The 128,943-nt window shown below is 38.3% G+C and overlaps 1 protein-coding gene across 1 annotated transcript; it reads right to left on the bottom strand.

The window, feature by feature from the left end:
- Positions 1 to 7,412: 7,412 nt before the first annotated feature.
- On the bottom strand, positions 7,413 to 121,209 carry Psme4 (proteasome activator subunit 4). The gene is made up of 47 exons (XM_048352938.1): positions 120,946 to 121,209; positions 104,681 to 104,821; positions 102,448 to 102,564; positions 93,449 to 93,493; positions 90,384 to 90,533; positions 89,056 to 89,119; positions 84,809 to 84,883; positions 83,386 to 83,508; positions 80,806 to 80,898; positions 79,503 to 79,768; positions 76,969 to 77,155; positions 76,071 to 76,160; positions 74,501 to 74,565; positions 74,106 to 74,256; positions 71,607 to 71,705; positions 71,219 to 71,288; positions 70,311 to 70,378; positions 69,377 to 69,592; positions 68,284 to 68,441; positions 66,883 to 66,978; positions 58,842 to 58,897; positions 57,011 to 57,067; positions 56,743 to 56,798; positions 56,552 to 56,650; positions 55,640 to 55,702; positions 55,437 to 55,532; positions 53,998 to 54,129; positions 49,799 to 50,008; positions 48,120 to 48,256; positions 46,333 to 46,386; positions 45,750 to 45,879; positions 44,345 to 44,426; positions 37,464 to 37,617; positions 36,898 to 36,967; positions 35,935 to 36,060; positions 35,009 to 35,161; positions 33,059 to 33,163; positions 32,481 to 32,572; positions 31,026 to 31,157; positions 30,420 to 30,628; positions 28,471 to 28,556; positions 20,335 to 20,463; positions 19,387 to 19,542; positions 13,370 to 13,532; positions 10,964 to 11,097; positions 10,216 to 10,354; positions 7,413 to 8,923 (listed from the first exon to the last, which is right to left on the bottom strand). Exons 1-46 carry the CDS (start codon positions 121,185 to 121,187, stop codon positions 10,220 to 10,222), a joined length of 5,532 nt encoding a protein of 1,843 aa, XP_048208895.1. The 5' UTR covers positions 121,188 to 121,209; the 3' UTR covers positions 7,413 to 8,923; positions 10,216 to 10,219.
- Between the last annotated feature and the right edge of the window lie 7,734 nt (positions 121,210 to 128,943).

Here is a 128,943-nt window from a genome sequence, read left to right as displayed (position 1 = left end):
CTTTGGTTTGGTTTTGCTTTTTGCCAGTCCTGGGGGCTTGAACTCAGGGCCTGGGCCCTGTCCCTGGCTTCTTTTTGCTCAAGGCTAGCACTCTGCCACTTGAGCCACAGCTCCACTTTTGGTTGTTTTCTATATATGTGGTGCTGAGGAATTGAACCCAGGGCTTCATGTATACGAGGTGAGCACTCTACCATTAGGCCATATTCCCAGCCCCCTTTTCTTTTTTGTCGATTGTGGGGCTTGAATTCTGGGCCTGGGCACTATCATTGAGCTCTTGAACTCGAGGCTAGTGCTCTACCACTTGAACCACAGTACCACTTCTGGTTTTCTGGTGATTAATTGGAGGTAAGATTCTCGGGGACTTTCCTGGGCAGGCTGGCTTTAGGGCTGGCTTTAAACCTCGATCCTCAGATCTCAGCCTCCTGAAGAGCTAGGATTATAGGCATGAGCCACTTGTACCCAGTTCAGCTTTTGTTTCTTAATGATTATGTGTTAATAATAATGGTAGCTGTTATCCTTTCTAATTAAAGACAATATCTTTTTTCTGAACTCTTCTGATATCTTTGTAGTGAAAAAGACAACATTTTTTTTCTTTTTCTTTTCTTTTTGCCAGTCCTAGGGCTTGAACTCAGGGCTTGTGCACTGTACTTGAGCTTTTTTGCTCAAGGCTGGTACCCTACCACTTGAGCCACAGCTCCATTTCTGGTTTTTGATGATTAATCGGAAAGACAAGAGTCTCAGGGATTTTCCTGTCTTGGCTTGCTTTGAACCACTATTCTCAGATTTCAGCCTCCTGAGTAGGCAGGCACATTTTCAATATATTTGAGAAAATAAAAACTAGATGCTGGTGGCTTATGTCTATAATCCTAGCAACTTAGGAGGCTGAGATATGAGGATTGCATTTCAAAGCCAGCCCAGGCAGGAAAGTCTGAGACTTTCTCCCATCACCAATAACTACTCAAAAAAAAAAAAAAAAGCTAGAAGTAGAGCTATGATTGAAGTGGTAGAATGTTAGCCTTGAGCCAAAAGGCTCAGGGACTGTGTCCAGGCCTTCACTTTAAGCTCTAGGGCTGATGCACGTGCACACATGTAAGCGCACACACAGGCACCCATGCACGTGCGCTCATGCATGCACACACACACACACACACACACACACACAAGAATCCCAAGTTAGGACATAACAACAACAATGTGCTTACAAGTGTAGTCTTTAGCATATTAACTTTTCTGAGTGCTTATCATTCTCAGTGTGACATACTCTTAGCAATTCCTTCACAATAGCCCTGACATGATATCTACATCTCCTTTCTACTGATGAGGAAACTGAGTGACACTGAAATCACCTCACAAAATGGCAGATACTTGGATTTGAATCCCAGAAGTTGTTTTCCAAAATTCCATCCTAAACAAATAGCAGAGATGAAGGGAAGCCTTAGGTCAGAAGTTAAACGCAGTAGCTTTAACTTATTGGGTGTTATTACATGCTAGGCTCATATGCTAGGGGCTTTATATGTCATAAGACTTTACTTCAGGAGCTGGGGATATTGTCTAGTGGCAAGAGTTCTTGTCTCATACACATGAAGCCCTGGGTTCAATTTCCCAGCACCACATATACAGAAAACAGCCAGAACTGGTGCTGTGGCTCAAGTGGTAGAGTGCTAGCCTTGAGCAAAGAGAAGCCAGGGACAGTGCTCAGGCCCTGCGTCCAAGCCCCAGGACTGGCAAAAAAAAAAAAAAAAAAAAAAAAAAAAAAGATTTACTTCATTTGTACAACAAAAGATAGCAATTCCTTCTCAAGTAAAGTTCCTGGAACACAAAATCCTAATATACTTACATGTGCACATATTTATTACCTACCTATCTACAAACCCACACCCACACACACATTCACACACACACACACTTCTGCATACCTTTTTGGAAGCCTGATTATTATAGTTCCAGTATAAAGTAATTATAAACCATTCCTACTAGGGTATTTAGAAAAAAAAGCAGGAATCAGAGGTTTGGAAGAGGAAATGGGTAGAAAAACAGAAGAAAAAGTTTTGGGAGAGGAACTTCAGAAACAACTAAGTAAATGGTGGAAAAGTCAATCCAGATCTCAGTAGTAAATCCTGAGACAAGAATGAGGAAGTGGAAGTCACAATGTAGACCAAAGATGCAGCAGAGATACAAAGGCCAGTTTGGGGAAAGAAGCAAAATCACTACCTATTCACTATTTCTAAATATTAAATATAACAAAGTTATTTCTAATGCAACATACCAACCACCTTTTTTTCCTCTGGTATTATAAACTGGCCCTGGAAGAAGATGCAATTTAAATCATAAAATCAGAAACATGTAGATTGTTTAATGTCAGTTTTAAGCCTAAGGCAGAATGAATGCACACGCACCTGATACTCACTGGGGAGGGGTCTTGAAATAACTAGCAGCAAGACACAGGAAACCAAGAGCTACTGTGCTGGGCAATGATTTCTCATCAAGATGTGTAAACAGCCCCTCATATTATGTGCTTAATTTTTTTTTTTAGAAAACATTAACATTTTAGATGAGCTTTTACAAGTCAGCTCATGACCACTATCCTTCCAACTCTTTTTCCCCCTCATGAATGCCTTACGTTTCTTGGAGGCAGGCATTTTCAGGCTCTAACCTTTGCCCAGAACAGAGTCCTGTATTACCATTCCCACTGTATTTGTATGGACCAAGAAAATTGAAGCGAGGTGAGCTCACCTGTCCAAGGTCACTCCCCCCCCCCGCCCCCCCCTAAAAAAAAAGCAGCTCTGCGATTTCAAACCTCCAGCTCACTCTCAGGGGGTTAGCTACCTCCTGAAGGCTGGGGCAGCTGATAGGGTGGGGAGGATAAAGAGGCTGAGGAAGAGGAGGCCCAGGAGGATCTCAGCCTGGGGATAAAGTGGAGAGGAGCCGGGGAGGGCAGAGGGAGGGCCATCCAGGCCAGAGCCTGGCGATGGGTGGGGACCGCGGGGAGGGGGAAGATGGTGGGCCTACAAAGCAATCAGAAGGTTGGTGGGCTGAGGAGGCTCAGCCAGGACAGAAGCGGTGGGCTGGGGGCTCTAGGGGTGCACGCCCCCCTCCCTGAGAGCCCAGAAGCTGGGTAGGAGGGGGAGACTGCTTCCCCCCACTCCCAGGCCGCTCCAGGAGCGCAGGTACCCAGTGGCCCCTCCAGGCCCTGCTCCTTGCCCAGCCCCCTAGCCTTGCCCAGTAAACCCAGGGGGTCGCCTGCTCTCGTGCAGGGGCCGAGTCCTCTCACCTGCTGGGAGGGCGCAGTGCCTCCCCTCCTCCTCCATCTCGCAGCCGGGACCCCAGCTCTGCGCGCTGCGCGCGATGATGCAGGGCAAGAGGCACCGTCGCCATCGCCATCTCCGCCTCCGCGCGTCCCGGGAGCCTCAGGGAGACAGGGCGCGGGGCGCAGTCATGGAGCCACTCGCCCCGCCAACCCCCGCGATTGTGAGCACGGCAGCTGCAGGGTGAGGAGCCGGGTCCTGATGGACAGTGGCTGACATACAGCAGGGGGCTGGCTAAGTGGGGGGAGCGGAGGGGAAGCGGGGCCGGCGACCTTGGCTTTGGGTGGAGTGGGGCACAGCAAGGCTGGACCATTGGGGTCCACCCATTGGGGCTTCTCACCCAACCCGCGGGCACCCCCATCTCCCACCCCTGCCCCAGGTTCTGGGCTTTCAAGTAGGCCGGCCTGGCTTCTCATTTAGCTGCCACTTTATGAAACTGAATTCATAATGAGATTCTAAATCAAAGCAGCTTGGATGTGCCTCAGTGTTTAAAATATACAGCAAAAAGTAAACCACAAATAAAACATCCAAGACAAGACATCTTGGGTACTGATGCCGTGACATGAAGGCTGAAAAGCAGCAGTGCAATGTGTCCAGCTACATGATTTCAGAAAACCAGAACACAAAACCAAAACTACCATTTCAGAGTAGTTTTTTCCTAAAGTCTGCACACATCCAAAAGTAGCCAAATTGTTAGGATGGGTTTCGGTCTGTTATCAGGTCACATTGCCATCCCTCCGTGTCCCAAACCGGGTAACTGGGATCTTGCTGTTTCCTAGCAGCCTCCTTGTGCAGCTCTTATAAAGCAGGGTCAGAATCGCATATTTGAAGCCAGCCAGGACAGAAAAGTCCCCGTGAGACTCATCTTCAACTAGCCACCAGAAAACCAGAGTGGCTCAAAGTGGTAGATTGCTAGCCTGGATCTGAAGAGCTCTGGAGAAGTGCCCAGGCTCTGAATTCAAGTCCCATAACCGACAAAGAAAAAAGGAGAAAAAGCTATGTGAACAGTTCCCCTCACTGGTACACAGAAGAGGCAATGGAATCCATTCCCTTGAAATGTTTAGCAGGGCTAACAGCTACTGGTCTACACTCCTGAGCTGCGGCTCCACTTCTAGTCTTTTTGGGTAGTTAATTGGAGGTAAGGGTCTCACAGACTTTCCTGCCCGGGCTTGCTTAAAACCCTGATTCTCAGATCTCAGCCTCCTGAGTAGCTAGGGTTACTGGGATGAGCCACCAGCACCCTGCTGTTTTGTTTTTCCCCCTTTAATTGTTACAGTAGATCCTTATGCTATCATCACTCTATTTAAAACAATAAAACTTCAGGTGGGCGTAGGTGGCTCAGGACTCTAATCCTAGCTACTCATGAGGCTGAGATCTGAGGATAGCAGTTTGAAGCCAGCCCTGGCAGGACAGTAAAGTCTTTGAGACTCTTACCTCCAATAAACTACTCAGAAAAAGTCACAAGTGGTGCTGTGGCTGGTTCAAGGGGTAGAGAGCTAGCCTTGAGCACAAAGAGGCTCAGGGACAGTGCCCAGGCTGAGTTCAAGCCCCAGAACTGGGGAGGGGATGGGACGGGACATCAAGGAAAACCTCCAAGTAATTTCCTGGTCTATCATGCCACTCGCCGGAACCCTAAAATGTAGCAGTTGTAATGGATGTTTGTCAATTTTGGTAACCTTAGGCCGAGAAATAACCAGCAAGGAAAAAAAAAAACCTGTACCATTTACTGGAGATAGCAGATGGAAATTCTGACTGAAACCGTATCCTTCTCCATTCCATATATATCATCTACTACTAATCACCAGCTTACTTCCAAGCACTAGCCCAGGCCAGAGATTAGAGATTACAATATGTAATCCAGTTATGCCTGTGGGAGAAATAGCCTCATTAGAGGAAGGAATCACATGTTGCAGAGATACAGAAGAAATTAGGGCTCATCAAAGATCCAGAACTACATATGACCATTTAGCAAGACTGTATCATAATGGACATAAAATATATAAATGAAAAGTGCTAAACTGGAAAGAACATTGGCTCAGTAGTGAAGATCTGCAAACAGTCAAGTAGGTGTGACAACAAATGTTAAAGTATGATTGTGAATCAGCATTCTAATATAAACTAAAATTTCAATACAAAGAGATTTCCATTTTGAGGAAAATATACTTATCTCAAGGCCATTAGAGCACTGAGAATCTTGATGTCAAAATTCCACTCACTCCTTAATATTGTCCCAACTAGTTTTCAAATGTGATAACACAAAAATAATTTGTAGTAAAGGGAAACTTCAATATTCCACAATGGGAAAATAGCAATTAAATTAAAAGTAGTACAATCCCTCCCTCAATAAAACATAGTTCTCACGTGTCTTTTCTGACCACACAAATCACCCAAATTGGCTCTTAACTTATGGAGGCTGGCAATGCCAAGTATTTCAAATACTGAAGAACAGCTTTTTTAGGACTATAAACAGCATATACGTTTGTAAACTTTGTCTTCCACATCAACAGGTCAATAAATGTGCCTCAACTGTGAAACACCATTTGCCTGTCTTTCCAAAGGATCTATCTAGAACCTAAGGAATAGATCTTAACGTAGTACTTTTCTGACCATCTTTCTCCTTTCTAACACATCAGATTCTTTTTTTTTTTTTTTTTGCCAGTCCTGGGGCTTGGACTCAGGGCCTGAGCACTGTCCCTGGCTTCTTTTTGCTCAAGGCTAGCACTCTGCCACTTGAGCCACAGCGCCACTTCTGGCCATTTTCTGTATATGTGGTGCTGGGGAATTGAACTGAGGGCTTCATGTATACAAGGCAAGCACTCTTGTCACTAGGCCATATCCCCAGCCCCACCACATCAGATTCTTAAGAAGTGCTTTAGACAGTATTTGCCATTCAACTCTATCTTCTCCCCGTCACTCCTGAGGCCAGCTAATAGAGAACTTGATTAAATACTTTGCATAATTCTGACAAATATCAGGTAGTAATTAATGCCCATACGGGGCATCAGAGTTCCTTGGGACATGTGAGGCATGAGGATTAAAGAACCAGCTTCCAGGTAAGAGTGGAATTCACCATGAGGCTTTAAAAAGATGTTACCTAAGTCCACTAGAGACATTTATAACTGAAGCACATCTAGTATCTTGTTTTTTGTGTACGTGTGCCAGTAGGAGGGCTTAAGTTCAGGACCTTCATTCTCTCAGCTTTCGTGCTCACTTTTCATATTCACCATGGCTGTCCTCTCTACTACTTGTGCTATACCCCCACCCTGACATTTTGATAGATAACTGAAGATAAAGTCTCTTTTTGGACTGGGCTGGCTTCAAACTGTGATCCTCCAGGTCTCAGCCTCCTGAGTAGCTAGAGTTTTAGGTGTGAACCCTCACTGGGGCCCAGCCACCTTAGCTGTTAAAGTTTGCACTTAGGGAACTAGGCTAAGGCCTAGTTTCATCAAGCTTTAGCTTAGAAAAAGCTAAAATATGGGGCTGGGGATATGGCCTAGTGGCAAGAGTGCTTGCCTCCCATACATGAAGCCCTAGGTTTGATTCCCCAGCACCACATGTATGGAAAACGGCCAGAAGGGGTGCTGTGGCTCAAGTGGCAGAGTGCTAGCCTTGAGCAAAAAGAAGCCAGGGACAGTGCTCAGGCCCTGAGTCCAAGGCCCAGGACCGGCCAAAAAAAAAAAAAAAAAAAAAAAAAAAAGCTAAAATAGTGTATTATGCAAGACCTTACTACTCAGTGGCATCTTAGAAGCAGGCACTAATACCATGAGCTGGGACAAGTAAGAATTTACATTTTAACACAATCCATTCCTAATTCTCAGGTCAAGTCCTATCCAACAGAAATTTCTGTGATGGTAGAAAAATTCATTTGTCTATCCAGTGTGGCCAATGAGAAACTGAAACACACCTACGGGGACTGAAAAATCAAAATCCTTTAAGCACAGTCACATGTGGCTAGTAGCTCCTCCAAGTGGCCAGGCAGAGCTGATCTAGGTAATTATTTTGGTCAGTGGAAAGGAATGTACAGATCCCAATCTAGGACTTCAAGAGGAATCACCAGGGTCCTGGCCTACACAACTATCTCCTTTTAATGAAGACAAAAGCCAAGGGTTAAAAACAATCCATTTATTGGGTTTTAAACTAATTACACAATGAAATAATCAGTTTGGCACTACTCTATACAGGGATTATAATGCCTGTGTCTGCTGCCATACCAACACTGTGCCAGAGCCCTGCTGTGCTTCCGCTGGGTCACTCAGCAGGGAGATACTAAAAATACACCGTAGTGTTCCTCTAAGGAAGACTGTACAGGGAAGATGATATTCACCAACTTGGGAATTATTTCAACCTAGAAGATACCTCGCATTCTATAAACCTGTCAGAGGCAATCGTGTTAGCATTTAGAAATGCACACACAAACGTTACATAAAAATTCAGACATTCTAATGATAAATGAACTCAAAAGCCACAAATCAGCTTCTGTAACATGAAAATAACTTAAAAACACAAAAATGGCATTCAGTGGATATGAAAATCCCACACCACTATAATAAAGAGCTACATGTGAATCTTTACAAATTAATTGTACAATGGTGTGTGTAAAGGCTGCAGCTGTACAAAGTCTGGCGATGCTAGCTCTAGATTTGTACAATCTTTTACAGCTATGTAACATATATGCAACAAGTCAATTAAATACCAAACCTTATTAGTCTCAACGGTTCTGCAGGCAGAGATAAAGATAGAAATAGAGAAAAAGAGAGAAGTGAGGGGGGAAGAGAGAACATAAGAGGAAAGAAGGGGGGGAGAGAATCACAGAATAACCACAAATACAGCAATCTTCCATTTAGGTGAAGTATAACAGCTTTTAAATGGGGTCAAACAATGCTTGTAAAGAAAATAGGTAAAAACCAACCAGTCAGGGTGTTTCTTGTTGTTGTTGTTTATTTTTAAAATCACATGTTGTATACACACATAACAATCAATCAAAAATGTTATTCACCAAACCCCTGGTTTTTCAGTAGCTGGCTCTATTCAGCACCAAAAACTCCAGTGTGTGGGAGGCACACAGACTTCTGTGGCTTGGTGAGCAATACACATCAGGCATTGCTTAGTTTCAAGAGTTGCCCTCCTCTTTTTTTTCTTTTCCTTTCTTCTTCATGGCTCTCCAAACCCAAGGCTCTCAAGCTTCAGATTTATGCTCACTGCCCTACTACCATCTAAACCCAACAGCCATTTGGAAAGAATTCAAATAATTTGAGATGAATGAAATGATACAATCTGTATTACTGATGGGTAGTCTCCATTCCAAGTAAATTATTTCTTAATGAATTCCTAGACTTTGCTTGGTCTTGGATGACATGATCGTACTGGGTAATTATTTCTACTATGAGACTTTGTCAGATGCCTCAAAGAAAAAGTGATCAATATTCTGGAAACATTCCAGATAAGAAATCAAATGGCAGCTGAGAACCTGTGGAAAGCAGACTATGAGACAATACACAAAATCACCCAAGTGATGAGTGTTCAACAGAGGCAGAGTTTGGAAGCCTGCAGAGCCACCACAGATGGTACCTGAGGATTTGGAATTTTTGATGAAACGAGCCCAAGCGAAGACTAGTCATCTGTATCAGGGAAGAAAAAACTCCAATTAGTCAATAAGACACTTGACTCTTAAAAACCCAATGAGATTTTATTTTCCTGGGCCCTTTACTTTTTTGTACTTGTGGTGGGAGTTGAACCCAGTGCCTCATTCTCTGCTTGGCTTTTTCGCTCATGTCTGGCATTCTATTACATGAGCCATGCCTATTACATGAGCCATGCCTCCAGTTCTAGCTTCTTGTTGACTGGCTAAGAATCTTGTGGCTATGTCTGCCTCAATCCTCAGATCTCAGTCTCCTGAGTAGCTAGGATTACAGGCATGCGCCACAGCACGCACTTTCAATGTTTTCATAACTAGTAGAAAACAGAGGCTTCAGGATAATTCAAAATATCCCATCTTCAGAAGGCAGCTAACACTGTAATTTCTTTTCTTTTCTTTTTTTTTTTTTTTTTTGGCCAGTCCTGGGCCTTGGACTCAGGGCCTGAGCACTGTCCCTGGCTTCTTCCCGCTCAAGGCTAGCACTCTGCCACTTGAGCCACAGCGCCCCTTCTGGCCGTTTTCTGTATATGTGGTGCTGGGGAATCGAACCTAGGGCCTCGTGTATCCGAGGCAGGCCCTCTTGCCACTAGGCTATATCCCCAGCCCTGTAATTTCTTTTCTTTTACTCAACTCTTCCCAGTTTACTAAGGCCTTCAGCTATACCACCTGAATGTGCCTGATCTCATCTTTCCTCACTGATGAAGGTAAACATAGTCATACCAATTCTTTGCTTACCAATAGAAACAAAGAAGCATGCAAAGAAGCATGTGCTGTACTGTTGAGATAGAACTCCAATCCCCAAAGCCATCTATAAAAACAAAGTAATTCCCTCCACTTTACAGTTCTAAGAATGTCATTAAAAATTTGAAAACCAGGATCAAGAATGGTGGTTTACACCTGTAACCCCAGTTATTCAGAGGATGGATATTTGGAGGGTTGCAGTTGAAGGCCAGTCTACATAAAGTTATTGAGACCTCTATCTTAAACAGTTCAGGCATGATTGTGCATGCATCCCAGCTACATGAGAGGCACAGGTAGGAGGATTGAGGTCTGTAGCTAGATATTGGCAAAACCCTATCCAGAAAATAACCATAGCAATGAAGACCCTGAGGGAGGACATGGCTCAAGAAGGAAAGCACCTAGCCCCACTCAAGGCCCTGAGTTCAAATCCTATTACCTATCTTCTAATTAAGGACTTATAAATAACCATTTCTGTTATGAATGACATTTGCCTTAAGATAGCCTATGTTTAAATCCAGAACTTTGCTGCCTTACCTTTCTATGCATAATAGCATGGTGACACAAGGAGATCGGTGAGGACAAGAAGTTGATCATCAGTGAACTGCTGCTTGTGTTCCTGCCAGTTGTCATGATGTGTCCTTCGGAAATTGGATAAGGTCTTTTTCACAGTCATCTGTGGAATAGGCAGCCCACATACATTTTAACCTATCTGAACAGCCAGGGTTATATGGAAAATACCCCTAGCTACAAAATAATCCATGTAGACTTCAGGTCTCACATAGTAAAGTGCTTAGCATGCTACAATCCCAGTAGATCAACCTTATTTCCCCAAACCACCAAGATTCTGTGGAATTACTAGCTCCACTTTACAACAATCTATCTGCATGTATACATTCTTAGACCTGTTTACACACACACACACACACACACACACACCTATTTACAATGATGATAAGGACATGAGTCTTTCAATTGCTTAACTTGGGAACAGAGGTGATCATTACTATACAATACAACTATTATTTCCCATTTAATAATAACTTTCTTCTATTGAGATACATTACAAAAGGGCAGAAAAAGACAACTGTCCAGATAATAAATATAGTGATACTTTACACCCACTGGGTTGTGAAGGACAAAAGCTACTGTAATTTTTGTTAACCAAAATTTTAAAATATACATAGGAGCAATGTTTCTGCAAGAATTTAGTAATCGTAAACTCAAAGTATATAAGAACTATTAGTATAAATACTGTGTGTGAATAAACGAATAAGAATGCTACCTCAATAGGCTGAGGATCATTCAGATGTGCACTGAGGTTCATAAGGAGCTGGGGCATCCAGGTGGGAACATCGTAAGGGCTAGAAAGAACACATGCACCAAGTCCTAGCACCCCAGCATGGCGTTTCACCAACTCTGCAAGAAAAGCAAAATCTGTCCAATATTTATGTCTCTTATACACTTGTTGCAAATATAGGTTTCAATTATGAAAGGATTATTACCAGCATGCAATTTTCTGTACCTGAAATTAATCTACAAATGCATACCTTGTAAACAGGTTTTTAGGCTGAACTTAAAACCCCTGTATTTCAGAAAATTTAAGATACTCTATAGATGTTCCTCGATGATAGCACTAGTTGTTTCTAGGCCAAGGAATGATTCAAATTATTTGTTAAAATTAACACAGTGGGCCAGGCACCAGTGGCTCATGCCTGTAATCCTGGCAGTACTTTGGAGGCTAATCTGAGGGTAAAATTTCAAAGCCACTGTGGATAGGAAAGTCCATGGGACTCTTACCTGCAATTAACCCCAAGAACCGGATATGGAACCATGGATCAAGTGATAGAGTGCTAGCCTGGAGCAGAAAAGCTCAGGGACAGCGTCCAGGCCCTGAGTTCAAGCCCCAGGACTGGCACCAATAAATAAATAAAAAGAAAAAATTAGTGGCCCCAAAAATGTAACTCACGTGGTTAAGCACTGGCCTAGCAAGTACTTTGAGTTCAGACCCAATACCGTGACAACCAAACCAAATCAACCAAAGAAAGCCTAAGGCTGGTAGAGTAGCTCAAGTGGAAGAGTGCCGGCCTACTTTGCAAACACATTGGTTGAAGTATTGTCAAACAAAACAAATCCACTATTTCTTCTAAATCAATTGAGATTCCAAAGTATGACCCCCAGATACTAAACCAATCTCCAAAATCAGACAGCATTTCTCTAGATGTAAGTATCCACACAAAGAACGTATCAATTTATGATAAACGTGTCCCACGTATACAAAGAATATCTTTCTCTCTAAACACAGAACTGTGACACATCTCAATTCTAAGGGGTTTCTGTCCCTTCCTCAGTGGTTAAGTTAATGTGCTTTCCCTCATCGGTTTTCTTTGCCTTTTGGCAGTGCTTGGGATTTGAAGCCAGGGCCTAACACATACTAGTCAAGTGCTCTTTCATGTAAGCCATATCTATAGGTTCTAGACACTCACAGTTTCTTTTGGGGGGGGGGCAGTACTGAGCTTGAAAACGGGGCTGCTTGTGAAGAGGTGTTCTTAATGCTGAGCCACACCCCCAGCTGTTTTTTTGCTGGTTATTTTTGAGGCAGGGTCTTGCTTATTGCCTAAGCATATACTTGGGCACAATCCACATTTTCATTTCAGGCTTCCCAAAATATCTCATACTATCTTGGCTGAGACAGGGTCTTGCATACTTTTTCTGCTTAGACTGATTTGGAAGTGGGGTCCTTCCAATCGCAGCCTGCCAAGTAGCTTAGATTATAGGCATGACCCAGCTCCTTAAAGTTTCTTAGTAAAGCTGTATGCACGTATTTGTTTGCAAGACTTTGGGATAATTTAAAATTGTAAACAGTGCCATTTGGTGAAACAAAGACCTAAAAATACTTCGGTATGCAGTTATGAAAAAGTACAATTTTCAAGCACCAAAACTGCTGGTATTTTATTTCATAACTAAGACTCTAAAATAATCATACTTAGTTGGGCACTGATGGCTCACACCTGTAATCCTAGCTATTCAGGAGACTCTGAGAACTGAAGTTCAAAGCCAGCCTGAAAAGGAAAATGTGTGATTCTTATCTCCAATTAACTTCCAAAAAGCTGGAAGTGAAGCTACCTCAACTGGTAGGGCACTAAGCTTGAGGGGGGGTGGGGGGAAGCTCTCAGAGGCAGCACCCAGGCCCTGAGTTCCAGCCCCAGGACTGGTGCGTGCATGCACTTGAGGCACACACACGAGTATCATACTCTCACAAATTCAATGAATTTCCTATGTGCTAAACTTCCCACAAATTCTCTATTTTCTGTGGTAATCATTAGCAGGAGCAAAGTCATGTTTTTGGTGGACACATTTCAATTTCTTTTACACATGACCTAACAGGTCTTATTTTGCTCTGGCTTCTGTGTGTTTAATTACACTGAAAGCTCCTCTTGAGGTCTTTGTCTCCCTGGGCTGGCTTTGAACTGTTATCCTCAGATCTCAGCCTCCCGCTAGGCTAGGATTCTAAGTGTAAGCAAGTAGCATTTGGCTCCCATCTCATTTTTTAGATTTTACATTTCAGGTCCTGCCTTTCATATGTAAACCTTCTCAAAAACAGAGACAACTATCACTAGTATTTTGCAAAGACTTATATATGTAAGTAAGCCTGATTAGTCCCCTGATTAAATTCCCACAGCAACATTACCTGCAGAAGGAATGGTATCTCCTACTGAACCAGGATCTCGCTTTCTTTTCTTAGGTAGTTTCGTTTTGCAAAGTTGTTCAAAATGAACCTGCATAGGACTGTCCATGGTAAGGAAGTTACACTGTAACAGACCACTTAAAGTGGTAGCAGCCATTTCACGGACCTGTAGAGATAATGGTTTTGATTAGAGCTGAGGGAATAAAGGGATGGGGAAGGTGGGAAAAGGAGTGGGGATAATCTCTGGAACTGTGTAACTTTTGTATATGCTCCTTGGGTGTTTCCTGATTCAACCACCATCAGAGTCTCCAAGTGTTTGTGGCCTCAAAATGGGTAAAAATTACACTGGAGCTAAAGAATGAAGAGTAACTCTTTTATGTAAAATGAAATTTGTCTACGAACTTCTGACTGTTAGTCCTCCCCAGGAGTGATCCTGTAAAAAGAGTGCAGGAGCTTGACATTAACTCAAGTTTGCCTTAAACTACACTCTTACAACTCCTGCTGCTGGTGTTGCAGCTCGGAACACAGAGCACAGCTCAATTTCTACAAGTTCCATGCATCACCACCGAGACCTAGAGCCAATTCACCTAAGAATTTCATAGCCGGTCTCTAGGCAGTCTATGAATACACTTGATCAAGTAACTAAGTTTATAACAGTTCATTTAAAGGTATAAGAATCAATTTCAATGGAATAAGAACTCACTTTTGGGAAAGTTAAAAATTGAGTAAATACCCACTACAGCGTTTGTGATTTTTAGTTTTTAATCACAAAACTTCCTGCCTAGCCAGATGCTGGTGGCTCATGCTTGTAAGCCTAGCTACTCAGGAGGCTGAAATCTGAAGACAGAGGTTCAAAGCCATCTTGGGCAGAAAGTCCATGAGACTCTTATCTCTAATAAACTACTTGGAAAAGGCCAGAAATGGCACGGTGGCTCAGGTGGTAGAGTGCTAGCCTTGAGCCAAAGAAGATCAGGGACAGCACCCAGGCTTTGAGTTCAAGTCCCAGTACTGGCACAAAAAAACCCACTTTCTGTCTAAAAGACATACAGCAAAATGTTCTTTTAAAAAAAAAAAAAAGTAACAAAAACCAAACAAAAATCTTTTCTTTATATTTCCTTACAATTTTTATTCACCAGTACTGTTGTTAGGTTTCATTGCTTTCTATAAGGCTTATTTAATACAACTTAGGTATTTTTGTTTCTGCAGATAGTCTCACTGTGCACTCCAGGCTGACCTCAAATTTGCAATCCTTCTTCTGTCTCAGCCTCACAAAGTCCTAGGATTATAGGTATACACCACCAAGCCTAGCTCACAGTTTTATATATTCAACTACTGCAACTATTGGTTAAAATAGCTTTCCATTTCTCACTACTAGGCTACAAAAAGTTTGCTTTTCTTTTTCTGTAATCTTGGGATTGAACTGAGGCCAAATACAAGCTAGGCAAGCCCAGTACTATTGAGCTACAACTCTAGTTTAGTTTTCTTTATTTGGTGCCAGTATTGGGCTTGAAATAAGGGACTTTTTGCATGGCTAGTGCTCTATTACTTGGGCCAGAAATCCAGATCTAGCTTGTTGCTGGTTAATTGGAAACAGAGTCTTAAGGATATGACTGCCCAAACTGGGTCCAAACCTTAACCCTCAGAGCTCAGTTCTGAGTAGCTAGGACTGTATAATACTAGGATATATAGTACTTGGTGCAAAATAGTCTTAATTCATGTTTCACACTGCAGTATTTTTTATACTAGATTACGAGAACTGGGATTACTAAATCTGAAAAGTACAAACAACTTTGTGAATTTTATGGCTTTAGGTGTTTAAAAATGATAGCATTAATATACCCAAACTTATCTGTGGAATCTTAGCTACAGCATACAAAGTTTACTATCATCACTTTTTTAGGGGGTGAGGGAGAAACATTTACTGAATTAAGAATAGATAACAGGGCTGGGGATATAGCCTAGTGGCAAGAGTGCCTGCCTCGGATACACAAGGCCCTAGGTTCGATTCCCCAGCACCACATATACAGAAAACGGCCAGAAGCGGCGCTGTGGCTCAAGTGGCAGAGTGCTAGCCTTGAGCGGGAAGAAGCCAGGGACAGTGCTCAGGCCCTGAGTCCAAGGCCCACGACTGGCCAAAAAAAAAAAAAAAAAAAAAAAAAAAAAAAAGAATAGGTAACAGTACCTTAATGTCTTAAGTTTGCATTTCTCTGGTCATTGAGAGGTTTCTACTTTTTATTAGTTATAGCTTATATTATCTATATTCCTTATTATGCTATCGTTATTATACCATAAAGTTTAATGAGTTTCTTATGCTGCAACATTTTGATCATTTGAAATGATATGTTTCTAATATTCTCAAAGTCAGAATTTGTCCATGTTACATTTACATAAGTCAGGTAATGACCACATTTCCTTTTGGCAAACAATGTCACCCCTTTCCTCACTCTCTGTTTTTCCCTTTGTATAGCTCATTTTCAACATAGTGTCCAGTGAGTACCACTGCTGCATTTGTTTACCTGTTGTCAAGTACTTTTCTACCTGTAACATAACACTAGATTATTTTCCCTTTTTGATCTTGTTTGTCTGGTGAACGGCTTCTACTAAATTATCAACATTTGCTGGAGTGCCAACTTGTTGCCGGCATTAGTTTCTTCTACACTTTCACTTTTTTGCAAGTTCTTGAAAAACTACCTTTAGTCTGGGATGTACTTTTTTACTTCCCTGTCATGTTTCATTTTCCAGAGGTTTCCTGAGGTGTAAGCATGAACATGGATTGGAACTATAATGCAGAAGTGCTGACGAAGTACTGGCAGGCGACTGGTGCTGCCCATAGATCAGACTACTTGATGACCTGTCCACAAGGGTAGTACTGAATGCTATTATTTGGATTATCTCTGGTGTCCAGTCCACTCTTTCTCTTCTGCTTGTTCTTCCTCCAAAACCATTTCCAGTCCAGGGATTCCAGGATGGAATATGATGTCCTTAATAAATGTCATGGTTATGTCTACTTACAACTATGTTTAATGAAGAAAATTCTAAGATAATCTAATAAAATGTTCTCATAAAGCTCCTAAAAACACTGAACTTTAATGCAAGTTCGAATCTTATTAGTCCCCCGAATGCCCATGTGTTACAAGTGAGGGTTCCAGTCTGGTGCTATTGAGAGGTCACTGAGGTAAGCCAAGAAGGGCCAATGGAACCCAAGCCCTTCTGGCCTCTAAGGAAGTGGGTCTGTTTCCAGGCAAGTCTAACATCGTGTACTGACTGCCTCAATACAAGTCTAAAAGCAACTGGTCCAACAGATCTCCAAAACTGCAGATCAAATAAGCGTTTTCTTTTGGAGAAGGTGTTATATCTCAGGTACTTATTATTATTTATTATACCTGAAGCTAAGAAATAATTCTGTTGATAAAAAATAAAAATAAAAAATAAAATAAAAAATTTATTTTTATTTTTAACTTTCATTTTTTTTTTCTCAAATTTTTATTTTCAAACTGACGTACAGAGAGGTTACAGTATCATACGTTGGGCGTTGGATACATTTCTTGTACTGTTTGTTGCCTTGTCCCTCATGCCCCCCTCCCTCCCCCCCTTCCCTCCCCCCCGCCCAGTTGTTCAGTTCACTTACACCAAACAGTTTTGCAAGTATTGCTTTTGTAGTTATTTCTCTTTTTTTACCCCGTGTCTCTCGAATTTGGTATTCCCTTTGAATTTCCTACTTCCAATACCAGTAAACACGGTTTCCAATATACTCAGATAAGATTACAGAGATAGTGTAGGTACAAACATAGGAAGGTGATACAAAACATCATCAATAATAGAAACTACACATTCACATAGGACGTTGAAAGTAGTTATAACTGTGATATATCACTTGTTTCCATATCATGGAGTTCATTTCACTTAGCATCATCTTATGTGTTCCTAAGGGTATAGCTATTGGGCCTTGTGATGCTCTGCTATGGCTTGCCTAAACCTGTACTAATTATTCCCAATAAGGGAGGCCATAGAGTCCATGTTTCATGCCTACTTAATCTTTGATAAAGGAGCTAAAACAATAGTATGGAAGAAAGATAGCCTCTTTAACAAGTGGTGCTGGCAAAACTGGCTCAACACATGCAACAAACTAAAACTAGATCCTTATATATCACCCTGCACCAAAATCAATTCCAAATGGATTAAAGACCTTGAAATCAAAACAGGCACCCTGAAGACACTAAAGGAAGGAGTAGGAGAAACACTTGGGCTCCTTGGCACAGGACAGAACTTCCTTAACAAAGACCCTGAAAGGCTACAAATCAAAGAAAGGTTGGACAAATGGGATTGCATCAAACTCCAGAGCTTCTGCACGGCAAAGGACATAGCTCTCAAGATAAACAGAAAGCCCACAGACTGGGAGAAAATCTTTACCGGACATTCAACAGACAAAGGCCTCATCTCTAAAATATATGCAGAACTAAAAAAATTACCTTCTTCCAAAACAAAACTGCAAAGAACCAACAGCCCCCTCATCAAGTGGGCTAAAGACTTACAAAGAAACTTCTCTGATGAGGAAATGAGAATGGCCAATAGACATATGAAAAAATGCTCTACATCACTGGCCATAAAGGAAATGCAAATCAAAACAACATTGAGATTCCATCTCACCCCAGCAAGAATGTCATATATCAAGAAAACTAATAATAACAATTGTTGGAGGGGATGTGGCCAAAAGGGAACCCTACTTCATTGTTGGTGGGAATGTAAACTGGTTCAGCCACTCTGGCAAGCAGTATGGAGATTCCTCAGAAGGCTCAATATAGAACTCCCCTATGACCCAGCAGCCCCACTGTTGGGTATCTATCCAAAAGACCACAAACAAAATCACAGTAATGCCACCAGCACAACAATGTTCATCGCAGCACAATTTGTCATAGCGAGAAGCTGGAACCAACCCAGATGCCCCTCCATAGATGAATGGATCAGGAAAATGTGGTACATTTACACAATGGAATTTTATGCCTCTATCAGAAAGAATGACATTGTTCCATTTGTAAGGAAATGGAAGGACTTGGAAAAAGTTATACTAAGTGAAGTGAGCCAGACCCAAAGAAACTTAACTTTCATTTTTTAAAAAAGAAATTTATTATTTTTCCTGAGAATTTTTAATACTCTGTGGGGATGTTAGGGATTTCATTAACATTTGTTCCCAGTACACAATAAAGTTAGATGGGCTCACTGGGTAGAGAAAGTCATATTCCCAGTGTCCTATAAAAGAAAACTACTGTTAGTGCTCAGATATAAAATATACAAAGTACTCTACTACATGGAAAAGTTTTTTCTGTTGTTGTTTTTGGTCCTGTGTCTGTCCTTGCGCTCTTCAGCTCAAGGCTAGTGTTCTACCACTTGAGCCATAGGGCCATTTCCAGTTTTCTGGGGGTTAATTGAAGATAAGAGTCTCATGGACTTTACTGCCTAGGCCGGCTTTCAACTGCGATCCTCAGATCTCAACCTCTTGAGTAGCTAGGATTACAGGCATGAGCCACCAGGGCCTGGCTACGTGGAAAGGTTGGAAGCCAATAGTAGTAGTAAAACTTTTACAAAAGTTTCATTATATTTTTCTCAGAGCTAACTTTAAAAAGCTTTATCTTATTCCACACTTATTATAGAAGTATAGCTGTGGCTCAAAGGGTGGAGTGCTTGCCTTGAGCACAAAAAGCTTAGGGACAGTGCCCAGCCTGTGAGTTCAAGCCCCAGGGGAGGCACAATAAATAAATAAGTATCATTAAGTGGGATAAATATGATCCGCAACTTCCTAGATGAAAAACCTCAGGCTCACAAATATTACCTGCCCAACTAATTACAACAAAAAGAGATGTATCAGGACCCTGTCCAGAAAATTACAATGAGATTATCAACACTGTACTTTTTAATAACTGTTTAATGAAACATGTCTTATGAATGTGGAACTATTTCTGCAAAAAATGATACTGATGTCTTTAAACTACTAAACTTCAATGTGTTGTAATAGAAATTTTTACCTCAAGTTGTTCATCCTCCAACAGACTTATCACCAGCCACCTGATGTCTTTAACTGCATCTTCATTACTTAGGAAAATAAAGAGGTTATAAAATACCATGGTCTGGAGGTAGGTCAGTACTGTATATCTTGCATGCCAAGAACTGCTTCTTGCTATCTATGAATGAGAAATAAGTATAAAGATAAAACTGACAAGAACACAAGGTAACATTTCATACAAAATCCAGTCACTACAAATAACATTCTAACTTAATTCTGCTTTCACAGGTAGAGTTAGAGTAAGCTTATCTGACATTTTCTAAACATAGGCGGAAAAGAGCAATTTCAGGTGTCAGGAAGTAATTGTTAAGTATTGTTAAGTAATGCGAAAGAAAAACATAGTTAACTGAGCTTGTCATAATTAATGACAATTAACTTCCCCAATGACTGTTCAATTATTTTATTTTTGTGTCTTGAAGGGAGGGTGTGTGTGTCAGTATTAGGGCTTGAACCCAAGGACTTGAGCTCTGCCTTGGTTTTTCCCTTCAAGGCTGGCTCCATAACTTAAGTCACACCTCCACAGAAACTGGACATGCCCCTCCCTCTTAAGTTCTCTGTATTCAAGGCACTTGGATAATTTGTCTATATAGGGAACTCCTGACTTTATGACTTGCTAAAAGTCACAGAAATTCATTACAAGGATAAAATTTAGGTATATTTCTTTGGCCAATACACATAGGTTTTCTTATATTAAAGAAGATTCAAACAAAAGAAAAAAATCAAACACGGTATATAATGTAGATGGAATTGTTTTGATAATGGTAACAAACTTGCTCAAAATGGTATAACCAGCTCAACAAAAACTATGTGGTAATTCAGCATAGGATTAGTGACTTACCTTAAATACTTCTGACTATAACAGTAAACCAGAATCCTAGCCAAAAAATATAAATTTTGTATCTATACTTACTTGGTTTAGCACCTTAAGTACCAAAGGCACTTGATGAGGGTAAAGCAACCCCTGAGACATTAGTGACAAACAGAGCTTTGCGTCTCTTTTCAGTTCATCGTAGCTATTGTCATTCTCCACTGGGGCAATCTAAAAAACAATTTTTTTAAGGCTAATTGAAAAATAACTGCCAAGAAATACAAACTTACAAAAATCCTATTTTTCCTTTCAACATCATCTGTGGAAAATTTCAAATACATATACAACTAGAGAATAATATAATACTTCAAAATCTACCACATCTTCAATAATAACGAACTCTTGGATAATCTGTTGCTTATTTTTGTTTTCCCTCTGATTCCCCTTTCCTGAACAAATTATCTAAAGAAAAACTCAAACATATCTCATTTGTAAACATTTTACTATATTTCCTATAAAACCCAAATCACATCATCAAAAAAAGTTCATTACAGTTACAATATACAAAACATTGGATAGCATTAAACTTCCCAAACTAGAGTATTTCTGTGTAATTACAATTGGCTTTTTAGAATTGTTCAACACAATAATCATACATTTACCCGTATTTTATAAATCACTTAAAAATTCCTTCATATTGTTAAATTAAAAAATCCGTAAGTGGGGGCTTGGGGATATGGCCTAGTGGCAAGAGTGCTTGCCTCGTATACATGAAGCCCTGGGTTCGATTCCCCAGCACCACATATATAGAAAACGGCCAGAAGGGGCACTGTGGCTCAAGTGGCAGAGTGCTAGCCTTGAGCAAAAAGAAGCCAAGGGACAGTGCTCAGGCCCTGAGTCCAAGGCCCAGGACTGGCAAAAAAAAAAAATAAATAAATAAATCCATAAGTGAACAGGAATTAAAAAGATATATAATTATAGTTCAATGTAGCTATATTTTGTGTAGGTGTTCATTTCTTCTGACCAGTAGGAACCTCTTCAAACTGGTTCCTGAGTGGTTAAAACAGCTTAAGACAGGCATCCTTGATTTCTGGTAGGAAAAGGTGATCTTACACACTTCTTGCTTCAAAATGAAGCAAATGAAATTAGTCATTTCTCAGAGAAATTCTGGTTGTTTAAGTGATAAATAATCTTTAGAAATGGATACTCTGAACATTAGGAACATTTCTAAACTTTTTGCACTGAAGAAAACTAGGACATGAGCACATTTTCTAGGGATGTTATTTTTATTATGGTGCAAATTTAAATTAAGAATTGCTGGTACTTTATTTAACCACCGGGTTTTTGTATCCTTTACCTCTCATGTAAAATCTTAGTTTTTACTGATGTCATGTGTGCAAAGTATTGTCACAGTACTGTTTCTATTCGCTGATTACTTACAAGAGTGGAGTTTCCTTTAAAAGAAAAATAGTTATTTTTTTGTGTGCCCCTTATGGGGCTTGAGACAGGGCTTGGGAGCTTTCCCTGAGCTCTTCTTCTACTCAAGGCTAACACTCTATCACTTGAGCCACGGCTTCACTTTGGCATTTTGGTGTTAGTATGGATTTTCCTGCATGGGCTGGGCTTTGAACTATGATCCTTAGTAGTAGTATTAGAGGAGTAAGCCACCAGCAAGTGTCTCTGGTTACATTTTTTTTTAATTAATTAAATTTTGTTGACAAGGTGTTGTGCGAAAGGGGTATAGTTACATAATAGGGCAGTGAGTACATATCACGTGATATCTTACACCCTCGTTTTTCCTTCCCTTCCCTAGATCAGGGAATATATACAATCAGGTATATATACAATACCCAGTGTACCAAAATCATATACAGTAACCACGTGGCGTACGCCAAAGGAAATTTACCTAGAACTTTAAATTTAACGTCAACAATAGAGTCCTCCTGTGTCCTTCTTTTGGAGTTGTTTTGGCTTATCCTTGTCCTATATGATCATATATACATAGCTGTCGAGCTATTGTAGACCTTTTTATGTTTAGTAGTTGTTTGGTTTTAGATACATAATGTAAGGTAGCTGATCTAAACCTGTGGAAATACCATTTGACATCTCTACTGTCAACCCCCCCCCACCCTAACAGTCATATATCAAGGAGACAATGCCCCTTTGTTCTCTGTGTTCTAGGCTTGTCTCGCTCAACATTACTGGTTCAAGTTCTGACCATTTCCCTGAGAATACCAATTATCATTTCTAATCGCTATGTAGTATTCCATTGTGTACAGGTACCACATTTTTTTGGATCCATTCATCTATAGAGGGGCATCTGGGTTGTTTCCATATTTTGGCTATTGTGAATTATGCAGCAATAAACATGGATGTCTTTTTGATATCCTGAGACCTGTTGTTCAGAATGCCTAGGAGTGGTATGGCTGGGTATGGCTTTTTGAGGAACCTCCACACTGTTCTCCAAAGTGGTTGTACTAATTTGCACTCCCGCCACCAGTGCAGAAGGGTTCCTCTTTCCCCACATCCCCTCCAGCTCTGGTTACATTTTTAAATGATGGTGAAGTCATTAAAAAACAAAAGGTAGGGGGCTGGGAACATGGCCTAGTGATAAAGTGCTTGCCTCGTACACATGAAAGCCCTGGGTTCAAGTCCTCAGAACCACATACATAGAAAAAGCCAGAAGTGGCACTGTGGCTCAAGTGGTAGAGTGCTAGCCTTGAGCAAAAAGAAGCCAGGGACAGTGCTCAGGCCCCGAGTCCAAGCCCCAGGACTGGCAAAAAACCAAAACACAAAAAAACAAAATGTAGTTGTGTGTACTGATATGACAAGATGGCCATAATGCACTGGGTTAAAAATCAACTTCTGAATTAAGTAATCTTCTTTAAAAACAATTGCATACAAACAGCTTTGTAGTATCTGACATAGGTAAAATTATTAAAAGAGATTAGCAAAACCAGGATAAAAATGATAACTATGGCACAGTTCCAATTTACAGGCAATGTAGGCAAAGTTGTTTTTCTTTTGTCACTTAAGAGCAAAATGAGGTGATTTAGAGTTTGAGTAGTAGAAAATAACACATTTGAGATAGGCTCTGTCAAAATCTTTTTTTTCGTGAATAATTATTTACTTATTGTCAAAGTGATGTACAGAGAGTGTGTTACAGTTTCATATGTTAAGGCAGTGAGTACATTTCTTGTACAATTTGTTACCTCCTCCCATGAGTTGTTCAGTTGTTTACACCAAATGGTTTTGTAAGTATTGCTTTTGGAGTCATTTGTCTTTTTGTTCTTTGTCTCTTGATTTTGATATTCCCTTTCCCTTCCCTAGTTCTAATACAAGTATATACAGTATCCAGGGTACTCAGATGAGATACAGTGATAGCGCAGGGACAACCACAGGCAGGGGAAACAAGAGGACCAACAACAACAAAAAAGCTATGGTTTCACATGGCATGTTGAAAATAATTACATCAGTGATATAACAGTCATTTCTATAACATGGAGTTCATTTCACTTAGCATCACCTTATGTGTTCATAAGGGCATAGCTATTGGGCTCTTGTGATCCTCTGCTGTGACTAGCCAAACCTGTACTAATTATTCCCTATGAGGGAAACCATAGAGTCCATGTTTCTTTGGGTCTGGCTCACTTCACTTAGTATAATTGTTTCCAAGTCCTTTCATTTCCTTACGAATGGGGCAATGTCATTCTTTCTAATAGAGGCATAAAATTCCATTGTATATATGTACCACATTTTCCTGATCCATTCGTCTACTGAGGGGCATCTGGGTTGGTCCCATATTTTAGCAATGACAAATTGTGCTGTAATGAACATTGTTCTGGTGGCTTTAGTGTGTTCTTGTTTGTAGTCTTTTGGGTAGATGCCCAAGAGTGGGGCTGCTGGTTCACAGGGGAGCTTTATGTTTAGCCTTCTGAGGAATCTCCATACTGTTTTCCAGAGTGGCTGAACAAGTTTACATTCCCATCAACAATGTAGTAGGGTTTCCTTTTGGCCACATTCCCTCCAGCACTTATTATTGTTAGTTCAAAATCTTTCTTAAACATTTGATTTTATATCAACAGAAAATACACACTTGCAGGTCTACCATTACAGCCAAAAGAATTTAAGATAAGTCACTAATCCTATGCTGAGTTACTACATAGTTTCTTTGTTGAGCCAGTCATACTATTTTGAACCAGTTTGTTACCATTATCAAAAGAACATGTAAATTATATCAATACACAAAATTCAAGTGTGGTCTGTGTGTGTGTGCGCGCGCATATGTGTGTATATGTATGCCATGATCTTCCTTCTAAAGTTAAAGAAAATTCTAAAAGAAGAAAAAAAATGTCCTATACTTAGCAACTTTTAAAGGATTTTAAAGGAATTTTTAAACTTTTAAAGGGCTTTAAAGAAATTTTTAGAATACAAAAAAAAAAAAAACCCCAAAACAAAAACAACCACCCAACCAAACCAAAAAAGCCTTATCTTAAAAGGCTAATATTCCTACTGCTACTTACATTCTTAAATGATAATAATGTCAGTGGGTATTCAGGATTGGGGAATCACAAACCCTATCCAAACAAAGACAGGAGTCCAGAAAATATGTAATGAAAATGCAAAACTGTTATTTTCTATAACTTAAGATTCTTAAGAGTTACTGTGGTTTCTACTCACTCAGCATTCATTTCATCCTTTGAGATATCTCCACCTTGAGGTAATTTGTTTCCTACATTTGCTTTCCTAGTTTTCAATGCTTGCAACCAAGGAATCTTAATGGATGCACTGATAAAACCATCTTTCTTTTGTAACATTACTGAGGGGTATTGACATTACTTCCTGTATTAATGTGTCAGAAGACAAATCTTACAAATCTTTAACCAGTAGCTTCTGGTAAGTCATATAAGAGGGGCAAAAAAAACCCTAAAGCATCTATTACAATGTGTCAACAGAGAACTCTGTAGCCCCAAAGCTAGAGCTATGTAAACTATTCCTGGTTGGAAAATCTCAGTCAATGGTACCATGTGTCTCACAACAATGCAGTAAATGAAAAGTGATCAACAATTTTCACTTCTGGTGATTTCTTACAAAAATATATATCAAAGGAATGACACTGTCAAAAAAGGAATTTACTCATTACTTGGCTTATTTAACTATAACCTCTCCATGTATCAGCTCTGTAACAACAAAAAAATTTTAATATATCATTTTGATTGATGTTCATTATGTGATTAATAAAAAAAGGACATTCCTTTAATTTTTGGCAGTGCTGGAGGTTGAACTCCATGCACAACTAGGCAAGCATTCTACCTCTGAGCTAAATATCCCGTCCCTCAACAGAAACACTTCTACAGTGCTTTACCATGTGCTTGATGCTACTCCTTAGCACTTTGCATATGCACATACCCCCACTTTTTTTTTTTTAACCAGTTTCCAAAGGGTTTTACTCAAAGGAGGGGTTTACATAACAGTAATGGCGGCAGGAAGAGGAGGGACTAACTGGGTATTAACGATTGGCTAATGAAATGTCCATCACGGTGATGTCACGGAACTTCCTCTATGGGCAGAGACCACAGCCCCTCAAGGACGGGGCCTCTGGGGTCTCCATCGCCATTATGAGACATGTGCTCGCAGATGAGAGGCGGGGCTGGTTTGGCATCTCTTCTGGTAGAACCGGGAAGGGAGTAGGAGGGGCTAATCAGCCAAGCAGCCCCAGGGTGGGAGAAGGGGCCTGTCTCTTAGGTATAGCCAGACCCTGACAAGGATTACAGCAGTGAGCTACCAATGCCCAGCTTTTAGTTATTTTTGCTTCAGTTAGGGTCTCAAGTTTTTCCTTGGCTAGCTGAAACATACCTCTATGCTGTTTATTTTTAGGGTTCCCCCCCACAAGTTAAGATCTCAAGTTTGTTGGGTGTTTTTTTTTTTGCATTTTGATTTTTTTAAATTTATTTATTAATTGAACACAAATTTTTTTGACAAGGTGTTGTGCAAAAAGGGTACAGCTACATAGTAGGACAGTGTGTACATTTCTTGTGATATTACGCCCTGTTTTTCTTTCCCTTCTCTAGGTCAGGTAGACATACATACAATACACAATGTACCAAGAACATATACAGTAGCCACGTGGCCAAGCCCAAGAAAATTTGCCTTGGGCTTTAAATGTAATGTCGATATTAGACAATATGTCGACAGTAGTCTTATATGAACGTACATACATAGCTTTTGAGCTACTGACATACCCCCTCTTAACTCTCAGTTTAGAATCTAATACACTGTTGCTATTTGCTAACCAATGCAGGGAATGGAAAATTCAGAGAACATTCCAGTTATTGAACTCAGTCACAAAACCATTTGATTTTAATAGCAAGGGGTATACAATACTAAGTCACTTAATTCTTATAACATGCTTGTAAGGTGGGCAATTATTACTACTACCATTTACAGATGAAGAAAAAGAAATTCTGAGCTGGGTGCTGGTGACTCATGCCTATAATTACAGCTACTTAGGAGGCTAAAGTATTAGGATTGAGGTTGAAAGCCTGCCCAAGAAGAAAAATCTGTGAGGCTCTAATTAGCCGACCCAAAGCTGGAATTAGAAGAGGAGGCTTGGGCTGGGAATATGGCCTAGTGGCAAGAGTGCTTGCCTCCCATACATGAAGCCCAGGGTTCGGTTCCCCAGCACCACATATATAGAAACTGGCCAGAAATGGCGCTGTGGCTCACGTGGCAGAGTGCTAGCCTTGAGCAAAAAGAAGCCAGGGACAGTGCTCAGGCCCTGAGTTTGCCAGGCCCAGGACTGGCAAAAAAAAAAAAAAGACTCAGTACCAGCACCAAAAACAAACAAACAAAAAAAGAAATACCAAAACAAACAAAAAAACAAGGAAGGATGGAAGCAAAGGAAGGAGGGAAAAAGAGTGGGAAGGATGAAGAAAAAGAGAGAATGAATTCTGAGGGGTTGGATTACTTGTCCTTGTCCATAGGTTCATAATTATCTACCAATCATGGAGCCACGTTTGTATCTAGGCAGCCTGGCTCCATAGTTTACATGATTATTTACTACAGTGATTAAGCACCAATGCTCTCATGGTCTACGTAGGGAATCACTGTAACAAAAGCAAACAGTAACTCCTACTATAGATTAATTTGGACACTATATAATATATTATATATAATTATATTAGTCACAATATATAATTTATATAATATATAATGAATACTATGCATATAACATATTAATTTGAATACTACATGTATCATAGTTATGTAACATTTCAGAAAAAAATCAGAAATGAGAATATTAAAAAATTTCACTGTGGCTTCTTAATCATATTTTCTCATTCTTTTTTGTTTTTGGGTTTTTTTGTGGGTTTTTTTTTTGCCAGTTCTGCGGCTTGGACTCAGGGCCTGAACACTGTCCTTGGCCTCTTTGCTCAAGGCTAGCACTCTATCTCTTGAGCTACAGCACCACTTCCGGCTTTTGTTTTTCCTGTTTATGTGGTGCTAAGGAATCGAACCCAGGACTTCATGCATGCTAGGCAAGCACTCTACCACTGAGCCACATACCCAGCCCCAAATCAAATTTTCTCTAAGCTGCAATTACTCAGAAACGGGCTATCAGTCAAACAATGCTCTTTCTAACAAAAAGAAGGTTTTTTGGTTTTTTTTTTGCCAGTAGTGGGGCTTGAACTCAAGATATGGGCACTGTCCTTTAGCTTTTTTCATGAAAGCTGGTACTACTACTACTTAACCCGCAGCGTCACTTCCAGTTTTTGGTTAGTTTGAGATAAGAGTGTCAGAAAGTTTTTCCTCCTGGTCTTTGAACCTCAGATCTCAATCTCCTGAGAAGCTAAGAGGGACTTGGCTCAAACTTGCCTAGGCAAACAGAAGATCCTTCAGTCAAAACAATTTAATATTTGAGATGGAAATTTTAACCACTCTGATATGATCTGTATATATGTATGCATGTATGTATCACATGATATTCTATAAATTTGTACTAGTAAAATAATAATTTAGTGAAAAAGTTGTCTGTGAAACTATACCAAGGCACTTACTTCATTTTCTTATTATAAATATTACTTCAATAAATGTCAAATTACTCAATTTTCCTTGGACTACTCTCATAGCTCTAATCAAAATTCATACACTAAAAACCAAAATCAGCCAAAAGTGATAACCATAAATTCTTTCTAAAGATCAGAGAGGGTGAACTGTCCATTTTAGCCATAAGCTTACCTTAAAAAACAAAGGCAGAAGCTGTAGCTGTTCTGTGACTGCTGTAGAAAAGGATCTTCCTGCACTTGCCATAAGCCATTTCAATACTATTTGGAAATAAATATGCATCATCAATCACTGCTATCAAGGTAGGGACCACAAAGAATGAACATTATCATTTCAGTGTCAAATAGTCATTTGGATAGCTCTTAAATGTTACCAAGTATATATATTAAAACCAGCTGTCAATAATTCTAAAGCAGTTAAAATAATTTAATAGTTTATGTTTAGAACCCTTGAAACAAAGGTATAGTAATCAATAGTGTGGTTCTGATCCAATGACAGGCACATAAACCAATGGAGTAAGAATCCAGGAATAGGTTCTCACAATATGATAGTCAATAAACAGTGCCAAGATTATTCAATGGAGTAAGGACATTCATTTCAACAAATGGTACTGGGAAATTGAATGTCTATATGCAAAATAATAAAGATAGACCCTTACTTTACATCACATACAAAAAAACAACTCAAAATAAAAACAGAAGACTGAAACTTAAAAAAAAAATATTTGAAGAGAATATGAGGGGGAGCAACAATGTAGCAATAATTTCTGGAGGAAACAACAAAAAATTCAGACAAATTGGAGCTCAGCAAACTTGAACTTTACTTATCCAAGGAAAAGTGTGTGAAGGTTTGTGAAAGGAAGGCTGAACACCAGTGGCCAAGCTTATAATCCTAGCTACTTTGGTGGCAGAGTTAGGGAGTATTTTGGTTCAAGGCCAGGCTGTGTTCTGCTGGGAGAGGTAGTATACGCCACCATCCCAGTTACACAGAAAGCAGAAAATCTAGGCCACAAAAGTTCACAAGACCCGATCGCAACAGAAAAGTTTATACACAGTGATATGTACATGTCATTCCAGTTTTGAGGGAACTTGAATAGGAGGATGGAAGTCCAGAATAGATTGGTAGGAACTAAGAACCTATCTCAAAAATAACCAGAGCAAAAATCTAAAGGTCCTGGCTGACACAGTAAAGCACCTACCTACCTCCCACAAAGCTGAGCTGAAACCTCAGTATTGCCAAATTCAGAAAGAAGTACAAATCCTCTATCTAACGAAGGTACTGATGATAATCAGAACAGATAAGAGCCCTAACCCAACAGAATAAAACATTCTAATTCAAAAATGGATAAGGGACTTAAGTTAATATTTTCTAAGAAAAATATACAAATGGTCCATCCATATATAAACCAAAATATGTTCAACATCAATTTTAATTAGGTAAATGTAAATCTAAACTACAAGTTAGCTTTTTTATACCCATTAGGATGGCTACACTTAAGACTAAAAAAAGATAGAAAAAAGCAGAGAACGTGTATTGACAAGGATGAGAGCCAATTGGAACCCTGTGCATTTGAAACGTAAGATGCAAAATGGGAAGCACTTCAAAAAGTTAAGCAAATAAACACCAAATATCCAGAAATTCCACTTTTAAGAACATGATAACAAATAAGAAATAGAACTAAAAGCAGGGACTCAATTAGGTAAATTATGTATCAATGTGCATAGTAGCATAATTCCAAATAGTTAAAAGGCGGAAATAATCCAAATGTACATGAACAGATGAATCCAAAATGAAAACTTGGAATCAATTTCATATTCATAGTATGGAAAGAAATTATATGTAAAGTGAAACATGTCAATACTGAGTGGAGCTACCTAGAACTCATTGATCCAGAAAGTGGAATTGTGGCCAAGGCTGGGAGTAGGCAAAGTTATTGTTAAAATACATAAAGTTCTGTATGATGAATAAAGTATGAATGTACTTAATGTCAATAAACTATACACTTGAAATATTTTATACCATGTGATATTTCACAACTGAAGAAACTAGAGGAAAAAATACTCCACAGGAGCATCAAAATACATATCTGTTTTCAAGGGAATGTCTAGACTTTAGCCACTCACTGGTTTTCAAGAGTTTAATGCCCTGAGTTCGTTCATCTTCTTCACCAATTCCATTTTCTTCCATAACATGGTTCTGAATTTCTTCATCCACATCCATGAGGGGTTTTAATTTCTCTAGAATTCGAGCAGTAAACTCAGGGATACAAGGGGATGTTGTTGGCGCAGTATTTGGCAAAGAAACATCTATCATAAATATGTAGGTCAGCACACTGTTAAATAAAATACATAATGGTAAGAGGCCCCACATAATCATAAAAACTGAGTTATTAAAACTGGGTCAAAAAAGTTATGGCTCAAACAAAGTAAAATTTCCCAAGACAATTTCTGGAGAGGGTCTGAGGGTCTGTGTGTAAAAGAAGCTTTGTAATTTTGAGGTGTTAAAACTTTGTGTGTGGCCATTTCTCACCTCTGGCTTCTGAGCACACTGCCTCCCTAGGCTTACATTCGAGCTCTTGCTTTACTTCCCACAACACAATAGTAAATAAAATTTGAGGAATAAAGTATAATGAAATTCATTAGCAACATGATCAGTATATATTACAAGATATTAAAAAAGAACTCAAAGAGATTCCAGAGAGAAAGAGGGGGGAAAAAAATCATACCTACCTCCCTATTCTTTCCCTGACATTTTTGTAAACCTGGGTCAGTTTCGGTTCCAAGTATTTCAGTAGTCTATGCAGTAGCTCAGGCACTCTCCATTCTTGCTGGGCAAGGCCGCCTTGCAGCACATAGAGTCGGCTAGAAGAAAAGGACAGATGCACTGCATTTGATTCCCTTTCTACCTTTCTGTACTTATAATACAGATAAGCAATGACTACAATTCACTTACAGCTTTTCCAATTTATAACTTAATAAAACACCCAAAATTCATAATATAGTAAGCTGCCTTATTTGTGTGCTTATTAAATGTGATTTAAACCAAGCATAGTTAAAAAAATAACAAAAAACAAAACCAAGGGCCAAAGGTGTGACTTGAGTGGCAGGGCAACTGCCTAGCAAATTGCTCTGTGTTCCAATTCCAGGATGCCCAAACACAAAAACAATACAATTCCTAAGGCACACATTAAACTTCCATGTGCACTTTACATGTAGGTCAGCTGATCCTGCTTTGTCATCATTGTTAAGTTCCATCAAAAAAGGGAAGTAAGGTTTTCAATTTAAGTGATTATGTGAACACTGAAAGGTGGCATGTCTCCCTCATAGATTGGTTGGCGGTATGGGAAAAATGAAACCAAGGAGCAGTAGTTTTACGTGAGTAGTATCAATGTTGACTAAACACCCATAGTTACTAAGAATCCTCCAAAGAAAATTAAAATGTAGATTTAAGAATACTCAAAATGTCTTAATCTTTAAAAAGAGTCTGTCCTCAAGTTTTCTCACAAGTTGACAAAGAGCCTACTCTTTTGTTTTAGTGGAAATCTTGAAATTTTCTATTGTTCAGTAACTCGATGGTGCCCCCACCAAGCACTTTCCCAGTGCTGAGGACTGAGTTTATGCACATTAGGTGCCACTGAGTCCCTCTTTGCTGTGTTTCTTCTTGTTTGGTTTTTTAAAAGTTTTATTTTATTTAAGTAGTTGTACAAAGGGATCATCATTCAACATGCCTCTATATGTATTTAATAGGCAAGAGTGAAAAAAAATGAGATGTGATAAAGAAGCCAACACTGCCAAATTTCAAAGAGCAATCCCAATAAAGGATCTGACAATAGAGAAGGCTGAGAATAGTTTAAGTTGGAATTTCTCAGGTTCTCTACATTTCTTCTACTTGTTTCCAAATAAGAAATAACTAAGTACCATATCCTGTACTGAACTGAATCACACTGACTTGTAGGAAGACATAATTATTTCATCTGGTATTTGTAGGTGAAAACAACTTATTTCCACTTTTGTGTTTTAGTACTCTGTAGCTTGCCAGGCCTCAAACTGGTGATCTGCCTGCTACGCTACAGTCACCTGAGTGCCAGCATTACAGGCATGTAACACCAGTGACCAGAAGCCCACTTCCAGTTATCTATCATTTAAGGCAAAAGCATCTGTATAAACCTCGCAGATTTTATTTACCATGCATCTACAAAGGATCCTCCTTCACCACTCAATGGGGATTCTAGCAGCAGCTCAAAAAGCCAATGAAGCTTCCGGGGATCTCTGCTTTCCTGTGTTGAAAACGTAGAAAATTAAACAGAGAACCTAAAATTCTATAAATAAATCATACTCAGCTGTACTTAAGATACTAAAGGTACATATTAAGTATTCAGGAATAAAATCATACTAAAACTGATGTGTGAGTCAAATTCAAATGTAGTTACTACCACCCATATTAATAGAAAATTTTACTTAAATGAGTTGTTCTGAAAGTATATGAGCTACGATGTAACTGGTGTAAAAAAGAACACTTACAAAGTTGAATTATATGGCTAAAAAATATGTAACCTCCATCTCCAAATACATGGTTTGACTTGTCACGTAATTTACTATGGCACAGAAGATTATTATTCAAAGCTTACTGAAAGAGCTGAAAAATACGTGAGGTGACAAGAGTGAGCAAAACTTCAAAATTAAAGAGGTACAATGAGGTAGCATTTGTAAACAAGGCACTGAACAATTTGAAAAAACCCAGGAGATAAGGAAGCAGATCTTACACAGGATGTTGCTATACAAGCTCCCCAGTCATTGTAAGTCTCTACTGTAATGTTGGACAGGGCTGTTCTAAGAAGCGGGCACAGAAGTTCCCAAAGCTTCTCCACCTAGACAAATCAAACCCATGATAAAAGTTAATGACATTAAGAACATTTCTCTTCTAGAAAGGCACACAAACAAAAAGTGATACAACGAGCAGACAAATAATCTATTTCCTTACACATATTCAATAAAGGCCAATTTTTCCCAAAAATATTGCTCGGTTATTACTGGAAGTATCACTGTGGGCTCAAATGGTAGAGTGCTAGCCTTGAGCTGAAGAGCTCAGGGACAGCATCCAGGTCCAGAATTCAAGTACTACGACCCATCTCACCCCCCCCCCCCCACCAAAAAAAATTTTTTTCTTGTTAATGAGAAGTCTTTTGCCTAAAATTTTGAAATATACAGAATTCTGGGCTAAAACAAATACCTATTATTTTAAGATTTTATATGCATATTGTACTTGATTGAATAGTATTTGATTGAGTGTTAAGATAATTTAGGAATTAGCTTCAAATTCAGATCTTAGGTAATTTACACAACTTAGCTATAAGAAGTTCAGCGAGGGACTGGGAATATGGCCTAGTGGCAAGAGTGTTTGCCTCATCTACATGAAGTCCTGGGTTCGATTCCTCAGCACCACATATATAGAAAAGGCCAGAAGAGGCACTGTGGCTCAAGTGGCAGAGTGCTATCATTGAGCAAAAAGAAGCCAGGGACAGTGCTCAGGCCCTGAGTCCAAGCGCCAGGACTAGCAAAAATAAATAAATAAAATAAATTTAAAACTTATTTTTTAAAAAAAGAATTTCAGCAAGTATAGAATCAATTTTGAGACCTTGGCAAACAGTAATATAGGAGGAACCTAATATCTTCCTTTCTTAACAACCTCCCAAGTAGTACCCATTAATTTAGTTATACAAAGGAAACAGAAAAACCAGGAGATGCAATATCCACTGAAAGCATCAGGCATAGATTTTTAAAAAGGCAAGAAGATTATGTTTTAGCAAACAGCTAACTCAAAAGTATCTAATGATACAACTACGGTGTGTATGACGTGTTTAATATTCTTGCAAGTAAGCGTGTTTACAGTCTTTCTAAAAGCTGGACAAAAGTGATGTCTTCTCTTTGAAAAAATACCAGCTTGTATTTGGGCATCTCTGACATATGACTGGGTTATTTTTAGTCTAATGCACTTTGCTAAAAATCTTAACCTTAGGACAGGAATGTGAAACTAAATAACACAAGAATAGGAAATTAACACAGACAAGCAAGGAAGCAGAGAACAGATTTGGTAAGAGGATGGAGAGGTTCCATAAACAGAGAAGCCCAACTGACACAGTCCAATAAGGGGGACAAAAGTTCATGATTTTTCACCTTTTCAAAAGAAATTACAGCACCTTTTTGTAAAAAGAAGAAAGGAAACAACAATAAAACACAGTAGAGCTCATGCCTGTAATCTTGGCTACTCAGGAGGCTGAGATCTGAGGATCATGGTTTAAAGCCAGCCCAGGAAGGAACATCCATGAGACTCTTACCTCCAATGAAAAACTAAAAAAAAAAAAAGCCAATGTAGAACTGTGGCTCACATAGTAGAGTGCTAGACTTTAGCACAAAAGCTTAGGGATAGCACATAAGCCGAGTTCAAGCCCTAGGACTGGCACAAATAAACAAAAACATGATAATATTTATTCTTGACTTCTCATACTCATAGTATTGGCAAATAATTCAAAAATTTAAAGACACAATGTTACCTATAGATCATGTGTGTGATAGGTACTCAAAAGCAATATATACACAGCACATTTTATGGAATTGAACATAGCATATTTTAAGTATCAATTCTGAAAATGATGGGCATTGATATATAAATAAACACATATATATCTCAGAGATGTACTGTATGATTACATCACCTTTTCAAATGTCCAATGCTTAGAACCTCTGATTAAACCGGCTATAATTTCTGCAACACATCGCTGGGTACTTTCATGAGAATCTGCAACCAAACGCTCTAAATGGGGCTTCAGAATTGGCAGAAAGGCATCATCAAAGTTTCTAAATATGCCCTATAAAGACAAAGAAATGAAAGTAATTCAGTACCCAAATGGTTAACATTTTAACTGTATCTATAATACACTTAAAATTATTTTATACATTACTGTCCTAGAAGATTTTAGCAATCTCATCAGAATTGCTTAAATGACTAGAAATTAAATGCTACAATGTTAATACTGCCATTTTATATATCATGTTAAAATGTAACTAGGTATTAAATGTTTTGCACTTAAAAATACCATGCCTCAAAAAACAAATGTGTATAAATTGTTTTCTTAAAATTAAAGATAAATGTCAAGAAGCTTGCTTTTTCCTTTTCTGGCAATATTGAGTTTGAACTCGGAGCACCTCACAATTCCCAGCCACACAGTCTAATTTTGAATAAGGTCTCTCTTCCTTTTTGCCCAGGCTATTGTGGACAGTAGTCCTTATTCATGCTTCTCCCATTCCAGGTGCACCCCACCATACCAGGCTTTTTTATTGGTTGAGAATGGGTCTCAAGAACTTTTTGCTGTCTGGCCTCTATCCTCGGCCTCCCAATTTCTACCTTCAAGTAACAAGAATTACAGGAATGATCGATCACACCAACTCTTGCCTGCTTGTTTTTTCTAAATAACAGTGTTGGCATTAAGCCAAGATCAAAACAACCAAAGTAGATTCTACAGTAATTTTAGAATAGGTGGAAGGCTAAATTTAAATTTTGATAAAACTTAGGAACTTACAAACTGAACAGTCACTAGGTTTTGTGAAGAGGGTATATAATCTATATATAAAACACAGTTACCTTAAAGAGGCAAAAACGTCGAGGATTAAACTTATCTTTTCCTTTTCTGTCTTCTAAAGATAGAAAAGTAATTAACTGTTCAACGAATTTAGGATCTGAGAAACGATCAAACACAATCTGTTCTGCCTATAAAATTGAAAAAAGAGAAATATTCAGGGTTTAGAATCTATTCATAAACATGACTTTTAAAAGATGAAAACAAAATTGAGCTTTTTATTCAATAAGTTACTTTTTGAAAATCATTTTTAATTCTCACAGAAATTATGCTTTCTAAAAACGAAACTGAATCTCCACCAAAAAATAGTAAATCTATAACAAGAACTGGGACTTTTTGTTCCTTTACATCCTCAAGCAAGTCTGAATCCCATTGCTCACTTTGTGAATTAAAGCTAACAAATGTTCTGTTTGGGAAATAAAGGTGTAATGCTTCAGTACCCCTTTCTATGGGACAAGTAGAACTCTATAAATTAGAAATAAAACCATCTGCAACAATTTCCACATTTGTACATCAGAAATAAATGGCCAACTGTTTGAAATGAAGAAATTTACATCATCATACACCTGAGGAAAGCTTACATGTCATTACTTAACTTTGAAAGTGTAAGAGCAGTATACAAAATAAGATTGCTTTTTCTTAACTCTACAAACATCTATTTTACCATATGCAATAATACCTTGAAAGTCTTTATTTTTGCTTTTAAAAAGCTGTACCAGACAGAACTGATAAAAGAAACTACCAGCTAATTACATAAAACAGTACTCAAAGGAGAGCTATATGAAATAATTTCAGAGCAACTTAATCAAAAACTATGCACTGGAACTACGAAAGCAGTTTATATTCACTCATATTTATTTAGTTATACATTGAAATACTGAATTGGGAAAAGACTTGACTTGTGGATGAAATAAACAAGTAATCAAAAAATAAGATAAATTTGAAACCATGGTGAAATGAATGCTTACCTCTGTCATATCCTCTCTGCTTCTGCCAAGCTTAGGTTGCTCTTCCACACCAGCATAAACAACCATATTCCTACATGGTAAAAATTTATATTGTAATATGCACAGAAAAAAATCACAGCCTCATGGACAGAACTAGAGGGTACCTTTAATAAATTATAACTACAGGGAAAGTTTATGGGTATTAGTATATTGGTAATAGTTTCAGCCTTAAAAATCTACCAGATCATTATGTCCTAATGACAAATTATTGGAGTCAGCAGTGAGAGACAAATATTTCTCTGCACTGGTTTAGGCATATACATTATTAATAAATAGGAAGACAATTTAGAGAAGCTACTGGAAGTTTCCTTAGCTGCTAATAGATGCTATTAAGAAAGGCTGAGAATTTCAGTATTAGAAAAAAAAGACAGGAAATGAGGTGGAGCACTGGCAGGAGCAACAGAAAGAGAGGAAGAGGGAAGAAAATGCCTTCACGTGCCTCTGAACCTCCCCAGAAATCCAAATATTAAAAACAAGTTTTATCACATAATGTTTAATGAAAAGATGCATGGTAAGTTACAACTTACTTAGGCCAGGTATAGTATCCCCAGTGAGTTTTTTCAACAAAATAACTTGACTCCCATTCTTTTTTAGTTCTTGGTATACTTTTGCTATCATAATGTAACCAATGATTATCAGGCCTATCACCAGCAAGGATTTGTGTGGGTTTAGGATATCCACCTAAGGAAAAGACAAGCAGATATTTGACTGATCTAAAAGCATTTATCCAACAGTGATTCACAATTTCTAATCAATAGTTTTAATATAATGCTTCATATAATGAGAAACAATCTACTAATAATAGCCTCTCTGAAAATGACCACAAAGATATAGGGGTGTAGTTTGTACTAGAGCTCTGGCCTAGCATGTGGAAAAATCCTGTGGTTCAATTCTCAGCACTAAAACAACAACAATAACAACAACAACAACAACAACAACAAAACCAAGAGAAAACCAAAAGTGACCACATACAGATGAACAATTAAGGGAGCATTTTAAACCATAGAAAAGTATGGATTTATCCACTGAACAACATTATGAACAACATTATATATACTTATTTGGGGGAAGAAGTATGACAATATTCTTCATTGCTTTTAAAAAAGAATTTGTTAAAAAAATTTCAATATTTACTGAATTTCAAGCTTACATACAGAGTTCAAGAAATCAGATCTTCTCTCACCTCTCCTATTTTGACCTATGAAGACTTCAACACTCTCCTTTTTTTTTTTTTTTTTTTTTGTACCAATCCTGGCCCTTGAACTCAGGGCCTGAGCCCTGTCCCTGGCTTCTTTTTGTTCAAGGCTAGCACTCTGCCACTTGCACCTCTTCTGGCCATTTTCTATATATGTGGTGCTGGGGAATAGAACCCAGGGCTTCATGTGTACGAGGCAATCACTCTTGCCACTAGGCCATACTCCCAGCCTTCAACACACTCTACACACACATCCAACACCATCCACTAACACATGCACACTCACAATATACCGTACAACACATACATATGCACAAATATTTACTGTAATCATGTTAATGGGAATATCCACGTACCTCCAAGGTATGTGTGTGTATTTCTATTATATAAGAATATGCTGGGGCCTGGGAATATGGCCTAGTGGCAGGAGTGCTTGCCTCTTATACATGAAACCCTGGGTTCGATTCCCCAGTACCATATATATAGAAAATGGCCAGAAGTGGCGCTGTGGCTCAAGTGGCAGAGTGGTATAGCCTTCAGCAAAAAGAAGCCAGGGACAGTGCTTAGGCACCTAAGTCCAAGGCCCAGGACAGGCTAAAAAAACAACAACAAACAAACAAAAAGAATATGCTTGGGACTGGGAACGTGGCTTAGTGGTAGAGTGCTTGCCTACCATGCTCGAAGCCATGGGTTCCATTCCTCAGCACCACTTAAGCAGAAAAAGCCAGAAGTGGCCCTGTGGCTCAAGAGGTACAATGCTAGCCTTGAGCAAAAAGAAGGCAAGGAAAGTGCTCAGGCCCTGAGTCCAAGCCCCAGGACTGGCAAAATAAATAAATAAATAAAGAAAGAAAGAAAGAAAGAAAGAAAGAAAGAAAGAAAGAAAGAAAGAAAGAAAGAAAGAAAGAAAATTAAATATATATATATATGTATGCTTTTATATCAAAACACATAGGGACTGGGGATATGGCCTAGTGGCAAGAGTGCCTGCCTCGGATACACGAGGCTCTAGGTTCGATTCCCCAGCACCACATATATGGAAAACGGCCAGAAGCGGCGCTGTGGCTCAAGTGGCAGAGTGCTAGCCTTGAGCGGGAAGAAGCCAGGGACAGTGCTCAGGCCCTGAGTCCAAGGCCCAGGACTGGCGCAAAAAAAAAACAACAACAACAAAAAAAAACATAATCACCTTTATAATAACAATAAAAAATTAAAATTTTATTTGAAAACCCACAATTTTCAAATCAGAGATGACATCGACACTGTACAATTATTTTAACAAATCTTAAACTGAAATTTTGTCAACTGTCCAACTGAATGTCCTTCATATCAGAAAAAAACCTATGACCCAATCTAGGATGAAACGTTCCATTAAATGGAGACTACAAGTGGTTCATGCCTGTAATCTTGGCTACTCGGGAGGCTGGGATCTGAGATCTGAAGTTCAAAGCCAGACTCTTATCACTAATAAACTACACAGAAAAAGCTGGAAGGAGTACTGTAGGTCAAGTGATAGAGTACTACCCTGAGCACAAAGAGGCTCAGGACAGATCTCAGGCTCTGAACCAGCAAAACAAAAACAAAAACAAAACAAAACACATAAAGGGAACCACAATTGGTCTAGGGTTGCTTCTTCCAGGATGATGCTTGTGTGGTATTCTCAAAGCTTCTTCCTTCATGGATGACACTGTCAGAAGACTGGGTAAATTTTCTCTTATCATTTTATTGAATAGGTTTTCAATATATTTTGTTCATACTTTTCTCATCTATGCCTATGATAGGAAGGTTTATCTTTCAATAGAGCTTGAGGCCTTGGTAAATTCCATTCCTATCTTCTAAGTAACCCTGCCTGCAATGTCCTTGACTATTTGATCTAATTATTTTTCTTTAACCAACCTGACACTGAATTTTTATTTGTTCCATTCTAATTAGATAAGCTGAGTTAAGTTTTTCATTTGAGCTATTTATTGAGCTCTCCATTTCTAAAATAACCATTTGTTGTCAAGATTTCTAATTGTTACTAAATTTATTTCACACCTTACATTGTCTTATTTTACTTAGCTGTTTGATTCTTTTTAAATTCATTCATATATTTCACTGACCATTCTTATCATTATTGTTTGTTACTATCTAAATTTTCTTCCTCTTCAGTATTCCTTAAATCTTTCACGATGGGAGTTCCTTGCTTTTGAAGGAGATATATTACCTTTTTTATTCATAAATCTAGTGATTGTTTTGCTGGGATTTATGTGTTTGGGAACAAAATTTCATGGCGATTTCAGTCTCCTGTGTCATTTTAGTTGGTGATTTCTTGAAGATTACTAAAGACTGAGTAATGGCTGGGTTGTGGTGCATTTTCTTGAAGTTGTGGGTCTCAGCTGCCAAGATAACTAACTTTGTCAGGTGCCAGTGGCTCATGCTTGGTGAGTTACATGTAAGGTGTAACTTATGTTATATGAACAATAACTATGGACCTCATAGGTATTCACTTTAAAAATCAGGAAAAGGCTAGGCACCAATGATGGCTCATGACTGTAATGAAAATTGGTCAGGAGGCTGAGATCTGAGGACTGAGGTTAAAAGGCAGCACAGGGAGAAAAGTCTATGAGACTCTTGCCTGAAGTACAAGCCTACTAGGAGTGGCACCAAAATACAACAACAACAAAAAAAATCATTTCAATGTTCAAGACAGTGTCCACACTAGGTAAGGAATCTTGGCTACAAAAGCTATTGTAGTTGATAAACCACAATCCCTAATGAAAACTAGTTGTTACTACTGTCCCAATATTTTCAAATGAATACATAATAGGAAGGTGAGACTGAAGATAAGATTAATGCATAATATTATATAGGTCATATAAAGAAGGAAAGGACAGGCTAATGAGAAAGTGAACTAAAGTAGAAGCATTATGTAGTATATGGAAAGGGGAACAAAATGAAGAGAATTCAATAAGCATACACATATATGTAACATATACACACAACAACATACATACACAACAACAAAAGAGAAGATCAAGGCAAATTTCAAAAAAAACAAATGAAATAAATATGAAAATACAAATGAGGTTTATATGATCAGAGGACCTGGTATAAATGTTGGTAAATGAGGACAGATTGGGAATGAGGAGCAGAGGCAGAAGGGAAAATGTGCAAGAGAACAATTCTACTTTTAGTTAGAAGAAAAACATAAATGGATAAGGGCTATAGAAAGGGAACAACTAGGTGTGTGTGTGTGTGTGTGTGTGTGTGTGTGTGTGTGTGTGTGTGTGTGTGTGTGTGTGTGTGTGTGTGTGTGTGTGTGTGTGTGTGTGTGTGTGTGTGTGTGTGTGTGTGTGTGTGTGTGTGTGTGTGTGTGTGTGTGTGTGTGTGTGTGTGTGTGTGTGTGTGTGTGTGTGTGTGTCAGTGCTGGGGCTTGAACTCAGTCAGGGCCTGGGCACTTTCCCTGAGCTTCTTTTGCTCAAAGCCAACACTCTACCACTTGAGCCACAACACTATTTCTGGCCTTTTCTGTTTACGTGGTACTGAGGAATTGAATCCAGGGCTTCATGCATGCTAGGCAAGCACTCTACCACTAAGCCACGTTCCCAGCCCAAGAACAATTGTTTTTGCTGTTGGTCATGGAGCTTGAACTCAGGGCTTGGGTATCCCTGAGATTTTCATTGCTCAAGGCTAACACTCTACCACTTTGACCCACAGTGCAAATTCTGGTTTTCTGCAGATAAGAGTCTCACGAACTTTCCTGCCCAGGCTGGCTTTCAACTGAGATCCTCAGATCTCAGCCTCTTGAGTAGCTAGGTTTACAGGCATGAGCCAATGGGATCTGGCTGACAAGAATAATTTTTTACATTGAACACTGAAAGACAGGTGGGATGATTCACATATGATGGCTTATGAAAAAGGAGAGGAGTAGAATCAAAAAGTAAATAGTAAAAAAAGTGTCTTATACTAAAAAGTAAAAACGATCCATGCCTGTAATCCTAGCTGCTCAGAGGCGGAGATCTGAGGTCGCAACTCAAAGCCAGCCTGGGCTGAAAAGTACCCATGAGACTAATCTCCAATTAACAACCAGAAAACTGGAAGTGGTGCTGTGGCTCAAAGTGGTAGAGCACTAGCGTTGAGCAAAAGAGCTCAGGAACAGTGCCTACACCTTGAGTTCAAGCCCCATGACCAAAAAACAAACAAATAATCTAAAACATCAGTAGAAACAAGGAGATGTGTATACACAGCATAATATGAATTATTGATTGTTCTTTGTCTCTTATATACCTCTTCAGGGTACAGGAGGCTGTAAGAGAACATAAATTTTCCATGTGGGTTGGAGGGCTATCTTATCCATAGTCCAGGGGCAGAATTGGACAAGTTACTTTGCAGACTGCTGTCCTCAATTGACTTATTTCCTATAGCATGTCTTCAGGGTCCCAGTTACTTCTAAGGAAGCCTTGGTTGTGTAATCCTATAGGAAGCGGTCCCTGCCTCTGACATCTTAGCATCATCTATTGGCAACCTCTGTTGGCTGCAAGACCTTAGAAGCTCCTAAAAACCTCCACTTAAAAAAAAAAAATTTGACTTCCAGACCTTTCAGATGTGGCTCAGTTCCAGAGTCTGTCTGGCCACAGCTGACTGCATCCAGCTAGTATATGCTGACCCCATACTGTTGACCAAGGGACACTAGTAAGTTTTCTGAAATTTCTGACATTTTCTGAAATCAAGCTGCTGGGTATGCTATGGAGTGCCAAGATCAGAGCTTTTCCACCAGCAATCACTTAAACTGATCTCTCAGTAATGTGAGCTTTCTACTGGCATATGCTAAGTCTTTGTAGGTGCTCTGGACAAAAGAATAGTTAGATTAGGACTATGAAGCTCTCACTGAGGAAGGGATCTATATTCCCTCTCTAAATGGGCTCCTTAGATCCTGACTGGGTACAGCAGATCTCAATGATCATCAAAAGTTTGTTTCCAGGGGCTGGGGATATGGCCGAGTGGCAAGAGTGCTTGCCTCGAATACATGAAGCCCTAGGTTCGATTCCCCAGTACCACATATACAGAAAACAGCCAGAAGTGGCGCTGTGGCTCAAGTGGCAGAGTGCTAGCCTTGAGCAAAAAGAAGCCAGGGACAGTGCTCAGGCCCTGAGTCCAAGGCCCAGGACTGGCAAAAAAAAGTTTGTTTCCATGCCCCTAACTGTGTTTTGGTCTTATATCCTGGATGGATGCAGACTGCCTGTAGGCTGCTAGTGAAATCTTAGACCCTGACAGCTCAGGCAGGGTCAAGCAGGAGGCCCACTCATAAGCTTTTACCCTGGGGGAAGTTATTGGTTGTCAAATATCCAGACTGGATTTGATGCTTGTAAGGAATGGAAAGTGTTTTTCCTACAAATTCATCTACTGGTCTTTCAAAGAGGTTGCCTGCTTACCTTGTAGCCTCCCCTCCCTGCCAGGGTTGCAGCTGCTAACTCTGCTAGTGAATAAAGGACAACTATTAAAATAGTCCTTTCTCACTTCTGTGGCTCTTGGTGTTCCTCTTTGATTTTGTTTTTCCAAATATAGCCTCTCCTTTCTCAGATATTTTTGAAATATAGCTGGATGAGTAAATAGTATGACATATTTGCCTGAATGGGCAAAAGATACATACATGTACTAACAGAAGACAAAGAGCTCACTGGTAGAGCACTTGCCTTACATGTACAAGTCCCTAGGTTCAATCTCCAGCATGAGATGCAAAACAAACAGTAGAAGAATAAAAGGAAAAAGCAGCAGCAAGAAGAATTAAGTAGTCAATGTATTTCTATAATATTTTCTAATCACCTTTTTTTTGGGGGGGGTGGGGCATCCTGAGGCTTGATCTCAGGGTATGGGTGCTGTCCCTGAGCTCTTTTGCTCAAGGCTAGTGCTTTATATTTGAGCCACAGCACTACTTCCAGTTTTCTAGTGGTTAACTGGAGATGAAAGTCTCATTGCCATTCCTGCCAGGGCTGGCTCTGAACCATGAACCTCAGATATCAGCATCCTGAGTATGTACGATTATAGGTGTGAGCTCACAAATCAGTTTGTGGTGATCTTATTACTTGTTTTTACTAAGTCACTACTTCCATCATAACAATCATGCTTTGTGTTTATATCCAAAGAACAACATAATGAGATCAAGAATTATAATTTATGCATTAGAAGAAAATTTTTTACATTGAAAAGGACTATTAATTGCTTTGTTATTATACTTACTGATTTCATAAGGGTTGATGGTCAACTTTTTGTGGGTTCTCTTTAGCTGCTTGAGAATACCAGCAACAGCTGAGATAGCCATCTAGAAAACAAGTATTGTATGTCTATCATAATTTTTAAATTTCTTAAATGGCTGACTGCTTTATCCACAGAAGTTGTGTTCCATTTTTTTTTTCAAAAACAACTCCTGCTGGAAGTGGGGCTGAGGCTCAAAGTGGTAGAGAGCATTAGTCTTGAGCTGAAAAAGCTCAGGGACAAGGCCTGAGTTCAAGCCCCATGACTGACCAAAAAAATTAAACATATATGTCCAATTAAATATATGTATGTCCAGTAAATCCATCTTTGCTTAGGGGAAAATTAATGTCCTAATGATCTTGGCCAGGTGCTGGTGGCTCACACCTATAATCCTAGTTACTCAGAGGCTGAGTTGTAAGGATCACAGTTCAAAACCAGCCGGGAAAAGTCCATGAGACCTTTTTCTTTGGCCAGTCCTTGGGCTTGAACTCAGACTCTGAGTACTGTCCCTGATCTTCTTTTGCTCAAAGCTAGCACTCTACCCACTTGAGCCACAGTGCCACTTCTGGCCTTTTCTGTTTATGTGGTACTGTGGAATCGAACCCAGGGCTTCATGCATGCTAGGCAAGCACTCTACCACTATGTCACATTCCCAGCTCAGTCCACGTGACTCTTATCTCCAAATAACCATAAGAAAACCAGAATTGGCTCTGTGGCTCAAAGTGGTAGAGCACTAGCTTTGAGCAAAAGAGCTCAGGAATAGTGCCCAGGCCCTGAGTTCAAGCCCCATGACCAACCCAACAACAAAACAAAACAAAAAAATCCACCAAACCCCCCCCCCCAAAAAAAAAACCCAACCACTCCCTCACTAGTCATGGAGGAGTCTAACAGGGAGGAAGTTACAGCAACTCCCACTCTTGATTACTCTGCATTCATCTCAGCCAAAACAAACTTGATCTCTTATTTCAATTAATACCTGCTTTACTCTTCACCTATCAGCCTCAGAGTCTACCTAAGAATTTTCCCCCAATGTATCAGGCAAAGCAAGCACCTTTCTTACAGCTCCTTTTTAAGACTTTGAGAAGAAAATCAAAAGTTGTACCATCTATCTTGAAACTGTACACTTGATTTTTCTTATTTTTCAAAGTCAGTATTTCATATTAGCTTATAGACTTACTCCCTGGTGTACTTTCAATGTTAAAATTCACAATGCCTGAACATGCCTTCATATATTTATTTGAATTATTATTGTCTCTGAATAGGAAGAAATTTCAAATTAGTATGTTTCAAGGTATTTATTAGGGAATATACTGTTAATGAAGAACTTATATACTTCTTGTAAGGTAAACAGTCTCACACCTAGGAGAGTAGCTAAAATAAAAGTATTTACCTTTCGAACTACAATTGCATCATGGTTGAGATTCTCAACAAAAAATCGTATGGCACGAAGAGGCAACACTCGATCATCTCTTAAAAGTAGAGACAGGAGCCCAATGCCTATATGCTCAAATTTCCAGGGCCTTAAAAAGAGGGGTAAAAGCCACAAAACACATTACTCATACAACAACTTACAAGCCTGTATTTGAAACAAATTATGCGTTTCTTAGAATTAAAACAGGTCAATCAAAGGACACTGGCTCTCCTCAAACTCCCCCATAGTCTTTACCATACAAACTATATAATTTTTTTTTTTTTTTGCCAGTTCTAGGGCTTGAACTCAGGGCCTGGGTACTAGCTTCTTTTGCTCAAGACTAGCACTCTACCACTTAAGCCACAATTTCCAGCCTTTTCTATTTATGTGGTACTGAGTAATTGAACCCAGGGCTTAATGCATGCTAGGTAAGCACTCTACCACTAAGCCACATTCCCAGCCCCAAAGCATAAATTTCTGTAAGTCATTTTAGCCTTCTACGTAGAAAGCCTCTGTAACATTTTTAAAAAGCTTTGAAGTTTAAAATAACTTTAATACTTACAGATTTCTTTGCTCCACACCATCCAGCAAAGCGTTTACCAGATTTTCATAGTTCCTTAAAAAAATAAATTCAAGAGAAGTCTTGTTTTACTATAATACTATGACAAATATCAATAATGTAATATAAATTCAAATTCCACTCAAATTTACCCTTCATAAAAGGTGAATCACCAGAGTAAAAAGCCCTAGTAGGAGCAAGCCAGAGTGAAAGTAGATGTGTAATCGGAGATATTGGGAAAACAAGAAAGACTAGGTACAGCAAGCAACTCAATAGTTTGAGTGGACATTCAAAAATAAAAATAAGGGCTGGGAATATGGCCTAGTGGCAAGAGCGCTTGCCTGGTATACATGAAGCCCTCAGTTCAATTCCTCAGCACCACATATATAGAAAAGGAAAAGACCAGAAGTGGCGCTGTGGCTCAAGTGGCAGAGTGCTATACTTGAGCAAAAAGAAGCCAGGGACAGTGCTCAGGCCCTGAGTCCAAGCCCAGGACTGGCAATAATAATAATAATAATAATAATAATAATAAATTAATTTTTTTAAACCAGAGATAAAATACTTAAATAATAATCAATAAGGAATAGCCTATCTACACAGGGGAATGGCTATTTTTAATACATTTAGGTATGCTCTAAGAGTTTCTTATTTATAAAGACATTTGGAAAATAAGCTGGACAGGGTAGCCTGTTACATATAGACTGAGCACTCAGGAGGCTGAGGCAGGAGGAATGCTTGAGCCCAGAAGTTATAAGCCAGCACAGGCAGTATAGAAAAACCTGCTCACAAACAAGCAAGAAGACTCCTCCATGAAAGACATTTCAGGAGCCAAGCCTGGGTGGCTCACTCTGTAATCTTAGCTACTCAGGAGGCTGAAGTCTGAGGATCACAGTTCAAAGCTAGCCCATGCCGGAAAGTCCATGAGACTCTCATCTCCAGTAAACTACTCACAAAAAGCTGGAAGTGGTGCTGTGGCTTGCCTTGAGCACAGAGGCTCAGGGACAGTGCCTAGGCCCTGAGTTCAAGCCCCAGGACTGGCAAAAAACAAAAACAAAAAACCAACAAAAACCAAAATGACAACAAAAAGACATTTCAGAAAACACTAAGAAGCCAAAATCATATAGTAAAGCAATAATCAATAAGGCCAAAATTTAATTAAGAGGGTTCCTACTGGTATATCAGAACTTAATTGGATTGTTCCCCCCAAACCTAAAAACAGTTTAATATTTTGGTATCAAATCTGACTGATAAGTTATAGCTATAAGTTGTATGTGACATAAAGTGGTATGTGTTTAAATTGAATTTAGGATTCAGTGTCAGATATATCAATTATACTGTCTGATCGGTTATTATCAAAGACAATTCACATTGAAAAAACATACTATATAAATGTAAGTTTTATTTTTAAGATGTAGTTTTTACTTCCATAGCTAAAAGTGAAAATCAGGGGTTTGTGATACTGTCTCTCAATCTGCTTTTCTTTTTCCCTTTTTGCATTAATAAAGTAAATCTGTATTTTGTTTTGTTTTGATTTTTTGCCATTCCTGGGGCTTGAACTCAGGGCCTGAGCACTATCCCTGGCTTCTTTTTGCTCAAGGCTAGCACTCTACCACTTGAGCCACAGCACCACTTCTGGTTTTTTCTGTATATATGTGGTACTGAGGAATGGAACCCAGGGCTTCATGTTTACGAGGCAAGCACTTTCCCACAGGCCATATTCCCAGTCCTACATCTGTATTTTGAAACTTGCTAAATATAATGTATATCTTAGCAATTTATTCATTAATTACCTTAGGGCATCAGCATTCTTTTCTTGCTGGCGCTTAAGTCCTTCTTGGATTGTTTCTGGGCTAAGAAATGTCTGGTTAACTGAAGGATGTTTTGACTGTTGAAGTAATTTCGCTATTGCAACACATGACTTTGGAATCTTATTAAGGAAAAAGCAAATTAAAAAAAATAAAAGTTACGGTATATACTGTCACATAGATAGTTACTATTTGGATATAAAGATGTTCATACTGAAGGCATGGTGTACAGTGAGTGTTCAGAAGTAGGTCTTTGGGGAAGTGATTTCATCATGAAGGATCTTCTTTGATTATGGACCAATACAATGATGACTGTGAATAAACTTTTGAAAGGTGATGGCACTAGAGAAGGTAGGACTTAGAGAAGTGAAATGCTGTGGATGTGCCTTTGGTGGGTACTATCGTGGCTCTGGCTCCTTCCTTTTACTCCTCACTGCTTCCTGGCTTCCATATACTTCTACTGCCATTATTGTTTGCCTTATTTTATACTTAAAGTGACAGATATAAAGGATCAATGCCTAAAACTTCTGAAACTGTAAGCTCAAATAAATATTTTCTCCCTTAAGCAGGCATTAATTACAGTGATGAAAGATCTAATACACAGTGAGGCTTAACATTTTTATGCTAAGGAAAAGAGGCCAGACACAAAAGACCACATATACTGATTCCATTTATAAAATGTCTGTTAATGGGAAAATTTGCAGACAGAAAATAGATTAGTGATTTGCAGACATGAAGGGTGTTGGGGAATACTGTAAAATTCAGGTTTCTTTTTAGGCAATAAAGACCTTCTGGAATTAAAGTGATTATGGTTAAGCATCTCTCAATATATTAGGATCAACATGTAGATATACAACTATACATGTTAGATGGGTGAATTTTGTGGGAATTATATCTCAAATGAAATCTTTTTTTAAAAAGCACAATTAAATGACACATTGCAATACAATGAATTCCTTTAAGGTCATTTTTTCTGGGGGGTGGGGGTGCTTGCTGATACTATGGCTTGAACTCAGGACCTTTCCCTTTCCCTTAATTTTTTGGTAAGGCTGGTGCACTTCTACCATTTAAGCCACACATCTACTTCCTGCTTTTTGCTAGTTATTTCAAAATAAGGGTCTCTTCAATATTCCTGCCCTGGTTGGCTCCAATCTTTGACCTTCAGTTCTCCTGCGCAACTAAGAGTACAGGCATGAGCCAACAGTGCCTGGCTAACAATGTTTTTTAAACCAAGGGGGAAATGAAAACTGCAATTACTTTAGGGAAGAGATTTAACTACTCTTACCAACCATATGAATATTCTGTACTTTAAATTATAAACCTAGTACCCAATATTTTGTGACTTTAGCTAATATGGTTAATTCCCTAAAATGTACTTTTGAAAATGTACTATGGACATTCATTGAACAATGGTAAATACCAATGATCATATCCAATTGTGGCCTCTTGGTAGAAAATGATCTCTTTGGAGGACAAGCTCAAATTTGCTATTCTACTGTTATCTGTAATAGTAATCACTAAAAAGCAGAAATGGTAAGAGAAAACGAATGCCAGTTTTAGAAATAATTACAAAGGCCAACAATATTGTAGAGTAAAATGAAAAATAAAAGGCATTTCAACAAGGTAGCATTTTCACTAAAACAGAAATGAAAATATTTCCTTACTGTGAAGTCCAAGCCAATTGTTTCATATTGCCTATGAATCTTTTCTGCAAGATCATCAAACAGCCTCACTATTGATGGTTTTTCCAAAGACATTGCTCGGCTAAGCCCTGAGGAAACAATTGCTGGCCAAGTCTGCACAATACAGTCCCAATCATGAAGGTTTGCCAAGCATACTCCACTGTGATTTCCAAGGAGACAATACAAGGCACCCTGCAGAAAAAAAAAATTAAGTCACATGGAAAATAAGAGGCAAGATTTAGCTGTCCTAATGCATTCACAATGATTGTTTAAATATATTTAATACTTTTGGTTTATAAAATAGGTTCACATATTTGACACATTATTTTACTGAACTTGACATTTAAGTGACATTCAGCAATTTGGAAAGGGTTTGCTAACAGAATAACAATCAATAATACAGAAAAAATAATTTCATTTTTTAAAAACATGAGTTTTTCAGCCATACCATAAAGGCTATGAAACACATCACTCAAGATGTTAAGGAACACAGCCTGAAGTATTTAATAATTTGCCTTGAGCTGGTGGCTCACTCCTGTCATACTATCTGATCAGGAGACTGAGATCTGAGGATGATGGTTGAAAGCCAGCCTGGGCAGAAAGTCCACGTGACTCTTTCGTATCTCCAATTAACCACTAGAAAACCAGAACTGGTACTGTGGCTCAAGGTGGTAGGGCACTAGGCTTGAGTTGAAAAAGCCCAGGGACAGCACTCAGGCCCTAAGTTCAAGCCCCGCGACCAACACCCCCTCAAACAACAACGACAACAACAAACCCCACAATAATAATAATTTGCCTAGTATTTTACTAAGTGTGTTACTTATTTATATTCTGTACTTTTCACCCATGAAAGTTTAATCAGAATGATGTTAACAACAGTGGGCACATACACCCTTTGAGATATCCCTCTTTTAAAAAATAAAAATAAAAATAGGGCTGGGGATATGGCCTAGTGGCGAGAGTGTTTGCCTCGTATACATGAAACCCTGGGTTTCATTCCTCAACACCACATATACAGAAAAGGCCAGATGTGGCACTGTGACTCAAGTGGCAGAGTGCTACCCTTGAGCAAAAAGAAGCCAGGGACAGTGCTCAGGTCCTGAGTCCAAGGCCCAGGACTGGCCAAAAAAAAAAAAAAAAAAAAAGCTGTTATACCAAAACACTATTATTCCCAGCACACCTAATTTAACTTCATTTCAATCTGAATTCTTACCCACCCTGTATTCTACTCTCTATATGCTCTTTACAAGGTTACTTGGCAACCTTGATTTTGGTGACTTAATAAGTATTTTTCACTTGGTGATGATACAGGGCTTGAATGAAGGGCCCTTGAATTAAGTAGACACTAGAGCTACTTTCTCCAGTCTGTGTGAATGTGTGTGCATGAGTGTTTCTCATTCACAGCAGGCATTCTACAACTTGAGCCATACTTCCAGCACATTTCACTGGTTAAAGATGGAGTCTTGTAGACTTTTCTGCCCAGGCTGGCATGTATCCTCAATCCTTAGATCTTAGGCTCTTGAATAACTAGGATTACAGGCATGAGTCATTGGCACTGGGCTGCACGTTCTTCCTGCCTAGGCAAAGTATTTTCAGGAAGCAAAGAATTCCCTGAAAGCGAAAGTTGAGCACCTGTGGCTGAATAGTCTGCCTGATCCATGACAAAGGGGAAGTATAAACCAAAAAGTTTATAGTAGTATATAACTAGTATGACAGAAGAGACAGAGACAGGAAGAAATGTTTTAAGTTTAAGCAATTGTGTGAAAGCTTATGCAATTAGAACAGAAAGGGAAAAAACACAAGGCAAATACTACATCTTATAGAGAGGCAAGAGAATCTGGGCAAGATACACTGGGCTTTCATCACCAGAGAGAAATAAATTAAGATTTATTAAGAAGATTCAATGAAGACATTGAAAATGTAAATGAATATGAAGACATTGCAAAACTACTCCACTTCTAGACTGGACAACTGGTTATTTGGTGCTTTAGAGAGAGAGAGACAGGGAGAATAGAGACTGAGTCAACTTGAGCATACTGAATTCTAGATACATGACTTTGGTGGTTAGACATAGAAATCCAAGTTTAAAGACAACCTTTCTGTGTATATTGTTAATAATTAAAATCTTTGGCTATGGATTGGAGAGAGTTATGTAAGAGGACCAAGGCACATTTATTGAGCTCTTTTTTTTTTTTTTTTTGGCCAGTCCTGGGCCTTGGACTCAGGGCCTGAGCACTGTCCCTGGCTTCTTCCCGCTCAAGGCTAGCACTCTGCCACGTGAGCCACAGCGCCGCTTCTGGCCGTTTTTTCTGTATATGTGGTGCTGGGGAATCGAACCTAGGGCCTCGTGTATCCGAGGCAGGCACTCTTGCCACTAGGCTATATCCCCAGCCCTATTGAGCTCTTTTTTAAGCCAAGCAGAGCAAGACACTATGGCACATACCCACAGTCGCCTATTTGGGAAGCTTGGCAGGATGATCAAAAAGCCTAGAAGTCAGACACCAGTCTAGACAAGTATGACAAGACTCCATCTCAAAATAAAATAAACTAAAGAAGAAGCCAACTGGGGGGCTGGGAATGTGACTTAGTGGTAGAGTGCTTTCCTAGCATGCATGAAGCCCTGGGTTCAATTCCTCAGTACCACACAAACAGAAAAGGCCGGAAGTGGTACTGTGACAGTCTTAAGCAAAAAAAAGCAGCTCGGGGACATTGGGTTCAAGCCCCAGGACGGGGGCTATGGTTCAAGTGGTAGAGCATTAGCCATGTGCAAAAGCAGCTCAGGGATGGGTGCCCAGGCCCCAAGTTCAAGCCAAGGACAGGCACGCACGGGCGCTTGCGCACACACGAAAGAAAACAAAGGGGAGAGAAAAAAACAAACCCAAAACAACAACAACAACAAAAAACAAACCCAAAACAGTAACAGCTGCCAAGTCGAAGATCTGAGATAGAGGGATCAAAAAGAATTAAAATGAAACTATAAGTAGAGACCAATAACTATATAATCTAGACTCAGCTACTTGGTTTTTTGGGGTTTTTTTTTGGGGGGGGGGTTGTTTTTTTGCCAGTCCTGGGCCTTGACTCAGGGCCTGAGCACTGTCCCTGGCTTCTTTTTGCTCAAGGCTAGTACTCTGCCACTTGAGCCACAGCACCACTTCTGGCCATTTTCTGTATATGTGGTGCTGGGGAAATCGAACCCAGGGCTTCATGTATACTAGGCAAGCACTCTTGTCACTAGGCCATATTCCCAGCCCCAGCTACTTGCTTTTTATGAGTAAATCCATGTCCATTCTTTTATGTCTGCTCTCATGCTACACTGGCACCAATGAGTGGCTGACATAGCAACTAAATAGCCTACTATTTACTTTTTATTTCATTATAGAAAAGGTTTGTTGACCCTTAGTACTGAGTGTTAAACATAGGACTAAATAACTGGATAAAATGTAACTGACCTTTTTGTGTACGTGTGTGCTGTCCAGAGGCCTAGTCACTATCCTTAAGCTTCTTCTGCTCAAGGCTAGTAAGTATTCTATCATTTGAGCCACAGCCACCATTTCTAGCTTTTTCTGATTAGTTTACTGGAGATAAATAAGAGTCTCACAAACTTTTCTGCTCAAGCTGGCTTCAAACCACGATCCTCAGAGTAGCTAGGACTTTAAGTGTGAACCACCAGAGAGCCCAGCTTGCAGTTGACCTTTTTGCAAATGTTTTGTTATGGACAAAATTAAAGAGTTCAAGTAAGATGAAAATTGAAGAAAAAAAAAAAAAGCAGCTCTCATGCATATAACCCTAGCTACCTGGGAGGTTAAGATTGTTGGGACTGTAGTTTGAGGCCAGTCAGGGCAGAAATAAAACTCTCAGATCTTTTGTCAACCAAGAGCTAAATGTTGTGTGCACGCCTGTTATCCTAGCTACTCAGCATAAGCAGCTATCACCTATATTTCCCATGATAGTAAGAATCACAAGCATTCAGGTAAACAATTAGGGAGGAGAAGAAGAAGAAAAAAAGACTATCCTTGTTTAAAGACACACTGTTCCCTTTAACTTGAGTTTAAAAACTAAGATTGAAGATTTAGTAAAGCAAATGTGACACTATATGCAATATATCTCTAGCCATACTACAGAATTCTTTCAACATGTCTACATGTTTGAAACTTTTCATAGTGAAAGTGAAACATCTATACCTTGAATTGTTGTTGTGTGACATCTTGTCTATCCGGCCGTAAGAACTCCAAAACCAAGGGAATGATATCTCTACAACAGAAGTTATATGCTCCTAAGGCAGCAAAAAAAGTTTGCTGAGCCTTATTTCTGACCTAGAGAAAAGTATTAAAGGCAAAAGATTCTCATTAAATAGAAGAGAAACTACAAAAAAAATCCCAATTCTGAAAACAAAGTGACTATAATGTTTTCCAAATCAACTGAAAAATGTATCACAATATAATTATTTTAAAATGGGCAAATAATTACCAAAAGAAAAGCACAATATCTCCAATTACATCCATGGTCTAGGTTACCCTGCTTCTTATACAAGGTAGGGTGAATGCAACTGAGACGTACTTGTTTAATAATATAGCTAAGAAGCAGTACACTATAAAACATTTTATTGAGTTATTTCTTAATGAGAACAGTCACATTTATTCTGTCTACACAAAGACATTCACTATATAAAGACAAATTGTTTGTATCAAATTCTTTCTTTTTCTAGTTCTCTGTGCTTTGATACAGTCTTATCCTACCTTAAAGAATGGACCCCTACAAGTATGGTAGCAGCTTCCAGAAACCAAAGCATAATGCATAGGAAAAATGATAGGGTCTAGAGATGTAACCTTTAAGATCTCATGAAATCAAGTGGCAACAGCATCAAACTAGCATTATTTCTCAGATTTAAATGAACAAACAAAAGATTCAGCTGAAGACAGCAAACTTACACATTTTTATTATTTCTCTTAATAAAAGTATTTGAAATCTAAAAGGTCCTTTCAATGCCAATGAGTTAGAGAAAGCAAGCACTCTAGGCACACACTCTACCAGTAAGCCACATTCCCAGCCGAAAGCCTAGATTTTAGTTCTGGTTCATTTACATTTCTTTTTGTGCAAACTATGCAAGAGGGGCTAGAAATATGGCCTAGTGTCTGTAGAGTGCTTGCCTCGTATACATAAAGCCCTGGGTTCAATTCCTCAGCCCCACGTATATAGAAAAAGCCAGAGGTGGTGCTGTAGCTCAGGTGGTAGCATAAGAAGCCAGGGGCAATGCTTAGGCCCTGAGTTCAAGGCCCAGGACTGGCAAAAAGAAAAAAAGAAAAAAGAAAAAGAAAGAAAGAAAAGGAAAGGAAAAAAAGAAAGAATTTCAAATTTGCACAAAAGTTGTATGAATAGTCAAAAACTATTTTACACCTTTTATTTTTTATGGAAGAGGTTTTTTTAAATTAGCTTACATTATTTGTGGGAAGGATTATATTTCCATACACTTATTATATTTCCATACACTTATACAATATTCTAATCAATCTCACCCCATAGAAAAGATGTAACCTCCATTGATAAAATTGGATATTTAAATTTTAAATTGCATGTAATAAAATGAGAATGTAAGAGAGGGAAGTGTTTGGATAAACCTTACCTGACTGTATGAACTTGTAGATAGTCGAAGAAGATCTCTGATCATATCTTGATGAACTCTTTTATATTCACAACCTTCAACAGTTAGTGTTCGCAGCTAAGAAAAAATGTAAATCAGATCCCAGTTTACTAAAAGTTTAATTATGAAAACTACAACAGACAGCTAGCATTTTAAGAGATTATCATAATTAAAATGATAATTACCTCATGCTGTAACATTACTCTGTCAATCAACAGTGCTCTGATATGCTGCTTTTTTCCATGGAGCTAGAAAACAAAGTACAATTTCAAAAACCATCTATTATGGCTGAGTACTAGTGGTATTTCATTCATTCTACAGCCATCAGTCTTACATTATAAAACATAGTGGGGCTGGGAATATGGCCTAGTGGCAAGAGTGCTTGCCTCCTATACATGAAGCTCTCGGTTTGATTCCCCAGCACCACATATATGGAAAACGGCTAGAAGGGGCGCTGAGACTCAGGTGGCAGAGTGCTAGCCTTGAGCAGGAAGAAGCCAGGGATGGTGCTCAGGCCCTGAGTCGAAGGCCCAGGACTGGCAAAAAAAACAAAACAAAACAACAACAACAAAAAAAATCATAGTGTCTCCATTCAACTAGTAACAGAAAACATACTCCTTTTTGATAATGAATTTTTGAACGTGAAATTTTTGTTATGTCCTTGCCCTTTTACATTCCCTGTATCTAAAACAGCACAATTAACACTCTTTATAAAGTCAACTTCAGTACAAGTGTCCTTTATAAGAACAGCTACTTCTGCACACTTTCTTTTGTGCTCCCAGATAAGCTTAGAAACATAAGATATATTTTCTCATATTTATATGAGATACAAGCCAACAGACAATTCGTATTTTTAATTTCTTTACATTTTTGCAAGACAGCGTACATGCTCTTGTCCAAAATCTCACTGAGAGTTCAGAGATGAACATGGAGTAATAGATTTTGCATAAGTAAAATACATCTTTTCTAAGATTAATTTGATCTATACTATTTTTTACTTACAGGAAAATTTTTTTTACAAAGAATATTTTTGAAATCACGTGTTTTATACATTTTTCAAAAAATACTATTTCAAGCTTTTATGTGAAAATACTGACCCGATTTTCCATTGATTTCTTTACTAAGTTAAAACTTTTCCACCGGGAGTCAAATTCATGCTTATGAGATCCTTGGAATTGCAAAAGGTCTCCAATAATCTGTGTTAGAGAATTTCAAATTTTATTTTACAAGTCATCAAGTCAAGCTCAATCATATTAATAATTATAGAACGATAAAATGACAATTATACCTTTATGATAAGAAACAATGACTTGGTATCATCTTCTGAATTGTCAAGTATATGATCTACAATGGTTAAAAAAAAACAAATGAGTTCAAGTGTTTTGAATCACTAAATGAATTGCAATCCATTACTTAAACAATGCTCCAAATTCTCATGATTTAAAATAAAAAATATTAAATAAAAGCACCTAAGATAGGAACTACTAAAATTCCTAAACACTTATTAGTATATAGACAAGTTAAATGCACATGTGTACTTGCTTTTATATACTTACTAAGAAGTTTCCTTATGACCCTAGCAATTACTTCTCGTTGGTTCTCTCTGGATGTATCTAGTTTAAAAAAAAATAGTAAAGACAGCTTACACACTGAATGCTCCACAGGTTACTGATGTTTATATCAATAGCTTATATATAGGAAGGATAAAATACCCAGTGGTTGAAAGTGTGGGGTATGGATCTGGTTTTTTTTTTTTTTTTTCATCCAAGTTGGATCAGTGATTAGGCAATAGACTAGAATTAACTTCCAAAATCTGCACTTTATTATGCTGATCTTGAGGAGGTACATATCCAAGATTCCAGCATGTAGAATCAGGAAGATGGTAGGTTTCAGGTTAGCTTGTGGGCTATAGCAACACCTTATCTCAAAAAATAGCTACCAATACCACAAAATAAGATAAAATGGCTAGCTTAAAAGTTTGTGTGTGGGGCTGGGAATATGGCCTAGTGGCAAGAGTGCTTGCCTCCTACACATGAAGCTCTCGGTTCGATTCCCCAGCACCACATATATGGAAAACGGCCAGAGGGGGCGCTGTGGCTCAGGTGGCAGAGTGCTAGCCTTGAGCTGGAAGAAGCGAGGGATGGTGCTCAGGCCCTGAGTCCAAGGTCCAGGACTGGCAAATAAATAAATAAATAATGCTTAAATTTAGTAACCCAATTGATGTCTTTCAAAAAATAGTTTCAGGGGCCTGGGGATATGGCCTAGTGGCAAGAGTGCTTGCCTCTTATACCTGAAGCCCTGGGTTTGATTCCCCAGCACCACATATATAGAAAATGACCAGAAGTGGCGCTGTGGCTCAAGTGGCAGAGTGCTAGCCTTGAGCAAAAAAGAAGCCAGGGACAGTGTTCAGGCCCTGAGTCCAAGGCCCAGGACTGGCCCTGCCCCCCCCCCCCCAAAATAGTTTTAGGGGCTGGGAATATGGCCTATTGGCAGGAGTGCTTGCCTCGTATACATGAAACCCTGGTGTGATTCCCCAGCATCACGTATATAGAAAACGGCCAGAAGTGGTGCTGTGGCTCAAGTGGTAGAATGCTAGCCTTGAGCAAAAAGAAGCTAGGGACAGTACTCAGGCCCTGAGTCCAAGCCCCAGGACTGGCAATAATAATAATAATAATAATAAACCTGGACATTAAAACTTAAAAAACTAAAATGGAGACAAAAAATCTTCATTTTTAAAATAACTTAAGTTTTAAAAACAACAAGAGGGGCTGGGAATATGGCCTAGTGGCAAGAGTGTTTGCCTCTTATACATGAAACCCTGGGTTCAATTCCCCAACACCACATATACAGAAAACGGTCAGAAGTGGCACTGTGGCTCAGGTGGCAGAGTGCTAGCCTTGAGCAAAAAGAAGCCAGGGACAGTGCTCAGGCCCTGAGTCTAAGGCCCAGGACTGGCAAGAAAGGAAGGAAGGAAGGAAGGAAGGGAGGGAGGGAGGGAGGGAGGGAGGGAGGGAGGGAGGGAGGGAGGGAGGGAGGGAAAAAGAAAGAAAGAAAGAAAGAAAGAAAGAAAGAAAGAAAGAAAGAAAGAAAGAAAGAAAGAAAGAAAGAAAAGAAAGAGAGGGAGGGATTGTTTTATAGTTATTATAAAAGTGAGTGATATACAGAGGGGTTACAGTTACTTAAATCAGGTAATGACCAACTGGATCTTGTACTGGCTATTCTTTACATGAAATTGTCTAGTTTCTCCAGAATAATGAAAAATTATTGTGTGACTGATTTACTTATATATCAGAGTCTAGAAAAACACTAACTACAAAGCTATTATTTAATCCTTATAGAATGTTATAAATAATCCACACAGAGTTACACGGATTTAGATTCACATACCATATTCAAGCCCAGTATACAACTTGGTTTCCTCCAAGGACACCATACTTGGTACCCTGTATAAAAACAAGAGTGCTTCCATTTATTCATAATATCAATACAAAAAACAGAAAGGAAATATCCGTTAGAATGTTTAAACAAAGATAGTGCTGCTCTTTTAACATATAGACTTCCAATCTTCAATGCTTCTAAAGATTAATGCTATGTGTTTAACATTACTACTTAAAGAAAATGTTAATCTGGTGTCCTTAGAGGGAATTCATTCTATTCTTTACATTCAAAATTAAAGCTTAAGCCCAATGACTTAATTACATTTACACATTCATACAAAGAAAATCTGGTGTTACAGCCCTGTAATTATGGTTAAAATGCAGTCATATTCTACTAAAGCATAGACAGTAGATAAGCTTTTATAGATAATCATGATCTGTTCATCTTTAAACCAGAAAAATGTATCTCTCCTAATACTTGTAGTAAATTACAATTACTTTTGAAAAAAATCACATGCAAAAATTCAACATTTTCTAATTTAATCAGCCATGAAGAAGTATGTTACCACAACCAGATCCAGAAATTTAAATTCATTTAAAAGGTTAAAAGTAACCTTTTGAGTAAGAACAGAGTTTTACAGAAGAAAAATATATATACCTGAAACATGTTTTTTTCAATGAAATATATACATCAGTTTTTAGCAGTATTTCAAACTATGAGATTCAACTCAAAGCTATTTTTATATTGAGATACTTTCTAAGAGGAAGAACATAGCATAAATGCCAAGGAAAGATGAGGTGAGTAGATCCAATACAGGCTAATTAAAAAAAATTGTACTACTGTTACTGATCATTAACCAACTGTACAGCACTTATAATAATGAAGCACTGTTTTAAATCAAGTATCCCCCCCACTTTGATGATATCCTACAAAGTGAATGAATTAAATGAGTTATCGCTATCTCAATTTTTGACAGTTACAGATCCTTATATTTTGCTAAATTGGTAGTAACGTAAAGGCTACTTCATTCAGTGATCATAGGTTATTTAGCTATGTTTCTCACCTTAATTCAGTGAATGGATAGCAACATTTTAAGTTTCAAAACCATGTCTACAAAGTATAAACAGGGAAATGCTTCTCTTCTTATTTATTTGATGACTTGTTAATGTTTCATAGTATAAAATGTGATGACAGCTTACAAACTACAGCATCTTCTAAATTTGCGTATTATTGAAAATAACTATGTATCCAAAATCTTGTCTGTAAAAAATTAAACCAGATTTCAAAGTCCCTAAATTTGAAGAATAATAAGGATAAACATAAGGGAGTATTACTGGCCTTTCTTATAGAGCCCGGGCAAGTGCATGCCATGAGCTGCTATTTAACAGATGGTTCCTCACTGATGCTACAAGCATTAGCTGTACTTTACCCAGTTCATACTTAGTACCATATAATATTAAATCATGCATCAATGTTAATAAGACACACTACTCTTAAAAGTATAATTAAGAGGAAGAAGCAAACTAGGTACCAAATTCTTTTTCATTATGTTTACTGTATCAAAAAGGACTAACTTTGGGGGCTGGGAATATGGCCTAGTAGTAGAGTGCTTGCCTCATACAGGAAGCCCTGGGTTCGATTCCTTAGCACCACATAGACAGAAAAACCCAGAAGTGGTGCTGTGGCTCAAGTGATAGAGTGCTAGCCTGGAGCAAAAAGAAGCTAGGAACCGTGCTCAGGCACTGAGTTCAAGCCCCAGGACTGGCCAAAAAAAAAGACTAACTTTATAACCTGGAGTCTTTTCATTTCATATATACATATATGGCTCTAGTAATACCAATCATATATAATCACATTCAGACATATTACATTGGGGGCTGGAAATGTGCCCTAGTGGTAAAGTGCTTGCCTCGTAAAATGTCAGATGCTAATTCTTAGCCCCCATCCATCTCTCTCTGGTGTGCCATACTGGGGAGCTTGAACTCAAAGCCTAGACGCTGTTCCAAAGCTTTTTTCACTCAAGGCTGGCTCTCTACCACTTCAGCCCCAGCTGCCCTTCCTATTTTTTAATTGGAGCTAAGAATCTCACATCTTCCCTGCCCAGGCTGGTTTCTAACCTCAATCCTCAGATTCCCATCCTCCTGAGAAGCTAGGATTATAGGTGGTGTGAATCACCAGCACCAGCCTGATGCTAAGTTCTTAAATCCATGTCTCACTGTAAATTGCATTCATATTTCAAAATTCAAGATTATCCTTTATTCTATTTAAAAAGCTACTACAATGTATAAAGGCTTTAAAGAATCAACAAATACATTTAAATAAAAATGATTTGTCCTTCTGGTTATATCCTTATTATCTACCTTTTATGATGATTTACAAGACAACTTTAATTTGATTTTATTAAAATTAAACTGAGGGCTTTGGACTTGCTGCGCAGGCCTTCTCTTGTAGCCAGCTGTAGGCTAATAATTTTCTTAAAAACATGCACACAAACTCTATACTCTTTATTTCTTTGTGGCTACCTTGCAACTCTAAATGTAACCAGGCTACACTCAATAATATTTAAAATTACTCTCGTATGTATGTATGTATGTATGTATGTAATCTAAGCTGAACAGACTTGAGATGTGATCAACACTTATAGATCTATGTTCTGACTAAAAGCTATAGCACCAATCTATACTTTACACCAAATACCATCATCACCCCCCCAGTGAAATTAATCCTGCCCATTCATTCATTCTAAATATTATCATTTAACTGGAGATCTATACCATACATAAGTCTGAACAGTAATTCCAATACAACATATTGTAAATAATTTCACTCACATAATCACAATAATAACAAAGTTGAATAAAGCTTTAGAGCTAGTTCCAGGACACCTAACTACTTTTCTTTTTCTTTTCTTTTAAGTTTTACAGTATTTGTGCCACTTAAAAGATCTGAGAAACTGCCACTAGTGTGCTATTTGTATCACTAGATGGCAGTCTTTACACTCAGAGAACTGAAACTAATCAAGTGGGGAAGAGGATGGTAAAAAACAAGAAAATAACATAAATGTAAAATATACGATACAAATTAAATGTGCAAATTAAAACAATGTGAATTATCACATAACAGGTACAGCCATTAATATAGACTTTTTCCACATGGATGAACATCCTGTCCTTTCCAATAATCAATCCTTCCTATCCCAAATGAAAACATAGAAGACATAAAATCAAGACACTAAGAAGTCCGTCCTATCAACAAGAAATCATTTCAAAAGGAATGACTGACCTATTTCTGTGTTCTATTATCCAATTCAATTCAATGAATCAATAACAGTTGTAAACATGACTGAAAAACTGACTCTTAGTCTACCATGTGAACAAAGGTTGCTAAGTAAAGAGAAAATTTATAAACTGCTAGACTTAAAATCAACCTTGAGAACAGAATCCATTTCTATGTCTGACATATGAGCTTTTAAAAATCAATAAGAACAGTGAGAACGTGAAATAAGGAGAAAACAGGGTTACTCACCGTGGAGTAGTAACTGTTTCCTTTTCTGTGTGCAGCTTCCCCAGCAGAGCTGGGTAGTTTCCTGGAGGTGCCAAGAGAGGTTAGCTAGCCCTGCCCCTCATTGCATATGCAACACATCCTTCCACATACCAATGAAATGGTCTACTAGACCTTAAGGATTTTCTGGAGTGAAAAGTTAGTGAAATCTGAGATCCCAAGAATATTTAACAGATCTGAGGAAAGGGGCACAAGAAGTATTTTGAAATGAAAAGTGGTGACTCCTCTACCTTGAGTAACCCTGTTTTGTAGATGTTAGTATTTTGTACCCTATGATAGCTGATTAGACCTAAAAGATTGTAGAGAAAGTGGACTGAAAAAAGAAGTTGAAGATTTCAGGATTAAAACCAAGTACCTAAAATTCCTGTATAACCCTGGAAAGACATACTCCAACTTCCATATCCATAAAGGTAAACCATGAGAACTATAGCACACACGCTCTCAAGAATAAAAGAGGAAAATTTGATTTTAAAATTCATTCAGTAACCAATGGTATCTGAAAAAAACTGCTTAAAATTTAAATTGTTTAAAGTAAACATTTCTTATCCTTAATTACCCTCAAAGACTTTATTATACTCATACCTTGACACTGTGAAATTTGTAGTAAGTACCAGTCCTACATTGCTAAAGGCCCCAAGTATAATTATAGGTAGGGTCATTAGTTTTATGCTTAGGAGTTAGCTTTTTATATTTTGTCAATCTCCAATCACATAGCACAGAACATAGGCTTTCACATTTAGTAGCCATTTCTCCAACAACGAGATTAAGACTGTCACATACGATTTATTAGAAACTAAGTTAGATCTTCACACAGCAAAACTCTAAGTAGTACATCACTCAGCTTCTAAGTTTTCACCCTGTCTGCCCAGAAGACCAATACTGTACTGCCAACACATACACAAAGCAAATTCTGAGTAACTTCACTGAAAATAATTTTAAGACTACTATGAAAACTCTGAGTTAAAATTTGAAATACTATTTGAAATGCTATCTAATTCTCCAAGCAGTTTGGAATTTGAGACCATGAATCTCATAGTAGCGTCTCATGATTTCACAATCAAATTATTATTAGCAAGTTGTACTTCCTCAAATATCTTAAACATTTCACTAAAGCACTCATGGAAAAATTATGCAGGGTCAGCCTCAGATCCTGATCCTTTACTTTCCCATCTAATATGTTTCACTCTAGTTCCCCTGGTGTAACTAATACTCAAGTCAGAGTATTCTTTTCCTCTGCTTGTTTTAACTTACTGATAATCATTCTTGCCTTATTTTACAGGTAACCTTTCTTCACAGTAAGAGTAAAGATTACAGAAAACAGTCATCAATTTAAATTATTTTTTCAAATCAATTTTAATTTAGAATATTTTAACCCTTACTATACCAAAACAAGCATTTTAGGAAATCAATTTCATTGGTTTATTATATTTTGGTGAAAATTAATGTGTCTTCTGCAAAAGAAGGAACACTACACATAGGAATTTAATGAAACGTCATAATTTGCAAAAAAAAATTTTTTTCAGATAAGGTGACAGATAAATTGGAAAGAACTCTGTTAAGAACTACTGACAAAGCTGGGCATTGGTGGCTCACACCTATTAGCCTAGGTTACTCAGAAGGCAAAGATCTGAGAATCACAGTTCAAAGCCTGCCCAGGCAGGAAAGCTGGGGAGACTCTTTATCTCGAATTAACCACCAGAAAATCAGAAGTGGAATAGTGGCTCAAAGTGGTATAGAGTGCTAGCCTTGAGTGGGAACACTCAGGGACAGAGCCCAGGCCCTGAATTCAAGCCACATGACTGACCAAAGAAAAAAGAACTACACACAAGGCAAAAGATGTTCCCTCTTTTGGCAATTCAAATGTGAAGATACGACTATTTGTTTTTAATTCTGCGTCATATGATCATTATCCTGTGTGGGAATAGTAACTAGGATTCTAAAGTATACAATTATTCAGTGATTTTTTAAAAGTTCAATTTTAGAACACATTTTATATCTATACTTAAATGCACCTGAAATTTACTCTAAATGTAAAATTTCTAAAAACTTTTAAATCTAAATTTATCTTTCCTTTTCAGAAAATCCTCAATCTCAGTATCAAGTTTAGAGCTTATAATGCATAATTCTACTGTAGAGCATTTCATAATATTGCACTTTAAATTCTTTACAATATACTCATTTCCTTAATGAGAATACATCTCATTACATAAAGAACAAGCTGGCTTTATAATAACCAAGTATAAGGCTTTGTGTGTGTGTGTGTGTGTGTGTGTGTGTGTGTGTGTGTGTGTGTGTTGTGGGAGTATAGACAGTGTCTCATTAGGTGGGCACTTTTTTTTTTTTTTGAGTTGTGGGGGTATAGTCAGTGTCTCATTATATAGCCAAAGCTAGGTTAAACAGGTGCTGGAATCAGGTAGTGCATACCATCATACCCAGCTTACAACTAACTCTTGCCATGATGAACATATACTTCAAAAGAAGACTTGCTTCAATTCACTGCTAGAATGTACATAGAATAAATAGACTACACCCTGACAAGAGCTGCAATGGAAACAAAATCCTCCTGAACTTTTAAACACTAATTTCTAATAACCACTCACATACTAAAAAATCTTTTAAAAAAATCCTGTTTTTGGCAATACTGGGGTTTGAACTCAAGGCTCTCATTGTCTAGGCAGGCATTCTAGCACTTAAGTCATGCCCTCAGCTCTTTTTTACTATACTTTTTTGGGTATCATGTGCTTTTTACAGGATCAGCCTCAGATCTTGGTCTTCCTTCCTATGCCTCCGTCCGTGTAGCTGGGATCAAAGACACACAACACACTGTCATACACATTCAGCGTGTTCAGACTATGCTGGCCTCAAACCTTGATTCTTTTGGTGTCTTGGTACTTGGAACTATAGGAATGGTCTACTATGTCTGAATTTGATACTAAAAATTTTCTAACAGAAGAAAGATACTTTTGCATATAGAAAAGGTATTGGATTAAATGACTACACTTTTCTAACAATCAACACTTCTATTTACTGATCTGCTGGATCTATTAAGTGGGAAATAACTTTTGGTATGCCATAAAATACAGATTACATTTTTATTTTAGGGAAAGAACATTGGAAATTTTTGTTGTTGAATCAGAAGGCTTCTCATTTTAAAATACTGTTTAAATCAATCTGACTTAGCAAAAATGAATTTCTGGTAACTTTTTGTCCAAGTATAAAATGAATGAAAAAATGAAGTTCTTTGAAAGGAAGTCAGCAAACTGTTAAGCATACTTAAAATAGATTTCCTGGCCTCAAATGACCATACTGCTTCTTATGCTTCACAATCTATAAAATTCAATGACTTAAGAGTAAAACAAGTGGGGATTATAGAAAAGTATGACTCCAAACAATGGCTACAAAAAATATAGGAGTTCTGGGAATATGGCCTAGTGGCAAGAGTGTTTGCCTCCTATACAAAAAATATAGGAAAGATAGGCAGAGCACATTTTTTAAACCAGTTATTGAAGCCTTCTAAGTTTTTCTGTTATTGCAAAAATCACCAAATGATTAATTCTCTCCTTTGTGTTTTTTGAAGGGGAAAATGGGATTCTTGTCTACTATTCTCTCTCTCTCTCTCTCTCTCTCTCTCTCTCTCTTGCTGGTACTGGGGCTTGAACTCTGGGCCTGGGCGCTGTCCATGAGCTCCTTTGAGCTCAAGGCTAGTGCTTTACCACTTGAGCCCCAGCTCCACTTGTGGCTTTTTCTGTGATTAAGGGGATATAAGAGTCTCTCAAACTTTCCTGCCTAGACTGGCTTCAAGCCATAATCCTCAGATTGCAAGCCTCCTGAGTAGTTAGGATTATAGGCATGAGTCACCAGCACCCAGCTTACTCATTCTTGAGTAATTCTAATTACCTTGCTTAGTAATGAGATGATGAAAAGATATTAGAATAATGAAAGTATTTACTAAGTAAGTAAAATAGCTATCATTTACTAAATAATAAATACTGCTTTCATTCTGAATCATATTTTATAACTTATATGGTAACACTAACAGTGGATTAATATTCATTCAAAATAATATGAAAATGCAATTAAAAATCTTAATGAATGTTGGAAGAAATTTTTAATTAAAAAAGACTCCAAGTTTCTTTTTCCCTACAAACTCCTAAATCAATGTTGACTGCAGGGAAAAGAAAGATTTGTTTTGTTGTTGTTTTTTTAAAGAAGAATACCTTAAATTAGTGGATAAACTTAACATCTCCAAATTGATCAGTTTAAATATAGTAATATCTAAAGTTATTCTCTTATTATCATATGACAATGTGAATAAAGTCCTTAAAATAATCCTAAATTGTGTCTTAGATATTTTTAAATAAAAGGTTAAAATAAAGCAATATATAAACAGGAGCAATAACAAAACAAGTAGCTTATTAAGTGGCTAATATTTAAAATATAAACCAAATGACAAAACAGCAAAATATGTAAAGTACTTATTTTTACTTACAGGTTAGTAACTGGTTCTCCTTTCAATGGAGGTAGGAGGTTTCCTGAGCCAATTAAACAGTTGTGCACTATAGTCAGACTCTGTAGAATATCATCTCTAAAGATAAAGGAATTGTCATTTTAAAAGATTTTTTAATTTTTTAATTTATTTATTTTTTGTATGTTATATATATATATTTTATTATCAAACTGATGTACAGACAGGTTACAGTTTCATACGTTAGGCACTGGATACATTTGAAGTGTACTGGTGAAACAGATTCTAGGCATGTATAAGAATCAAAAAAGCAGAAAACATCTTCAGTTTATCAACATAGTATAGGATAATTAAATACATTGGTTAACATTAGATCTGCTTGCTTAAACAGGCTTTAAAAATGTATTACAATGGGGGGCTGGGAATATGGCCTAGTGGTAAAGCACTCATCTCGTAGACATAAAGGCCTCCGTTCAATTCCTCAGCTCTGCATATATTGAAAAAGCCAGAAGTGACGCTGTGGCTCAAGTGGTAGAATGCTAGCCTTGAGCAAAAAGAAGCCAGGGACAGTGCTCAGGCCCTGAGTTGAAGCCCCAGAACTGTCAGCAAAACAAAAACAAACAAAAACCCAACAAAATGAAATGTAAAACTGTATTACAAGTAACAACTTCCTTTTGTAAAGCAATTCTCAATTTAATAACATCTTTATCAAAGATCACTACCAAGAAGCATTAACAGTGCTATAGACACTGTAGTTTAATTTATCTTTCAAAAATAGTACTGGCTAAATGTTTGCTTCCAAAAGTAGTTGAATGTAGTACCATGTTCAATGTTGTACACAGACAAAATCAGTCAACCTGACTTCCTTCAAGTCCATTAAAGGTTTCTGGAGTTAACACATACTAATTTTCTTACTATTACTTTAGGAAATCGCAAAGACACAAACTATGAAAGTGTTAGGTTTCAAAGCAATTTTTTGTTAAATACATACCTATGAATGAAAAAAATCTGAGATGCTTCTATTGATAACATTAATGTGAATTATTAAAATCAAATCTAAGCCCAGTATAGAAAACAAGCATTCCTTTTTCAAAGGGAATACCTATACATATTTTCCAAAAAAATACATAAAATTACTAAATTGAAAAGTTTCCACTAGAAACTAGAGAGGGGAGAAGGGAACGCTGCAGTTTTTCTATTTAAATTTTTAAGTGTTGCTGAACCTTTTATTATTTAAAAGTAAATGGTTCAACTGCAACACCTATGTATATCACCCTTTTAACAATAAAAAATAAAAAAATTTAAAAAATATTTTCTAAGTACATTTATGGCAGATTTTTTAAAAATATACATCAAAAGAGAATCACAAGTAATTCATTTAGTTGACAATTAAAAAATACTAAATGATTATGAAAGAAAACCAACCGAGACATTTCAAGTTCTCCATCAGCACAACGCTGGAGTTTGATGAGCTCAGGCTGGAGAAAGGAGTCCAACAGATAGAATGCAAAAGACACTTCCCCTGAAGAAGGAACATGCCACTGGATCCCCAGATTCCACAAGTCTCCTGGTTTACCCCAGTCCTAGAAATGAGAAGCATTTGTTCAGCAAATTGAGAAGATGAATAAAACAAATATTTTGCAAAATAAAAAGTCACAACGGGAAATGTAGAAGCCAAAATAAGTAAATAATACACAAAAGGCAATCAATGAAAATATTGCCTCTTCATTAGTATTCTTAAGAAAAAGGCTCCCTAAGGAGGTACTTAATACGCATAGTGACAGGATGTTTATATGAGGCTAGAGAAATTAGCAGTACAACTTATGAAATGATAGAAATGGAAGCAGGGCACACACAGTTGTTTCATGTGCAAATAAAGAAGAAAATCAGCCAGGTGGTGGCACTGCTGAGGCATGTGGATCATGGTTCAAGATGACAGTTCAAAGGGAAGAGAAAGCTAGAGTTTTGGCTCAGTGTAAATTCTGGACAGCACAAGGTTAATATATTCCAATAAAAGTTGCTGTCCTCCCCATCTCACTCCCCTATTATCCCACTCCCCATTTCACCTACCCATATTCCAACTCAGTATCTTACCCTTTTGCTCACTGGCTGGCCCTCTACCACTTGAGATAGGCCTCTAACACTCCAACAAAAGTTTTAATAATCAATTTCTTTTTTGTCAATCATGGGGATTAGCCCGAGTGCCTAAATGAGCCTTAAAAGTTATATGCTCAAGCCTAGCACTTTATCACTTTGAGCCAGAGCGGAATTTCCAGTTTTTAAGTGGTTGGTTGGAGCTAAGTATCATTTTTGAACTGTGATCATCAGATCTCAGCCTCCTCAATAGCTAGGATTGATTAGAGGTGTGAGCCACCAGCACCCATCTTTTTTCAATAATCCAACTTAAAATAAGGAACTGGCATCTTTATACACAATGATAGAAACAAAATCCATACTAAAATTCACTTAGAAAAAGAATCCAATATAGCTTTGAATCCTTAATATTGAAAATGCTTGCCTTGATAGGAAAGTATGTAGAAGGAGGCTTGTCAAAGCCACCTGGCACACTGCAGTATTCTGTAGGGTAGATAAGTGTAGTAGAACGAAGAAGATGATGCAAAAGGTTACAAGACAGAGTGTAACCCTGCTTACAAGTTAAATGCAGGGTTCTTTGCAGAATCTTTACAAGCTGCTCCCTATAAAGAAGCAACTTCTTCCCATCCACTCGAGTAATCTAAAAAGAGGGAAAGAAAGAAAACTGTTGAACCTATTTTGGCTAAAAGAACAAGAATGAGTGACTAAGGCAGGCAAAGTTCCAATAAAGTAACCTAAAACAATGTTTCTTAAAATGGTTTTAATTTGTTCTAAAATTGTCTATACTGTTTGTTAAAAATTCTTTTTAAAAAATGAAACACATTTTCCGATCTTTGAGTTTCACATGCCATCTGTTTCAAGAGAGTTATCTCCCCTGCCCTTTCTTATTTTAGCACATGGGAGAGGTACTGAAGTTTGAACTTGGACTGTATGCTTGCTAGTCAGGCACTCTACCACTTAAAACCAAGTTTCTGACTCCCTGACCCAGGATCTTGTTGTTATAAAATAAAATTTACTTGCTTGAATTTCTAAACTCTCATAGAAGAAACTGAAGCTTGATCGATAGACAAATTTTTAACGTAAAAGAAAAGGATTCCAAAATGGAACAAACTGTTCAAGTAATGTGTTACCCACATTAGAATTGGCAAAAACCCAATCAAATAGATTGATAAACATACAGTAATAATTTCCATACTCTTTTGAACAGAGTATGAAATATCTTATTTTCTGAAATACCAAGAATTCCTAAAAACTATGGATTTTGCATATGCTTAATATAAAACAATTTATCATAAAGAGCTAATCTCTAAAGCCAAGTTAATATTTTCATATTTTTTTCTTACAAAAATTTCCAATACCTCAGACAAAAGCTGAAGATTCCATAGTAACTCCTTGTCTAGTTCTTCTTCATTCAAAACATCATCATCTAAACGTGGCAAAATAATATTAGGGAGAAAGCACATACATGCAACCAAATATACAATTTAAGGATATCTCTATTTCCAATAGTTCAGAAAATCTTTCTTTCTCATCCATTTGTTCAAGAAAGTAAACTTAACCTCATACACACACACACATTATGCATACAAATATATATTTGCCAGCCAGTAATTCTTTTTTTCAGTCATGGGACTTCAGGTCGGACTGGGAGCTTTCCCTGAACTCTTTTGCTCAATGCTAGTGCTCTACCACTTTGAGCCACAGCTCCACTTCTGGTTTTCTGGAAATAACAGTCCCATGGGCTTTCTTGCTGGGGCTGTTTTTGAACTGTGATCCTCAGATGTAGCTTCCTGAGGCAGGAGTCACCAACACTTGGCATAATGTACATACTTAAAAATAATTTGATAGTTGGATGAAAATATAGGAAGTAAAATTCTCTTTTTACACTGAAAATGGAGCTTAACAGGATCCTATATTCTTGTTTCTTCCTCTTTCACAGCTCTTACAATTCCATACCTCCATTCCAACATTTTGCTGGTTAACTGGAGGTGAAACTCATGGATTCTTCTTTCTAAGCTGGCTTTGAATTGAGGTTCCCTGGCTATCAGCCCTAAGTAGATAGGATTATAGATATAAGCTACACTGCCCAGTATAAAGTACAATTTCTAAATTACTGATAACTTGGATGACACATGGGGTAGGAGGCATTGAAATTAAAACACTACACAGCTTGAATATGTTGTCATTTGACAGAATTCTAGACGCAAAGAAAAAAAAGTATTTTTACCTAAAATTGTAAAGATAAAATAAAGAGTTTATGACTTACTCATTGTAAGCTGAGTGATAACACTGCAGCAGTGGGGAACAAATAGCTTCAAAGATTCTTCAGGGCAGCACTGAAAGCATATATTTACGTAAGTAAGTTTTCTGAAAGGTAAACATTTCACACAAAATATACAGTAGCACTATTTTTAGTACGAGTACTACTAAAAATAGCAAGGGCTGTAAGCATCTTCTGGAAGAACACTGTATTTTAAACATAACAAGCACTTCTGAAAAAATAAACTGAATACACTTGATTGTTGAGTCATAAACTTATTAGTCAAGAAACTAAACTTACAGCACTGCACTGTGGAAGGCCAGGGAAAAAGGCAGTCAGAGGTCAGTCTGTGCTACAAGTGAGACCTTGTCTCAAATATTAATAATTAACTCACCTTTACAGCAGCCCGGCACATGTCTGCCACCATACGGCCCGCAACTCTTGTTTCAAATATATGTGAAATAGAAAAATTAAAAACCTTCTGAAGGGCCACCTGTTAAAAGAGTTTGTAAGAAATGAAAATGTATAATCAACGTTTTGCAGAAAATTGGACTTCTTGTGGAAAATAAATAAAATGATAAATACACTCCAGCTATCAAAAAAAAAATCTAAGCAGCAAACCTTAACAACCTAGTTTTATAAGAATTTGACGAATAATGTTACATTGAGGTCTAAAAACAACCTGCAGATGATTGTTACTTGAACAAAATATTTGAGATATGAAGTTTTTACTTGCTACATACAACATTATAGCCAAATCCAACTTAATTATCTTGATGTTGCTAACTCAATTTAAGAAGAGAATTTTCTGGACTAAAAACTCATAAAATGTTTTCTTGACAACTATCAACTACAAATATCTACACCTACTCTGAAAGACTTGAAACAGCCTACCTAATTTCACAATCATATCACAGAATTTTAACTTACTTTCTAGAAAACTAAGAGTTCTAAACTCAGTAATAATGGTGTAAACTGTTAACATTTCCCTGTTAAAAATATTTTGAATTCTTTGCTTTATATTCACATAAATCTAAGTAATTATTTCTTGCAGCTTTAAAGATAACTCTGTACACATACTACCAGTATCAAATAAGTATTAGTCTGATATATCTAGTATGGTATAAAAAATTCCCAAAGCTTTTCTCCTACGTAATTACATTTCATTGTAAATTTTATATATATGTATGTATGTACATACATAGGTATCTATGTATACATAGTCAATGCTGAGCACGTGGTGGTAGGCCTCTAATTCTAGCACTCTGAAACAACAAATGGAAGGATCTTAAGTTCAAGGCCAGCCTGGATGGAATATAAATGAGTTGCAGATGATCAATCTAAATAGTAAGAACTTGTCTGTAAAAGGAAAAAAAAAAAAGCTGGGAATATATAGTGGTAGAGTGCTTGCTTAGCGTGCATGAAACCCTGGGTTCCACATAAATACCTAGGGACTTAGGAGGCTGAAATCTGGAAGATCGTGGCTTATGGCCAGGCTGGAGGCATTGCTCACATGGTAGTGCACCACCCTAGCAAGCTTGAGGCCGAGTTCAAACCCAATTATTACCAAAACTCATTAAATTGACAAATACAATTACTTCTTGTTGTTCAGGGTAGACATAATTTATAAAGTAGCTACAGATGGTTAACTAGGAAATATTAAACAACTATTCCTAAAGAAAATGTAGGATTAAGTTGTTTTGAGCGACTAACCACAAGACATATCAATCCATCAGTACAAAATCCTGTTTTAAGTGTTTCTATTTACAGACATTTACTTAGGACATATTTGTTGCTTCATTAACACTGAGTTCAAGCCAACAGCTATATATTTCCATGCTTGTGGAAGCATACCTAATAATATGCTATTAGGCACAGCCTAACTATCTTATGTTTAGAACACTAGATTTCTCCTTAAGCATTAAAGTCTTGGAGGTCATTTTGAACAGCAGAATCATCAAAGAAAAGCTTTCAAAAATTGAAAAAAACAAAACAAAAAACCAACCCCCAAACCTGGCACTAAATAGATCACTTTCAGAACATTGTAAGAGCTGAAACAAGAAGGCCTTATTGGATATGAATTGGGAACATATCCATCATTAACTTGAATAGTGAGTTTGGAATGACAAATTAAAGCCAGCAGAATGTCAACTTGTTGGATGTGAGGTGGGAACATGCCATCAACTGACTTGAATAGTGAATTCAGGTATTTTTTTTTTTTTTTTTGCCAGTCCTGGGCCTTGAACTCAGGGCCTGAGCACTGTCCCTGGCTTCTTTTTGCTCAAGGCTAGCACTCTGCCACTTGAGCCACAGCGCCACTCCTGGCCATTTCCTATATATGTGGTGCTGGGGAATCGAACCCAGGGCTTCACGTATACGAGGCAAGCACTCTTGCCACTAGGCCATATTCCCAGCCAGAATAGTGAATTTGGAATGACAAATTCAAGCCAAGTGTGGTAACACATGCTTATAATAATCCTTGCACTTAAGAGGCAGAAGCAGAGGAATTATGAATTCAAGTCCAGCTGGACTACACAGTGAGATGGACTCCAAACAAACACACAAAGCAAAGCAAAACAACCCTTAGCAAATAGGTAGATCTGCAAATAAGGAATTTGGAAATAATAAGGACCTGCGTAGAAAGTATACACATTAAGTAACTGAAAGTTAGCCAGGCGCTGGTAGCTCACACCTGTAATTCTAGTCTGTCAGGAGTCTGAGATCCGAGAATCACAGCTCGAAGCTAGCCCAGGCAGGAAAATCCTTGAGACTCTTGATCTCCAATAAACTACTAGAAAACCAGAAGTGGAGCGGTAGAGCTCTAACTGTCAACTTTAAAATAGCAAATCAAACTATAAGACTGGAGGATAACTTTATAGTAATTCTCTCTTACCATAAATATTTCTTTGGAACATTGTGTGAGGATTGTACTAAACGTCGAAGACAGTCCTAATTCAACCAAACTCTCCAAGTGAGTCATTTTCTCAGTTTCTGTCTCCTCTCTTGTCTGTTCCAATGTGCTACTTTCTATAAGACCGAAGCATCTAAATGCAAACAAAGCATAATTTTAGCAACTAAAAATAAAAAAAAAACCTTTATGATCATGATTATTCACTTTAGTTACTTATTTGATCATGGCTCAAAAATTAACATTTTTAACTTCATAAGTGGCATCCTTGGCCAGGAACTAAATAAAGGTTATAATGGAAAGAGAAGCTAAGGTTTCTAGAACAGCACAGGTACGTTTTTGAGTATCAGAGAAAAAACAGGTCTGGATTATCAGCTTACCTATCCATAAATTGTAAGACAAAATCCTCAAATTCAGCTGTTGCAGAACAAAGTTCTCTTTCTACCTGTAACATTCCAAAGTAAAGGCAATTACTAATAAGGGTTTATTTTCCTCTGAACTAAAAAATAAAAATAATCAATTAATTATGGGCTAGTAAATAGATCTAATACTAAATTATTATAGTGGGTACTATGAGAAATACATCAATCATATATAACAATTTATAACAACTCCATTTACTACTTTCTCAAAACTGAAATAAGTCATTAATGTTTCACATGAGCTGAAACAGAAGTCAAGTAGACTAATTTATTATCAATTCTAGTTTTTAAACTACAAGTTTACACATGAAGGATAGTATAGTAATATTTGATATTCAAATACACAAATCAAGTAACAATATGCTTCAAATAAAGGAAATATATGGAGGAAATTTTCCCTCAGGGAATATTTAACAATATAAAAGGTGAAAGAGTAAGTAGGATCTTAAAAGCAAAGCGTATCATTATATATCCTACAGTGGAAGGACAGCCTTCCATAACAAAGAATTAGCTGATTCAAAATGTCAAGAGTATAAAGGTTGAAAAACAGTGTAAATCCTATGTCTACTAGACTCCATCTTAGCCTCTGGTCAAGAGGCCACTGTCAAAACAACCACAATGGCAAAGCTTATTTATCTTTAGTGCAAGCTATTTCATTCTTGGATGGGTCTTTACAATAAAAAAAAATACCTTCTTTGACAGAATTTTTGGGCATGAACTTAGAATATTAAGCTCCTTCGGGTTTCCAGATTTAATTAGCATGCTGATTTGTACAATTAAAGGCTTCAATTTTAATTTAATATACATTCATAAATGATAAATCTATTGATTTTCTTAGATATTGTAATGACAGACAAAAATGGCTTTTATTTTAATGAGACTTCACTCAAAATCTGCTCTTAACAGTTCTAAAAGAAAGTCATGAAGAAAAACTATTAGATGCCAATGTCCCAATGTCTTAGAAAAGTTTATTTCTGGCTGATAATGTGGCTTAGTGGTAGAGTGCTTGTCTAGCATGCATGGAGCTCTTGTTTCAATTCCGCAGCACCACATAAACAGATAAAGCCAGAACTGGCACTGTGGCTCAAGTGACAGAGTACCTAGCCTTGAGCACAGAGTGGCTCAGTGACAGTACCTGGGCCCTGAGTTCAAGCCCTAGGACCGGCAAAATGAAAAAAAAAAAAGTCTATTTCTAACATATGATAGTTAAAAACAAAATACAAACACCTATGCTTAGCAAAACATTGAAAAGTGATAGAAATGAAACTGAAGCATAACTCCAGGTGGCAGCCATTAATAAAAATTGTCTATTTTAAACTCATTTCCAATGCTATACAGCCTATCTTATATCAATGAGGGCCCAACTCTTCACTTATACTTAGTTTATACCTGTCTACCGTCAAAATAATCATTTTGGTTTGTAGAATCTATCCAAGGTTGTTGTTAAACTGTCAATTATTATTACCTATAAACAGTATTAATTAAAACTCAGCACTTTTGTAACAACAACAACAAAAAAGATCCTTACTTCTGTGAGGTCATTTCTTTCTTGTAGTACACATGAACAATCTACTAAAGGCACCAAAGTAGAAAATGTTGCTATAAACTGGAATGTGATCTACAGGAAGATACAAAACATTTTCAACATTAATTATGAAATTCTAATTTATTACAAGTATGCCATAAGCTAAGTACTCAAATTCTTGATGTAAATTTCCCAATAACCTTTGATATTTTTCACCTAGAATTAAATATTCTAAAGTTTCTAACAACTAATAAGGTTATGTTAGTTATAAAGTTATAATACACTTATTTTTGTTATTAGGTATAAGCACAAGTTTTCTGATCTTTTGTCACTGAGAACTTACTTTGTCTCCTAAAAATGTAACATTAAGGGTAAACAGAAAATGCTAATGTAGAGAACTAAAAATCCAAGAAAAAGGGAAGATGGACAAAGTGGTTCAGTTAGAAGACTATGTATATAAGGAGTTGGAAATTGGGGGAACTTTTGGTTTTTTTGAAGCAATGCCTCACTATGTAACTCAGGCAGGCTTAAAACTTGTGATCCTCCTTCCTCCACTGACTGCTGAGATTACTGGCACAAACCCCTAGCTTCCGACCCATAACTTTTCAGAATACCTGTGTCATCAATGTAGATAAAAAGAATTAGTGATCCCATACTGTGATTTTAAAAACATCTATCTCAGAAAAATAGCAAATCCATGAACTTAAAAATACTATCTAAATTAGCATGTACATACATAATAAAGAATTATAAGCCATTATAGAAATTAATTGTACAAATTTAAACATGTTTAAACATGCTTACAGGTTTTACAAAGAACTATGTCCTAAAGGGTATCTGAAATGATATCTATGTACATAATAAAAACTTAAATATAAAAGAAAATTATCAATTAACTCACCATGCATTTACTAAAGTCATTTGGATCCACCCCAGGCAATGCTCTCATTAACAGAGGTAGCATGTGTGTTGGACCTTCAGGAAACCATCTGCTCCCTGATACCAAACTTCTGGCTACTCCAATTACACAACTTAAAGTGGCTGTGAGCTGGTGAGGTTCTGTTAATGTCTCTAATGCAGGATATGTTCTACGGTTTAAAAACAGAATTTTAAAACATTACATATACTTAATTCATAAACTGCACTTTGACTTAAAGAACAGAATATTGAGGATTTTAGAATATTAAGATTTGCTATTAATATTAACAGAATTACACATATATAGAAAAAGTACAAAGACTATTTTATATTTTCCCAATCTTCTAAATACCTATCTTATGATTTCTCTTCTTGTAAATTCCACAGTGAAAAACCATGAACTGGTAGACTTCGTATTATTTCAGCCATCTTTTTTTTTTTTTTTTTTTGGCCAGTCCTGGGGCTTGGACTCAGGGCCTGAGCACTGTCCCTGGCTTCTTTTTGCTCAAGGCTAGCACTCTGCCACTTGAGCCACAGCGCCACTTCTGGCCATTTTCTGTATATGTGGTGCTGGGGAATCGAACCCAGGGCCTCATGTATATGAGGCAGGCACTCTTGCCACTAGGCCATATCCCCAGCCCTATTTCAGGCATCTTAATCCATGTTACTAATCTATGTTTACTCATCCATCAGTTAGTGACTATTAGAATTCAAGAAAAATAAGTTACAATCTTAATGAAATGTGGGAATTTCTTGTCTTTATCAATTATTCAAAATATACAAGACTATTCCTGATAGGAGAGTGAACAAACTATGGGGAATAAGATAAATGCAATCTCTGACCACCAAGTAAACATATAAAAGCCAATAGCATTTACTTTTGTCCCAGAGATTTTGCTTTTACGACTATTTTATACGGGAAAAAATGCAGTCATCTTCAATTCCACTTAAGCAGAAAGGGTGAATAAGGGAAATTTCAATTCATATTAAAAAGGAACAAAGGACTTGTAACCATGACCAACAAAAATTATCCAAGCCAGGGTTGGTGGTTCCCATCTGAAATTCAGTGCTCAAGAGGTGGAGGCAAAAAGACACAATGTTCAAAGCAAAACAGGGCTTTATAGTGAGGAAAGGCAGAGAGATGAGCAGAATAAAGGAGGTGAGAGGAAGTGGGGAGAGAGGGAAAGTAGGAGAAGGGGAAATGTGTAAAGGAGGGAAAGGGAGGGGAAAGGAGGGAGGGGAAGAGGAAAGAAGAATCCTAGCTACTGGGTGTGGGCTGGGGGTTTGGAGACTGGGGAGGGTAGAGGGGGTGACAGTTTGAAGCAAGTGCAGAAAAAAACTCCAAAAGAAGCAAAAAAGCAAGGCTGGTATTGTAGCACAAGAGGTCAAACACTAGTCAATTGAGGAAACAGATTAAGCAAGTGAGAGGCCCTGAATACCAGAAAGACAACAGAAACAAGAAACAGGGCTGGGGATATAGCCTAGCGGCAAGAGTGCCTGCCTCGGATACACGAGGCCCTAGGTTCGATTCCCCAGCACCACATATACAGAAAACGGCCAGAAGCGGCGCTGTGGCTCAAGTGGCAGAGTGCTAGCCTTGAGCGGGAAGAAGCCAGGGACAGTGCTCAGGCCCTGAGTCCAAGGCCCAGGACTGGCAAAAAAAAAAAAAGAAACAAGAAACAACACTTACCTACATACAATATACAAGACTTTAGCTTTGATCCTCAGCAACATAATACCTGCCCCCCCCCCAACAAACTACACACAAAATCTACACACACACAAACTATACACAAACTATCTCTGGGGATGCATTTTTAATTTTCCTTCCTTTTTAGACACTGAGATTAAATTCAGAGTTCACACTTTCCACTGGAGTCACATCCCTAGTCCTTTCTTTTTAGTTGCTTTCTAGGTAGGATGTTAAATTTTTATCCATGGCCATTCACAGATTAATTCATCTACCTGTGCCCCTTTCCCATTGAAGCTAGGACCACGGGCATGAATTGCCATGCCCAGCTTACTAATACGCATTCTACATGCAAAGTAAATAAATGTGACAAGATTATTATAAAAGCAATACACCAGAAGTTACATAAAAGAAAAAAAAAGATAATGAAATTCTGTTCTACATTATTAATTCTTGTCACATTGTCAATACATATTTGGGGGGAGGGGGTGGTCAAGTCCTAGGGCTTAAACTCTGAGCACTGTCCCCAAGCTACTTTTGCTCAAGACTAGTGCTCTACCACGTGAGCCATAGCACTACTTTCAGCTTTTTCTGTGTAGTTTATTGGAGATAACAGTCTCATGGACTTTCCTTCCCAGGCTGGCTTTGAACTGCGATCCTCAGATCTCAGCCTCCTGAGTAGGTAGGATTATAGACATGAGCCACTGGCATCCAACCTTAGTGGTGGTATTTTGATGAAAACACACAGGCAAAGAATGAGAGAGGGAACAAATAAGATTAAGTCAACTATGGCTGAAGCTCCATAAAACATGTACAACTAGACTTACCTTTCAAGTACAGGGGGTATTACCAGCTCAGGTCTCATGAGTGCAAGATTCTGCAGAGCTTGGGCTGCTTCTAGACTACCAGTTTTGCTAAACATTGCCAAGAGAACAGGCTGAATAATGCATTGTACAAAGTCTGTAACATCTTGATCAGTAAGCTTATGGCTATCAGGCACAGGAGTTAACCAAGAGGGCTTCTTGTATCTCTCACGATGTAATCTTCTAACAACACTGTTTGGCAATCTCTGAAGTAGTTTCATTAACTTGTTCTGGGGATATAGAAACAAAAGGTTACAAGTAGGTCCAACTTTCCAACAGACATTCAAGGTTCCTGTCTATACACTCAAAAGAAAATTTTAACAGCTTGCAAATACAAAGAGCTACATAGCAAAATTACAAAGAATAAAACACACTAATTAATTATTCATACAGGCTCTCACTACATAACCCAAGCTGGCCTTGCAATACTCCTACCTCTGCTTTCCAGACACTTGGATTAGAGACATACAACATTATACCTACCCTTAAATTCTAGTTTTGGGTGATTTTTTTAACCCCAATTCTGGGGCTGGAACTGAGGGCCCGGGGGTTGTTCCTGAGCTTTGCACTCTACCACTTGAGTCACACTTCTACTTCCAGCTTTTTGGTGGCTAATTGGACAATAAGAGTCTTAGGAACTTTCCCTGCCTGGGCTGGTTTCAAACTGTGACCCTCAGGACTCCTGAGTAGCTAGGATTACAGATATAAGTCTGTAAATTACACCTTTAAAAGTTTCTATCATCATATAAATTTAATTACATGAAAAGCCACTTCAGCCAGGCAATTAAAAAACAAAATAGGGGCTGGGAATATGGTCTAGTGGCAAGAGTACTTGACTTATATACATGAAGCCCTGGGTTTGATTCCTCAACACCACATATATACAAAAAAGGACAGAAATGGCGCTGTGGCTCAAGTGGCAGAGTGCAAGCTTTGAGGAAAAAGAAGCCAGGGACAATGCTCAGTCCCTGAGTTCAAGCCTCAGGACTGGCAAAAAATAAAATAAAAGGAAAACAAAAACAGCTGACATGACAAAATAGAAAAGATGATCCTATGGTTTTATAGCATTTTAATTATCATTTTGTTGACAAATATGGCATTTTCCAGTAGTTACCAAATGGTATTATCTTAATTTATATCTAAATGTTTCATAAATATAGTAACTTGAGTTTAATCATATGAAGGATAGTAAATGTAGCACATAATAAGTAGTCAATGAATGCATTTTAAATTTTCAAACAGTACAGTGAAAAATGAACACACTCACCAGCCAGCGCCCATTATTTGAAGGATGATAGAAAGATGTGATGCTGTTAAATAAACCAGCTAAGTGTTTTTGCACTAGCTTACTTGGTCCACCCTGTCCAAGAAGTAGAAAAATATCATTGCCCACAATATACAATAAAAATGAAGCTGTCAATAGGCTAACTCTATAAATCAATCTCTAATATACTTTTCCTCTTCATTCTGCCGACAAAAACCAATTCTACTTCCAAAGTAAAGAGTCAGAAGCAATTCTCCAATGAGTTTCATGAAAATCAATTTAAAACATTCTATTAAGGGGCTGGGGATATGGCCTAGTGGCAAAGGTGCCTGCCTCATATACATGAGGCCCTGGGTTCGATTCCCCAGGACCACATATACAGAAAATGGCTAGAAGTGGCGCTGTGGCTCAAGTGCCAGAGTGTTAGCCTTGAGCAAAAAGAAGCCAGGGACAGTTCTCAGGCCCTGAGTCCAAGCCCCAGGACTGGCCGAAAAAACAAAACAAAACAAAAAATTCTATTAATAATAAGGACAATTTACTTAAAATAGAATCATCAAAGTACCTTTCAACTTAGGAAAGTGGTATATTACAACTATTCTGGATCCAAGTAATATGGATATTAAAATTTAACATCATCCTAAAATAAACAAAAGTGGTAATATAATGCACACATTCTTTAAATCATCAAGTGACTTGCTCATGTATGAAATGAGGGAAAATGTACATAAATACATTCAGATGTTATACTTCTAAATGTTTAAAATTACCATCTTTTGGGGCTGGGGATATAGCCTAGTGGCAAGAGTGCCTGCCTCGGATACACGAGGCCCTAGGTTCGATTCCCCAGCACCACATATACAGAAAATGGCCAGAAGTGGAGCTGTGGCTCAAGTGGCAAAGTGCTAGCCTTGAGCGGGAAGAAGCCAGGGACTGCTCAGGCCCTGAGTCCAAGGCCCAGGACTGGCCAAAAAAAAAAATTACCATCTTTTGACACATTTGGATTCAAAATATTTTTAATTTTTAATGTACTGCCCAAATAAACACAAAACAACCCAAGAGAAAAGTAAAGGAAAAAGCTAGCTTTAATATATAAAAATTATGACGGCCTTAAAACCCCCTTCTCTCTCTTCATAAAAAGATAAACATTAAAATACATTAGGAAAATGTCTCCCTGATAAAATAAAAGATATGTGCATGTTTCTCAATCTGGAACTAGGTAACCATAACAAAATAGCCCCCAAAATTAAAAATTCTGACATGTTCTTTTAAACATTGGGAAAATATTTTTTTCTCTATTCAACAATGAAATGACAAAAGGGGAAGCATGAATTTCTTGCTATAAATGCATAACAATCCTTATTTTTCACATAAGCAATATCAAAAATAGAATAATTCAAGGAGGGCTATTGAAGCAATATACTAATAGTAAACAACAAAATTATAATAAGATTGCTCTAATACAGGATTACAATATAAAAGATGAAATCTAAACTTCTATTTTTGTCTTTTCTTCAAAGATGACAATAAATCAATCTTTAGTATTTCTCCCCTCACTAAGAACACTGTTAAGTCCTGGGGCTATGCCTGTCTGACTTTCCCAAATCTATAAAAAAAAAAACTTTGTCTCCCACCCTCACCCCCCTCAAAAAGAACACTGTTAAGAAACTGTGTTTAACTTTTTATGTGACCACTAACAATAAACAGGTAAATGCAGCAGTGGTACTCATTAGACAATGCTGAAAATGAATTATACAACTTGTGTGTGGGTGGGCATGGCAGGGAAAATCTGGGAGAGTGAGGAAGGGTTGACATTTCCCAAAAAGAAAGGTACCTATTACCTTACTTCCTCTCTGCATATCATCTTTATAATAACAATATAAAAATTTTAAAAATAAACAGGTAATAAAGACTTTGGTAGGTTTGGTTGTTGTTGTTTTGTTTCTTGGTGCTGGTCCTACGGCTTGAAGTCAGCAGAGCTATCTCCAAGGTTCTTTTTACTCAAGGCTATTGCTCTACTACTTGAACCACAACTCTACTTCTGATTTTGGGAGTTGGTAACTCACATTTCCTAAGTAAGGAACAAGAAATGTTTATTTTTTTATTCTGTTTCTCCCTACTTTAACACAGTTATTCTAAAGTAAGTCCTCACTAAAAATTTACGTAAATACTTTTAAAATGTTTCTGAAAAGATGCCCAGATACTTCTGAAAGGAACCAGAGGTTTTTCTTCCTCAAATTATCATTAGTTGTACAAAGAATTTAGAATTGTATAAACCAGGTTATTAATGCAATGCATCTTGATCTTATCCCTTCCATCATTCTCCCACTGGACCATAAGTTCCAATTCTATCTTTGTTTGATTCCTAGACTGTACAGATGTTGGACTTAACCAAATCCTTCCCTGTTAAAAACCCTGTTTTTAAGCCGGGGTTCAATCCTCAGAACACCACTCCCCTGAAAAAAAATTTTTGTAGGATGAAAAAGAAAAACTATCCAAGAATCAAGTGACAACTTAGACTTTGCGTTTTTGTACTTAAAGACAAAAGAGGTTAATTATATAAAACAAATATAATTTATTACAAACCATCATGGCAGTAATCCATATTACAGCATGTCCGATATCATAAGCATTTGTTAAAAATCTTGGGACTAACACTTGACTGCTTCCCACTGGTAGGTTCAGGCTTCTCAGAATTCTTGTAAATATCTGTGAGAAGAAAAAAAAAAAAAAAAAAAGAAAAAACCCATAAGTATCAAAATCCTTAAATAATCTAGTGTTTTGTATTAGTTATTGACTATATTCTCATTTTATCATGGGTATCTTGGTATAAACACAAACATCAACAGATACATGATATGACTCTCTGAAGTCATAGGTACATGGATATGAAGCAATTGTGTCCATTAGCCAAAAAATCTGATATAGTTAAACATAAAAAGGCAAAATATATATGCAGTTAAACATGAAATTTTTTCATACTCCTTTCTGCCTTTATAAATCTATTTTCCTATGTTGCAATTCTATGCCAAACAGCATAAACCCAATATTGTCTAGTAGATTGCTTGCTCTCTTAAATTTTTCATGTTGATTTTACCCCTAAGCATTTGTATTTTAAGCAATCACTTGATGGTTGTGTTTTTAAATTACTAGCTTTATATTTTAAACCTATCATTACTGACAGGGGCCCAAAAAAGGAAAAAAAGAAGTTACTTTCCCTCCCACTTAGTTTTTAATAGCCAATAGCAGAGAAAGACAATACAGCAAATACAACCAGAGCCTTTCTGCTGAGTCCCAGCCCAGCTCTAACAGTGTGTACTCCTATTAAAGCTCCTAAGTGATTCTACTGAAGGTGAAATAATACCAAAGATGCAGTGTTTCTTAACACTGCTGGAACCATCTCTATGCATCCATGCATGGATGCATAGAGATGGTTCCAGCTTTATTTACTCTAGGAAAATGAACTGACATCTAGAAAGTGAGCATCACTCCAGGGTAGCAAGCAAATACAGTACAAATACTGGAAGTTATTAATATGACACCTTTAATACTTCAAAACTTTCTAGATTTCCTAATAGGAAATACAGTTTGTGTCCTGCATGTGTAAGACAAAAATTCATGTACTTATGGCACCCAAGTTCACTTTTTTTTTCTTTTTTTGCCAGTCCTGGGGCTTGGACTCAGGGCCTGAGCACTGTCACTGACTTCTTTTTGCTCAAGGCTAGCACTCTACCACTTGAGCCACAGTGCCACTTCTGGCTTTTTCTATATAATCGAACCCAGCACTTCATGTATGCAAGGCAAGCCTTACCACTAGGCCATATTCCCAGTCCTCCAATTTCACTTTTGAAAAATAACTGACCCATCTTCAAGTTTTACTAATACCCCAAAAATATAAGTGGCACTTGGCATTTAGAATACAAAAAGCAAAAAACTACTAATATAATTATCATCTGCAGCAAAATGGATGTTAGTATTATTGTATATATGTTCAAATATTCATAATTACCTTTGGTACATATGGGTCCCAATCAATGTACCCTATATTATCTGTTGCCAACCGAGCAAAGAGATTTACTAGTTGCTGAAAGCAAACAAAAAAAGAAAGATAAGTAAACAGTTTTTAAATATCACAGTCACACTCTGTTTGCTTGTTTAGGTATTTTGAGGCAAGGTCTCCATGTATAGTGAGGATGGCTTGGAACTATATAGACATGAACGGCCTCAAGCTGATTCATCCACACAAGTGCTAGGATTATAGATGTGCACCACCAAATCTAGCTTCTCATTTGTTAGTTTCAGAAATCATTAGCACAACTTATGTAGTTATGACTTAGAATTTAAAAACTCCAAATTTAAGATCTGATTCGTTGCCCAAATAAAATCAATTGCAAATGAAAAAACTTTCAGGAACAAAAATAACAAAACATTATCCACAATGCAAACAGAAAAGGAAATTTTTGTCTAATAAGTATGTTTTTTTTTCTGTTCATGAAAATTTATTTTTTTAATTTATTTATTAATTGAACACACATTTTTTTGACAAGGTGTTGTGCAAAAAGGGTACAGTCACATAGTAGGGCAGTGTGTACATTTCTGTGATATCTTACGCTCTGTTTTTCTTTCCCTTCTCGTCAGGTAAACATACATACAATATACAATTTATCAAGAACATATACAGTAGCCATGTGGCCAAGCCCAAGAAAATTCGCCTAGGGCTTTAAATGTAATGTCAATATTAGACAATATGTCGACAGTAGACTTACATGAACGTACATACACAGCTTTTGAGCTATTGTATTCCACTGAGAGGTCTATTTTTGACCTTTATATGTTGAGTAGTTGTTTGGTTTTAGTTACATACTGTTGGGTCGCTGCCCCAATCCTGTGGGAAATACCATTTGACAAGCAGTTTTTGGTTTCACAGACCTGGTCTCTACTGTATCTCGGTCTCCCTTTCTTAATAGTCATATATCAGGGAGATCATGCCCCTTTGTTTTCTGTGTTCTAGGCTTGTCTCGCTCAACATTATTTGTTCGAGTTCTGACCATTTCCCTGCGAATAACAATATTTCACCATTCCTAATCGCTATGTAGTATTCCATTGTGTATAAGTACCATATTTTTTGGATCCATTCATCTGTGGAGGGGCATCTGGGTTGTTTCCATATTTTGGCTATTGTGAATTGTGCCACGATAAACATGGAAGTACAAATGTCTTTTTGATATTATGGGTTTTGCTGTTTAGGATAGATGCCTAGGAATGGTATGGCTGGGTCATAGGGTAGGTCTATATTGAGCTTTTTGAGAAACCTCCATACTGTTCTCCAAAGTGGTTGTACTAATTTGCACTCCCACCAACAATGGAGAAGGGTTCCTCTTTCCCCGCAACCCCTCCAGCATTTGTTGTTGCCTGAGTTCAGGGTATAGGCCATTCTAACTGGAGTGAGGTGGTATCTCAGGGTTGTTTTTATTTGCATTTTCTTTACTACCAGGGATGTTGAACATTTCCTCATATCTTTCTTTGCCATTTTTATTTCTTCTCTTGTGAAGTCTCTCTTTAGCTCCTTTGCCCATTTCCTAATTGGTTTACTGGGCTTGGAGGGGCTTAGTTTTTTTAGTTCTCTGTAGATGACAGCTATTAGGCCTTTGTCTGTTGCTGTGCTGGTAAAGATCCTTTCCCATATGGTTGGCTGTCTTTCTAATTTGATGGCTATGTCCTTAGCTGTGCAGAAACTTTTTAATTTGTAGTAGTCCCATTTGTTGAGTCTCTCCCCTATTTGTTGTACCCCTGGGACTCTATTCAGGAAGTTCCTTCCTGTGCCTATAAGTTCTAGCGTCTTTCCTACTCTGTCCTTCAGCAGTTTCAAGGATTCAGGTCTGATATTGAGGTCCTTGATTCATTGAGTTGATCTTGGTGCATGGTGATAGGCTGGGGTCTACTTTGAGTTTTCTGCATATAGCTGCCCAGTTCTCCCAGCACCAATAGTTGAAGAGGCTATGTTTATTCCACTGTATGTCTTAAGCTCCTTTGTCGAATATCAGCTGACTGTAAGAGTGCGGTTTTATTTCTGGATCTTCAATTCTAATCCATTGGTCTTCTGATCTGTTTTTATACCAATACCAGGCTGTTTTTGTTATGATGGTCCTGTAGTAGAGCTTGAAGTCTGGTATTGTGATACCTCCTGCACTGCTTTTTTTTTGCCTAGAATTGCTTTGACTATTCTATTCTAGGTCTTTTGCTGTTCCATATGAATTTATGGATTGCTTTTTCTATTTCAGTGAAGAATGTGACTGGGATTTTGATAGGTATTGCATTGAATTTGTATAACAATTTGGGCAATATGGCCATTTTCACTATATTGATTCTGCCTACCCATGAGCATGGGAGGTCTTTCCATCTCTAATAAGTATGTTTTAACATCCCACTATGTGAGAGGCCACGCACTGGTAGCTCTCACACTTGTAATCCTAGCCACTCAGGAGGCTGAGATCGGAAGATTGTAGTTCAAAGCCAGCCAGGGAAGGCAAATCTATGAAGAACTTATTTCCAATTATCTGCCAAAAAGCCAAAAGTAGAACTGTGTGGCTCAAGGGGTAGAGCTCTAGCCTTGAACCAAAAAAAAAAGCTCAGGAATGGCACCCAGGAATGAATTCAAGACCTAAGACCAGTTAAAAACAAAAACAAGGGCTGGGAATATAGCCTAGTGGCAAGAGTGCTTGCCTCGTATACATGAAGCCCTGGGTTAGATTCCTCAGCACCACGTATATAGAAAATGGCCAAGTGGCGCTGTGGCTCAAGTGGCAGAGTGCTAGCCTTGAGCAAAAAGAAGCCAGGGACAGTGCTCAGGCCCTGAGTTCAAGGCCCAGGACTGGTAAAAAAAAAAAAAAATCTATGAGTCTATAACCATCTTGACTAGGTATCAAAGAATACAAACATGTTTTTCACAATGCATGCTAATAATGCAGGCTATGGCTTAAAGCAAAATAAATCTCTACTTTTTTAGACAACCGTAAGGTGAAAAAGAATTCCTTAGCGGGCTGGGAATGTGGCTTAGTGGTAGAGTGCTTGCCTAGCATGCATGAAGCCCTGGGTTCCATTCCTCATCACCTCATAAACAGAAAAAGCCAGAAGTGATGCTGTGACTCAAGTGATACAGTGCTAACCTTGAGCAAAAAGAAGCCAGGGATAGCACCCAGGCCCTGAGTTCAAGCCCCAGGACTGGCACAAAAAAACAAAACAAAACAAAAAACACGAATTCCTTATTAATTCTAAGAAACTATAAGTTTAAAAAAGAAGAAAAAAATAAAGAAAAGAAACTATAGTTACCACTCTAAATTTAAAAAAAGAGAGGCCTAGTGCCCATGGCTCACAGTTGTAATCCTAACTACTCAGGAGGCTGAGATTTGAGGATCATGGTTCAAAGCAAGCCTGGGCAAGAAAGTCCATGAGACTTGTACCTCCAATAAACTACTCAGAAAAAGCCAGAAGTGGTGCTGTTACTCAAATGGTAGAGCACTAGCCTTAAACACAAAGAGGTCAGAGACAGCGCCCAGGCCCCAAGTTCAAGCTTCAGGACCAGCAAAAAAAAAAAAAAAAAGAACGATAGGATAGACCTATCAGAGGCTCACAATAGCTCAACAGCTATGTACATATGATTATATAAGATGAGGATAGACAAAATGAACTCCAAGAGAAGGAAACAGGAGGATTTTATTGTTGTCGTTATGTTTAATGTACTAGGTGAATTTCCTTTGGCGTACTCCATGTTCATGTGGTTACTTTATGATTTTGACACACTGGATATTGTATATAATATGCTTACCTGAACTAGGGAAGGGAAAGTAAATGAGAGAGGGTGTAACAAATATGATAATAAATGTAGTCACTACCTTATTATGTAACTGTACCAGTCTGAACATCACCTAGTCAATAAAATTTAATTTAAAAAATAAAGAAAGAAAAGAGTAGTTAGGCCCTGGTGGCTGAGGCCAAGAGACTAATATCAAAGAAACAGCAAAAAGCAGGACAGAAGATATATATCTCAAGGGGAAAGGGGAGGGAGGTGTCAAGTTCAAACCCCGGTACTGACAATAAACAAACTGCAATTAGGAAACTAACAGAAGGGAGTAGATTTGGTAGGAGTACACTGTGTAAGTATGTATAGAAATGTCACAATGAACCCCTCCTTGAACAACTAATATATACTTAAAAGAAAAAAATATATATATAGGATGAACAAAATGGGATACTTACCCCCTCCCACTGTGGGAGATTTTGCACAGAAACCCAAAGGCCAATTAATTCATCAAACCAAAGTCTGAGGAAGAAAAATGTTGTTATGAATAGCAAGTGATTACAGATAGTGGTGCCAAATATCCTTTTTACTTTCTGCGTTTTGTTTTGTTTGTTGTTGTTGTTTTTGCCAGTCCTGGGCCTTGGACTCTACCTCTTGAGCCACAGTGCCACTTCTGGCCTTTTTTTGTGTATATGTGGTGCTGGGGAATTGAACCCGGGGCTTCACGTGTACGAGGCAAGCACTCTTGCCACTAGGCCATATTCCCAGCCCCTCCTTTTTACTTTTAAAATCTATTTTTCTTACTGATAGCTACACAACCTAGAAAAAAATAATGCTGCAAGTTACAAACTTAATGGCACAAAAAGAGTATTTCTTCCTTGAATACTACCTTTCTTCCAATTTATGCTATAAAATTTGGCTTCATCTTTTAAATTTCTGTTGCATGTCATTAATGTCAAAAACTAATACCATTTACAACTTGCCCCTTCTTATTTCCTGCCTTTTCCCTTTTAACTTTAATGTTTCCTTGTAACTACTTGCTCATTCTCCCTGTCTTCTCTTTCTCACCATATCCCTTAAAACTGTTATTCTTTTTATTTTGGATTTTAAAAAATTATATTTTTATTATCTTTAAGGAGTTGTACAAAGGAGTTACCATTCAAAAAGTCAGTTTGCAGGCTGGGAATGTGGCTTAGAGGTACAGTGCTTGCCTAGCATGCACAAAGCCCTGGGTTTGATTCCTCAGCACTACATATATAGAAAAAGCCAGAAGGGACGCTGTGGTTCAAGAGGTAGAGTGCTAGACTTGAGTAAAAAGAAGCCAGGGACAGTGCTCAGACCCTTAGTCCAAGCCACAGGACTGGCAAAAAAAAAAAAAAAAAAAAAAAAGGTATAATAAATATAATGGATGAGTCTGCAAGTTTTGTTTTTTTTAGCTTGCTTTTGAGTACAGCTAGGACTGGGAGCTCATGCCTATAATCCTAGCTACTCAAGAGGCAGTGAGATGAATATCATGGTTCAAAGACAGCCAAGCCCAACCCAGGCAGAAAAGTCCTTTGAGACTCTTATTTTCAATTAACCACCAGAAAACTAGAAGTAGAGCTGTGGCTCAAAGAGGTAGAGCCCTAGCCTTAAGCCAGAGTTCACGAACAGAGCCCAGGCCCTGAGTTCAAGCCCCATGACTATCAAAAACACAACAAGAACAACACAAACCCCCCCAAAAGATTGTAAGTACAATTGTATTTCCTACTCTATTCTAGAATTTGCCAAATATGTATATACTTACTTAAAACCTTTATGATGAAGCTCTGGAGGAAGGGAGGTAGGAAGAAATATTTCAAAATAAGTGATGGCCTTTTGCATTGTTACATCAAAAGGACACATTAAAGGTCGCCATTCTTCTAGCATTTCTGCTGTTGCATCTGCTGGAAAATAGCTTTAAAAAAAAAAGAAGAATATTTTCAAGTATCAGATTACTGAATTAAAAATTCAATAACACCAATCAGTATCTGGCTGACAAAAAGGGGTAAAGAAAAAGTCATGGACTCCTGCTTTATAGTGCTTGGCCTAGCATGTTGGGAGGCCCTGGGTTCAATCCCCAGTACTGAAAAAGAAAAAAGGGATATGGAGGCAAAAGGAAATAAACTTTTTAAGGTGGATCACACATTATAAATGTTGAATGGGCCCACAATAAATAATTTGTAAAAATAAAATATTCAGCCATACCTGGTGAATTCTTATCTAAGAATTAAAAAAAACAAACAACACTATGAAGTTGATAACACAAAATAAAACCAAGTCACTTAAGACTACATATGACTGATCAAGATACACTGTAATCATAAACTAACATATTGAATTAAAACCCTTTTGTATAATTACTAGTTGTTGTTGTTTTTCAAATTGAACCAGATGCCAGTGGTAATCCTAGCTACTTAGGATGCTGAGATTTGAAGGTAAGACAGGGGAAGTCCATAGACTCTTAGTTCAATGACCACCAAAAACTCCAGAAGTAGAGCTGTGCCTCAAGTGGCAGAGAACCAGCCTTGAGTGTAAAAGCAAAGGGTTTGATAAAGTCTCATATATAAGAATTCAGTCTATGTAAGAGGTAATCAGAACTGAGCATAAGAGCTTTAGCCTCGGAATATCTGGGCATCATTTACAGTCAGTGGAATAGACAGCTTTCCTGTATATTACAGAGGACAAGATGATATACTTTTACAGGCTCTAATATTCTGTAATTTTTGCATCCCCAGGGTAGAGATTTAGAAACTTAAAATATGTGCATGTCGGGGCTGGGGATATGGCCTAGTGGCAAGAGCGCTTGCCTCGTATACATGAGGCCATGGGTTCGATTCCCCAGCACCACATATACAGAAAACGGCCAGAAGTGGCGCTGTGGCTCAAGTGGCAGGGTGCTAGCTTTGAGCAAAAAGAAGCCAGGGACAGTGCTCAGGCCTTGAGTCCAAGCACCAGGACTGGCCAAAAAAAAAAAAAAAAAAAAAATATGTGCATGTACATACAAAATGAAGGCACATGGCCGAAGACTGCACATATAATTATGTAAGCATTTTAAGAGATTTGAAATGAAAAATGACATCCGAGAAATTCAGTTGGAAATCTGGGTTCTTCCTAAAGAGAAAACTCCTTCAAATGTACTTAAAATTTTGACATAAACAATGACATAACGTATCATTAATCCTACTGTGTCATCATAATTTAAATCATACCTGCAATAATTTATTTTTTGGGGCAGCCTTAATTATTTATTTTGTCCAATTTAAAACAAACATTTAGGACAACTTTATTTTTAAATCTCATATCTAGAAATCCATTCCTGATTTTTTTTTAAAAAGTCTAACATTAGCCTCTGTCTTAACATTTACACTTTAGCTTTCAACTGTATTTGAAGAACTCTGAAATCCAGAGGCACTGGTCACAATCCATTGCTTCAGGGTGGCTTGTTTAAAAAGGGCTGTTTTGGTTTTTTTTCTGCAATCTGAGTTACTGCCTAGAACACCTCTGAACTCAAATGACAGTTTTCCCTTAATGTAAGAATTACAAGTACCAGAATTACAAACACAAGAATCCAGACTTAGCATCTTTGTCCTTTTTTTAAAAAAAGACACATCCAAATCCTGCAGTAATTTAAATCATACCTCCTTTGTGTGAGCAATAAATTTATTTATTTATTTTTGCCAGTCCTGGGGCTTGTACTCAGGGTCGAGGCACTGTCCCCAAGCTTCTTTTGCTCAAGGCTAGCACTCTACCACTTGAACCATACAGTACCACTTCCAGCTTTTCTCTGTTTATGTGGCACTGAGGAGCTGAACTCAGGGCATCATGCATGCTACGCAAGCAGTTTACCACTAAGCTATATTCTCAGCCCTAAATTTACATTTTTACTAATACTTCCATTGAATTCATCAGTCATTATATGTCTGGTCCTTGTTTAAAACACTAGCTATAAAACTATGTTCCACCTTTAAAAAATCCTATTTATGTAAGTCAATTGCTAGACTAATAATCCAAAATAAGAGTTGAGAGTTTCTTGAATTATTTAAGAACCAGTAAGTTCCTCAGTAACAAGCTTGCAAGGAGAAAAACCACAGGCCAAATGGATAGAATAACTGCCTACCACAAAATGAAATTGTTCACTGGAGGTGACCTATGACTCAGCCTAGGTCTAAGCCTCTTATGAGGGTCTTATATCCTAAAAATAGATTTGCCCAGGATTGAGTAATATGTGCATCAACAATACATCTGAATCATTAAGTAACTTATTAAATAAAACTCATAAGCATCATATAGTGTTTTCCATTCAAAAGCATTCACTTTATTTATTGCAAGAAAAGTCTCAGAATAGCCTAATTACAAGAATAAAAAACAACTGAAATATATACAAATGAACTTTATTATGAAATTAAACCTTTACTCATCTTTAATTATTAGAATATGGAATATTTTGAGTTAATTATTCTACCAAGGGAGAACATGGTTAAAAAAACAACGCATAGACCACTTTTGTTATTACTTAGTACAATATTGAGAATGCTTATTTCAGAAAATATCTTTCATCTGAATAACAACACTCTAAGAATGTATTTTAGAAAATAATGATCCTATGTGAACTGTTATTCTTACTTTTTAATAAGAGATTTAATTTTCTAAATTAAAAAATGAAATATAAAAATTTTAGTTCAAAAGCTAGAAAAGATATGTTGTGTTCAATGACTATTATCTGGATGTCAAAAACTGTTTATACCTTTAATTTCTTCTTCAAAGCATACTAAAGATGGGGGAAGGCCCACAGAATCAACAACAGGCTTTATAAACTGAGATACTACTTACGGTCGGCAGCTTTTCACGAGTGTTTTGAGAACATTTTCTACAGAACTAGAGGAGAAAAAGCCATTCAATAAATTAGACTGAGGAATTTTATGAACATATCTAATTGTATTAACTGATATATATGCTCATATATTCAGTTATTACATGTTTATATGTCACAACTAATCCTCCTTTCATGTAATAGAACTGTAAGAATGAACTAAAGAGTCGCCTCAATGTATTTTTTTCTCTGCTCTCAATTTACTCATTCTCTGCTATGAACAAGAGAGAAGAAAACATTATAATGGAAAGAGGATAACTAATTTTTAATGTTTACGAAGTAGTTGGTAATGACCATACTTGTAATCAACTATGCTTGGTGGCTGAAAACTTGAAAGAATAATTATTATAATTTTTACAACATCAAAATATAAACAAGACATAAAAAAATCTGATGTGCTTCCATCAGTAAATCCCAGAAATAAATTTTCATAATCAATTAATGAGAGTTCTATAACCCTTCAAGGCACCAACTGCCTGCAACAGTTATCAAAAAGAACACCATCCTTTGACCAGCTACTGACAAAGTTTGTGAAACATGTATTTCAACATGCTGGTGCCTCAAGTGAGTGAAAGAGGCCAGCACACAAATATACATATTAACTTTAATAAAAAGGCCATGAATACCAAAAAGGAATATTTAAAACATTAACTACAGGGGCTGGGAATGTGGCTTAGTGGTAGAGTGCTTGCTTAGCATGCATGAAGCCCTGGGTTCGATTCCTCAATACCACATAAATAAAAATAGTAAAATTATATTTTAAAAGTAATAAAAATATTACAATATAATCAAAATAAGTCAAATACAAACAATACAACAGGGCATTAAGTAATTTTTAACTGAAAATTTAAAATAAATGTGTATGGTGTATATAGATAAAAATAAAGCCCTAAGTCTCAAAAAGGGGGTAACTTTCAGACAATATTTCCACCAAATACTTTATCATTAAACTTTTTGAAATTCTTAAGTACAAAGGCCTATCCAACTCTCTGAAAACTGAAGAACTAACTACACTATGAAGGAATTCCAGGGGATAACATAAACAAACAGCATAAACAACCAATATACTATATAATGAAAAGTAAAAATACTACATCTCATTATTTAGAAGTAACTATTCCATTTCAAAATTACTCAGAAAAAAATGGAGAGAAAAATCAGGTACTAATTCCTTATGAGACTTCTAAATTAAAAAAAGAAAGAAAGAAAAGAAAGAAAGAAAGAAAGAAAGAAAGAAAGAAAGAAAGAAAGAAAGAAAGAAAGAAAGAAAGAAAGAAAGAAAGAAAGATCGATCACAGGGGCCAGAAAGCCATCAGAAAGTTTTTTTCTTATCATCAGAGAAACTATTTTCTCTCACCAAAAAAATGAAAAAAGGTGGGTGGGGCGGGACAAGTAAGTTTGCCCGGTAAAAAAGAATGAACAAACTTCTCTGAAACTACACTTAAATCTTATTGAAAATCCATGGCTACTATTTTTCTTTCAGGAAAACCAAACAAAGTGCTTATGAAAAGGCTATCTGTTCATATACTCATACCCATTTATATTTATTTACTTACAATACTCAATAAGTAGTTTTTTCAGGGCAAGAAACAGCACATATCTTGGATCTTCTTTCAGTTTCAACTGAAGAACCATTTATTAACAAATTGCAAAATGCAAAGGCAAGGTTTAAAAAGAAAGCTACTGGTCTGAAACTAAGTAAAGATCAATTCAAGTGAAAATCTTTTTTTCAGTGCCAAGGACTGAGCCCAGAGCTTTCCACATACTAGACAAGCACTCGTTTACTTGAGCTACAGCCCTGGACCTTTTCTCGTGTTTTATTTTTAAAGCAAGGTTTCACTGCAATCTTTGCCAAGGATAACGTAGAATTCACAATGGTCCTGCTTCTGCCTCCTGAGTTGCTAGGATTACAGACGTGTGCCACCACGTCCAGCTTTAAAGGTAATTCTAAATGGTAAACTATTTTTCCTAGGAAATAAGAAAAGTCATAATTCTACCACTTTTCAATGTTAAATTTTACTCATTCTTTAAACTATTTGACAGATTATGTTACACTGAAAACCTACTGCTTTGACTTAGTACCTTCTCTAAGCCAAGAGATTTCCAGATAAATGTTGAAAATGGTTCTAGAAAGCCTTTAAAAGCTAAACAACTACATGTTTTCTCTAGTTCCCTTCATTCTTTAAGAGGTATAGGATGGCCTGATGGAGTCACTTCACTTATTACAAGGACTAAAGTTTGTTGAAATGTGATTTAGTTCATCTAAATAAAAGTCAATTTCAACCCCTTCTTACACATAAGGCTTGTACCATTGGGTATATGCTCTTTATCCAGAAAAGGGTACAATCTCTCTAACCTGTGATATCTGTATAGTGACCTTTTGTGATTCTTGTAATCTCTCAAGATGAAGGGAACAATGTTTCTGTTTAAAAATAAAATAAAAGGTTAAGGCTAGATGGTACTAGACTGTATTTCACTAATTTTCAGAGGGAGCGAATAATCAGTATACACTTTCCAAATGTTGGAAATTTACAATACTAAAGTGATAACAATGCAAAGTATCCCTTTTTTCTTCAATTGAAAGGGATATACATAATAAGTCTTGAATGGGTTTTCTTATACTCCATTTCCTCGTAAAAATGGCATGTTAAAGATGAAACAGAAAGCCATAGTAGAGTATAATGGTTCAACTTGCACTTAAGAGTCAGTTCAAATTTGAATGCTAATTCTGCAATTTCCTCATAATGTAATAGCATAGATTAGTTTTGTCATCCATGAGCAATAATACCTACCTCATCAAATTGTTACAAAGAGTAAATGAGATGATATATTAGAAGCTTTTAGGCAGCCCAGTATTAAGCAAAATAAGAGTCTATTATTAGTAATAAATCATTAATACATATTTAAACCAAAATAAATTTTACTTTGAATATTAGTGAGTTAAAATTTTTGTGCTCATTTTGCTTTTACATTGATTCTATTGCCTCAAACTGAACTGGGAAGTTCCTCTGCAACTGCTACCTCATTATTAAGGATAAAAAGAGTTCTTGTCCTGGGCTGGGGATATGGCCTAGTGGCAAGAGTGCCTGCTTCATATACATGAGGCCCTGGGTTCGATTCCCCAGCACCACATATACAGAAAATGGCCAGAAGTGGCGCTGTGGCTCAAGTGGCAGAGTGCTAGCCTTGAGCAAGAAGAAGCCAGGGACAGTGCTCAGGCCCTGAGTCCAAGCCCCAGGACTGGCCAAAAAAAAAAAGAGTTCTTGTCCTAATTTTGTTGTTTAGAATTAGCTTTTGTTCCAGTTTATTTATACCAATGAGTCCGTGTCTGTGTGAATTTAGCTCTCTGGACCTCAATTTCCTTACAAATGACATTCCTTATAGACACTAATTCATGATAAATGCATTGAAAAGATCTAGGAAAGCCAATTGCCTTGGCCTCCAGTGACTGATAGCAAACATAAAAATTTGGAGACTTATGCCTTTATCTTAGTTTTATATAACTATCAGGACAATATCCACTTCTAAATTCCAGACATAAACAGTAACTGATATAGTCAAGACTGCTCATCGCCATGTACCTACAGCTACATTTGTAAATCTAATTTTAAAATAATCATATTTGTTTTTTCATAAATAAGAGGGAAACTGTAACAATGGCACATTTTTAAAATCCTCATAATTCGGGGCTGGGGATATGGCCTAGTGGCAAGAGTGCTTGCCTCGTATACACCAAGCTCTGGGTTCGATTCCCCAGCACCACATATATAGAAAACCAGAAGTGGCGCTGTGGCTCAAGTGGCAGAGTGCTAGCCTTGAGCAAAAAGGAAGCCAGGGACAGTGCTCAGGCCCTGAGTCCAAGGCCCAGGACTGGCAAAAAAAAAAAAAAATCCTCATAATTCAACGTAAGTGCTTAATTACTACTTTTTTCCTGAAGCTTGTGCCAAACACTGTATGGAGAAATTAGGTTTTTTTTTCCTCTGAATTTCAACAAGTACACTATAAGCTAATTTTAAATATTCTCCAACTATCACCTAGTTTTTCAAAACCTGTAATAATTCTCAGTTAAATGAGCAGTCATTTTTAATAGTCACTTGATTCAAAATTAAGGTTAAGATCATTTTATAATAAAGTCCAACATCTCCATTACTGATGTACAAGAACACTGTTACATTTCTGGCTTTTGGTTGGTTAACTGGAGATAAGAGTCGTATTGACTTTCCTGTGTGGGCAGGCTTCAAACTGCAAATCCTCTCAGTCTCCTGGGTACCTAGGATTACAGGCATGAGAGACCAGAGCCTAGTCAACTTGTGGTAAGGGACAAAAGGGAAATTCTACTCACTGCAAGGAAATCCTCACTAAAGTTTCAGTAAGCCACACACACCTATAACTCATGGGCCTAGCAGGGTTTAGCCAGTCCAATCTCTTGGGAAATGACATGTGTTCTTGTGCTGGTCACTCTCTGTACCTGAAATACTTCTCCATATTCTAAATGCTGAAATAGAATACCACTAAAGGCAAATTTCTTCTTAACCCCTTCATCAGTTACTCTTCTTTTTCTCTTTTTATCACAATCATCAGTGATCCCTTGGAAAGTAGTAAGGGTCCTCCTGTTATTTCTCTGTTGAAATACTTATATGGATATAGAAACCTCTGGGATACCAGGAAGCAGGTCATTGCCCTTACTTGCATAGCCAAAAGGGTCAAAAGAATGAAAATTTTGAATAGTAGATAAATCTTTCCTTTTCCTTGTAGAAACAGCCTGTGGAAGGTAGCTGAGGGGTGGTGAAGCACCTGGAAGCAGCTGGGTCCTCGCTGTGGCTCAGTGACTGGGTCCATGGGGCAAAAAGTAATGACTGGGGAGAATTCAATTCACTTTAATGGTCAAAACTCAGGTATATTAGATACCCTGCAATTCATAGCCCTATATAACAAGTTGGTAAGGCTTTCAAATGTCCTATTGTAATTATTCAAGTAAAATTCAGAATCTAAAACTTAACTGCTTTAAACATTTTTGCTTAGTTTAAGATGTTGCACTTCTAGGAATACTACTACTGCTGACATATAAATTAGAAGACTCTGCTGTTTTACCTCATTAGCACTATTTCTGAAAAATCACTATACTTGATTTACCCAAATAATATCCCTGTGAACCAACTACAAATAAAAACTAGTTTAATAGATATTTAGACAAAGGGTTATTAAAATGGCAATTAGCAGACAAAATAATTTTATCATTGAAAATGCTTCATGTTGGGACTGGAGATGTAGCTTAGCTAATAAAGTGCTTGCCTATCATGCCTGAAGTCCTGGATTCAATCCTTATCACCACTGCTTACTCCCACCTCTTACTCAAGATTGTTATCATCATCCTTTTATGGGATGGCACAGCAAGCAATTTGTAATGGTATTTATAAATAGATATTATTTATTTTGGCATTGCTTGTTTTAGCTCTTTCAGTCTTATTCTGATACACTCCCCAGAACTCTACAGCACAAATTCTCCATGTCTTCACACATTATTTATATTTCCTATTCAACCTTTGCCTCTATTGATTTTATATGTAGTAAATCTGGGCTGGTTTTCATTATCCATGGCCTATATTTTTTATTTTAATGTCCACCTGCAATGCTGAATTCTCATTTTCTTGTATTTCTTGTATAAAATACTTTTATCTGTTTTACTTTAAACCTAACAGATTCATATCAGACACAAAATCTGAATACCATATTTTTTAGTGTAATGATATCTGTATGTTCAAAATGTATTACTTTTATAATAAACTACTATTATTTGTCTTTTAAAAACAGAGTTTTCGGGGCTGGGAATACAGCCTAGTGGTAGAGTGCTTGCCTCGCATACATGAAGCCCTGGGTTCGATTCTTCAGCACCACATATACAGAAAAAGCCAGAAGTGGCACTCTGACTCAAGAGGTAGAGTGCTAGCCTTGAGAAAAAGAATCCACAGACAGTGCTCGGGCCCTGAGTCCAGGCCCCAGGATTGGCAATAAATAAATAAATACAGGGTTTTCTTTGGGAGGAGGTACTAAAACTTGAATTCAGACTTACTAAGTTGGTGTTCTTCCCCCTGAAGTAGTACATCTCTAGCCCTGTTTATTGCTAGTTATTCTCGAGATAAAGCAGACTGAATTTTTCTGCCTGGGCTGGCCTCAACTTGCTATACTCTGAATTTGTCCTCCTGAATAGCTAGAATTACAATGTCCAGCTAAGTTAAGGCATTTCTATATTTTGTCAGAGTAGAGTTGATGAGCATTATTATATATTAGTCTATCTTTTTGTTTGTTGAGTTCATTTGGTTGGTTGATTTTGGTGCTGGGGATTAGGGCCTTATAAGCATATATTCCACAATGAGCTAGACCCAACCTGGTTAGGGTATTTGTAAATTTCATTTCAGAATAGCTAATTACAAAATACAGGAATAGAATGAGTTAATCAAAGCTGAGTCAATTATTTAAACCAATATTTCAAGCATGCTAATCATGTTCTCCACTGAGGAAAGGTTCCAGTACAATCATAATATCTCTTTAAAAGAACAGCCATGGTAAAGCTTTATAAAAAGAAGTTTTCCCTGAGAGTAAGGACAATGTATCACTTCAGAAAGATACATGGTAAGCATGCTTTCAAGATTCAGGGCTAGTCATAAGCACTAACAGAGCATAACAAAAAATGTCCAGTGCTAATAGTGGTATCACTAAAATGTAACAAATATTTATTATTGGTCACATGACATTTTATAAAAGTGGCTGTCAAAGTAAGAAGCACAATGTTTGCTGGTGAAATGACAAAAAATTCCAAAAACCTCATGAAAGCTGGGCATAAGTGGCTTATGCCTTTAATCCTAGCTGCTCAGGAGCTGAGATCTGAGGATTGTGATTCTAAGCCAGCAAGGGCAGGAAAATAATGAGACTCTTATCTCCAATTAACTACCAGAAATCCGTAAGTGGTGCTGTGGCTCAAAGTAGTAAAGCCTTGAGTGAAAAAAGCTTAGGGATAGCACTTAGGCCCTGAGTTCAAGCCCCATGACTGACAAAAAAGATTTTTTTCTTTAACTAAAAAATAAAAGAAAAAAGCTTACTGAATAGAAAACCACTGAAGAAACGGCCCAACCACCCTGCATTTACCAACAGCTTTCACAAGCAGTCAAAAATAACAGAACAATTTCAGTAAGACAGCAATTTCAGTAAGTACATATAACTGATCTGAACACAGCTCAGAGGTCACAGGAACCTATGAAATGGTAAGCCATTTGTTCCTTCATATTTAAAGACTGAATTTTACTCTTTTTATAACTGAAATGTGTCTTTGTTTTAATATATGATACCTTCAGGAAATGACTTCTGACTATTGCACTTGTGACGAATGTAAAAAAAAAACACCAATTAGGGATTTAGTTCAGAATCACCTAGTTATTTTCAAAATGATTTCATTTATACCATTTCACTGTTTACTTGTCATTGACTTGTCACTTCCTAAAATTTTATGGGAAAAAAATGCTCATTGCTGGCCTATGTGAATAAAGACTGCAGATTAAGCATGGATTAAATATGCTGAACTAAGTAAAGTATAGAAATAATGTAGCAATGTCTCTAAGACTGAGTGAAAAACTACACAAATAAATCTTTGAAGATTTAATTTATAAAAGCAAAAGAGAAATTAATACAGGCATATGAAATAACATTTTCTAGGAGGAAGGGGTGACACTGTCCAAAAAGAAATTTACTCATTACCTGACTTATGTAACTATAACCCCTCTGTTCATCACCTTTATAATAATAACAACAAAAAAAGCATTCTTTGGAAGATCACATTTGATTTAAGACAAAAAGCTGAAAAGCAATCTCCAATACACAAGTATATGACAAATGACTAAGCAATGAGGAAGCAACTTTAAAATTGAAAACAAATTACTAAACCTTAACACATATTAAGTAAGATCAAGTTTAGGCCACACTTGTAGGGTATGGAGGGAAAGGGGAATAAAACAAATGGAGAGAGGAATGTTGGGCAAATACAGTTACAATACTCAATGTACACATTGTAAACATATAGGAAAATGTGAAGAAATAAGTGAGAATGGGATGGGAGGAGGTGACACTAATCAAGGCATATTATACATATAAATGGACATGTTAAATTGAAACCCCTTTGTATAACAACTTAAGAACAAAAATTAAAAGAAAAACAAAAATGCCAACTTGCTATGCTATAGACAGAACCCGTTAACAAAGAAAAAAATGATACTTAACAATCAAGTTTGAAATCACTATTAACATAAAAGGAAAGATGACCACAGTGTACTTTATATATTTAAAATAAAACACCAAACTTACTAAAATGAGAGATTTTGAAGAGTCAGAATTTATATGCAAAAAGCCAATAATGAGCAAGATATTTATAGTTCTAAACATTACTAGCAAATGGCATAAACCAAGGAAGGCACATTTGCATAGCTTTTGCTCCAAAAACAGTCAATCTCTGAAAGGTACTTCTTGAACTGTGAGAGTATATCTTCTGGTATGTGGATATCCCCTGGGTAGAATATGTAAGGCTCCTTTTCTTGAGGTATTTACTTTATTTGAAGAATTAAAACACATAATGATATATTATGAAGAATGCCAAATGTGGTTTACTTCTGCATCTGATCTTAGTCAAAAGTCCACGAAGAAATAAATGTGGGTTATTTCTAATGACAGAAATTAAAGTTCAGGAAAAAAATCTCTTGCTTCGTTTGGTCAGCAGAGTGACATTAGCTGTTACAGACATCTTAGTAGAAAAGTTTTGAGAAGTATAGCTTCAGATAGTTTCAAGAGGGCAAGGTACATAGAAATGAGCACATTAAAATGTGTCTTCACTTGCTTATTTCCAACAACTCAATAATCTTCCATCATGATCAATCCCCTTAAAGCCCCAAAGAAGTACTTTAACAGAAACACTTACTTAGGAAACCAATTTAATCCCAGGTGCTCTGTCTTGGAATATAATATTCTTTCTACCATGTCATAAAGTGGTCTCCAAGGTAACTCCAAATCATCTCTTGAAAGAAGCTCCTTTTTCCTAAATTAAAAAAAAACACACACACACAAAAAAGGGAATACCTAATTAATGAAAGGGAAGAAAAAAAAAAAAAAAAAAAAGCTGGGCACCTGTAACCCTAGCTACTCAGGAGGCTAAAGATCTGAGGATCATGATTCAAAGCCAGCCCAGGCAGGAAAGTAAGACTCTTTTCTCCAATTAAGCACCAGAAAAGTGGAAGTAGAGCTGTAACTCAAAGTGGTAGAGCCTTGAGTAAAAAAGGCTCAGGGAAAGCACCCAGGCCCTGAGTTCAAGTCCATGACTGACAAAAAAAATTAATAAAAAATAAAATAGAGGTGCTGGGATACAGCTCAGTAACAAAGCACTTGCCTAACAAGCACAACGCCCTGGGTTCCATCCTCAGTACCAAAAAAAAAAAAAAAGAAAAAAAAAAGAAATAGAGAGGGCATGTAAATCTGTGTCACTATTATTGCAGATAAATGTCATACTTTTTCTACAGTACTTAATGTTTCCAAGACTGTGTTGGCTGCTCTTGGATAAGCAAAAGAATATACGACACCTGTCTTCTCAAGGGATTTATAATCTATATGGGGGAAATAATTAACATAAATAAAACAATCAGCGCCAGGTGTCCCTGGTTGACACCTATAATCCTAGCTACTCAGGAAGCTGAGCTTGAGTAGGAAAGTGCCCATGAGACTCTAATTACCACTAAAATTCAGAAGTGGAGCTATGGCTCAAGTGTTAGAGTGCTAGCCTTGAGCGTGAAAGCTCAGGGACAGTGCCCAAGCCCTGGGTTCAAGACCAAGAACCAGCATACAAAAAAAACATAATCAGAAAACATACACTAAGTTGTATGCTATAAAAGAAAAGGCATGGGCTGGGAATATGGCCTACTGGTAAAGTGTTTCCTCGCATACATGAGGCCCTGGGTTCGGTTCCTCAGCACCACATATATAGAAGCCAGAAGAGGCGCCATTTGCTCAAGTGGTAGAGTGGTAGTCTTGAGCAAATAGCAGCCAGGGACAGTGCTTAGGCCCTGAGTTCAAGCCCGAGGACTGTCCAAAAAAAAAAAAAAGCACCATAAAGGAACTGGCGAAACTGTTTTGTTTTGTTGGAAGTACTGGGTATAAACAAAGGGCCTTGTACCTTGCTAGCAGGTTCTCTACCCCTCATACTTTCAGGTTTTCATTTTTTGCCCAGGTCAGCCTACATTGTTATTGTTTATTTATGCTTTCCTTATAGATGGAATGACAAAGGTGTGTCATACACTCATGTTTTTATTGATTGAGAGGAAGTCTCACAAACTTTTTGCTCAAGCTAGTCTCATACCACAATCCTCTAACTCTTCCTCTTGAGTAGCTAAAATTATAGGCATGATACACTGCACCTGGCTTGCTTTTTTGTTTGCTATTTGTTTTTTGGTTTGTTTTGTAGTAGGACATGAAATCAAGAGCCTCATGCTTTTGCTCAGTCTTTGCTACCACTTGAGCCATGCCTCCAGTTCCAACTTTTTTGCTGATTAATTGGAGATAACAGGCTCAATGATGTCTACCCTGCTAGCTTCCAACTCGGATCCTTATGTCTCTTCAATACCAAGGATTACATGTGTGAGCCATGGGCACCTGGCTTGCTTTGTTTTTTGACACACTGTCTTATTATGTAGCCTAGGCTAGCCTTGCACTTTCTATGGAGGCCCATGCTGACCTCAAATTTGAGATCCTCCTGCTTTGGCATCCATAGTCCTGGAGTTACATAGGAATGTGCCACAATATCCAGCTGGAATTTTACTTTCATCTGAAACTTTTCATAAAAATATACAATTAAATTTAAGGGCTGGGAACGTGGCTTAGTGGTAGAGTGCTTGCCTACCATGTATGAAGCCCTGGGGGTTCGATTCCTCAGCACCACATAAAGCCAGAAGTGGTGCTGTTGCTCAGCTGGTAGAGTGCTAGCCTGAACAAAAGGAAGCCAGGGACAGTGTCCAGGACCTGAGTTCAAGCCCCAAGACTGGTACCTTCCCCCTGCCCCCCCCCAAATTTAAGATGTTTTATGTGATCTTTCCTAAAGTTGGTTCTTATTTCCTAAAGCCTTAAAATAAGGTTTTCTTACCAGTAATTACAGAAAATGGACTTACTTTAATAAATTGATCAAGAGCCGGGCAAATCCCTGCATCATGCTGATTTCCAGTTTTGGAATTGATACCAGCTCATACAATAACTTAATAAAAAGAACATGATCTTCTTTGCTAAATTTTCTCCCATAAAGTCGAATATACCTGTGGAGAAAAATAGAAAAAAACTTTTTAAAATAAATATGGTTATACACCCATTTTCTTTGCTGTATTATCCTAATGTTCATGAAGAGATAAAGATAATGGATCAATCAACCTTAAAAAAGAGGGAAATACTGTCATGCTCAACAACATGGAAAAACCTTAAATAAGCAAATTACAAATGGAGAAACTATCAAGTTCCTTGTCTGTGTGTATATCCTTCCTGGAGCTTGAACTCAGGACCTGGGCACTGTCTTTTTATTCTAGACTAGAGCTCTCTACCATCAGTACCCAGCAACAATTCTATTTACATGGGGTATCTAAAGCAACCACATTCAAAAACACAAAGAATGATGTTTGCCAAATATTGAAAGGAGAGCAAAACCAAAAATGTTATACAACTGTATACACTGTATACTATGTACTACAACTGTAGTTTGAGCCATGAAAGATGAAAAAGATTGTGAATTTCAATCAAGAGATTACCAAGTATATAATTTAGTAATAAAGGACATAATGGCAACTGAACGCTCCAACATTTAATGCTCAAATAAAATACTACTATCTCATAGAGTCTTAACTGGTCTTCTGTCATAAGTAACCTGAAATAAACTCCTTTGTATCTTTCCTTAATTAAGCAAATAATTTGAAATATTTTATTTAAATTTCCTGAAGGTGCTTGCTTTAAGCTACCATACCACAATACAATTATAGGTAAGCAGAACAGGAAAACAAATGTAGATTGCTGTACTAGTTTCAAAAATGATTAATAGATATAGGTGTACATATGATCATAAAAAATATTTGTTAAACTCCAGGAAATGCAAACGATGTTTTTCTTTGTTGCTTTTTGTTTTGGTCGGTAAAGAGAGCACAGAAATGAAGGGATAAAGGGTGAGCAAATGCAGCAGTCATACTCACTAGACATCAAGATGAAAAAATGTTAAAAATGACTAATCACAGTATATTTAAGAAGTCAGATGTAATTACTCCAAATTTACTTAGAATAAATTATGGACCACCTAAAATCATAAGCCACTTTGGTATCTTTTTGCATACAATTAAATACCTAAGTCAACAGAAAAGAGAATTGACATTACTTATATGATCTTTAGCACTACCCAACAGCTAAAAATCAAATTAAGTTTGCACTTAACCTCTTAAGTTATGGCATCTAAATGCTTTGCAACCTTCCAAAAAGCAATGTCGCAAATTATTAGTCCACTAAGAGTATCTTTTCTTTTTTCCCCCAAACTATTGTGAAGATGATGTAAGATACACAAAAATCCTAAAACCATATACCTTCCAACACTAAGGAGACTGAGAGGTTGGCCTAGATTACATAGTGAGATGAGAGCTCATCTCAAGAAACTCAGACCACTGGTCCCAGAAGTTCAGACCTTATAACTGTAGCTACTCAGGAGGCTGAGATCTATTTGAAGCCAGTCCCTTTAGAAAAGTCCCCTGAGATTCATTCATATTTCCGATTAACCACCAAAAAGACGAATGTGGAGTTATGGCCCAAGTGGTAGAGTGCGGGCCTTGAGGAAAACAAAACACCTCAGGGTCAGTGTCCAGGCTCTGAGTTCAAGCCCCAGGACCAACAAAACAACAACAACAACAAGACTTTAATTAAGCCCAGGGCTGCTAACATACTTCAGGATGCTGAATAAACAAATTTATAGCCTCCTAAGGCCTCTGCTTCTATTTCACTCTAAATTTAGGAGTAAAATCTAAAATCACGTAAATGATTGTTAAATAAAAGCCAACTATTAAATCTAGCCACCTAGCTGGGTGCTTGTAGTTCACTCCTGTAATCCAAGCTACTCTGGAGGCTGAGATCTGAGGATCATGGTTCAAAGCCAAGCAAGAAAGTCCTTGAGACTCTTATCCTAAGTAAGAGGCTAAGGATCACCTTAGAAGCAAGCTGGGAGAGGAAATCAAGTGGGACTCTTTTATCTCGAAAACCCTTAAAAGGAGCTGTGGATCAAGTAGTAGAGTGCTAGTCTTGAGCAAATAAAGCTTGAGAACAATGCCCAGGACACTGACACACAGACACGGGGGGGGGGGGGGGGCACACATGCACACGTGTGTGCATCCTATTTTACGGTAAACCAAGAGTTTAAAGAAATATTTTCTGTTATGGTGGCTGCCTCAAGCTTGCCAAGAATCTAGATGCCCCTGGAATTATACATACACTCTACTCCTATAATTAGAATACTTCTGTGGAAAAATTGAAGGAAGCACTGCTCTAAGTCACTGAGATAACTTAGCTACCTCCTGCTGCTTTTATTGTAGCAGCAGGACTTACAACTGTATTTAAAACTGTGTATACTAACATAAAATGTACAAAACTTAAATGTTGTGCATATGTGCTGATACTGGGGCTTGAACTCAGGGCCTGGGCACTGTCCCTTCAGCTTTCTTGTGCAAGGCTAGTGCTCTGCCACTTGAGACATACCTCTATTTCGGGCTTTTTTGGTGCTTAACTGGAGATAAGAGGCTCACAAACTTTTCTGCCTGTACTGGCTTCAAACTGAGATCTTCAAATCTCAGCCTCTTGAGTAAGGTTACAGGGGTAAGCCACTGACACCCAGCACAAAACCCAAATTTTAATACGTTAAGAGAGGGATAGGTTAGATGAGGGACTCCTCAAAGGGCCAGAACTGCTGACAAAGCCCGAGTTTATGAGGCTTCTTCAGAAACCTCTTATTTCCTCCATAAACTCTTGACAATAACCAGACAACAGTTCTTTTCTCAACATTCTCAATATGGGGCCCAAGAACAAAAGAAAGTACTCACCATAAAAAATTAGTAAATTGATTTTCATTAAAATTAAAAGCTTTTATTTATAATATGACACTGTTAAAAATGCAAAGTCTAGTCATATACTTAACAGGATAATAAACTCAAGGTCAGCCTGGCTACAGGCAGACCTTGTCTCTTTATTTAAAGTCAAAAGAGGAAGGGAAAATACTTCTCAAAAAACAATATCCAAGGGGCTGGGAATATGGCCTAGTGGCAAGAGTGCCTGCCCTCGGATACATGAGGTCCTGGGTTCAATTCCTCAGCACCACATATACAGAAAATGGCCAGAAGCGGCGCTGTGGCCCAAGTGGCAGAGTGCTAACCTTGAGCAAAAAAGAAGCCAGGGACAGTGCTCAGGCCCTGAGTTCACGGCCTAGGACAGGCCAAAAAAAACAAAAAACAATATCCAATATGCAACATCACTATTCAGCAAAAAAATATTCCTTATAAAACCAAATAAATCAACAATTCAGACTGACTAAAATTTAAAACAAAATTTAATAGCTGGGTGCTGGTGGCTCATGCCTGTAATTTTAGCTACTTTCAGGAGGCTAAAATCTGAGGATCGGGATTGGAAGTCAGTCTAGGCAGAAAAGTCTATGAGACTTTTACCTGCAACTAACCAACAACAAGCTGGACATAGAGCGGTCACTCACAGGGGTGAAGTGCTAGCCCTGAGTAAAAAATCTCAAGGACAGTGCTCAGGCTCCAATTTCAAGCTCCAACAACAGCAACAAAGCATAACAAACCCAGACTTTGTTTTGACATGTATACTCACTATACATAACTCATATATGTGATTGCTGGGTCACTGAACAGGCCTTTAGTTAGCTTTCCTGAATAGTGCCAAGCAGTTTTCCTGGAATACAGTAGTTGTGTGTTAGCTTTTATTACTGTACAAATACCCAAGATAAATTAACTTATAAAGTTCTAGCCAGGATTGGGCAGACTCATTGCTCTAAAGTCTGTAATATAGGATAGTATTATATAAAATGATGGCAATATATAGCAAAGGTTGGCTTGCAACAAGGGCAAGAAAGAGACCAAAGTCACACACCCTTGGAAGGCATGCCCCCAGACATCTAAAACCGCTAGTAGCTGCCTCTTAAAAGTTTTTGTGTCCTCCCAACAGTCACAATGTCAACCTGGAGAATAAGCCTTTCAAATCACAGGCATTAATCCCATTGTCAGTGGCTTATGCCTATAATACTAGCAACTCAGGAGACTGACATCTGAGGATCCATGTTCAAAGCTAGCACAAGCAAGAAAGTCCCTGAAACTCTTATTTCCAATTAGGTATCAAAAAACCAGAAGTGAAGCTGTGGCTCAAATGGAAATGCTAGCTAGCCTTGAGAAAAAAAAAAAAATCTCAGGGATAGTGCTAGGCTCTGAGTTCAAGCCTCAGGACAAGCATAATAAAATCCCCCCCAAAACCCACAAAACTGAAACAACAACAACAACAAAGTACAAATGCATGTAAAAATCTCACAATAGCCAGGCCTGATGGTTCACATCTATAATCCTAGCTACTCAGGAAGTTAGTTGATAACTGAAGATCATAGTTCAAAGCCAGCCCAAGAGAAAGATGTTCCTGAACTTTTTTGCTCAAGGCGGGTGGGGGTATGTGGTTAATTGTAGATGAGTCTCTCAAGACTTTCCTGCCTGGGGTTGGCTTTGAACTGTAATTCTCAGATCTAAACCTCCTGAGTAGCTAAGAATACAGGCATGAGCATCAGGACCTAGTGGTTGAGACTCTTATCTCCAGCTAGTAAAAAGTCAGAGGTGGAGATGTGACTGAAAAAGAAGCAAGCACCAGCCTAGGGGTGGCGGGAGGGGGGGGGGCGGGGGGGAGGAGGAAGCTAAGCAAGAACTCAAGGCCCAGAGTACAAGTCCCAGTCCCAGTACAAAACAATCACTACAATGAGCAAGAGACGTCAGACACACACACACACGCACAAATATGATTCTATCTTAAAGAAAGGACATGGAGCTGGGAATGTAGCTTAATAGTAGAGTGCTTGCCTAGCATGCATGAAGCCCTGAGGTTAGATTCCTCAGTACCACATAAACAGAAAAGGGCAAAAGTAGCACTGTGGCGCAAGTGGTAGAGTGCTAGCCTTGAGCACAGAGAGGCTCAAGGACAGTGGCCAGGCCCTGAGTTCAAGCCCCAAGTCTGGCAAAAAAGAAAAGAAAAGAAAGGACAGCTGGTCACCAAAGGCCCATACCTATAATTCTAGCTACTCAGGAGGCTGAGATCTGAGGACCATGGCTCAAAGCCAGCCTGGGCAACAAAGTCCATGAGACTCTTGATCTCCAATTAACCATCAGAAAACCAGAAGTGGAGGTGTGACTCAAAATGGTAAAGTGTTGGGGCTGGGGATATGGCCTAGTGGCAAGAGTGCTTGCCTCGTATACATGAGGCCCTAGGTTCGATTCCCCAGCACCACATATACAGAAAATGGCCAGAAGTGGTGCTGTGGCTCAAGTGGCAGAGTGCTAGCCTTGAGCAAGAAGCCAGGAACAGTGCTCAGGCCCTGAGTCCAAGCCCCAGTACTGGCCAAAAAAAAAAAAAAAAAAAAAAAAGGCAAAGTGTTAGCCTTGAGTGAAAAAGCTCAGAAACAGCACTCTGGTCCTGAGTTCAAGCTCCACGTCTGATAGGGAAAAAATTTTTTAAAAGACAGTACTAGCCTATCCTGTCAAAAGTGGTGTGTTCATCTCTGGAAAGAGGAAACTTACAGCTGCTGAAAGTATTCTAAATCTTTGAGTGGGGGTTAATTAATATATATGTATATACATATATACACACACATATAAAACTTCATTGTTGCACATTTAATTAAGATTAGTGCATTTAATGCATTTTACTGAATGAATACAACACCTCAACTTTTAAAAAGAAACAGATAAAATGAGAGTCATGGATGGAATATAGATGTGTCTTTAGGGCAGAAATTGTGGACAAAGAATTACTGAAACAGATTTATTTACTTGTTTAAAATGTATATTCTTGGAAGGGCCATCTTAGACCTTAGTTCGTCAGAAATAATGCCAGTGTTAGCCAGGCACCAGTGGTGCACACCTGCAGTCCTAAATACTCAGGAGGCTGAGATCTGAGGATTACAGTTCGAAGCCAGCAGGGTAGAAAAGTCCTGAGACTTATTTCCAATTAACCTTGCTACGCACAAATGGCTCATGCTTGCAACCCAACCTACTCAAGGGGCTGAGATCTGAGGATCATGGTTTAAAGCCAGCCCAGGCAGGAATGTCCATGAGACCTAACAAGAGTTCAAACCTTAGTACCAACACAAAACAAGAAGTACCAATAAAAATACAAGAAGTGATGTAAATCCCAATAAGTCGATTTTAGAAAAAGCAAATAACAACAAAAAATACACAGCTGGGTGTGGTGTTTCATGCTTGTAATCTCAGCATTTGAGGCTGAGACAGGAAAATCACAAATTCCAGGACAACATAGATCCTGTCTTTAAAAACATGGATATAGGGGCTGGAGATATGGCCTAGTGGCAAGAGTGCTTGCCTCATATACATGAGGCCCTGGGTTCAATTCCCCAGCACCACATATACAGAAAATGGCCAGAAGTGGCGCTGTGGCTCTAGTGGCAGAGTGCTAGCCTTGAGCAAAAAGAAGCCAGGGACAGTACTCAGACACTGGATATAATATAGTGAAAATGGCCATATTGCCCAAAATGTTATACAAATTCAATGCAATCCCCATCAAAGTCCCAGCTACATTCTTCACTAAAATAGAGAAAACAACCCATAAATTTATATGGAACAACAAAAGACCTAGAATAGCCAAAGCAATTCTAGGCAAAAGACGCAGTGCAGGAGGTTATCACAATACCAGACTTCAAACTTTATTACAGAGCCATCATAACAACAACAGCCTGGTACTGGCATAAAAACAGACCTGAAGATCAATGGAATAGGATAGAAGACCTGGAAATAAATGCACATACTTACAACTTAGAGTCAGCTGATATTTGACAAAGGAGCTAAAGACATACAATGGAAAAAACATAGCATCTTCAACTACTGATGCTGGGAAAATTCATAGTGGACCCTAGGCTATCACCATGCACCAAGATCAACTCAAAATGGATTAAAGGCCTCAACATCAGATCTGAAACCCTGAAACTACTGAAGGACAGAGTCGGAGGGACACTAGAACTTATAGGCATAGGCAAGAACTTCCTGAATAGAGTCTCAGGGGCACAACAGATAGGGGAGAGACTCGACAAATGGGACTACTACAAAATAAAAAGTTTCTGCACAGCTAAAGACATAGCCACCAAACTAGAAAGACAGCCAACCATATGGGAAAAGATTTTCACCAGCAAAGCATTGGACAAAGGCCTAATATCCATCATCTACAGAGAACTCAAGAAACTGACCCCCTCCAAACCCAGTAAACCCAATCGGCAAAGGAGCTAAAGAGAGACTTCACAGGAGAAGAAATAAAAAATGGCAAAGAAACATATGAGAAAATGCTCAATATCCCTGGCAGTAAAGGAAATGCAAATAAAAACAACCCTGAGATACCACCTCACTCCAGTTAGAATGGCCTATACTCTGAACTCAGGCAACAACAAATGCTGGAGGGGATGCAGAGAAAGAGAAACCCTTTTCCACTGTTGGTGGGAGTGTAAACTAGTACAACCATTCTGGAAAACAGTATGAAGGTTCCTCAAAAAACTCAGCACAGACCTACCCTATTACCCAGCCATACCACTCCTAGGCATCTATCCTGAATAACAGGATCCAGGATACCAAAGACACCTGTACATCTATGTTTATCACTGCACAATTCACAATAGCCAAAATATGGAAACAACCCAGATGCCCCACTACAGATGAATGGATCCAAAAAATGTGGTACCTGTACACAGTGGAATAATACACAGCAATTAGAAATGATAGAACAATGGCATTCGCAGGGAAATGGTCAGATCTTGAACAAATAATGTTGAGCGAGACAAGCCTAGAACAAAGAGAACAAAGGTGCACGGTCTCCCTGATATGTGGTTGTTAGGGGGTGGGGGGCGGAGAACAGGAGAGATCATGTCTGTAAAATAACAAACTTCTTTTAAAATGACATTTCTGCATGTTTTGGTCAGCGACTTTACATTATGTCTCTAAAACCAAACAATTACTAAATAAACATAAAAAGGTCTAGGATAGACCTGTCAGAGGATCAAAATAGCTCATGTAGTTGTAACTCCTCTGTACATCACCTATACAATAAGAAATTAAAAAATAAAAACAACAACAACAAGATGGCTCATGCTTGTAATTCTAGCTACTCAGGAGGCTGACATATGAGGATCTTGGTTCAAAGCCAGGCAGGGCAGGAAAGTCCACAAGGCTCCTATCTTCAATAAACCTCCAAAAGCCAGAAATGGAGCTATGGCTCAAGCTCTAGTCTTGAGCAAAAAAATTCAGGGATAGTGCCCAGGCCCTAAGTTCAAGACCCAGGACTGGCATCAAAATAAATAGAATAAGATCCTACTTGCTGAATACTTACCATTGCAATCCTAGCTATTCAGGAGGCTGAGGTCCAGAGGATCTCAATCCAAAGCCAGTCAAAGTCTCTGAGAATCCATTTCCAGTTAACTGTAACTAGCAAAAGGCTGGGCTAGAGGCATGTTCAAATGGTAGAACACCAGCTATGAGCAAGCCAGTCTAGCAAACTTGACCTCTGAGTCCTAATACTGGCAAAGAAACAAAAACAAAACTACTTTACATGAACTGTGCTTACAGAGGGTCTATTCCCTTTCTCCAATTAATTTTCACATTAAATTTTAGCACTAAAAATAACTATTAGGTGTCTCAAAGTACTTGGAAGCTTTGCTAATTGTCATGATTGAACTTTTGAATAGAACATTCCTTAAACCATCCAGAATATACAAAGGACAAATCAGTATGTTCCACCCTCTGACAAGAATAAAGGCAATGAAAGATAACAAAACCATTTCCACCTGCCTCCTCCCCCAAATCTCATAGTATATTATAAAATTCATTAATTTTTAATCTCAGGAAAGACAGTGACAGACCTGGAGCAGTAATTATTTAATTTTAAAAAATACAGTGCCAAAGATATTTTTATTTTGTACCCTGAAAGTAGTTTATAGCCAGGTGCCAGTGGCTCACACCTGTAATCCTAGCTACTCAGGAGGCTGAGATCTGGAGATTGTGGTTCAGAGTCAGGCTCGGGCATGAAACTCCATGAGACTCTCCTCTCCAACTAGCCACTCAAAAACCAAAATCAGAGCAAGGACAGCATGCAGGCCCTGAGTTCAAGCCCCATGACCAACAAAGAACAAAAGAAGGAAGGGAGGGAGGGAGGCAGGAAGGAAAAATATAAAATTATGTAATATAGCTGGGCGCTGGTAGCTCATGGCTGCAATCTTAGCTACTAAGGAGGCTGAGATCTGAGAAAAGGAAAGTCGAGATTCTCATCTCCGATTAAACCAGAAAACCAGAAGTGGCGCTATGGCTCAAAGTGGCAGAGCACTATTAAGCAAAATAGCTTAGGGATCATGCCCACACCCTGAATTCAAGCCCTAAAACTGGCGTAAAATAGAACAAAATAAATAACAACTAAAAAAGTATTCTAATATTAGCATCTATACATGCATACACCACTACTAAACGTTAGGAGGAAGGGTTAGACCTCAAAACAGCATATAGTAGAGGAGAAAAGAACAGGAACAAGGGATAGAGTATACAAAAAGGAAACAAATGCTAAACTAAACATAGGTCAAATATGGAAGCCAACTTCAAGATTCCAAATGTAACATTTATGGCAAGAGTTGCTTCGCTTGGACATTCCAGCGGCGTTCTCAACACATATACACACACATACTGCTGCTGTTTGTTCACTATTGCTTTTATTACTATGTTCTCAGTTGGCAGTTTACAGTAAAAGAAACTTTGATCAAACTTTCTATAAAGGTTAGAGAAAAACAGATTAGAATATTAAATTAGAAAGGGAAAGAGTCTTAGTAGAAATGAATCACATTTAATTTAAAAAGCTATTTCTCTCATTTCACAATTAAAAAACCTGTTTGTTGTATTTACCAACATGCTTCTCAAAATGAAATTTTTTTGCATCCATTTCAGATTCCAGTGTGAGATCCTGGATAGCACAAAAAGGAATGGAACAAGTGAAAAACCTAAAGTGATAAAAAAAAAAAAAAAAAGATCTCAGAATGGAGTGGTACAGATCTACTAGTTTCTTTTTTTTTTTTTTTGGCCAGTCCTGGGCCTTGGACTCAGGGCCTGAGCACTGTCCCTGGCTTCTTCCGGCTCAAGGCTAGCACTCTGCCACTTGAGCCACAGCGCCGCTTCTGGCCGTTTTCTGTATATGTGGTGCTGGGGAATCGAACCTAGGGCCTCGTGTATCCGAGGCAGGCACTCTTGCCACTAGGCTATATCCCCAGCCCCAGATCTACTAGTTTCTATCTGCCCTTCTTCTTGCCTCAATGCAAGGCATTAAAGAATACTGGGCAGAGTGATTTTTTTAATTTAATGTAATAAATTCAGAATTCCCATTTTCTTCCTCCGCATTTCTTTATGGCACTGCCATTGTCTGCTGTGTCCTAATGAACAAAAATGGACACTAAGAAAAAGAGTACACTGAATTGTTTGAAGGCAGAAATCTAATAGGTCCTAGATGCCAAAAACAAGGACCTGAACTCAAAAACTACATTCAAAGAAGACAGAAAAGGCAGAACACACTTGTCATTCCAGCACTAGAAAGGCCAGCCAAAACTACGTTGTGAGACTGTTTGGAAAAAACAAAACAGAACCAGGGCTGGGAATACAGCCTAGTGGTAAAGTGCTCGCAGCGTATACATGAAGCCCTGGGTTTGATTCCTCAGCACCACATATATAGAAAAAGCCAGAAGTGGTGATGTGGCTCAAGTGGTAGAGTGCTAGCCTTCAGCAAAAAGAAACTAGGGACAGTGTTCAGGCCCTGAGTCCACGCCCCAGGACTGGCAACAAAAATAAAACAAATAAACAAAACAGAACCAAAAACCATGTCTAAATCCTGCCTTTACTATTTTTTTTATTTACCTATGAGTATTAACCTGGATTGCAGTGTCTTCTTTTTTGCTTCATTGGCTAGTTTGTATGTACCCCAAGGTGACCTCAAATACAATCAGTGTGCAACATCACATATGGCTCAGTGGTTTCATTTCTAAATGGAAGTAACTGTTTCATATTTGTTACCTCATGAGAGAATCTAAGTCTCTAAAAAGGCAGCAGGAAAAAACTGCCATTAAAAGAAAATTATTGTTAACGGGATTCTTGCCCGCAGTATCTTTTAGTCCTGAAGTATGACTGTAATAAACCTTAAACAAAATGGTACAAATGGAGTGGAAAGCCAGAAGTAAAATCACAAATTTTGCTAAAACTGGCTGTTAGTTGGCACTTCTTTAAAATAAATTATGAGGGGGCTGGAAGTGGCTTAGTGGTAGAGTGCTTGCTTAGCATGCATGAAGCACTGGGTTGATTCCTCAGTACTACAAAAACAGAAATAAGAATGGCACTGTGGCTTAAGTAATAGGGTGCTAGCCTTGAGCAAAAAGAAATTCAGGGAAATTATAACCCCTTTCATACAACTTGACAACAAAATTAAATTAAAAAAAAAAAAAAAAAAAGAACCTGAGGGACAATGCCCAGGCCCCGAGTTCAAGCCCCAGGACTGGCAAAAATAAATAAATAAAACAAATCATGAGTTAATAGTCTGTCTTTTTTTTTTGCATACAACTGATTATTTTCCATAATAAAAGCATTTACAGAAAAAAATTAGTATTAGAGAACTATTCAAATTAAACTCAACGGGGGCTGGGAATATGGCTTAGTGGTAGACTGCTTCCCTTGCCTTGCATGCATGAAGCCCTGGGTTCAATTCCTCATTACCACATACATAGAAAAAGCCAGAAGTGGTGCCGTGGTTCAAGTGGCAGAGTGCTAGCCTTGAGCAAAAAGAAGCCATGGATAGTGGCCGGCCCTGAGTCCAAGCCCCAGGACTGGCAAAAAACCAAACCAAAACAAGTCAAATTAAACTCAAACATATCCTCAAGTGGAATAAAAGATTCTGGCACAAATAGCAGGTTAACTAGTGGGAAAAACAAGGACATTCAGTGGTTTTTCTACTCATTTTGCTGTGAACAGATAACTGTCCTGAGAACGAAAAGTTTAATTTTTTTCATGCAGAAAGTGAAGATACAACACTATTTTCCTGTTAAACTTTGAGGGGAAAAAAAAAAGATTTCCAAAACTCACTTAGTCCATTTTCTCCTTCAGAAAATCAGTTCTATCACTATCAAAGAAATTCTGGTATCTGTTTTGACTGTGAGTACTTAATAACAGATAAACCAGTTCTGGAGGCTGGTGACTCACACCAGTAATCCTAGCTACTCAAGAGATCTGACAACTGAAGTTTGAAGCCAACCCAGGAAGGAAAGTCCTTGAGATTCTTATTTCCAACTAAGCACCAAAAAAAAATCATGAAGCAGAGCTGTGGCTCAAATGGATAGAGTGCTAGCCTTGAGCAAAAAAAAGCTCAGTGACAGCTTCTAGGCCTGCAAATCATGCCTCAGGATCTAAGCAAAATAAATAAATGAATATTGTTTAAAAAGAAAGAAAAGGAGGACTGAGAGTGTGGCTTAGTGGTAGAGTGCTTGCCTAGCATGCAAGAAGCCCTGGGTTTGTTTGGTTCCTCAGTACTACATAACCAGAAAAAGTCGGAAGTGGAATGGTGGCTTGAATGGCAGAGTGCTAACCTTGAACAAAAGCAGCTCAGGAACAGTGCCCAGGCACTGAGTTCAAGCCCCAGAACTGGGGGGGGGGGGGGGGGGGGAAGAAAAGGAAAGAAAAAAGAAGCAATCAGTGAGGTTCTATCTACCAAGTGAATCCAATGTTATACTTAAATTTCTGTTTTACGTAAAACATCCCACTACTAAACATTAAGTTTGAAAGGCTAGGAAAACTAATTGTCTACAGTTTACCTTCCAAATGATCTACAAAGAGGTAAGACCAAGATGGTAATGGTGGCCACAAAATCTGTTTATCTAAACTTAAGTGTACTATCTACATTTCACTGCCTCAGGCAGAAGGTACTGAAGACTTTAAAGGCGACAGGAGCAAAATCAAATTTCTTCAGCTCCCTTCCTACTCTGCAAGAGCCACACGAATTACGAGTTACATTTACTGCCATTCTCCAAGATCACTTATTTGCTCCCATTTTCTCTAAACTTCTATAATTTTTTTCTTCCCATAAAACTGTCTACATGAAAACTTCTATTACATTGGAAGGCCAAGTTTTAAAATTCAAGGAAATAATCAAGAGGTGCTGAGTTGACCTGCAAGTCTCAGTGTGAACTGAGACTAATAAAATGAAATAGACAGTCAAAAGGGAGCCAAAGTGGCTCCCAAACCAGAACTCAGCTCCAACATACCTGTGATATCCAAATGAGGGAGTACACTTTTGAAGACACTGTTCCAGTGCCTCTATATAACACTCACAGTCTTTGTCTTCTTTAAGAATGTACTTATCTAGGTAAATTACTTTCAGAATGTTACAAACTACTCAAAATAGTCCTTGTAGAAATACATCCACTGGCTAGCATGGTGATACATGCCTGTAACTCCTAAATTATGGAACCATCAGCTGGAAGATCTCAAATTCAAGGCCAATCTGGGCTAGCTAGAGAGCCCTAGTCTCAGAAAAGAAAACAACAAAAATATACACTAGTTTATATAAAGCCTAAAAATTAATAAATAAAATCACAGAATACAAGAACAAAAATGGTTTGCATGCATTATTTATTCCAACACTCATTTCATTCACAAGAATACTGAAAGATATTTTAGGACCTATTTATAGTCCCAAAGTTAGTGGAACAAGTTAGATTTTATTTCCATTACTACCTTCCATTCTTCTAAGAAGTACTAAATACGATGGTCACTATTCAGCTATTATCATACATTTTGGCATTAGTTAGATGTTAACTTATGTAACACACAAAGTTGAAAAAAGCAAAGTACAACTACAAACAGGTCACCTTAATGTGACTTAGGAGAAAAAACACACCCAAGATCATAATGTGTCATCAAGTTTAAAATGTCACTGAGCAAAGCAATCCCAAGAGTCAGTTTGCAGCATCTCACCACCACTCCTAAACAAATTTCTACCTGGCAGCACCTGATGCTGGTTATGTATGCAAAAACAGACAGTAAGCCATTTAACTACCATTCTGCCCTACTAAACACCAAGCATTCTCCACTGAATATTTAGTCCTACTTTTTTAAAAGCAATTTTTAACTAATAAGCCAAAATAATAACACAACTCTGGGTGCTAATTTGCCAAGTTCTATTAACAACAAATACTTCAGAGTATTTGCGGAGATTCTAGGTTCATAAATCCAAACTACGTGTATCTTCACTGGCACGACCATATATTGTGCTTCTAATATGAGATTTTTTTTTGCTTCAAATGGTATTCTCTAGCAAATCTTATCAAAGTGATTTAAACAAGGAATTTCTCAATAAGTCATTTTATTTTCACTATGCCTAAATTACACAAACACCCAGGAGGCTCACCTACAAAAAGAATTTTAACCACTTACAAAATAGTATTTTGCTAGACATCAGTTGTTCAAATCTGTAATCCTAGCTACTCAGGAAGCTGAGACCTGAGGATCCAGATTTGAAGCCAAGCCAGTTCTCAGACAAAAGAGACTCTAATTTCCACTAGTCGGGGGTGTGGCTAAAGTGGTACAGTGCCAACTGTGAGTGAAAAAGCAGAGCAAGAGCTGGAGGCCTTGAGTGCAACCCTTAGTACCAGTACAAAAAAAAAGAAAAGAAAAACAAGACAAAACAACAAAAATACATTCTATTGATTTGACTAAAACAATACTTGGTCTGTCTGTTGCATTTTCCCCAGCACTTCCTTATTTTCCATAGATCATACATACCACCACAAACTTCTTTATATTCTAGTCAAGAAGGATTAACCTTGACGTTTCATGGTCTTCGAAGAGGGCAAGTAAAGTGTTGCAATTTTGCTTATTTTTAATCAACAAGGTAATTACTCCCACCCACTCCTTAAGAGGGGATGAGGAATCTGCGGGGTGGGGGTAGGGGCTAATAATTGGCACATAAGAATTATCTTGCGAGGAAATATAAATATAGAAAAGACTATTGCATTACAAAACCCTGAGTCATCACCCAGTTCACTCAGCAGATTTGGGTAAACAGAGTGAACGGGTGTCCCGTGTGCTCACTCATCTGTAACCACAAGCGTGAAGGTACAATGTTCCCACATTTTACGTACAGTTAGCATATTGAGACACTGCAAAAATTCTTTCCCGGAAAGTTTTAGATACAGTGAAGATGTTCATCTACCAAGTAAGGTACACACACACCACGGTGCTAACTTTTCATCGGGTTTCAGTGACATAGTTTACAACTTGTTTACACAGAAGAAATCCAGGGAACTCTCGAAAGTGACTAGTAAACTACATTATCAGCGACACCGCTGTCCCCGTCCCGATAACAGAAACCCCGAGCAGCCAGACAGCCGCTCTTCCCTATTTTCCTTAGAATCGTGAAGGTCTCGCCAAAGGCAATGTCACAACAGGAGCAACACACACTTTTCTTAGAATCAAAGACAACACTCCACAGCCAGCCAACTAACGCACCCCCAAGGAATCCGCTAGGGGCTCATTTAAACTAATCTTTCCAATCAAATCCACAGAGACAAGACAGACCTCAAAACATTATGCCCTCCAGTCTGCCCGTAAGGCCTCCTTCCCATTCACAAAGTTCCGAGACGCGAACTCAAGACCCGGAAAGAGGCGGGGATGGCATAGGAAGAAGGAACCAGAGCGAGCCCCGGGAAGAAGGGGAGAGAGAAGTCGGTCCCCAAAGACAAATCCTGCCCTGCCTCTCCCACGAGCAAAGCTTCACGGAGGATCGCTCCTCTAAGCCTCTCCATCTCCCCGGGGCCCCGCAGTTGGAACGCAACAAACCCAACGCTTGGGATGCAGAGACCGGGGAGAAGAACCCCGGAGGTTCCCCGAGCCCAGTGGCCTGAGTGTTTACGGGCTTCGGTGGGGACCCGACGACCACCGACAGTTGCAGCCAGGACCGAGGTCCGAGCTCCGTCCGTCTGCCCCAGACAAAGAGCCGTCCCCCGACGGTCTCTCCCGGAGCCTCGGCTCCCGGGGCCCCCCTCCTACCCAGGGCTGGCGAGCGGGCGGTCCTGGGACCCCTGCACACTTACGTAGAGAGTTTCCTGGTCCAGAAGAGGCCCCCCGGCCACAGCTCTTGGAGCTGCACGGCCCGGCCCAGGTTGCTCTTGATCTGGGCCAGTTGCAAGTCGGACTCGGCGTCCAGCCGTTCGGCGTAGGGCAGCAGCTTGTTGTACACGATCTCTTTCTGAGGGACGAAGCCCCGCGGGCCCAGTCCGGGACGCCCGCCGGGCTCCGGGGGCTCCCCGCCTCCCGCCCGCTCGGCCGGCTCCATGAGCCCTGGGACGCCCCCCCACCCCCTCCCACCCTAGCCCTCCCCGGCCCCCACCCCGCTCTGGGCTCCGCCTCCTCCGCGTCGTCTTCGTCCCCCCCACCCCCCCGCGGCCGCCGGCGGCCCGTTCGCTTGCGGCCGGACCGCTGAGTTCTTCCCTCCCGGCCGGCGCGCTGCTGGGCCCCGCGCGGTCCCGGTTCGTTGGCAGCGGCAGCGGCCGCTCTGCCCGCCCCGCACCGGCTCGGCTGGTGACGCTGCAGCCGCCGGGCCCAGAGGTTCCGGATGGGGCTCAAGTCACTTCCGGGGCGGGGCGACAGGGGTCGGAGGAGGCGGCGGCGGCGGTGGCGGTGGCGGTGGCGGCGGGAGTTCTGGCGGCCGTGCCTCCTTCGCCGAGGGGCCCGGTTTGGAGCCCCTACTCCCTCGGCCAGCGGCGGCACCGGCCCAGCGCGGGGCGGCCCCACCGGAAACACGAGGCCGAATTCCAAGCTATTGTCCGGCTTCGTCCGAGGGTCGCGCTCCTCCGGTCACAGTCTGTCTGGGAGCAGAACCTGGCGTGGCCTCCGGTGAGGAAGTCTCACGCCCGCCGTGGCCTCTGCTTTTAGGCCGCGGGAGATTGAAGAAGAGCCTACACAGGCTGTCCCAGTCCCTCTTGTTCCCTCTAAGTACTTCGTTTTGTCTCTCTAAAGCCTCCGCTTTCTCATATCCAGTCCCCCCCCCCCCAGTCACCATCATTCCAAAGAAGGGAATAATCAACAGATATGAGCCGAATTCTTTTGTGTGCGTCTGACGCTGAGTCTAGGCTCTTGAGGTGGAGAGTTTAAGGGGAGCACCTGAATCCTCTCCAATCCCTCGGGGGATTGGAAAATCCAGCCCCGGGAGTAGAGAATTAAAAAGACAAAGCTCTTAATTGCCAAATAAGTACCGGATGCCCCTGGGAACTCTAAAGAGGAACTCCAAACTAAAGGGGTGTCAAGTCGTTTACTAGAAAGTGATATTAAGTTGAGCTGTGAGGGTTGCGTGCACAGTGGGTTAAAAGAAAGGAGGACGAATAATTTTAGCTGGGAGTAGGGCTCTTAGACTTTGAAGCTGTGTTCTATGAATCTAAAGAAGTTCGGAATGGTTTAAGATTGCTTCCCAGACAGGGAGTGGAGAAGTGAGACAGAAGAAAATGCTGGACCATTTAGATAGAGCTTTACCCTAAGGACCAAAATAAGTATCAGAATGACATGATGAAATTTTTGAAGAGTCATTCTGACTGTGGAGAATGCATTTGAAGAGACGAGATGTAGGATTCTGTTAGAAGACGATATACTATTGGTCCAGGTGTCAGGTGAAATTATTTGAGAGTTCAGCAGAAAGACCTGGTTTGGAGATAAATTAAAAGTGAAGACTAGGGGCTGGGGATATGGCCTGGTGGCAAGAGTGCTTGCCTCAAATACATGAGGCCCTGGGTTCAATTCCTCAGCACCCAGATATATACAGAAAACGGCCAGAAGTGGCGCTGTGGCTCAAGTGGCGGAGTGACAGAGTGCTAGCCTTGAGCAAAAAGCCAGGGACAGTGCTCATGCCCTGAGTCCAAGCCCCAGGACTGGCCAAAAAAAAAAGTGAAGACTAAAAGATGGCATGGTGCAAATTTCAGGCTAGGGAAGTTATTCACTGATTTAAACAGCAGAAACCACTTTGGAGCAAGAATGCCTATGGGATGAATAAAAGTGTTGGCATGTGAATTAAGAGAGTGATCTCAATTGGAATATGGATGGATTCACACACATAGATGGGTAGGAGAGAAAAGGCAGAGTATGAAAAGAATGAGCCCTTGGTGCTGGGTATATGGCCTACTGGTAGAGTGTTTGCCTCATATACATGAAGCCCTGGGTTCGATTCCTCAGCACCACATATATAGAAAAGGCCAGAAGTGGTGCTGTGGCTCCGGTGGCAGATTGCTAGCCTTTAGCAAAAAGAAGCCAGGGCAGTGCTCAGGCCCTGAGTTCAAGCCTCAGGACTGGAGAGAAAAAAAAAAATAAGCCCTTGTCAGAACTCTGAGGAACCTCATATTTCAGGATGAATAGAGAAAGGAGAGAGAGACCACATGGAAAATTCACAAGAAGCAAAGAGACACTGGACTTTCTAGAAGAGTGATACTACTAGAATCAGACTTTCAAATAGAGGTGGTGGCTAGTCCTACTGAAATGGCTGGCAGATCCAGTGAAATGAAATCTGAGGTTTCTTGAATATAAAGGACTTATTGATGAAGCAAGGAATGACAGTTTCACTGGTATGTAGGAGTGGAAGTCATATCACAATGACAAAGGACAAATATGAAGTGAATAGTCAACAACTTTTTTTAAAGGAGGAATGTATAGATCAGGGGATAAAAGGGAAATACCTGGAATAAAAAGAGATTTTGAGATATGGTTTATTTACATGTATTTATTTCTGAAGAAACACAGATACTATTGAGAAAAAGAAGGTATATGAGTGAAGATGACAGACTGGGAAAGAACCGAGTCTGACAAAGGGATAGCTAGGGATAGCTGCCATTATTGAGTACCTCTACTTACCCAAATTTTATCTCTAAATAGAGGTAATCAAGTTGAGAATATTTGAAGAGGATGGTTAAAGTATAATATGATTGAAGTCTAAATGAAGAGAAAGTAGAGGGCTGATTGAGAATAATGGAAAGACTTAGATCCTGAGGTGTTACATGGACACTATGAAGATTAATTAGCATGAGTGAGGGTTCTAAATGAACAGGAATTCTTAGTTTTAAGATTTCCACCTGGGCGTTTGTGGCTCAGGCCTGTTGTCCTCGCTAGTCAGGAGGCAGAGATCTGAGGACTACAGTTCAAAGCCAGCCCAGGCAGGAAAGTCCATGAGACTCTTGTCTCCAATTAACCATTAGAAAACCAGAAATGGCAGTATGGCTCAAAGTGGTAGAGTGCTAGCCTTGAGTGAAAAAGCTCAGGGACAGTGCCCAGGCCCTGAGTTCACATCCTATGACCCCCCCCCACCCCCCCCCAAAAAAAAAGATTTCAAAGAAGCAATTCCAAATGATGCCGAAGTTTCTTGATACAGATACCTGGGTAAATTTAAAAATATATAATGAAGCAAAAAGAAAATTTCTTACTATTATTCTATGGGAAATTTAATAGAAAATGCCTCCAGGAGATTTAATAATAATGTCTTCAGCAGAGAAAGTTGAGAGACCATAGGTTTCTTTGAGTGACCTAGTCACCATCATTGGAAATATAGTAACCCAAATCTGGGGTCTTATTTTCTCCTTTCTGTCCAGCTCCAAGAATTTTTTATCACTTCAAGGTCTAGAGAACCTCCCATTTCCCTTTAGCCACACCCTGTCAATGACAAGGTTCCTTATCACACCTTTCAGGCAGCAGACTGTAAGTCCCTTCTTGGAAGTCCTAGAGAATATAGTTAACTAGTCCTTCAAAGAAAATATTCTGAAGGGGAAGGTTCTGCTTCAAGCTGGAGGAATTGACAGGGATGATTATTAATGGAAATTTTGTGTTTTTAATGTACTTTTAGCCCACTAACTGGCCCACTTACCAGTGAATAAAAATAAAGCCTGGCTGATGCCAGAGATTTGGACTTGGTTGTCCAAGTGATAGAGCACTTGCCTACCAAGCATGAGATCTTGAATTTTATGTTGTTTAGAAGTTAGCAAAGGGGCTAGGAATATGGCCTAGTGGCAAGAGCACTTGCCTCGTGTACATGAAGCCTTCCATTCCTCAGCACCACATATATAGAAAAGGCCAGAAGTGGCACTGTGGCTCAAGTGACAGAGCAAAAAGAAAAAGCCTTGAGCAAAAAGAAACCAGGGACAGTACTCAGGCCCTGAATTCAAGCCCCAGGACTAGCCAAAAAAAAAAAAGAAAAAAAAAGTTAGCAAAAAATCCAAAAGTAAGCCAGGTGTCAGTGGCTCATGCTTGTAATCCTAGATACTCAGGAAACTAAGATCTTGGAATCATGCTTCAAAGTCAGCCCAAGCAGGAAAATCCCTGAGACACTTTATCTCCATTTAGTCACCAAAAAGCCAGAGGTGAGGCTCAATAAGTACAGCGCAAAAAAAAAAAAAAAAAAAAAAAAAAAACACAAAACAAAACAACCTCAGAGTCAGAGCCCAGACCCTGAATTGAAACCCCAGGACAGACAAAATAATTAAATAACAGGAGGCTGAAGCAGAAAAATCAGGCATTTGAGGCCAGTGTGGGCTACAGAGTGAGACTTTGTCTTAAAAACAAACAGCCAGGAGGAGCTATTGGCTCATGCCTGTAATTCTAGCTTCTCAGGAGTCTGAGATCTGAGGATCTGGCTTCTAAAATAGACTGGACAAAAAGACTTTCCTGACCTGTCTGACTTCTGCCTCGAGTAGCTAGAATTGCAGGCATGAGCCACCAGTACCCAGATTTGTATTTTTGTTTGTTTTTGTTTGCCACTTGCCCCTCTTCTGGCTTTTTCTATTTATGTGGTGCTGAGGAATTGAACCTAGGGCTTCCTGAATGCTAGGCAAGTACTTTACCACTAAGCCACATTCCCAGCCCCAGATTTGTATTTTTGCATCAAAAAATATTTATCAATTTTATAAAACTTTCAGCTATCTTTTCATAATCTTTATTCTGCTTGTACAGTTCTTAGTAGACATACACTGTGGTTTCTCATTCTAATTTCTATATTTTTATATTTTGTAGTCTTTGCATTTTATTCTGGATAATGTTTTCAGATCTAGTTCTAATTCTTGAATTCTTTGTTCATCTATTTCTGATATGCTGTGTATCTTAACAGTAATCATATTTAGATATGTTTTCTACAATTTCATGTTCTTAACATTTCTGTTATATTTACTTCAGAAGGCTGTATGGGAATCAAACGTGACCCAAAGCAAGTTTTTGTTTAATCTGTTTGCATTACCTCAATAGCCCTAGTACCAATCATTATTATGCTCATTTTTTTGCTACTGTAATTAGAATTTCTGTCCTATGCCTTGGAATTCAATTCTTAGAGAGAGAGAGAGAGTGTGTGTGTGTGTGTGTGTGTGTGTCCTGGAGCTTGAACTCAGCTGTCCCTGAGCTTTTGCTCAAGGTTGGCTAGCTCTCTACCACTTAAGCCCAAAGTTCCACTTCTAGCTTTTTGGTGGTTGTTGTTTTTTTTTTGTTTTTTTTTGGCCAGTCCTGGGCCTTGGACTCAGGGCCTGAGCACCATCCCTGGCTTCTTCCCGCTCAAGGCTAGCACTCTGCCACCTGAGCCACAGCGCCCCTTCTGGCCGTTTTCCATATATGTGGTGCTGGGGAATCAAACCTAGAGCTTCATGTGTAGGAGGCAAGCACTCTTGCCACTAGGCCATATTCCCAGCCCTTTTTGGTGGTTAATTAAAGATAAGAGTCTCCTGTTAGCTGGGCACTAGTGATTTAGGTCTGTTATCCTAGCTACTCAGGAGGCTGAGATCTAAGGATCACTGTTCAAAGCCAGCCTGTGCAGGAAAGCCCAAGAGACTCTTATCTCCAATTAACCACCAGAAAACCAGACATGATGCTATGGTTCAAAGTGGTAGAATGCTAGTCTTGAGCAGAAAAGCTCAGAAATAGTTCCTATGCCTCGAGCCCCACTACTGACACACAGACACAGAAAGCATCTCATGTACTTTTCTGTCCAGGCTAGCTCTCCTGAGTAGGTAGGATTCTAGGTGTGAGCCACAAGTACCAAGCTGAGAGTTCTGATTTTATGCAACATTTTACTTCCAACTCCTTTAGATCCAGGACTTCAACTTCTGTCTCATGGCATTAAAAACACAAAGTCATTTGCTGTTTAAAGATCCAGTAACACTACCCCAAAGTTGATTCAGAGCACACATATGTATCACTTGTCATTTGAAAATTTTCTTTTTGTGTGTAAGCTCATCTATGGATATCATTTATTGTTATGTTTAACTCAGCCATTCCTATAGAAGATGGTTTCTCCATTAGCTCAGGCTGGATGCCTGGAAGAGGGAGAACATTAAGGAATAACCTTGTAACTCTAAAATAGTAGACAACATTGGGAGCAAAGGGAGTAATTATGGATGACTAAGAGCTTTCTTAAAGTCCTCATCAAAGTAAATGGGTAAATGGGTAAATAGTAATAGCTATCAGCCTATATTTATTTAATGATTGAAAAATAATTTGTTCTTTATTATTTTTAAAACACCTATTTGATGTTTAGTTGCAAACAGTTTTCTATCACCACTGGAGTTCTTTGTGTTTTTTTTTCTTTTTGACAACCTATGAATAATGTAGGAGATGACAGCTTCCCTCATAATCAAATATAATAAAGAGATGTCTTGTATTTTTAATGGTAGCCAAAGAAATTAACAATAGATTCAGCAAAAAGATAATAACTAATGCACAAAGAAGAGGTACATTCTTTCCACCAACCCCCAGTTTTTATATATAAATAGCTGAGCAAAGAATGGAATTGTCTGCATGAATAGTTTGAATAGCCAGCAAGATACTCACACTTAATCACATCTGATGCTTGAAATGCTACTATTTGCAATCTGTTTCTTTGTACTCAGCAGAATCTCTTTTGAAACGTACAGACTTTTAAGAGGGCAATATATCAAGTCCTTAATTCTCCAGAGTGAATTATATGTTCATTAATTTAAAAAAACATTTATTGAAGGTCTCCTGACTGCCAAGATTGAGATCATAAAATAAATGACACAGTTCTTATTCTCAAGAAGCTCACAGTCTTGTAAATTAACAGACATGTAAACATACATGTTAAATCATAACCAAATGGTGGGAGAAATAACTCATGACCATAGTGCTAGCTACTTGGGAGATAGAGCTCTGAGTAAAAAAACTAAACAAAAACAAAAAAACAGATCACAAAATTCTATGTCAAACAATGGCCAGGTACAATAGTGTACCCCTGTCTTCCAAGCTAAAGGGGAAGCACAGTAGCTGGGTACAGTTACTCACACCACCAACACTGGGAAGCACAAATAAAAAGATCACAATCCCACCTGGCCCAGGCATAAATTGAAGCCCTGCTAGAAAATAACCAGCCATAAAAAGAGATAAAGTGGTAGAGTTCTTGTCTAGCCAGTGTGAGGCCCTGAATTCAATCCCTAGTACCCCCAAAGAGAAGAAGGGAGAGGAAAGGAGGGAGAGAAAGAGGGAGGGAAGGAAATTGTAACCAAGTAGACACTTGAATTTCCCTACATCCTAAGATCTCTAAGCAAATATATTGTTTTGTTTTTCGATTATCAGAAAGGGAAGATGATGTGGAAGGAAAGGGAATTAATTTAGAGTAGGAGTGAATGGAAGGACATGTTATCATTTGAAACGGAAGGAAACAAGAAAAATGTAGAGGTATAAGTAGAGTCACAAATTTGAGACTCAAAAGATGAACAATCTTATGGCCTATACATTCTAAACAAAATATGAGGCCACATTCTCAGCTGGGAGTTGTGGGAAAGATATAGAAGATGTAAGGGAAAAAATCTGAAAGTTAAGGATCTGTAGAAGAAAGAAAATAACTTGGGAAAGGTGAGAAGGTAGAGACTGGGGAAGTAGCTAAGTGGTAAGAGCACTAGACTAGTGTATAGGAGGACCTGGGTTCAATCCTTAACACTGTAAAAGAAAACATGCTAGAAGAAGACTATGGAATGTTTTAGTAATGAGAGGCAATAATTTGAATTATATTGTTGGAATGTTTTAACCTCTACCAAGATTTATTTCAAAAGGAAAATATTGTATTCAAT

Source organism: Perognathus longimembris, chromosome 8 (genome assembly GCF_023159225.1).
Source record: "Perognathus longimembris pacificus isolate PPM17 chromosome 8, ASM2315922v1, whole genome shotgun sequence".
In the NCBI taxonomy this organism is placed as follows: domain Eukaryota; kingdom Metazoa; phylum Chordata; class Mammalia; order Rodentia; family Heteromyidae; genus Perognathus; species Perognathus longimembris.
The sequence above is the reverse complement of the archived record's forward strand: the minus strand, read 5'-3'. Positions and strand labels throughout refer to the sequence as shown.

Excerpts from the sequence above, each read along its gene's own strand:
- Psme4 (XM_048352938.1), bottom strand. The coding sequence starts at position 121,187 with ATGGAGCCGGCCGAGCGGGCGGGAGGCGGGGAGCCCCCGGAGCCCGGC. Across the intron at positions 102,565-104,680 it reads CTCTTGATCAATTTATTAAA|GAAAAAGGAGCTTCTTTCAA; the intron begins GTAAGTCCATTT and ends TTTTTAATTTAG. Across the intron at positions 77,156-79,502 it reads ATACCCCCTGTACTTGAAAG|AACATATCCTGCATTAGAGA; the intron begins GTAAGTCTAGTT and ends TTTAAACCGTAG.